We start from the raw sequence: 132,577 nt of genomic DNA, 5'->3' as shown, positions 1-132,577 counted from the left end.
ATAGTATACAAGGTCTGTTCAGCAAATAATCAAACTTTATTATTTTAAATCTTTATTATTAATTTTACAGATTACTGGTCCTTGTCCCCTTCAAAGTAGTCCCTCCTGTTCAGTTTCAATTCCTCCTTATTAATGATAAATAAGCAATGTAACCCTTCTCTTCTTACTTAAGTATATAAATTTGTTAATATAGTTGAGTTCAACAGCTGTTTTATATTATATATTTTGTGTTTGTAACAGTATTGTTAGTGTAAATCAGACAGTAAAAGATGTAACTCAAAATGTGAAACTAAGTATGAACACATTAATTATAATACTCTTTAAACATAAATATTGTACAAGTACACCATTTTTAAACTCAACAATGCGAGATATGTTACTAATAATATAATGTTTAAATAAGTGAAAATGTATCTAAATGTGTTATAAATTAAATATAAATAAAATATACATTAACAAGGTCTTTATTTAAAGATATTAATAATCCAGTGGCATAAGTTCTGAATAATGGAAGGTGCACTTAGGCAGTTATTCAAATCACTCCTCCCCTATTCACACAATTTTACCAACAGTGTTTCCACTATTCAGGACGAAGCAGTCCTGAATAGCTTCAATTGAAATGGACTTTAGGTCCGTGACGAATTTACTCAGTAGTCTCAAAATGGCATCCTTCAACACTGATTCTAATTTCAGAAATAAGAAAAAATGGCAAGGAGCCAGGTCTGATGAGTAGGGAGGCCGAGGGAAGGACAGCCATCTGATTTTTGGCACATAACTAACAAACTGACAAGCTTGAGTGTGTGGGTGCATTGTTGCGATGAAGGAATCATGAGTTGTCTTGCCACAACTCTGGTCTCTTTTTGCGGATGTTTTCACATAACCATTGTAAAACGCCTTGATAATATGCACGGTTCACAGTTTCACCTTGAGGCAAGAATTTAAAGTGCATAATTCCATTAAAATTGACATGCTTTCTTGAGGTATGAGATTCTTTACCAATCCATTGGGATGACTGAACTTGTGTTTCAGTCGTAGCCATAAAGCCAGCTTTCATATGCCATTACAGTCTTTTGCATGAATGCTTCAGTGTCATCGGCTTGTTCAAGTGGCTGACAAATATCCACTCTATGTTCTTTCTGCTGTTCAGTCTTCAAATGAGAAACAAAGTTTGCTGCAACTCTATGCATTTTCAATTTTTCAGTCAAAATGTCATGGCATGATCCAATTGAGATGCTAACCTCTTCTGCTAGTTCTCTGACAGTCAATCAGGGAATTGTCAGTTGAATCAAATTGACAGTCAGATCGTTGATTTTCTTAACATGAGTGTCATCAATTGAAGTTGAAGGCCATCCTGATTGAGGGTCATCTTCATTTGACTGACGATCACTTTTAAATCATGAAAACTATTCGTAACATTGCATACGACCCAGAGTATCATCTCAATAAGCTTGGTTCAGAAATTGAAATGTTTCTGTGAAAGTTTTTCCCAGTTTCACGTAAAATTTTACTTTGTATTGTTGCTACCAAAAATTGCACATTACAAAAATCACTAGTAACACTTAAACATTTTACACTCAAATAACAACACAAAAACTAAACAAGATATCAACAATCCAAGAAGATGAGGTTGCAGAGAAAGTTATGCGGAAAACTGCTGCCAACTGCATGTCACTAAATATTTCTGTTGGTGTGTAATTAAAAATGTTCAATTATTTTCTGAATAGACCTCATACATCCTTCAACTTTATCTTGATTACTTTCAGCAAACAAACTTCATTTAAATTATTATTTCCAAAAAAACTCAAGAACTTTAAATGAATTTATGTTGTATATGCCTCTACCATTTTAAATAAAGATTAATTATTTTAACTTATCTTGTCTTTTTAACTAGTTTTAAATTCGGTACACCTAAAATACTAACTGAATCTCTTTTTCATTATTTTTTTAAAATTTTCAATCCATCAGTAAATCTTTATTTGTAAGTGTACTTCAATTCCTTCTGGTGTTCCTCCTTATACAACTTTAAATTTATTAATCTAATAAAAAAAATTATATAAAATTAACACACTTATTTTCTTCAATATGTATTAATTATTTTTTAATTTTGATAATATAAGAAAATTTTTATATAAAAAATGGTTTACCATAAATAAAATAAAAATTTTATGAATGAGATTGATCAGTTTATTAATAACACTTAACATTTTTTTTAAAATAATTCAAATCTCTTGTCCATTTCTAATATTGCACCCATTATCTTAAACACATGATGTCACTTGACTTTAACAATTATTTTTCTTTAACAATAATCATTTAATTGATTTTTGACAGCCATAGAAAAAGTATAACAACATTTTAAATGTTGAATTTATGATTACACCTTACAGATTCGCTTCTTTTTTTTTAGAAAGTGAAACATGTATGTATAAGTTCTTGGTTAAAAATAGATAACATACATTTTTTTTAAATACAAATTATTATAGGTAAATTCTAAATAAAAATTCATGATAACAATTATAAAACAATGTTTATAAAATATTTAAAGTTGTATCCTTAAGACAGTGATTTCCAAACTGTGTGCTGTGGTTCCTTGGGGAGCCGCAGTCTCTTTATAAAGGTGCCATGAAACATTATAAAAGCTTCATAATTAATTGAAACAAGACATTTATAATTACTAATTTAATGTTAATAAAATAAAAAAAATAATGAAGATACACGAGTTTTATTTATTTTTATCTCTTACGAGTACTCATACTTTTAGTTAGGATAGGGCGTCATGGAAAAGTTTTAATTGAAAAAGGGTGCCATGACTAAAAAAATTTGAGAACCACTGCCTTAAGAATATAATTTTGGTGGTAGAGAATGAGTAGAAAGAAAATACTACTGGGAAATAGGATTCATTACTTTAGTGAATATGATTTCTTACAACTTCAGTTATAACTTGTAACTTTATTGTACTTTTTTTTTTACAAAGTATAAATGAATCTCTTTAATGATACTCTGTGAATTTGCTATAAGGGCTACAGGGACTTAATACTGACACAAAGGAGGTCTTTACTTTTCTTCAGCATGAATAAGAAACCCTAGACAACTTTCTAAAAATTTTGATTTCTTTTCTTGACTAAAATGTGATAAATTATAACGAAACAATAAATATTAAAAAATAACAGTAAATTTCTTAGTTCTTTAAAGCTTAGGTACAGATGGGAGCATTGTAAAGATGGTAGTTTCCAGCTGTATAATTTCTACAATCTAATCTTTTATGGTAAACAATGTCATTAGACACTGAGTGGAAATTTTTTTGATATTAATACTTGTATCATCAAAAATTACTTGGTTGATCAATTTCTGTTGTTTAATGATTAAACTCTTCAATAGTATTTTGGCTTGACACAGGAATGTTAAAATGTTTTATTACTTACCAAAAATTAACTACTTTTTAAACAGTTACATCATTCCTCTACTTGTATAATAACCTTTATTTCATTTTCACTAAATCTTATGACCAATTTAACTATGGTACCACAGAGCTGCCAAAATCAGATCCCCACACATGATTGATTATTCACAGAGGTAGTGACAGACATTATAGACAAGGCTAAAAAAATTCATGTGTGGCAATGTTATGACAGTAATATTCTAATGGCCTTGATTTCAATTACTTTCGATATAAAAACCTTAACTGTTAACTTTATAAATAGATTATGTACAAATTTTACCCAATACTACAACTGAGTTTTTTAAAAAAATACCTAATATACATGAACTCTAATTTACATCAAATTTACCATCACATAACAGTGGTTCTAAAAACCAACTGCATCTGTATCTTGCTGAGATAGTATTCTATTTGGTAAAAAAACTTTTTGTAAATATCATAAAAGAATTAAGAGTTTAACTGAAACTACACTTATGTATTTTATAAATATGTGGAATGTAAAATTTAACTTATATACTGTCCTAAGGACTTTGGTATAATTCTATATTACTGTAATAATTCACCAATATATAATATTTCAAATATACGTTAATGCACTACTCTGTTTTCATAGTTTTTTTATTTATTAAGATGGAAAAAACCAAAAGATTACATTGAATAAAATTAAATACTTAGAAAAATAAAAGAGAAAAACACTCACATGGTCTTCCAGAGTCCCAGATTTGAGCTCTGGTCAGGCATGAAATTTTTTTACATTAAAAAGTCTCCAATTACATATTCCCACATTCAAGCTATGAATTTATGTTGTGAATTATTCATAAAAAATACTTTTTTTGTATACATACTTGTAAATAGATTTTACAAAATGTATGTTTTTATACAAAAAACAAAAACCCTAATAATTCTCATTGCTCTGGACTGATACTTCTGTGAATAATTAACATTATTTAATCACTTCAGTATGAAACAAAACCCAGAAATTAAAGAGTAGGAATTACAACTTATTGCAGAGCTGAGAGTGGTTAAACACTACATTTTTATCTCTTTAGGAAACAGGTGATATAAAGAAAATTTGAGTAAACCTTTGTGAAATTTTAATAAATTCAAAATCAGCTCTTAAAAATTAGATTGTACAAATAAGAGAACATTCATAAATCATAATACAAAAAAATATGTTTTGAATTTGCCAATAAATAAAAAAAGGTAAAAGTTAGCTACTTTGTTCTACAATTTTAAGACTTTAAATAAATTTATTTAACAATTCCTATATTCTACCCAGATTTCTGTAGTCTTAGTTCTGGTTGAAATTTATGTTACTAAATTACGATTTAATTTATGCAACATTATAATTTAAAAAGGTATATCTAATTTATGAGTTTATAAAATTATAATTATAAATTTATAAGATGAATTACAATTTTTTTTTTAAATGCTTATTTTGATAGCATGGATTTCAACTTCATTATTATAAATAAATTTTTGAGATTCATAAATTTTTCTATGTACATATATTCTACAAAAAACCCAAAACTATTAATTATTGTATTCTTTGTACATCTACTAGCAAAAAAATCTTGATATTTGAAATTTCAGAGAAAGGCGATCATTCTCAATACTCCTAGAAGTTATATGTGTTTTTTTAACATTATGTATATAATATAAAACTGAAAAAGAAGCTGTCTAGAAGAATGTCTTAATATATTGAACTACAAATTAAAAATTATTACCATAAACTAAGAATGGATTTTGATATGTTGCTTTTCAATTAATTAAAAGTTAATTTATCTATTTATTTTTAAATGTAATCAAGTATTATCATCAACACCAATAGATGACAACAGAATGTGGTGAAACTTCAACTAAAGTTGTTTAACTTCATGGATCTATGGAAACTGATTTATTATCCATAGCTAATATAAATTTACTTATTCTGTGAGATGCTCTAATGTTTAGAACCAACACATGATAATGTGATGCAGTTTATTCTATTAACCAAGGAATATTTTCTTTTTTTAAAAAAACATTTTCAATATATTTAAGATAAGATATAGTAATTATACAAATTATCAAGATGATACTCACCTAGTTTATGCTGATGTTGTTACTCAAAATTGTCAATTAATTTACATAAAGTACATATGTTAATTAATATATATCAGTGAAAACCTCATAAAAAATAGAATTGTGCCCAAGACCTAGACACAAGGAAGGAAAATAAAACTTTCCCTCCTTGGTCAGGAAAGACTTAACATAAATTGTAATAACCTTATTTGTAATTGTGTATGTGTGTGTGTATAGAGATATACATGCTAGTATATATCTTGCTAGTTTATTTCATTATAATTGAATTCCATTTTGTGATTTATTAATTTATATTATACTTCAATCTATACACATTACACTTTTCCAGGCAATAAATTTCTCTATTATTTTTTTTTCTATCAATGATTTCCACATTTCTTTTTATAAATTTTCCTTTTTTTTAATTTCAAGTTTTTTCTAATTTTTTTTAATTAGATGCTTAGCCATACTTGAAAATTTTTTTGTTCTGTTCTTATTCACTCTGTAATGTTTTAGAATCATCCTTTTAAAGGATTTGTTTGTCTTTCCTGTGTATATCATCTTATTTACATGTCATTTTTTATTTATACACCACAGAAATTATATAAATCTTTTTATTCTGAAATTTTTTTTATTTTGAAAAACTATTTTTGGGTTTAAAATCAAACTGTATTTATCTTTACTACAAATATCTGGTAATTTTCAATTTAATCATTAAGGTAACTGTATGTAACAGGAGTATATTATTTTATGTATATTTACAGGGTCATACCAATTTTCTTTAACTATTTTATTTATATCATTTATTTCTTATTTAATTTTATTTTCAAAGTTGTACATTCTGAGATTCAAATTCTAGTAAAAGTTACTTATTTCTGTAAGACAGAATATATTAAGATTTGAATACTAAGACAATAGACACCAGTGTACTTTGGTGGTTGGAGTTTACATTTTTATGCTCTTTTTATTATATTACAATAAGCATAATTTTTATAACAAATTATAAATAATGTTATAAAAATAAGTATGCAAGAATGGTGTATATCGATATACACCAAAATAATAGAGAAACTGAAATTTCCTTTAGAAGTGTTTATTATATAAATTTAAAGAAAAATATTAACCTCAGAGTTCAATTAAGATGGCCTGTAGAATTAGCAAAACTTTTAATTAACCATTCAGTCTGTTTCTGGGCAAGGTTATACACAGTTTCCTTTTAACAAAATTTGTATTTAAAAAAATTAGTAATGATGAAAATGCTATCTAGGTGAGTGTTATCATTTTATTTTCTGTAGTTTAAATAATTAAATCACTTTATTAATAGAGACAGTGTATTCAACAAATTAAATTAATATTTTAGACAATATATTTAATTATAATACAACCAAAAACTTATTAAAATGCCATAATTTTATATAAAAAAATTAAAAACATATTTAATATTGGAAAATCATTACTTTATTTAAAATTAAAATAAAATAAGATAAATTTAGGGTAACTAATTTTCTGACAGTCAATTGCTATTAAATGGGATAAGTAAATAAATATAGTCATATCTGTAAATATTTACAATACATACTTATTTCATAATCCATGCCTCCCTTCACAACGTTTAACAATATTCATCTTAAATTATTTTTAATATTATCCATTAGCTGTTAACATATTTATCAGCTTTAGTCTGAAAGAACCATAAAAGTCCAAAAAGAAATCCACCTGGAGAACTGACAGTATCTTGTTCCAAAAACGTTTTTGCTTGTTCAATAGTTAATTCAACTATCTCAATATACTCATCTTCGTCTGGATTACCACCACCTGTATTGAAATACAATAAATAGCTTAAAATATATACTAAAATAATACAATTTTTTATCAATTTATTTTATTCTCTTCCAGGAAAAATAACCTAAGTGTTCTGTAATAAATGCATATATATAGGGGTAGCATAAAAAATCTGATGATTTTCATTAGCGCACAGCTGAAAACACAGGCAGTGAGAAGAAGGGAGAAAGTAAAGGAATCAACTGCACACACAGGGCAATTTTAGTAATGTGGTTGGATAACTATACTACATTTGTCAGTCATTTTTCAAAAATGGTGCATCTTGTGTTACTACACAGCACCAGCTTTGCCAAAACTTCAATGTGGATCAAAGAGGTCATGTTTTATCTTGGAACACCACATTATTATGAGTGCGGAACTTCAGCCTACAAATTCAGCTTCAAAAAGTAAGCCAATGGGTAGATCAAGGTCAGTCAGGAAACCAGAGAATGTTGAACGAATTACACAAGCAATGGAAAATTAGATCCTAGTGACCAGCTTGCAAGCATGCAGCTGGACTGAATCTCTCAGATTGCACGGTACGGTGAATCCTGCAAATGGATTTGCATTTCCACCCATATAAAATTGACTAATATGCAGTAACTAAAATCTCAAGATTATATACAATGCACAAGTTTCAGAGATAATGTTCAACATAAAACTTCAACGAGGAATGTTATTTTCACCAGTCAGGGCAGGTCAACAAACAAAACTTTTGCTTCTGGTCGCCTACCAATCTTTTTCTTGCTTTGAGTATGATTTTCAATGATTATTTTTCCTTTTGTTTGGTACTTTATTTTTTAGAGTAGCATCAACTTTGGCTTCAAGAGGATAAAGTGACTGTGTGGTTTGGAGTTATTAAAAATGCTGTTATTGGGCCATGTTTCTTTGAGAACAGGAAACAGAGTAACTAATAATGAAAAGCTTACATAAATCTGTCATGCTTACCCCAACTTTGAAGGAGATGGGTTGCTTCCAATCAAATTTGGTACCAGCATACGGGGCAACTGTTTATACAACTACCATTGCGATTGATTATTCGAAACAGAAATTTCCTTAGCACCTAATCTCTCACAGTTCAGAGATTGCTTGGCCTGCTTATTCTCTGTACTTTAACTTATATGGTTTTTCCTATGGGAGTTTATTAAATCCAGGAAGTACATGAACAAATCAAAGCAGGCCAAGCACTGCTTATTTTAAAAAATTTGTAAAAATACTTAACATAATTTTTCTCTTAAATTCAATGGAAAGTTATATCTATTTAAAGTATTTTTACAAATTGTTTATGTTACATAAAAGTAGCAGTACATTAAAATAATTTATTCCTTGGCAACCAGGAAATGCAATATTTAAGGTAACAGCAGATTTAAGCAGTAATTAGAAGGTGTGCCCAGACCAATGGCAGCCCCTGCGTATTGATTATTTTAGGCCCAGTACACTGGTGGCTGGATGGAGATGAAAATTTAAAAGGATTTCGCATCCGACTGGATAGGAAAACAAAGACTTGAACAGAAATTAAATTTTCATTTAGGACATTGAATATGTCTTAAAATGGGCTACTGGGCGAAATATAGATGAAGTTATGAAGTAAATGTGTTATCTTGAGCAAAAAATGGGAAGATGAGAAAAGCAAGAAGGATGAGTGTATGCTATTTTGGAGTAGAAATAAGAGTGCATCTTCAAATTAAGTAGCAATTTGCCAATCTCTGTGTCGAAGTGGTAGTGTCTCAGGCTTTCATCAGGTGTACCGAGTTTGAATCACAGTCAGGCATGACATTTTTCATATGCTACCCATGCACAAGTTTCACTTAGATGGTGAATTATCATAAATGAATAAAAAATTATTATGAATAAAACACTGGTGATACTTTTGAGTGAATAGAATATACTGCTGTGGTGTAGCCAATGTAATAGATTTCTTCCAATTAAGAAAAAAAGAGAGAGAAAATAAAGGAAGAAGAATCTACAAGGAACTAAAAAGGATCCTTTATTTAGAAAAACGGGTCTGTTTAATAATTTGTTCTTTGTAGTACAGATAAATGCACCTCCTAATCTCCTGTTTGACCAGAAGGATTGCTGGACAGGAAAAAGAACTTGCAGACAAGGGTGGAAGGTGGGGACAATAAAAATTATTTTGCTTAAACAATTAAAAGGATAGGCCGAGTACTGGTTCAGCAGGCCAAGAAGTATAAATATGTCTGCGAACGAGCAAACAGTCAGTAGTTTTACAAGGCCGAGTTGGAGCAGCATGTGATTACAGCAATAACAATAAGCATAAGTTAACGATTGAAGAGTGCATCATGAGTATTTCCTTTTGGACAGTGGAAACAATAAGCTGTTTGGGGAGTTATTTATAGTTAATAGTGAAAGTGACAGTATTCCATTCATTTATAAAGTGTAGGGGTAGGACTTTTGTAAACAGTAAAAGAAATAATACTTGCAGAAAGTACATTGTACGAATTTTAGATTTTTCTATTGTTTTATTATGGTTAATCCAATATTAGTTTCTATTAGTAAATAAATTTTTTATTTTATTTAAATTACAATTTTGTTTGTTATATATGGTTATTGCTATTTATTTTATATATTTTTAGAGTGATAAACTGTATTTATAAGAAAGTTTTACACTTGCTAGTCTCTCAATATTCTTCATCAAACCGTGAACACGTGACAACATCTTAAATCCAATAATTGCTTTGATATTCAAGAATGTGGGAGAAGTTACTAGTATTGTATAAATGTATATTCAAAATAAGATGTCAAGTATCCCAACGTACAGAAGGACAGCTGTTATCATTTCAAAAATGTTGACACAGAATCAAAAAATGCTAATTTACTACATGCAGACAACAATCTGTAGGAGTTATAGATAGATACAGTGAAGATTACATAACATAGTGTATTGATGGTGGTCACTGGTTGTGGGTGGCAGATTTTAAATTTCAAATGACATGTCTGTCAAAAAGGGTGAAGGTATAAAATGGATGAAATGCATTTCAAATGCCATTTGATTTGATCCATTTCATGGATCAAATGCCCACTGAAACAGAGTAGGCCGAGATATTTAAACACTAATTATGACAGATATTCAGATGAATTTAAAGAAGAGATGGATGGAATTAGAGACAGGAGTGAAAGGAGTGGAATTAGAAAGAAGCAACATAAAATCAATAGGTTACAGCAAGTATGAGAATGAAGTAAGGTAATAAATATAATAAACAAGTGTTTGGTAGATTAAATGATTCTTGGTGACAAGGTAATAATTATGATCTTGGGTAAGAATACTGAAAGATGTGATATTACACCATTATAAAATAATTAAGGAAAAAAGTGACATGATACAGTGGTAGGGATAAAGATTAATTAAAGTATGTAACTTTGGAAGGTACTGCTTTGAAAAAGTGGTAAACTTACCTATCTTCAAACAGATGCAAGAATGCATCATCAGGTCAGAAAAAGTAAGCACATTTTTCCAAAACATAAGTTTTTGTTGTAGAATAGATCAATTCATCAGGAGGCTGTTTATCTACATCATGTAATACAGGGTGAGCAACTAAACCCGAACCCATACCATAACCGCTGCAGAATCAGTAGGTTATGTTGGAATGAAATTTTATGAATGATATGGATAAATTAAATAAGAAAAACATAAAACGTAATTTAAATATTGCATTTATTTACCTTATTGTTACAAAAGATGTTCAAAATTACCACACTGGGCATCGATACACTTTTCTGCTCGTCTCAAAAGTTGATCATATTGAAAATCGTCTGATGCAAAATATTGTTGTCAATTGCATTGATTTCTCGTTGAATGTTCATCTTCAGCTCATCAATATTGTGGAGATTAGATGCATAAGCTCGCTTCTTTAAGTAGCCCCAAAGGAAAAAATCACAAGTAGACAACGCTGGAGAATGTGGAGGCCACCGTCCTCTGCTGACAGCTCATTAATTTGTAAAAACTGAATGAACATGATTCAGTGAAACGTTTGATGTGCGACTCATTGCTCTGTCTTGTTGGAAGATGCTGAATTATTTTTCATTATCAGTTTTAAGGATAACAGTTTTTCATTATCAGTTTTTGGTTGTTTTTTTATGTGCTTTGAGATCAATTATTAAAGCACATAGAATTCTTCGAAAATTGTGAGGTAAACTTGTATATTGACAGTGCAGTCAAAAAATATTGGTCCCGCTATACGATTACCAGAAAAGACACACCAAACACCAATTTTCTCATCGTGAAGTGGACGCTCAAATATCTCGTGAGGATTCCTCGCCATCCAGTACCTGATGTTCTGCGAATTAACATGGCTGGATAAATGAAATCATGAAACCTTATCTGACATGAAATACGACATCAAGTCTATCTGTCCATCAACAATATTTACGAGAAGCCAGTTGCAATAATCTAGTCGTTTCGGTTTGTTTGTCTCCCTTCAGTTGCTGCACAGTTGTAATGGTTTCAATTTTAATTCATGAAGAATTTTACACGATGTATATTTAACACCAGATTGTTGGGATACCTTTCATAGTAATTTTTTTTGGATTGGCAGTAATTCTCCTTTCAATATTGGCAATGGCCTATGGAGTCCTAATGGAAGGTTATCTATTTCATCTTGTGTTTGAAACTGCACCTGTTGCACGCCATTTTATAACTACATCATGTATGCTACTCTTCGCTGAGGTACAGGCATTTGGAAATTTTTCTACAAATACTTGACGTGATTATTCAAAGGATCCAGAATGGATATAGGCCTCAACTAGAGCTATCCTCTCCTGAATTGAATAAGGCATTTTACACAAACACAACTGCACTCACAATACTGCTCTACAACAAAACGTATACTGCACTGACACTTAGGCACCTGACAAACAGCAGCAACAATCAGTAGTAACATATACATCCACTAATTGCGCTAGTTGTGCGAGAGTGTTTCATAAATAGTGTTGGGTAGTGGTTTCATTACATGTTCGGTTTTATGACTTACAAAGTAAGATCAGGACTTACGGACTCCTGATCTCACCACGTCAGACAATTCATTATGGGGAATTATCACGGCACATGTATCTGCACATTGCTACACCACAAATAAAGAATTGTATGGCACTGTGAGGGACAACTTCTAAAACGTAACACCAGAAATGCTCTCTCGCTGTCACAGAGGACACGGCAATGTATAGAATTGTGCATGCAACACACAACACACAGACCCACTGGACCATTAAAATTAATACTACGTATCAAATTAATAAATAAAATAATTCATTATTATATTGCATTTTTCATTTATAACTCATTACAAATTTTTAATTCTAACTTTAGGGGGTACTACGGTGACTTCCTGGCCAGCCCGTATGAAATAGTTTTGGAAAAAATAGATAAAATGACTAAAATTTTGTTTAACACATGTTAATCATACTAAATTTAATATAATTAGAAATTTTATTAAATATTCAGTGTTTCTGTTATTTTTAGATCAGTCTGCATTTGCATTTAAATTGTGACAATTATGTATTGCAACTTTGACTACAGTAGATATTTATGCTACACTATTATACAAGAATATTTAATAAATTAGACAGGCAACATTATATCAAAGGGTAATAACAAAATCTTCAATCCTTTTTCAATGATGAATTCTGAGCAGGTTACCTTATAGTAGTAAATTATAAAAGACATTGTAAATGCACAAAAACCATCTTTTATTAAATACATGACTTTGTATATGATAATAAAAACAGAACATTTATAGCAAAATTTAAGTTTCTAATATTTATTGACAATATTTTAAAATATTAATTTCATACCTTTGAAGAGGAATAATACAAATTATTATTACATATTTTTCTGCCTAGAGAAATGTATTCAATGATAATAATCACAATGTTTATATTTTTATATGCCATAAATCAAGTGTTTTATGCCATATATGCTATTATGCCACCAAGCATGTAGCATGGGGAAAATGCAGGTGGTTCAAATATTTTATAACATGTAGTAAAGATACTAAAATGATTTTTTATTAGATTGATTTGGAAATGTAATTCTCCCTCATTCATGACTAAAATGATTTACATGGTATGAAGTAATTAAATTAAAACACTTACTCATGTAAAAGACTAATGAAATGCATGTAATCCTCTGGGTCATAATATATCTATTATGTAGTAACATAAATGTTAACTGTGTATTGAAGTAGTGCAAATATTGTTAAGGCATATCATACATTTCAAACCTTCCATATTCCATAAGGAAGGTTTGAAATCAGGTTGGAATAGAAATATCACCCAACCCCCAATCTGTTGTTGTATTCTAATCAGCAACATCCTGGTCTAGCAATCCAAGAATGTAACAAGCAACTATTACAATTTCTATTACGATGTCTTAAGTCTTTCAAAATATCAAATGAATTAATCAGTCAAGAAATGATAACTAAGAATTGTGCTTTTCCTTTAATACTACCTGCAAACAGATTTATTTAACATATTTGCACATGTTAAAACATATACATGTTTTAACAGACAGTAAATACAGAATTTACTTCTATCATTACATGCACTTGTATTGTAGACTACATTCACACGACACTGATGGTGTATTAAAGAAAAATATTTATTTAGTATAGTATAATTATAATTATTTAGGTAAAAATTTCATTAGCATTATAATAATATAGTTCTGTGTGGTATGTAATTATTTACAGATTGAAACAGAAAGGTATACTGTTTTTCATCATACTTGTCATTATTGAATATACTGACTTAAATTACTTTCTTCCCTACGCAAAGAGCTTTGTTGATATTGGTGAACAAAACAAACAAGGAAAGAGCTCAAATTCATATATTTTCAGACTGTCTTACACTGATTAATCATAATTTTAGACTTAATTTGCAGATTCATGAACAAAGCTAAAATTGTCACTATAGCCAATGCAGTGTACTGGATAAATTATGATAATTAAATCTTAATACATATTATTAACTTATAGGATATACCATATGATATATGGTATAAAAGATGATTACATGATACAAAAGATATACCTTGTTCAGTTTTCATAACATCAGTTACTTCAGTGTAGAACAACGTTTGTAATGATCCATTTTCACCAACCTCTACCCTAGAAATAATTAAAGTACAAGAAATTTTACACACAATCTTGATTTTAACGAGAAGTGTTAATATTAAATGTTAAGTGAGTATTTTCTAAGTATCTATTTTTTGGCTTTTATGACTTTTTTGTTTGGTTTTATTTTTTTTGTTTTTCTTATTAAATTTGAAACTAGCGGATTTTTTCACAATTTCAGCAGCCTGCAAATTAATCCTAACACAAGAAATTTTTTGTTTATTTCTATGTTTTGGTTACACTGCTTGACCACACCCATTCTTTAAGTTGCCTGTGTAATGAGAGGTTATTGTTCTTAGGCTATTTAACAATTTTCATGTTATGAGTAGTGTTTTGTGAAAGTTTATTCCATTTTTTATTACAAAATCTTTTTTTCATATTTTTGGTTCTGTGTGTCTTGAATATTATAATAACAGATATAACTTAAAGAAAGCATTTAAAATTTGTTTTTCTTTCTGAGCTTACCAGTATGACACAATGACAAATAGTTTCTGAGTATGCTGTCAGATTAGGGACAATTAATGCTATTTTTAGAAAAATTAAAAGAAAACTGGTTCCTTTTCACCTCAAAGGAAAGACAAATGTTGCCTAAAAGGAAAACTAATCCAACACTGTATCAGTTAGTAGTAAAAAAAAGTAAACTTGATCCAAAATTATCTACTGTGGACTTAAATTGAGAATTAGCAGCCTGTGGAAGAGATTTACAATTGACAACTATTAGATGCTGACTTCTTACAGCTGGACAGAAAGTTTGTCGGCCAGCTAAAAGCTGCTTTCCACACCAGCAATATGTAACAAAAAAAAGGTTCTTGTGGGCCAAAGCACATGTTAACTAGACCTAAGAAGTCTGGAAAAATGTTATGTTCATAGTGTTCCATACATTAGAAAAGCATCAGATGAAAATACATTACCAGCTCTTATCCAACAATAAGTTAAATATCCCCAGAAAAAAAACGTTTTGGGGTTGATTGACATTTTAAGGCCCTTGTTCATTACTTGCAGTAGATGGTATATTGAAAAGAGGTGGATATATCAAGCTTCTGAAGAAAAGGATTGTGACACAACTTCAAAACAAATTCCCACAAGGCATCAGAGTACTCCAACAAAATTTGGCACCATGCCATACTGTCAAAAAAGTGGGAAGATTTTTAAAAGGATGAAACATTAAATTGGTCTCTTGTTCAGACAACTCTTCACACTTAAAACCAACTGAAAATTTTTGGGAACTAGCAGAACAAATGACTCTCAAAAATGAATTTTACCAAAAAAAATTGACCTCATTAAAGCAATAATATCGGTGTGGTTTCATGATGAAGAAATAAAAAAAAATCTGTAGTACACTGGTTGAATCTATGCCAAATCATGAATGTGAAGTGATTAAGAATAAGGAACATATTAATTGCTAGATATTCGAAGATTGTATAGGTATGATTTTTTTTTCTATGAAAAGTTACTTTTTAATAAACAACAATTGTGATCAGATTAATTTACGGGTTACTGTACAAAGTTTCAAAAAGGTATTTTTAGAAAGTTCTTTTAGAATGTACTTGCAGCAAAGTAAAGCATTACAACAATATACGTTTAATTAGGGTAAACATTCAAATATTTATACATATGGTGTAAAATTAGCATAGTAATGGAGCTTTAGTTGGAGGCTATTTAATCTCTTTATCATAACCTGAAACAGTTAAATGATTGTTCCTAGGTTTAGGTAGCCACCTCCAAATCACAAAGCAAATTGTTAAAGACCCAGTAAGTTCTTCAGGTTTTTTTAAAAATTCCTCTGCAACATCAAAATGTTAAAGTTTCACCAGTAATTGAGCAGATGACTCTGGATAATAGAAGAAATATAGTTCCTCTTCTCTAGCAAGGTTTGACAGGTGGTTGGCAAGGATAAGAAATTTTTATGCTTCCCATAACAGGAGCAGAGTCTACACCAAAGTAACAGAAATTGATACACTTGGTTAACTATCCTTTGCCGACGGCCAGTCTTCATGTTAACAAGGTGCAGAGAAGGTGTTTAGACATGTCCTGAAGTATAAAGAAGAGAACCTAACCATATTCTGTATACTTCTGGTTGACTGCCTTCACCATTGATGGCGACTCAAAGGTTCGTAAGACCTTAATAAAAGGATGCCCTCAGGGCAGTGTTCTGAGTCCCCTTTTTGGCTCATAGAATTTGATTCGATATTGCGTTAAAGGTTGCCATGTGGCTGTCGTGTTGTTACTTATGCTGATGACGTGCTGCTACTGATTGAAGAGGACTCACATAACGAAGTAGAGTTCCGAGCTGCTCGTGACTGTGAGACACTCTGACTGTGGAGTCTCCAAAATAAGATGATTTTCAGTCTAGAGAAACCACAATTATGTTGCTTAAGAGTCGATTGGCTGCTACCCGACGAATCCGGGTTCGGATGACTGGTATGTTATGACTCAAAAATACCTGGGTGTTATCCTCGATAAGAATTTTCAGTTCACAGAGCATCTACAGTATGTAGCAAAAAAGGCCATTGACGCTTTTTATGAAATCCGTAGTCATTCATCATGATCGGGAGTTTAATTACCATACCATGCGTATCCTTTACAAATGTATCAGCAAAGCTATTATCTGTATGCTGCACCTGTCTGGGCTCACTGCATGGCTTTCAGGTATTGCGCGGACATTTTGCTGCAGGCAAAATAGGCTGTTATGGCCGTTATAGGAGGTTACAGAACAGTCTCATGGGAGGCAGTCTGTATTACAGCTGGAGTCAAACCAATAGATATCTTGGCTAATGAGCGTAAATTATACTTCCAATGTAAATAACCTATTGACATCAAAACGAAAGCAGGAGATTGAAGACCGGGGCCTTGCATTTTGGCAGGTCAGGTAGGATGAATTCCTCACAGGTTGCTAAATACATGGTATATTTCCTATAGTGTCTAATTTAGGAACGACTGGACGGGTCTCTCCAATCAGTACATCACACAGTTTCTCTCCGGGCATGGTGCCCTTCATGCGAGTTTGGCAAGGTTTCGTTTGGTGGATTTGAGTCAATGCCCAAATTGCAGGACTGATGATACAATGGACCACGTCCTCTACATCTATCCCGATATGAGGTCAAACATTCATGAGCTGTTAGGGAACTTGAGAGAATACATTCTTCCTGGATCTCCATATAACTGGATGATCCATGAGGAGTGGTCTATAGTGGCTGGTTTTCTTCGCACCCTTGCGGTGTGTAGATCTGCAGAGGGAGTTTAATCGAGGTACTTGATCGTGGTAGGAACTTGGGTGGCTAGGGATCGTGCCACGGTTATATTGATAATGTTTGTGAATCAATTTGGGGCTCCCGCAGGTAGGAGTGGCTGCACCATCAGAGTAAGGTAGCCCATGCAACTGGAGGTGTGGCTTCCTCTCCACCAGTGGAGGTCCTGATTGTGACTTGGTAATGCCACGCGAGACATCATGATGGGACCAGTGAGAGTGTAGGGTTTGTCCTCGGCTTCTGCGCGGACTGGAATGAGGTTGCGTTCCCCTTGTTAGGTGACCTCATTTGGTTGACTTATTTGGGTGTAGGTCTGAATTTCTATGTTGGATAAAACATAATTTTGATTGGTATGTGTAGCACTGATTTAACTTTAAACTCATTCATTTTCTGAGGCATTCACAGTCACGAACGGTGTTGTCAAAACTTTACTAGGCGCGGGGTTCATGCTTCTGTGATTTCAGTCAGTTAGTTTGAAGAATTCATGTTAGGTTGGCTGTGAAGATGTCTGTTTGAGGCCTATGTAAAGGCTAAATTTGATATGTATTTCACTGATGCAAATGTCTGTCGAAGGAGGCATTTACATCGGTGGTGTCCTGATCGAGGCCTGGCTTATGACTAAGAAGTAATTAGTTGAGAGTCTAAAGATGACCTCCGGTAAAGCCCCTCAGGGCTTGGAATGGAGGGGGTAGTGTGGCGACCGGTAACGTCACAAGGTGTCTTCCCCCTGTGGGGTTAGATGCCTTCAACATTTACCTAAGCCAAGAAAATCTGCAGCCCAAAACTATCATGCAGTACTGTGGCCTCCAATAACTTACCCATGTTACACTAATTGTTAGAACCTCAAGAGACTGGCTAACAGGAAACAGCACAAGACCTAAGCTCACAGCACCTTCACCCACAGCCTAACTCTCTAACTGGGAGGAATTCAATACAGCCAGTCCACTTTCTGCTCTCAATCAGCAAAAAAGAGGGTAAAGGATATCAAAAGATTAAAAAAGTAGAGATGGATCTTTGATCTAGATAGTATTCGAAGTAAGAAAAGAAAAAGAAAAACTATAAGAAGAACAAAGTAAAACGAAAAAGAAGCCTGCTAGTTCACCTATCACAGTAGGATTAATGGGAAAAAAACTGGTTCCTTTCCCTTAAAGGTAACACAGGGATTACCCATAAGGAAAGTGGGTGTACGTTACCCATAAGGAAAGTGGGCGTACAAAGGTTAAAAGTTCGTGCTGTGAGAATATAATGACCTGATCCATGTGTAAATAAAAAGGAAAAAAATACTACAATTCTAACCTTGTAAAGTGAAAATACAGCATAATGTCTGCTAGGTTATTTGAACAAATATTTTAAATTTGGTTTGATTATTAACACTGCCAAACTTTTTATTTAAAATTAAAACATCTAGTTTAAAAAGTAATAATTTGTAACGTTTCATGTTATTAAGTTTCTGTTTTTTAATATACAGAAATTTATCTTTAAAAGACAAACTTAGGTTTTAACAGTGTGTGATCTCTGATTGGAGAGTATGATGAATTTAAAAAATTAAATTCAAATAATTACTGTATATTAAAATTAATATTATATTGCTGAATTGCATTTATATTTAATTGCATTATCATTACATTATTATAATAATAGAAGGAGGCTGCCTGTGGACCAACTTGGAGGCTCTGCTTCCTGACTAGACACCAGACAGGAAACACATAACAGGTTGAAGTGTCTTTCTTATAAAGCTGGTTTCCAAATCCCCTCTTTTCAGTACACACATAATATATCAAGATCTCTGCAGAGATGTCTACCCTTTATGGAAATGAGTTGATAATGTTGAGACTTTTCTTGTTTTGCTTGTGTTTTTATTTTTGCAGTATATTTCCTTAATATTATTAATTTTTAAACTATCTTCTTACTTAAACAGTGCGAGTGAACTTTACATGTAAACTTTACGTGTACTGGATAAACTTTTATTGTCTTTTTTTTATTTATTATGTTATTCTGGAAAGGTCTTTTTGAAATATCTGTGGTTTTACTAACATTTATTTTACTGTATTTGATTTTATAGAACTAACTAAGGTATCTGTGGCACATTTGAAGTATTGTAAAGTATGTATTTATGAAATATTTTGTTTAAATATATTTGAAATAGAAAATTTATTTTGTTCCTTAAAATATTTATCAATTATTAATAAAGTAATCAACAGCTAAATTTTTAAATAATTTTTTGAACACTACCTGAAAGTTACAATTTTGTGAATATTCTCTAATGGAACTTTATATCCACATTCTTCCATAATTTCTTCTTGTGCTATTTCTTTTAATGATTTTGGTTTATCCACAATACCAGCACAGAATTCTAATGTAAGGCCTAATTCAGCTGGATACTTCAGAGTATCAATATTAGCTCTTTCATCCAATGGTACTGAATTAATGTACACAGCTGAAATAAAAAAAAAAAAACAATGACATTAAAAACTTGCTAAATTTTAACACAGATACTTTTATCTTACAAAACAAAATAATAAATTTAATTGAAATTATACTACTATAAGTATAGTAGAGAAAAATATTAAAAAATACGACTGCCGACAAACACTGCTCTTTTTGTTCTGGTTTGGTCCATCATGATCTTGTATTATACTAGAAAATATCCCGTTTGAATTTTGAAAATCAGATTGGTTGCGAAGATATAACATTTCCAAACAACCATGATCTGTTAGATCGAGAGTGTATTTAATGCATGTAATAGTTAGCCTTCAACCTACCAACAAGCATCTCTGTTTGCAGAGATATTATAAGAGCACCCCATTGCACTTCCCAGAAGCACCCCATTTGTTACAGTTGATGGTGATGATTGGGCTAGTCTCACACGAGGTGCTCACATCACCTCATCATTCTAGACTCACAAGCAGTGGGAAGCCCATTATTATTAAACAATTTTTTTTTTAAATTTACTTAATATTATTTTATTTTATTTAATGTAAATTTAATTCTATTATTTTTGTAATATTATTCAACTGATTTGAATCGCTCAGTTCAAACTCAGCTACAGTTTATAAACTCAATTTATTTAAAGTTTGTGCTTAAACTGGCAACTCTCACTACCACACAAATATATTCATATAGCCTGACACTCCTGCTAATGTATGGATTCCTACGTGGGGTCATCTAAATCAGTTCAGCCACTGAGCTGCTATGATGGAACAAACATGTATACATATATATGGTTATTCTATTATCAACATACACCCTAAATACATGACACTCCTTTTTGGACAGTAGTGTAAAAAGGAGAAACTATAACCAAGATGTACTAATAAAAAAACCATACTACACACTGCATTGAATAAATTATGCAATTATTAAGCAAGGCTTACAATTTAGGAAATAACAGACTTATAAATTACATAAAAATACTAACTTTATTGCTTAAAAAAAAAGAAAAATCTATTTTAAATGAGTAAAACACAGATTACACATAAAAAATAAATTAACAGATTTTCACATTAATTCATAATGAATTAAATTAAAAATAATATATAATTCTTTCACAGATATACTTAGTGAATTAAAATAAAACTTTAACATACTTATATACTCATTTACTCTAAATATAACTACACTAAATGATTCATACGCCAAAGATAAATTCAAAACATAATAATAGTAAACGTGATAAAACAATGTTAAATGCTCCTTGTTTTGACCCATGTTAAAGCAATCAAACAATAGATTGTGAAAAGGACTTAATTGTGAGCACTCTGATAACAAAAACTTAAGTTATATTGCAAAAAAAAAAAAAAAAATACCTTACTAATTAATATTTATCTCTTCAGAAACAAACTTATTACTGCATATTAAGGATAGTGGAACAAATCTTCATAGTTTTTATCAAGCAGTTATAAAAGCCCACCTCATTCTTTTTTTGTTGAACTGTAATAATTTCATTGTGTGTCTTACGCTTTTCCATACATTTCTATTCCAGTCTGGTAAACCTTCTCGTCAAATAACTGCAGTTGGAGGTGCAACTGTCTGTATTATAAAGAACAAATTGTTAAACGGATCTGTCAGCCTGAGAAACGGATCCCTTTTAGTTCCTTCTGGAGTCCTTTAATTATTTCCTCATTCTTCTTAATTGGAAGGAATCTGTTACCCTGGTCCTGCTACAATATTTTTGCAAAATTCAAATTTTTTTCTCGTAAATTATTATTTTCAATTGGAACAATTCTTTACAATAGTAAATTATTTTCTCCTTGATAAAATGTGAGTTAGTTACTCAGGTAGATAACCGACTTTCTTTCTATAATTTTTAAACTGAATTTTTTGAACAATTAAAATTCCAGTAAATTTTGCTTACTTCATTTTTACTTCCTTGTACAAAGTACAAGAAAAATTTCGATTTTCAGATTTCAATGGAAATATCCATTTTCACTAGTTTTGGCGTGACATCTGTTCATACATACGTATCTTGCATAACTCAAAAACAATTAGCCATAGAATGTTGAAATTTTAGATTTAGGATTGTTGTAAAATCTAATTGTGCACCTCCCCTTTTGATTGCAATAGACTGGACCAAAAGTGTCCAAAAAGCCGAAAATAGAAAAAAATTTAGATTTTGAACTTTTTCTTAACGGCAGTAATAAGCCCTCATTGAGAGCTTTCCAACAATATATCATAAATGGTACTTATTGTCATTGGTTCCTGAGTTATGACCAAATAAAATTTTAATTAATGAAATATTTGGATCTTTGGATCTTACAAGGGGAAGGCACATTGGTTTAAATCAGACTTCATCGCCTTCTTTTATTGTTTTTTTTTTTTTTTTAATAATCATTAACCTCTGATTGTAAAAAAAATTACAATAAATAATAATTCAATAATTATAATTAAAAAAAAATATGAAAATAAAATTGAAGTTATTAGTGAAATAAAATTTTATGTATTATTAAAAATGTGTATATGTAATTTAACAGGCTTACAAGGAAGTCATGTGGTGTCCACATCAGCTTTTTAAATTCATAACATAGGTATTTTTTAACTGAGATAAATTTCTTTTATTGCTTCCATATCAGTCATGATAACAACAAAATAGGTTTTTGAAAATATAAGTTTACTTCTTGCACTATTGAGGCATTAGGATTTATAATAATAAAAATAACCAGTAAATAAAATTTGAGGTCAATTTCTTGTATTGGTTTCATATCAGTCATGGTAACAACAAAATATGTTTTTGAAAATATAAGTTTACTTCTTGCACTATTGAGGCATTTTATATTAGGCATTAGGATTTATAATAATACAAATAACCAACCAGTAAATAAAATTCAAGGTCAATAAAAAGGTAGAAACTGGTTGCTTACCTATTCAATACAAGATATAACATACTACCAGTTCTCTACCTTTACGTAATCCTAACAACACAGTCATTAAGTAATTCTGTAATACCACTAAGTAACTTTTAAAATTATGTGGTATTAAAATTATAAGGGACAAATCATCAATAAGATTTTTAAAGTAGAGTTAAACTGATAACAGAAAATAATAGTTGCATACTTATTGAAGTACAATATTTGAAGCATTTATTCATTGCACTTTCAAACTGCTCAACATTAAGAATATTTGTTCCAGTATACTTAATATGCATTAATAACTTTGTTTCTGATATCCAAAAAGTGAAGAACTTTTTATAATAATTAATAATAATATTCTTATAATAATTGATGATGTTCTCCCTCTTGTAGCCAGTGTCCAAATATGCAGCCAGTGTTAAATATGCATATATAATCATTTGTATACAACAGCAATCTCATTTTCTGATATCTTAATCAGACGACAATACTGTGTTCAGACTGCAATATCAAATTTAGAAGTTATGAGAATATAGTGGTGACTTCTGTTATTTGTTATTAAGAAATATTTTTAAATGACGGGAATAAGTCTACCTATAGTCCAGTCAATAGAAATTTTTTTGCTAAAAATTAGTAAAATTTAGAGAAGTACATGGGGTTGTAGATTAGGATAAGTATAACTTTATATATGACCACAAAATTTTTGTTAACTGGACAAAATGGCGGCCATTCAAAGATGGTGAAAATCTGTTTTTCAATTTTAAGCCATGGTAAACTTCCTAGGTGAAAAAATTCTAAGAGTTGTAGACATTTGCAGTACGTGTAATTTAAGCTCTTAAACAATGAATTTCGTGGGAATAAAGCTGATAAAAATAACTTCAAATCAACGGAGTGAGAAAAAATTGATCTATCTCCATGAATTTTGGACTTCTGTCCAAAACTGCTTTATTTGAGCGTGAGTGCCATGAACCTCTTTCCCCTCTACGACTATCATGCTCTAATTTTCAATCATTTTTTAAAAGAAGTTTATACAAGTTTTACATTAATCTTTTGTCTAAAACATTTCATCATTTGAAAGTACAAGTCTTGAAGAACAGATTGCAAATGAAACAGGCACGAAAAAGTTCTTAAAGCCAAAATAATTATAGTTCCCTTAAGTCTTTTTATAAAAAAATTACATCTCAGAAATTAATAAACCAATTTTCTTGTGTAACTACTCATTGAATTCATTGAAAAGGGCTAATTTTTAAAACAATAAAAATAGTAAAAAACTTATTTATGCAATAAATATTGGCTTTGAAAAAAACGGCCATTTTTAATGATTTTTTGCAGTAACTAATTAACAAAATTCAATGTTTAAGGGCTTAAATTATAGGTACTGCAGATGCCCAGAACTTTTATTCAAAACTTTTTAACCTTAGAAGTTTACTTTGGTCTACAAAACTGAAAAACTGATTTTCACTATTTTTGAATGACCTCCATTTTGTCCAGATAATAAAAATTTTATCCAGTCGCATAGTATACTTACCCTAATCTACAACCCTATGTACTTCCCTAAACTCTACTAATTTTCTTCAAAAACCTACCTTTTTTTTCTCCCATTGACTACTAATCGAATTTATACTCAACAAAATCTTTTATGTTTTTTTCTGATTTATTTAAATAAATATTACCTTAGACCTAAAATCTAAAGAGTAAAGTTTGAAACTATACTTAAAAATATTAATAAAAGCATAATCTCATGGCTTTCAGAATAGAAATTTGCAAATTCTATTAAAAAAAATTATTACGATATTGCTTCTGTATAACATCATTTCATTATAAATGCAAAACATTTCAGGTAAGTTCTTTAAAAATATTAAAAGAATTAAACTATTCTTTTCTGTTTAAATTCATATTATACTATTCAGCAATCAAAGACCTATGCACATAACTCAAAAGCTCATTATAAAATTATATTAATGTAGCTGTTATTTACTATGTATAATTCTGCCATTTAATTAAGCCACCAACTTCATGTATCTGAAAACGTCAGATTGACATGGTCACCAAAATTCATTTATTTTGTAATTTGCAAAAAAGGAATTATTTAACTGATAGTTGATTTTCAAAATTATCTGAATCTGAAAATATTTATTTAAATGGAAATAAAATTGGAGTGTTAATAAAATAAAATAGCTTTTAGGAGAACAATTTTAATGTAAAGTTTTCTTAAAACTATTTTTATAATTTGTATACAAAAGAGAACGACCAGACAGTACAAAATAAATTTATCAATGACAAAAATATAAAGAAAGAACTAACAAAAATCAAAAACTGAAATATTATTGATCTGGAGAAACATATCTTTAACAATATCATTAAAGATTAATTAATAATTACTGTGATTATTAGCACATTAACTTTATAGAATATTTACACAAATTATCAATGTGAAAAAAATTAAGGATTTGTAAATACAGAAAAGGCAAACAAGAACGGAACCTTTACCAGAGGTAAATGTATCTAAAATAAATAAACAAATATAAAAATGTTAAAATAAGAAAAATATTATTTAAGTTAAAACATTAAAATAAATAACAAATATAGTGAAATCTGAAAAACCAAACATTAATCTTTGTGCAATGTACCTATAAATTTTATTGTAAAAATTTATTGTTAAACAAGAACTCAACAACATACAAGACACCATAATTCAAAACAAAAACTTATACTTGGCTATTATATAGATCACATGAACTGACACAAAAGTCATCATGATGATTCATGTGACCGATATGAATATAATACTAACAAAGATTTTATAAACTTGTAACCTAACAAAAAACTAAAATGTAAATTTTAACCAATATTTACCTGGCCTGAACTGTTTAACACACACTAAAACATTACGTGAAGTATTGAAGATAATGATAGCGACACTGAAACAAATAAAATGAGAAGGATTTAGAAATCAATAAATTAGAAACAAGAATAATTATACATTTTTCTGTTTTTGCAATAAGGTGTTTGGTAATATTCCCCATTTCATTCTGTTAGGAATTACACAAATTTTTTATTGTGAAATTTTTCTCTAAATCTTTTATATCTCAATTATATTTGTATTTGCTATAACTTATTGCTTTCTACACTCTTTTTCATTATAAAGTTAATTAAACCTTTGTGTGTTATATATAGCTTCCTAGCAACCTAATTCTTTCCGCAAGATTTTATTTTCAACATTTCTTGTAATAGTACATTTTACACATTCAGTAACTTGTAATTTCGGTACAAACATTATTTGAAAAAAATATTATACATCTCTTTTAATTATCACACCTAGTAGAGCTTTTCAGTACTGCCTAAAGTTCCATTTAACTGATTTATTTTTTATTCATTTCCTATCGTGGAATATATGATACTTTTTCTGAATTTGAGAATATTATAGTTGAACGTAAAACCTCTCTCTCTCTCTCTCCCCCTCCCTCCCTACTCTCTTTCTCTCTCTCTCCAGGAACCAAGTCAAGGTCAACTTAGAAAAAAAAATTTGGCTGTAAAATCCTGCAAACTGTTACTATCTAACAAATATACAATAGATAAGTAGTGTAGATGTAAGTATTTGTTACATAGTTTTATAATCAGAAAATTACTCGCATTTCAGATATTTATGAACTTCCAGGATCACAAAGTAACAAAAGAACGGTAAATACCTGTTCAATGTTCAGGTACCTGAAAATGTCTTTTGGAAAACAATACTGATTTTTTTTGCCAAATTTAACATTACAAAAATTTTATTTTGGGAAATAATTTCCTTCGAAAATAAACTATTGATGAATAATTTTACGTAGAGATAAGAGATGGAGTTAAAGAAAGAAAGAGTTAAGAGAAATATTGAGTAAGCCTGTTAACAGTAACTTTAAAAAGAGGGAAAATGGAAGACACATGACCAGAATTAAAGAATGAACTAATATAGACAAGAGTTATGAGCAAAATTTACCAGAAGTTATTGTCAATGCAATCAAACTATGGTGGTAGGATTGTGTTAAACAGGAAATGTTAAAAGTAAAACCAGAAGAAATGGGAAGTAGCTGCTGATACATTTATATGAAGTAATACTGACATGCAGTAAGCACACATAAGTTTACCACATTTAGAATTAAAAAAAAAATCAATCCCCAACTGGCTTTCAATCTACGAAGTTCCAAATAACATCACTAAATCTTATTTTTATGAAATAAACTAAATATAGGGTGTCAATCTGAAAAAAATCAAATTATCGTATTTTTTAACATCCTCAGTATTCATAGAAATTTATGATGAAACAGTAGCTGTGGATAATTAAAGAAGGATATTGTAACAACATCGGTATAATGGGCCTGAGTTAACAGATTCCTACCAATTATTATAAAAGTAATAATTGGAAGAATCCAGAAAGGGCAAAAAGGAGAACCCTTTTTGTAAAGAACAGGTCTGTTTTACAATTGCTCTTCAGCAAATTCTTTTGTAGAATTGTCCTGTACTAAATGCTAACAATGAGCAATAACCCATCTAAAGGGTAAATAAATAAACTTTTTAAACTTCATAGCAATCTATGAGTATCAATTTATTAAAAATAGCATTAATTAAGATTATTTATACCCTTTTTTAACATATTTCTATTTTGCATTCTGAGGCATTCCAGACACTGTTGAAACATCTAGAAAGTATTTGTAATTCAAATCATTATTTAAGATTATATAACTTTTATTATTTTAAAAGTTAAATTGTATTAAGCTAAGTATGCACATTTTCATTGTTATCTGCATTTATTAGTAACAAGCAGACTAAATAATTTGTAATCTAGACATATATAATAATTTTACCTATCATGTGCTCTAATCAGGTCCCAAGATTTACTTTTTCCATTCTAAAACAAAAGAAAAATCATATGAGCAGTTGCACTTATTCTCATTACTTATTTAATAAAAAAATTCTAATATATTACAAGGCCATCAGAACAAACAACTCAATAACCAACTGCAATGATGTAATGAAATGTTATCAAAAGTAGTCTAACAAGGAATACTAAAATAAGGGAAGATAATATTCCAGAAGTGGTAGAATTTTGTACCTTGATAACAAAATTACAAATATTGTCAAAGTACGATAAACATCAGGAGCATTCTGCTCCTTTAGCTATTCTAGCTAAAGCAAAAAGTCATCTGGTAATATCAAATATATACTTAAGATTTGGTAAGAAATTCTTGAAAATATTTGTGTAGGGGATTAGTGTTTTATAGGAGTGGTTGCTGAACAATGGTAAATACAGAAAAGTATTCTACATCCTTTGAAATGTGGTGCAAGAGGAAATTTTAAAATTAAGTGGGTAGATAAAGTCTGAAATGAAAAGGTCGTAAGACATTTTCATAGGAAGAAATATGTAGCAGAATCTTGTAGATTGATGGGTCGGCATACACTTTTAAAAACATGCTTGAGAATATTTATGTTTTGAAAAATGTAAAACTCATCTTGTAAAATATCTCACTAATCTACAAAAAGTTGACTTCATAATATAGAAATCTTAATGACAAAATTTTAGTAAACAGCATAAATTATTTTTTTATAATACATACACTTTTTAAATAAAATATATTTTAAAGAATATTTTTTGATTTTAATTTGTTTGAGATAACTTAATAATCAAATTTTAGTGGTAGAATTTCAACATATTTAAAATTTTGCTGTTATTATTTTATTTGCTGTCTCACTGAACAACTTTCAGTTTATTACACATATATGGTTAGTTTTATGAAAATTTGAGATTTTTTGATATGTCTTTTGAGTAGTATTAATTATCAATTTTCAGCAAATTACAATATTCAGAGGCTTCTAAACTACATATTTTCTAAACATAAAATATAGGTGTCCATTGACCTGGTCTAGTGGTTAACTTGTCACAAATCAGTTGTTTAACAGCTGATTTTGAAGTCGAAGGTTCTGAGGTTCAAATCCTAGTAAATGTTAGATGCTTTTATATGGATTTGAATACAAGATGGTGGATACCAGTATACTTTGGTCGATAGGGGTTCCACACTATCAGGAATAGTCGGTCTGAGTATGTACAAAACTAAAACTCATTTACATGTCATAAATATAATCCTCATCTCACTGGGCCATGGTGGATTGCTTACTGTTCACTAGTTGTACAGATTGCAGGGTACATATTAGGAAAAAAATTAATAAAAAATAGTTTTTATACAGATTGTGATTGTTATTTGAATAAAAATGATTTTTATATCTTTCAAACGAAATTAAAGTTTCTGTAAACGTAAAAAAAAAATGAAATGTCTAGTAAATAAAATAACCAGTTTCAACTTTCTAACATGGTAAGATTGACAAAAAATTAACAATAAATCAATTTTATCAGCAATTACCTTCGACTAATAATAGACTGACTCTTTGCAGAACCAATATTACTGTTAATGGGGTTTAAAACAATACTAATTTTTAAAAAAAACCTGAATTTTTGCAATTTTAGTTAACATGTGCAAATAATTTTCATAAATGTCTTAGAAGTAAATTTCTTCTTTGTTTATCTTTACTATTATAAATAGCTACAACAAATATTTGCTATAATAAGAATTGCTAACTGAAAAATAAAATCTTTAAGATTGCAATTATTTTGACCTTAATTTTTTAAACAACTTCGAAGCATATAGTACTTCATTCAAATAATCTATATCAATAAATTTAAAAGGTTTACAGAATAATATTTCCAAGAATATAGTAAAACATTTTAAAATGAAAGTAAAATTACAAAAGGATAATGCAGTTACCGAACACGACGCTTTTATTTTTCCTCAAAATCAATATATCAGAAATTTCTTGTTAATATCTTTGTCATTAAAAAAAAGTAAATTTGTCAATACTTCTCATTACATCTTACCTCCTTAAAATGTAACTGCAATGGTATTACATACCACGAATCTTTCAACTGCGTAATTTTTACATCGGATATTTTAAATTCCTTCATGATAAAGCAATAAACCGCACCGGTAAAAAATAGGTTATTATAAAAACAAAATTTGTCAAACACAGATCTTTTGAGAAGAACCACAAAGATTAATAAAACAAACTTAAGAAATGAAAACCCCAAATCTAAAATACCCAAAGCAAATTAAATACAGCAAACATTACAATAATAATAGCTAACCGATCAATTATATCTACGTCAAGAACCAACTCCACGCACACTTACATACAAACGAAACACATTCTATTAACGTTTTATATTCAACTACAGTTCGTTGTAGAACGGCTTTTTCAGTTCGTGTGAATCAGACTCTTGGGTTATACTTTCAAAAACATTATTTTTTTCGTTAAGTCAGTAATAAAGTATAACACTAATATCGTAACATTAAAATCAGCAACATTTTCAACGTCTTGTTGAAAAATATCAACAAAAAAAACAGCATAACAAACCATTAAAATTATCGTACGAATTGGATCGTTATGCAATGGAATGGTTTAAAAGTAAGTAATTATTGGATTTGAATGTTAGATTGAGACATGTATTTTTCCATATAATGTCATCTCTTGGAGCTCCCTCAATAAGTAAGAACATTTTTTTTTAATATTAAAAAATGAGCTGCTGATCACTATCTGTCGCCCATAAGTAAGAATCGTAAGCTAAGAATTGGAATAAGTATGAATCGGCATAACCGCGTATGAAAAATATTCCACTACACATTCAACATAACTTCAAAATGAGGTTATATTGTCTGTTGTCGACCTTAAACTGAGCATACAGATAGTGCCATTTCATTAGGCTTCTGGAGAGTTTAGTCACTGCATAATAGGGTGAGCTGAATTTTTTTGCTATACTGCAGAAAACTTACCTCTAGGGCACCTAAGAAAAAGTTTAAAAATAAAGTTGAGCAATTAAAGCGCTAATCTTGTTGCTAATTGATATCTCTGCTTGTAAGTGCTCTGTGTCTATTATCTGTACTTGTGAAAAAGCAAAAAAATACCAATCATTGAACTAAAATTCATGTATTTGCAAAGAAAATATGGCATAGGAAAAAATTGGAACTGTGGACATAAAGGAAACAAAAAAAATTACTCAAAGACTTGAAAGAAAGGTAATCAAATATAAAAGAATTCATTCCACAATTGACACGATAGCAGAGCCATCTTACTCAAAACAAACAGATTCAGAAACTTGCCTGCCAAAAGTAATTTGTCTGAAGACACTGAAAATGACACCAATGAAGTTTTTAAATTACCAAAGTCTGAAATTAAATCACCATGGCAGATTCGCATTAAATTGAAGAATGCTGCACTGACTAGTGATCACTTTGGATTTGTCAGGTAGAGCAATGGCAGCTGTGGCTTCAAGTTGCAGGATTTTAGTATTGTAACTGATGAAGACAACACCTATGTTGTTGACAAAAATAAACCTAGGAAAAAGTGTTAACCATGCAGTACTTCAAATGCAAAATGAGGAAAGCATAACCCACTTCAAGGACTATATTTTGATGGAAGGAAGGATAACACTCTCGTGATTGAAAAAGTTAACTCACAGCAGTTTTGAAGAATAATAAGAGAGAAGCATTACACAATTTTAAAAGAATCTGGATCTGTTTACATGAGCCATGTTTCACCCGCTTCTGTTTCTGCTGAAGACATTGCTAAGAGCATTATCATATTTTTAATTGAAACTGGATTTTCAGTTCAGGAAGTGGACGTAGTTGGATGTGATGGTAACATAACTAATGTGAGTTGGAAAACAGGTGTCATTCATAAAATTGAAAAACACATTAAAAGACCACTACAATGGGGAGTGTGTCTCTTACACTTTAATGAATTGCCATTTCCGCATTCGTTTCAAGCTTTAGATGGTGAAACAACAGGACCAAAATCATTTAGTGGTCCAATTGGCACACAACTTGGTAAATGTGAAAAACTCCCAGTGGTAAATTTTGGCAGCATTGAGTGTGAGATTCCAGATATTGACCGAAAAATACTAACCAGAGATCAACACTACCTGCTGGAGATTATTTATGCTATAAAAGCAGGTAACTGTCCTAAAGATTTATCTGCTCGAGGACCTGGCCCACTTTTCTACTCAAGGTGGTTAACAATAGTGAACAGAGTTCTCCAATTGTATATAACTATCGAAAACCCAACAGATGAACACAAGATATTAGTTTCTTTCATCTTAAAATCGTATATGCCTGTATCATTTCAAATTAAAGCAAGTAAGCATTTCACAAATTGACCAGAACATGTATTTGAAGTTATAAAATCATCAAGATTCTGCCCAGAAAACTTGCTAAAGGTCATTCAACAATTGAGAGAAATACACTTTTTGCCCATCCAGAAAACTTACTATTGAGTATGATAGTAGATAAAAGGGATCATGTAAGAGAGTTGGGTTATAGAAGAATTATAAAGGCTAGAAATGTAACTTCTTAAAGGAAGTCAATCAGGAGTTTCCAAACACCCAAAATCAATTTTAAAGCTAAGGACCACATTGAAATGCACTGGGGCACTACTACACTTTCACCACCACCTTTACTGTGAAGAGGCACCGATCAAGAGATGTGGTCTAAGGTCAAATCAAGTGGAACAGCAACTGAATGGAACTTTAACAAATTCCCATGTCATACCCAAGCAGTAGAACGATGTGTCAAGCGAGTCACTGAAGCATCTCAAAAGGTGTTTGGATTTAGTTAAAGAGATGGTTTTATGAGAACGACACTTCTTTCTAGATCATCAACTCTAAGTTTTTCAAGCAAGTCTAAATTCAAACTACCTAATAAGACAAGAAAAAGGCTACATTACCTTACAGACTAAACATTCCAAGTAACAGAAAATAAACTTTTATTTGTTTCTTTTAAAATATTTCAATTTTGGTTCATGTTGTTTTTGAAGTTTAATGTACAAATAAAATAAAGTAAAATGTATTATTTTTCAATTTATTTATCCTTACTATATTTTGTCCTACTAAAACGAGCCGATAATTGATTGTAACAGGAGTTCTTATCTCTACTTTATTTTTTGAAAAAAGAACAAAATTTATATATTTTCTCAAAGTTTCTGGCTAATACACTACCACCAGGTGTAAGATAATATAATTTACCTTTTCTATTTACACATAAGTGTTCTAGAGGCAAGTTTTCCATAGTATAGCACTTCAAAATATTAGTTTTTTTTTTATTTTTTGGCCCACCCTACTGTATAATATAAACAATATAAAATATAAACAATTGTTAATACAGTATGCTAATACAGAGAGATCCAAAAGTCACGCACATGAAAGTAATAAAAAAAGAAGAACATTAAGTAATAATATTTAAAGATTATTTATTTTCAAAACATATGCTCAAAATGGGTACCCCATTCAGTAATGCATGTACAAACTCTTTTTACCATGTTTGAGGCCACTTTATGGAGCTTGTATATACTAATGTTATTAATCTCTGTTGTTATGTTCATCTTTAGTTCCTTCAGGGTGTGTGGCCTCTTTTTATAGAACTTTCCTTTAAGATAACCCCACAGAAAGAATTCTGGGGACGTCAAATCGGGTGAATGTGGGAGCCATAATCCTTTAGAGATGATACGCTTGCCAAAAAACTTGAGTAAGAAATGCATGTTTTCATTAGATATTGACATGTGGCACTGTCCTGCTGGACCAACAATCACAGTCATCTTCTTCAAGAAGCGCAATAAATTAAATAAGTGAATAGTATTGTGTCTTGGTACACAATACTATTCACTATAGTTTTAAAGAAACTGGGGCCAACTATTTGACAATGTGGTACGGTATAACACACTACCATTTTCTGATAATGTAAGGGGTTTTCATGTAATACATGTTGATTTTCAGGTTACCAAATTGTAGTAATTTGACTGTTTACATAGCCACTAAGGTGAAACCACGTATCATCAGCGAAGAAAACAGGGTCAAACTCTGCAGTTCCATGGTTGTCAACGACTGAAACCATGAACAGTACACTATGGGCTTTTCTTTATCTGGCTCCTTCAATTCCTAAACACTGCAAACATGATATGCATGAAAGTGTAACTGCTTCATTGCTCTCTGACCACATCCATATGAAAAGTTAGAGTGCACTGATAGTCTCTTCAAGCTTTTTGTATGCGAATGCTGCATCACACTCTTAACCTCAGCCACTTTAACATCAGTCAAAATGGCCGGTCCTCCTGTTCTCATCTTGTCTGCAACTGATCCTCATTCTCTAAAAAGGGCGATTAATCGCATTATGGTTGAACTGTTAGGCACTGCCACATCTGGATATTACCCACAAAATTCATCTGCCATAAATACATAAGAACGTCTAGAAAAATAATGTTCAATAATGAAAGCTCGTTGTTCTTTGGAAAGCGACATGTTTACAAAGTACTACAGCTAGCTTCTTGTGATCAATACTCTTCAGAATGGCATCCAGGTTTGTTGTTGTTGTTAATACCCATGGTGCTATCTTGCGGTAGCCGATAGAAATTTTTCAACTATACTGCTATTTGTAGACACTTTAATTTTGATGTGATTGACTTTTGGATCTCTCTGTATGATAAATCAGACTGGCACTGATATGTGTTTTTTTTATACCATTACAATCGGTAAGGATACATGATACGTCACGGCCTGTAATAACTGTACAGAAAAACAATAGAATTATAACTTAATATTGTAATCTACAGCTTATTCATTAATGATTCTAACTATCAATAATACTGTAAATTATACTTTTTACAAAAAAATTATTAAAATAAATTAAAGTACATTTTTTTATAATCGTATGTTATTTAAATATTCATGCGTTACAAAATAATTGTTTTTTCTTATTTGATTTAATATTGAAATTATAAATACTTATTCCTTTATCTGAGCATTTACATTTCCTTCACGCTGTTTCTGCGCTGTTCCCACCTTCGTACTCATCAGTGCTTTCAATTTCTGTAGAAGTCATGTTGTCGCTGGTGGTATCATAGCTTTAGCTTACTATGGGCGATTCGATAGTCTCCTTCAGTGGGCGTTGCATATCCCAGTAATATTTTTCTATTTACAAGCAGTGTTAGATTTTTTTTGCCAGTGTTATACATCGATTGATGCAATTTTGTTTTTGCAAAGTCTATCAACATCTTGGATAAATATAGTACTTCGAACAACCCAGTTTTTGACATTTGCTCAAATCAATTTTATTGGATTCAGCTCGTGATGATACAAAGAGTCGTAAAATGTGACCAGCGTTACTAAGATTTTGTCTACTGAAAAATCTTCAAATGACGCATTATGTTCTTTAAGTATTTCATAAAGTTCTACTTTAAGATTGGTTTCACGGATAGGAATCCCATGTGAATTCAGCCAGTCTTGCATATAAATTTTTTTTTTATTATTATGTATTGGCTACTTACTAGTTAGATATATTACTTTTAGATTAGCAGCTTTTGTATAAAATAATTTAAGATAAATTTTTACGTACCTGCTAACATTGCTATGATACTAATTAAATTAATTTTTCTGCCTACTGAGTGAATCTTTGTTAACTTAAATTAAATGCTCATTAATATTTTTTTTGAAATTTAATTACTAAAGTAAAACAACATTATTTAAATAAATGAAATATTTTATCATTCTCTATATTTCCAATAACACTGCTCTTGTTTAACATTTTCATCACTTATATACACATACATGACTGTAATAGGGTACACCTATATTTAGATGGGAAACTTTGATTTTCCTATACACTGAAAAACCTGCATTTTGAAACCTCATAGCATGATGTTGAGTATATACTTATTATCTATAAAAACCTACTTATTTAAAGTAATCAAGCTCAAAGAAAGGCAATGTTGAGATTTCTTTCTTTTTCTCACCTAGGAAAACATAGAGTGATGCTATTCAATTACTGAGTAGTAAGTTATGTCTGAGTGAATCATTGAATCAATGCGTTTGTTTATAGGCCAATTCCTTTTTTCCCTTTTATTTATTAATCTTTATTATATTGTACCCTATTTTTAAAGTTGAGTACAAACAAATGAAAAGTTAATTTATTTAATTTTTATTTACAAATTCATTTTATTATTTTTTATATTTGAAATTCATTTTTTATAATTAGGCGAGTGGGATTTGGCAGACCATTTGGGATCGGATCCTTTTCCTGACGCCAACATACAAAAAGGATTAAGTATATTAATATGAAGGATGTGAAGAATGTCGTTTTGACCTGGATATGACCCTGGAAAACCTCCGGATAAAAACCACTCCTCTACGAAGGTTGATTATTTTTTTCTATTTAAAAAAATGCTGGAAAAAGTATTGTATGACATTCCCGGATATTAATAATAAAAATTAAAAGACTTAGAAAAAAAAACAGAATATAATTTTTTAGAGATGGAATAAATTTTAAGAAATATTTCTGTAAAAATATTCATTTATTGGTTAAGGTTAAGAATTTAAATAAATATATTTAACAATTCCTATATACTACGCAGATTTCTGTAGTCTTAGTTCTGTTTGAAATTTATGTAACTAAATTACAATTTAATTTATGCAAAATTAAATTTTAAAAGCTATATCTAATTTATGAGTTCATAAAATTATAATTATAAATTTATAAGATGAATTACAATTTTTTTTAAATTTGCTTATTTTGATAGGATGGATTTTGACTTCATTATTATAAATACATTTTTGAGGTTCATCTATTTTTCTATGTACATATATTCTACAAAAAAACTATTAATTATTGTATTCTTTGTACATCTTCTAGCAAAAAAATCTTGATATTTGAAATTTCAGAGAAAGGAGATCATTCTCAATACTCCTAGAAGTTATACGTGTTTTTTAACATTATGTATATAATATAAAACTGAAAAAGAAGCTGTCTAGAAGAATGTCTTATTATATTGAACTACAAATTAAAAATTATTACCATAAACTAAGAATGGATTTTGATATGTTGCTTTTCAATTAATTAAAAGTTAATTTATCTATTTATTTTGAAATGTCATCAAGTATTACCATCATTACCACCATAGATGACAACAGAATGTGGTGAAACTTCAACTAAAGTTGTTTAAACTTCATGTTTAACTTCATGGATCTATAGAAACTGATTTATTATCCATAGCTAATATAATTTACTTATTCTGTGAGATGCTCTAATGTTTAGAACCAACATATGATAATGTGATGCAGTTTATTCTATTAACCAGGAATATTTTATTTTTTAAAAGAACATTTTCAAAATATTTAAGTTAAGATATAGTAATTATACAAATTATCAAGATGATACTCACCTAGTTTATGCTGATGTTGTTACTCAAAGTTGTCAATTTAATTTACATAAAGTACATATGTTAATTAATATATATCAGTGAAAACCTCATAAAAATAGAACTGTGCCCAAGACCTAGACACAAGGAAGGAAAATAAAACTTTCCCTCCTTGGTCAGGAAAGACTTAACATAAATTGTAATAACCTTATTTGTAATTGTGTATGTGTGTGTATGTATAGATATACATGCTAGTATATATCTTGCTAGTTTATTTCATTATAATTGAATTCCATTTTGTGATTTATTAATTTATATTACACTTCAATCTATATACATTACACTTTTCCAGGCAATAAATTTCTCTATTATTTTTTTTTTCTATCAATGATTTCCACATTTCTTTTTATAAATTTTCCTTTTTTTTAATTTCAAGTTTTTTCTAATTTTTTTTAATTAGATGCTTAGCCATACTTGAAAATTTTTTTGTTCTGTTCTTATTCGCTCTGTAATGTTTTAGAATCATCCTTTTAAAGGATTTGTTTGTCTTTCCTGTGTATATCATCTTATTTACATGTCATTTTTTATTTATACACCACAGAAATTATATAAATCTTTTTATTCTGAAATTTTTTTTATTTTGAAAAACTATTTTTGGGTTTAAAATCAAACTGTATTTATCTTTACTACAAATATCTGGTAATTTTCAATTTAATCATTAAGGTAACTGTATGTAACAGGAGTATATTATTTTATGTATATTTACAGGGTCATACCAATTTTCTTTAACTATTTTATTTATATCATTTATTTCTTATTTAATTTTATTTTCAAAGTTGTACATTCTGAGATTCAAATTCTAGTAAAAGTTACTTATTTCTGTAAGACAGAATATATTAAGATTTGAATACTAAGACAATAGACACCAGTGTACTTTGGTGGTTGGAGTTTACATTTTTATGCTCTTTTTATTATATTACAATAAGCATAATTTTTATAACAAATTATAAATAATGTTATAAAAATAAGTATGCAAGAATGGTGTATATCGATATACACCAAAATAATAGAGAAACTGAAATTTCCTTTAGAAGTGTTTATTATATAAATTTAAAGAAAAATATTAACCTCAGAGTTCAATTAAGATGGCCTGTAGAATTAGCAAAACTTTTAATTAACCATTCAGTCTGTTTCTGGGCAAGGTTATACACAGTTTCCTTTTAACAAAATTTGTATTTAAAAAAATTAGTAATGATGAAAATGCTATCTAGGTGAGTGTTATCATTTTATTTTCTGTAGTTTAAATAATTAAATCACTTTATTAATAGAGACAGTGTATTCAACAAATTAAATTAATATTTTAGACAATATATTTAATTATAATACAACCAAAAACTTATTAAAATGCCATAATTTTATATAAAAAAATTAAAAACATATTTAATATTGGAAAATCATTACTTTATTTAAAATTAAAATAAAATAAGATAAATTTAGGGTAACTAATTTTCTGACAGTCAATTGCTATTAAATGGGATAAGTAAATAAATATAGTCATATCTGTAAATATTTACAATACATACTTATTTCATAATCCATGCCTCCCTTCACAACGTTTAACAATATTCATCTTAAATTATTTTTAATATTATCCATTAGCTGTTAACATATTTATCAGCTTTAGTCTGAAAGAACCATAAAAGTCCAAAAAGAAATCCACCTGGAGAACTGACAGTATCTTGTTCCAAAAACGTTTTTGCTTGTTCAATAGTTAATTCAACTATCTCAATATACTCATCTTCGTCTGGATTACCACCACCTGTATTGAAATACAATAAATAGCTTAAAATATATACTAAAATAATACAATTTTTTATCAATTTATTTTATTCTCTTCCAGGAAAAATAACCTAAGTGTTCTGTAATAAATGCATATATATAGGGGTAGCATAAAAAATCTGATGATTTTCATTAGCGCACAGCTGAAAACACAGGCAGTGAGAAGAAGGGAGAAAGTAAAGGAATCAACTGCACACACAGGGCAATTTTAGTAATGTGGTTGGATAACTATACTACATTTGTCAGTCATTTTTCAAAAATGGTGCATCTTGTGTTACTACACAGCACCAGCTTTGCCAAAACTTCAATGTGGATCAAAGAGGTCATGTTTTATCTTGGAACACCACATTATTATGAGTGCGGAACTTCAGCCTACAAATTCAGCTTCAAAAAGTAAGCCAATGGGTAGATCAAGGTCAGTCAGGAAACCAGAGAATGTTGAACGAATTACACAAGCAATGGAAAATTAGATCCTAGTGACCAGCTTGCAAGCATGCAGCTGGACTGAATCTCTCAGATTGCACGGTACGGTGAATCCTGCAAATGGATTTGCATTTCCACCCATATAAAATTGACTAATATGCAGTAACTAAAATCTCAAGATTATATACAATGCACAAGTTTCAGAGATAATGTTCAACATAAAACTTCAACGAGGAATGTTATTTTCACCAGTCAGGGCAGGTCAACAAACAAAACTTTTGCTTCTGGTCGCCTACCAATCTTTTTCTTGCTTTGAGTATGATTTTCAATGATTATTTTTCCTTTTGTTTGGTACTTTATTTTTTAGAGTAGCATCAACTTTGGCTTCAAGAGGATAAAGTGACTGTGTGGTTTGGAGTTATTAAAAATGCTGTTATTGGGCCATGTTTCTTTGAGAACAGGAAACAGAGTAACTAATAATGAAAAGCTTACATAAATCTGTCATGCTTACCCCAACTTTGAAGGAGATGGGTTGCTTCCAATCAAATTTGGTACCAGCATACGGGGCAACTGTTTATACAACTACCATTGCGATTGATTATTCGAAACAGAAATTTCCTTAGCACCTAATCTCTCACAGTTCAGAGATTGCTTGGCCTGCTTATTCTCTGTACTTTAACTTATATGGTTTTTCCTATGGGAGTTTATTAAATCCAGGAAGTACATGAACAAATCAAAGCAGGCCAAGCACTGCTTATTTTAAAAAATTTGTAAAAATACTTAACATAATTTTTCTCTTAAATTCAATGGAAAGTTATATCTATTTAAAGTATTTTTACAAATTGTTTATGTTACATAAAAGTAGCAGTACATTAAAATAATTTATTCCTTGGCAACCAGGAAATGCAATATTTAAGGTAACAGCAGATTTAAGCAGTAATTAGAAGGTGTGCCCAGACCAATGGCAGCCCCTGCGTATTGATTATTTTAGGCCCAGTACACTGGTGGCTGGATGGAGATGAAAATTTAAAAGGATTTCGCATCCGACTGGATAGGAAAACAAAGACTTGAACAGAAATTAAATTTTCATTTAGGACATTGAATATGTCTTAAAATGGGCTACTGGGCGAAATATAGATGAAGTTATGAAGTAAATGTGTTATCTTGAGCAAAAAATGGGAAGATGAGAAAAGCAAGAAGGATGAGTGTATGCTATTTTGGAGTAGAAATAAGAGTGCATCTTCAAATTAAGTAGCAATTTGCCAATCTCTGTGTCGAAGTGGTAGTGTCTCAGGCTTTCATCAGGTGTACCGAGTTTGAATCACAGTCAGGCATGACATTTTTCATATGCTACCCATGCACAAGTTTCACTTAGATGGTGAATTATCATAAATGAATAAAAAATTATTATGAATAAAACACTGGTGATACTTTTGAGTGAATAGAATATACTGCTGTGGTGTAGCCAATGTAATAGATTTCTTCCAATTAAGAAAAAAAGAGAGAGAAAATAAAGGAAGAAGAATCTACAAGGAACTAAAAAGGATCCTTTATTTAGAAAAACGGGTCTGTTTAATAATTTGTTCTTTGTAGTACAGATAAATGCACCTCCTAATCTCCTGTTTGACCAGAAGGATTGCTGGACAGGAAAAAGAACTTGCAGACAAGGGTGGAAGGTGGGGACAATAAAAATTATTTTGCTTAAACAATTAAAAGGATAGGCCGAGTACTGGTTCAGCAGGCCAAGAAGTATAAATATGTCTGCGAACGAGCAAACAGTCAGTAGTTTTACAAGGCCGAGTTGGAGCAGCATGTGATTACAGCAATAACAATAAGCATAAGTTAACGATTGAAGAGTGCATCATGAGTATTTCCTTTTGGACAGTGGAAACAATAAGCTGTTTGGGGAGTTATTTATAGTTAATAGTGAAAGTGACAGTATTCCATTCATTTATAAAGTGTAGGGGTAGGACTTTTGTAAACAGTAAAAGAAATAATACTTGCAGAAAGTACATTGTACGAATTTTAGATTTTTCTATTGTTTTATTATGGTTAATCCAATATTAGTTTCTATTAGTAAATAAATTTTTTATTTTATTTAAATTACAATTTTGTTTGTTATATATGGTTATTGCTATTTATTTTATATATTTTTAGAGTGATAAACTGTATTTATAAGAAAGTTTTACACTTGCTAGTCTCTCAATATTCTTCATCAAACCGTGAACACGTGACAACATCTTAAATCCAATAATTGCTTTGATATTCAAGAATGTGGGAGAAGTTACTAGTATTGTATAAATGTATATTCAAAATAAGATGTCAAGTATCCCAACGTACAGAAGGACAGCTGTTATCATTTCAAAAATGTTGACACAGAATCAAAAAATGCTAATTTACTACATGCAGACAACAATCTGTAGGAGTTATAGATAGATACAGTGAAGATTACATAACATAGTGTATTGATGGTGGTCACTGGTTGTGGGTGGCAGATTTTAAATTTCAAATGACATGTCTGTCAAAAAGGGTGAAGGTATAAAATGGATGAAATGCATTTCAAATGCCATTTGATTTGATCCATTTCATGGATCAAATGCCCACTGAAACAGAGTAGGCCGAGATATTTAAACACTAATTATGACAGATATTCAGATGAATTTAAAGAAGAGATGGATGGAATTAGAGACAGGAGTGAAAGGAGTGGAATTAGAAAGAAGCAACATAAAATCAATAGGTTACAGCAAGTATGAGAATGAAGTAAGGTAATAAATATAATAAACAAGTGTTTGGTAGATTAAATGATTCTTGGTGACAAGGTAATAATTATGATCTTGGGTAAGAATACTGAAAGATGTGATATTACACCATTATAAAATAATTAAGGAAAAAAGTGACATGATACAGTGGTAGGGATAAAGATTAATTAAAGTATGTAACTTTGGAAGGTACTGCTTTGAAAAAGTGGTAAACTTACCTATCTTCAAACAGATGCAAGAATGCATCATCAGGTCAGAAAAAGTAAGCACATTTTTCCAAAACATAAGTTTTTGTTGTAGAATAGATCAATTCATCAGGAGGCTGTTTATCTACATCATGTAATACAGGGTGAGCAACTAAACCCGAACCCATACCATAACCGCTGCAGAATCAGTAGGTTATGTTGGAATGAAATTTTATGAATGATATGGATAAATTAAATAAGAAAAACATAAAACGTAATTTAAATATTGCATTTATTTACCTTATTGTTACAAAAGATGTTCAAAATTACCACACTGGGCATCGATACACTTTTCTGCTCGTCTCAAAAGTTGATCATATTGAAAATCGTCTGATGCAAAATATTGTTGTCAATTGCATTGATTTCTCGTTGAATGTTCATCTTCAGCTCATCAATATTGTGGAGATTAGATGCATAAGCTCGCTTCTTTAAGTAGCCCCAAAGGAAAAAATCACAAGTAGACAACGCTGGAGAATGTGGAGGCCACCGTCCTCTGCTGACAGCTCATTAATTTATAAAAGCTGAATGAACACGATTCAGTGAAACGTTTGATGTGCGACTCATTGCTCTGTCTTGTTGGAAGATGCTGAATTATTTTTCATTATTAGTTATTTGTACATAGAATTCTTCGAAAATTGTGAGATAAACTTGTGTATTGACAGTCTAGTCAATAAATATTGGTCTCGCTATACGATTAACAGAAAAGGCACATCAAACACCAGTTTTCTCATCGTGAAGTGGACACTCTAATATCTCGTAAGGATTCCTTACCATCCAGTACCTGATGTTCTGCGAATTAACATGGCTGGAGAAATGAAATCATGAAATCTTATCTGACATGAAATATGACATCAAGTCTATCTGTCTACCAACAATATTTACGAGAAGCCAGTTGCAATAATCTAGTCATTTCAGTTTGTCTGTCTCCTTCAGTTGTTGCACAGTTGTAATGCGGTATGGTTTCAATTTTAATTCATGAAGAATTTTACAAGATGTATATTTAACACCAGATTGTTGGGATAACTTGCGTAGTAATTTTTTTTAACTTGTGTAGTAATTTTCAGTCCTAATGAAAGGTTACCTATTTCTTTTTGTGTTTGAAACTGCACCTGTTGCACACCATTTTATAACTAAATCATGTATGCTACTCTTCGCTAGGGTACAGGCATTTGGAAATTTTTCTACAAATACTTGACGTGATTCTTCAAAGGATCCAGAATGAATATAGGCCTCAACTAGAGCTATCCTTCCTGGATTGAATAAGGCATTTTACACAAATACAACTGCACTCACAATACTGCTCTACAACAAAACGTATACTGCACTGACACTTAAGCACCTGACAAACAGCAGCAATAATCAGTAGTAACTTATACATCCACTAATTGCGCTAGTTGTACGAGAGTATTTCATAAATAGTGTTGGGCAGTGGTTTCATTACGTGTTCGGTTTTATGACTTACAAAGTAAGATCAGGATTTACGAAGTCCTGATCTCACCACATCAGACAATTCATTATGGGGAATTATCACGGCACATGTATCTGCACATTGCTACATCACAAATAAAGAATTGCATGGTGCTGTGAGGGACAACTTCCAAAACGTAACACCAGAAATGCTCTCTCACAGTCACAGAGAGCACGGCGATATATAGAATTGTGCGTGCAACACACAACACACAGACCCACTGGACCATTAAAATTAATACTATATATCAAGTGAATAAATAAAATAATTCATTATTATATTGCATTTTTCATTTATAACTCATTACAAATTTTTAATTCTAACTTTAGGGGGTACTACAGTGACTTCCTGGCCAGTCAGTAAGAAATAGTTTTGGAAAAAATAGATACAATGACTAAAGTTTAACACATCTTAATCATACTAAATTTAATATAACTAGAAATTTCATTAAATATTCAGTGTTTCTGTTGTTTTTAGATCAGTCTGCATTTACATTTAAATTGTGACAATTATGTATTGCAACTTTGACTACAGTAGATATTTATGCTACACTATTATACAAGAATATTTAATAAATTAGACAGGCAACATTATATCAAAGGGTAATAACAAAATCTTCAATCCTTTTTCAATGATGAATTCTGAGCAGGTTACCTTATAGTAGTAAATTATAAAAGACATTGTAAATGCACAAAAACCATCTTTTATTAAATACATGACTTTGTATATGATAATAAAAACAGAACATTTATAGCAAAATTTAAGTTTCTAATATTTATTGACAATATTTAAAAATATTAATTTCATACCTTTGAAGAGGAATAATACAAATTATTATTACATATTTTTCTGCCTAGAGAAATGTATTCAATGATAATAATCATAATGTTTATATTTTTATATGCCATAAATCAAGTGTTTTATGCCATATATGCTATTATGCCACCAAGCATGTAGCATGGGGAAAATGCAGGTGGTTCAAATATTTTATAACATGTAGTAAAGATACTAAAATGATTTTTATTAGATTGATTTGGAAATGTAATTCTCTCTCATTCATAACTAAAATGATTTACTTGGTATAAAGTAATTAAATTAAAACACTTACTCATGTACAAGATTAATGAAATGAATGTAATCCTCTGGTGTCATAATATATCTATTATGTAGTAACTTGTACTGTAGATTACATTTACACGACACTGATGGTGTATTAAAGAAAAATATTTATTTAGTGTAGTATAATTATAATTATTTAGGTAAAAATTTCATTAGCATTATAATAATATAGTTCTCTGGGGTATGTAATTATTTACAGATTAAAATAGAAAGGTATACTGTTTTTCATCATACTTGTCATTATTGAATATACTGACTTAAATTACTTTCTTCCCTACGCAAAGAGCTTTTTGTTGATATTGGTGAACAAAAAAAACAAGGAAAGAGCTCAAATTCATATATTTTCAGAATGTCTTACAATGATTAATCATAATTTTAGACTTAATTTGCAGATTCATGAACAAAGCTAAAATTGTCACTATAGCCAATGCAGTGTACTGGATAAATTTTGATAATTAAATTTTAATACATATTATTAACTTATAGGATATACCATATGATATATGGTATAAAAGATGATTACATGATAAATAAGATATACCTTGTTCAGTTTTCATAACATCAGTTACTTCAGTGTAGAACAAAGTTTGGAATGATCCATTTTTACCAACCTCTGACCTAGAAATAATTAAAGTACAAGAAATTTTACACACAATCTTGATTTTTTCGAGAAGTTTAATATTAAATGTTAAGTGAGTATTTTCTAAGTATCTAGTTTTTGGCGTTTATGCCCTTTTTTGTTTGGTTTCATTTTTTTTGTTTTTCTTATTAAATTTGAAACTAGCGGTTTTTTCACAATTTCAGCAGCCTGCAAATTAATCCAAACACAAGAAATTTTTTGTTTATTTCTATGTTTTGGTTACACTGCTTGACCACACCCATTCTTTAAGTTACCTGTGTAATGAGAGGTTATTGTTCTTAGGCTATTTAACAATTTTCATGTTATGAGTAGTGTTTTGTGAAAGTTTATTCCATTTTTTATTACAAAATCTTTTTTTCATATTTTTGGTTCTGTGTGTCTTGAATATTATAATAACAGATATAACTTAAAGAAAGCATTTAAAATTTGTTTTTCTTTCTGAGCTTACCAGTATGACACAATGACAAATAGTTTCTGAGTATGCTGTCAGATTAGGGACAATTAATGCTATTTTTAGAAAAATTAAAAGAAAACTGGTTCCTTTTCACCTCAAAGGAAAGACAAATGTTGCCTAAAAGGAAAACTAATCCAACACTGTATCAGTTAGTAGTAAAAAAAAGTAAACTTGATCCAAAATTATCTACTGTAGACTTAAATTGAGAATTAGCAGCCTGTGGAAGAGATTTACAATTGACAACTATTAGATGCTGACTTCTTACAGCTGGACAGAAAGTTTGTCGGCTAGCTAAAAGCTGCTTTCCACACCAGCAATATGTAACAAAAAAAAGGTTCTTGTGGGCCAAAGCACATGTTAACTAGACCTAAGAAGTCTGGAAAAATGTTATGTTCATAGTGTTCCATACATTAGAAAAGCATCAGATGAAAATACATTACCAGCTCTTATCCAACAATAAGTTAAATATCCCCAGAAAAAAACGTTTTGGGGTTGATTTACATTTTAAGGCCCTTGTTCATTACTTGCAGTAGATGGTATATTGAAAAGAGGTGGATATATCAAGCTTCTGAAGAAAAGGATTGTGACACAACTTCAAAACAAATTCCCACAAGGCATCAGAGTACTCCAACAAAATTTGTGATAACTATTAGATGCTGATTTCTTACAGCTGGACAGAAAGTTTGTCCGTCAGCTAAAAGCTGCTTTCCACACCAGCAATATGTAAAAAAAGAAGGTTCTTGTGGGTCAAAGAAGTCTGGAAAAATGTTTGGCCCAAAAGAACCTTCTTTTTTTGACAAAGCAAAGTGTTCCATACATTAGAAAAGCATCAGATGAAAATACATTACCAGCTCTTATCCAACAATCAGTTAAATATCCCCAGAAAAAACGTTTTGGGGTTGATTTACATTTTAAGGTCCTTGTTCATTACTTCGAGTAGATGGTATATTGAATCGATATACCATCAATATGGTGGAAATATCAAGCTTCTGAAGGAAAGGATTGTGACACAACTTCAAAACAAATTCCCACAAAGCATCAGAGCACTCCAACAAAATTTGGCACCATGCCATAAAAAGTGGAAAGATTTTTAAAAGGTGAAACATTAAATTGGTCTCTTGGTCAGGCAACTCTTCACACTTAAAACAACAGAAAATTTTTGGGAACTAGTAAAACAAATGACTCTCAAAAATGAATTGTACCAAAAAAAAATTGACCTCATTAAAGCAATAATATCGGTGTGGTTTCATGATGAAGAAATAAATAAAAAATCTGTAGTACACTGGTTGAATCTATGCCAAATCATGAATGTGAAGTGATTAAGAATAAAGAACATATTAATTGCTAGATATTCAAAGATTGTATAGGTATGATTTTTTTTTCTATGAAAAGTTACTTTTTAATAAACAACAATTGTGATCAGATTAATTTACGGGTTACTGTACAAAGATTCAAAAAGGTACTTAAAAAGTAAATAAACTCTTTATTACAGAACCTGTTTTTTTCTTTTCCTTTTTTTGAGTTTTTTAACAGTCATTAGAGATCAATAACAGCTCTATGTAAGAAGTCATTCCAAAATAAACCCATTACGTACCGATGGCTTCAGAAGGGTCCTGTTCAGTAATGAAAAATAGGACTTACTAGGAGTTTTTGAGAGGGGCATATTAATATTATAAATTAAGATAGTTTCTCTAGGTTTTATCTGGGATAATTATTTCAACAATTGTGGTTGTAAGATACATTTGAAAACTACACATGGAATTTATACCCAGCTCAGGATCTAAAAATGGAAATGTCACTTTTTTACTAGACTATAAACCTTTTCATTTTATTAAAGCACAAAGGATTGATCCACCATTAATGCTACTTGACTCCCACAGTTCGTAATGGGAAAGCTATTGTGATAATCATGGGACATCTTGGTATGCTATGAAGACCTCATGACATCTTCATTCTGAGAAGCTGAAGTTAGCAGTTCACCCAGGACTCACATAGGAGAAATTTTTACAAGTCAAATGGCTGGAAAGCATGAGTTGTCATTTTACTTACCATTTTCCTCTAGCATTGCCATTACAAAACAGTTCTTTTAGAATGTACTTGCAGCAAAGTAAAGCATTACAACAATATATGTTTAATTAGGGTAAACATTCAAATATTTATACATATGGTGTAAAATTAGCATAGTAATGGAGCTTTAGTTGGAGGCTATTTAATCTCTTTATCATAACCTGAAACAGTTAAATGATTGTTCCTAGGTTTAGGTAGCCACCTCCAAATCATAAAGCAAATTGTTAAAGACCCAGTAAGTTCTTCAGGTTTTTTTAAAATTCCTCTGCAACTTCAAAATGTTAAAGTTTCACCAGTAATTGGGCAGATGAATCTGGATAATAGAAGAAATATAGCTTCCTCTTCTCCAGCATGGTTTACCTGTTCGCAAGGATAAGAAATTTTTATGCTTCCTATAACTGGAGGAGAGTCTATGCCAAGGTAACAGAAATTGATACACTTGGTTAACCATCCTTTGCTGGCGGTCAGCCTTCATGCTAAAAAGATGCAGAGAAGGTGTTTAGACATGTCTGGAGTACAAAGAAGAGTACCTGACCATATTCTGTATTCTTCTGGTTGACAGTCTTCAACATTGATGGCGACTCGAAGGTTCGTAAGACCTTAATTAAAGGATGCCCTCAGGGCAGACCCCTTCAGTTCTGATTCCCCTTCTTTGGATCATAGAATTTGATTCGATGTTGCGTTAAAGGTTGCCATGAGGCTGTCGTGTTGTTACTTAAGCTGATGACGTGCTGCTACTGATTGAAGAGGACTTACATAATGAAGTAGAGTTCCGAGCTGCTCGTGACTGTGAGACACTCTGACTGTGGAGTCTCCAACATAAGATGATTTTCAGCCCAGAGAAAACCACAATGATGTTGCTTAAGACTCGATTGGCTGCTACCCAATGAATCTGGGTCCGGATGACTGGTATGTTATGACTCAAAAATACCTGGGTGTTATCCTCGATAAGAATTTTCAGTTCACGGAACATCTACAGTATACAGCAAAAAAGACCATTGACGCTTTTTATAGAATCCGTAGTCATTCTTCCTGATCGGGGGTTGAATTACCTTACCATGCGTATCCTTTACAAATGTGTCAGCAAAGCTATTATCTGTATGCTGCACCTGTCTGGGCTCACCGCATGGCTTTTAAATATTGCGCGGACATTTTGCTGCGGGCAAAATAGGCTGTTATGGCTGTTATAGGAGGTTACAGAACAGTCTCACGGGAGGCAGTCTGTGTTACAGCTGGAGTCAAACCAATAGATATCTTGGCTAATGAGTGTAAATTATACTTCCAAGGTAAATAACCTATTGACATCAACACAAAAGCAGGAGGTTGAAGATTGGGGCCTTGCATTTTGGCAGGTCAGGTAGGATGAATTCCTCACAGGTTGCTAAATACATGGTATATTTCCTATAGTGTCTAATTTAGGAACGATTGGATGGATCTCTCCAATCAGTACATCACACAGTTTAAGGGCATGGTGCCTTTCAAGCGAGTTTGGCAAGGTTTCGTTTGGTGGATTTGAGTCAATGCCCAAATTGCAGGACTGATGATACAATGGACCACGTCCTCTACATCTATCCCCGATATGAGGTCAAACATTCATGAGCTGTTAGGGAACTTGAGAGAATACATTCTTTCTGGATCTCCATATAACTGGATGATCCATGAGGAGTGGTCTATAGTGGCTGGTTTTCTTCGCACCCTTGCGGTGTGTAGATCTGCAGAGGGAGTTTAATCGAGGTACTTGATCGTGGTAGGAACTTGGGTGGCTAGGGATCATGCCACGGTTATATTGATAATGTTTGTGAATCAATTTGGGGCTCCCGCAGGTAGGGGTGGCTGCACCATCAGGGTATGGTAGCCCATGCGACTGGAGGTGTGGCTTCCTCTCCACCAATGGATGTCCTGATTGTGACTTGGTAATGCCATGCGAGATACCATGATGGGACCAGTGGGAGTGCAGGGTTTGTCCTCGGCTTCTGGTGGACCAGAATGAGGTTGCGTTCCCCTTGTTAGGTGACCTCAATTGGTTAACTTATTTGGGTGTAGGTCTGAATTTCTATGTTGGATAAAACATAATTTTGATTGGTATGTGTAGCACTGATTTAACTTTAAACTCATTCATTTTCTGAGGCATTCACAGTCACGAACGGTGTTGTCAAAACTTTACTAGGCAAGGGGTTCGCGCTTCTGCGATTTCAGTCAGTTAGTTTGAGGGATTCATGTTAGGTTGGCTGTGAAGATGTCCGTTTGAGGCCTACGTTTTTTTTTTTGTCTACTGTCATTTGACTGGTTTGATGCAGCTCTCCAAGATTCCCTATCTAGTGCTAGACGTTTTATTTCAGTATACCCTCTACATCCTACATCCCTAACAATTTGTTTTACATATTCCAAACGTGGCCTGCCTACACAATTTTTCCCTTCTACCTGTCCTTCCAATATTAAAGCGACTATTCCAGGATGCCTTAGTATGTGGCCTATAAGTCTGTCTCTTCTTTTAACTATATTTTTCCAAATGCTTCTTTCTTAATCTATTTGCCGCAATACCTCTTCATTTGCCACTTTATCCACCCATCTGATTTTTAACATTCTCCTATAGCACCACATTTCAAAAGCTTCTAATGTTTTCTTCTCAGATACTCCGATTGTCCAAGTTTCACTTCCATATGGTGAATGGAAGAATGGAAGAGGCCTACGTAAAGACGAAATTTGATATGTATTTTACTGATACAAATGTCTGTTGAGGGAGGCATTTACATCAGTGGCATCCCGATCGAGGCCTGACTGATGACTAAGATGTAATTAGTCAGAGAGTCTAAAGACGACTTTAAAAGACAAACTTAGGTTTTAACAGTGTGTGATCTCTGATTGGAGAGTATGATGAATTTTAAAAATTAAATTCAAATAATTACTATATATTAAAATTTACATCATATTGCTGAATTGCATTTATATTTAATTGCATTATTATTACATTATTATAATAATAGAAGGAGGCTGCCTGTGGACCAACTTGGAGGCTCTGCTTCCTGACTAGACACCAGACAGGAAACACATAACAGGTTGAAGTATCTTTCTTATAAAGCTGGTTTTCAAATCCCCTCTTTTCAGTACATACATAATATAACAAGATCTCTGCAGAGATGTCTACCCTTTATGGAAATGAGTTGATAATGTTGAGACTTTTCTTGTTTTGCTTGTGTTTTTATTTTTGCAGTAAATTTCCTTAATATTATTAATTTTTAAACTATCTTCTTACTTAAACAGTGTGAGTGAACTTTACATGTACTGGATAAACTTTTATTGTCTTTTTTTTTTATTTATTATGTTATTCTGGAAAGGTCTTTTTGAAATATCTGTGGTTTTACTAACATTTATTTTACTGCATTTGATTTTATAGAACTAACTAAAGTATGTGTGGCACATTTGAAGTATTGTAAACTATGTATTTATGAAGTGTTTTGTTTAAATATATTAGAAATAGAAAATTTATTTTGTTCCTTAAAATACTTATCAATTATTAAAAAAAGTAATCGACAGTTAAATTTTAAAATAATTTTTTGAACACTACCTGGAAGTTACAATTTTGTGAATATTCTCTAATGGAACTTTATATCCACATTCTTCCATAATTTCTTCTTGTGCTATTTCTTTTAATGATTTTGGTTTATCCACAATACCAGCACAGAATTCTAATGTAAGGCCTAATTCAGCTGGATACTTCAGAGTATCAATATTAGCTCTTTCATCCAATGGTACTGAATTAATGTATACAGCTGAAATAAAAAAAAAAACGACATTAAAAAATTGTTAAATTTTAACACAGCTACTTTATCATCTTACAAAACAAAATAATAAATTTAATTGAAATTATACTACAAGTATAGTAGAGAAAAATATTAAAAAACACGACTGCCAACAAACATTGTTCTTTTTGTTCTGGTTTGGTTCATCATGATCTTGTATTATACTAGAAAATATCCCGTTTGAATTTTGAAAATCGGATTGGTTGCGAAGATATAACATTTCCAAACAACCATGATCTGTTAGATCGAGAGTGTACTTAATGCATGTAAAAATAGTTAGCCTTCAACCTACCAACAAGCATCTCTGTTTGCAGAGATATTATAAGAACACCCCACTGCACTTCCCAGAACAGCGTCCCAGGGGCACCCCATTTGTTACAGTTGATGGTGATGATTGGGCTAGCCTCACACGAGGTGTTCACATCACCTCATCATTCTAGACTCACAAGCAGTCCCCCATGGGAAGCCCATTATTATTAAACAATTTTTTTTTAAAATTTATTTAATATTATTTTATTTTATTTAATGTAAATTTAATTCTATTATTTTTGTAATATTATTCGACTGATTTGAATCGCTCAGTTCAAACTCAGCTCACACAGTGATAGAGTGATAGAGGCTCACAGTTTATCAACTCAATTCATTTAAAGTTTGTGGTTAAACTGGCAACTCTCATTACTACAAATATATTCATATAGCCTGACACTCCTGCTAACGTATGGATTCCTACGTGGGGTCATCTAAATCAGTTCAGCCATTGAGCTGCTATGATGGAACATGTATACATATATATATATATATAGTTATTCTATTATCAACATACACCCTAAATACATGACACTCCTTTTTGGGCAGTTGTGTAAAAAGGAGAAACTATAATCAAGATATACTAATAAAAAAACCATACCACACATTGCATTGAATAAATTATGCAATTATTAAGCAAGGCTTACAATTTAGGAAATAACAGACTTATAAATGACATAAAAATATTAACTTTATTGCTTAAAAAAAAGAAAAATCTATTTTAAATGAGTAAAACACAGATTACACAACAAAATTAATTAACAGATTTTCACGTTAATTCATAATGAATTAAATTAAAAACAATATATAATTCTTTCACAGATATACTTAGTGAATTAAATTAAAACTTTAACATACTTATATACTCATTTACTCTAAATATAACTACACTAAATGATTCATACACCAAAGATAAATTCAAAACATAATAGTAAACGTGATAAAACAATGTTAAATGCTCCTTGTTCTGGCCCATGTTAAAAGCAATCAAACAATAGATTGTGAAAAGAACTTAATTGTGAGCACTCTGATAACAAAAACTTTAGTTACATTGCAACAAAAAAAAAAAAGAAGAAAATACCTTACTAATTAATATTTATTTCTTCAGAAACAAACTTATTACTGCATATTAAGGATACTGGAACAAATCTTCATAGCTTTTATCGAGCAATTATAAAAGTATATTAAACAAATACTTAAAATATTGTAATTGAATAAATATGTGGTTATTCTATTATCAATTTAAATCTTTTAAAAATCTTACAGATGCAAACTGTGATATCTACAATAACTCAGAGCCTTAATTTCTCCTTTATAGTTTTAATACTAAGTTATTTAAAAAAATAGGTTTAAATTTTCATTATATCAAACTGTTGCCATATATCAAATTTCTACAATTCCAATAATTCTTGAGTTTTTTTTACAAAAAACGTTTGTTCCTCATCCAGTTTATATAAAATATACATTTACACTGACATTTAATATAAAGTAAAATAGATTTTTTATAGTCCAAGGTTTTTTTGGATTGTGTGGAGGAGGAGCATGAGTTAGTTCTCAAATAAAAAAGATTATGAATTTTACTTTCATTTCTGAGATTTTTTCCTCTTTTTTCATATTCCATGAGAGATGGGAAATCAGGTAGATTGCCATAATTATTTCATTTGTAAACAAATCCAAACTTTTATGGAAGAAATTTTATTGTTTATTATGACACCTTTATTTTGTATTTTAACACTTTTACTCTAAGCAATCAGCTATATTTGAATCTGATGAAAATTCTAATGCAAATCATAATACAGTCCTTTCTACAGTTTTCTTCATTACATCATCAGATGAGAAATAACCAGAATTTTTTAACAGCTTATCATTCGTAGATATATTTAGTTCTTTTTAAGGGAAACAAGATAAACTGTAGAAGGTACTTTGTTATTTATGTTTTTATAGAATTTATACACGTTTCAACATGTTTATAACATTTTGTCATGTGTTAATGACACGACTATGATAGTGAGAGACTAATTAATTAAAAATTTCTTATAACTACAATTAATTACTCTAAAAACATAGAAAATAAAATAAATAATAATAATGACAGTAATAACAACGACAACAATAACAATAATCAATAAATGATAGACAAAATAGTAATTCAAATAATAACAAGATAATTAATTGATGATGTTCTCTCTCTTGTAGCCAGTGTCCAAATATGCAGCCAGTGTTAAATATGCATATATAATCATTTGTATACAACAGCAATCTCATCTTCTGATATCTTAATCAGACGACAATACTGTGTTCAGACTACAATATCAAAATTAGAAGTTATGAGAATATAGTGGTGACTTCTGTTATTTATTATTAAGAAATATTTTTAAATGATGGAAATAAGTCTACCTATAATCCAGTCAATAGAGAAGTACATGGGGTTGTAGATTAGGATAAGTATAACTTTATATGCGACCACAAAATTTCTGCTAACTGGACAAAATGGCGGCCATTCAAAGATGGTGAAAATCTATTTTTCAATTTTAAGCTAAGGTAAACTTCCTAGGTGAAAAAATTCTAAGAGTTGTAGACATTTGCAGTACGTGTAATTTAAGCTCTTAAACAATGAATTTCATGGGAATAAAGCTGATAAAAATAACTTCAAATCAACGGAGTGAGAAAAAATTGATCTATCTCCATGAATTTTGGACTTCCATCCAAAACTGCTTTATTTGAACTTGAGTGCCATGAACCTCTTTCCCCTCTATGACTATCATGCTATAATTTTCAATCATTTTTTAAAAGAAGTTTATACAAGTTTTACATTAATCTTTTGTCTAAAACATTTCATCATTTGAAAGTACAAGTCTTGAAGAACAGATTGCAAATGAAACAGGCACGAAAAAGTTCTTAAAGCCAAAATAATTATTGTTCTCTTAAGTCTTTTTATAAAAAAATTACAATATCTCAGAAATGAATAAACCAACTTTCTTGTGTAACCAGTCATTGAATTCGGAATTCCAACAGCTAATTTTTAAAACAAAAAAATAGTAAAAAACTTATTTATGAAATAAATATTGGCTTTGAAAAAAACGGCCATTTTTAATGATTTTTTGCAGTAACTAATTAACAAAATTCAATGTTTACGGGCTTAAATTATAGGTACTGCAGATGCCCACAACTTTTATTCAAAACTTATTAACCTAAGAAGTTTACTTTGGCCTACAAAACTGAAAAACTGATTTTCACCATTTTTGAATGACCTCCATTTTGTCCAGATAATAAAAATTTTATCCAGTCGCATAGTATACTTACCCTAATCTACAACCTTATGTACTTCCCTAAACTCTACTAATTTTCTTCAAAAACCTACCTTTTTTTTCTCCCATTGACTACTAATCGAATTTATACTCAACAAAATCTTTTATGTTTTTTTCTGATTTATTTAAATAAATATTACCTTAGACCTAAAATCTAAAGAGTAAAGTTTGAAACTATATTTTAAAATATTAATAAAAGCACAATCTCTTGACTTTCAGAATAGAAATTTGCAAATTCTATTAAAAAAAATTATTACGATATTGCTTCTGTATAACATCATTTCATTATAAATGCAAAACATTTCAGGTAAATTCTTTAAAAATATTAAAAGAATTAAACTATTCTTTTCTGTTTAAATTCATATTATACTATTCAGCAATCAAAGACCTATACACATAACTCAAAAGCTCATTATAAAATTATATTAATGTAGCTGTTATTTACTATGTAACATTTTGCTATTTAATTAAGCCACCAACCTCATGTATCTGAAAACGTCAGATTTACATGGACACTGAAATTAATTTATTTTGTAATGTGCAAAAAAAGAATTATTTAATTGATAGTTGATTTTCAAAATTATCTGAATCTGAAAATATTTATTTAAATGGAAATAAAATTGGAGAGCGTTAATAAAATAAAATAGTTTTTAGGAGAACATTTATAATGTAAAGTTTTCTTAAAACTGTTTTTATAATTTGTATACAAAAGAGAACGACCAGACAGTACAAAAGAAATATATCAATGACAAAATTATAAAGAAAGAACTAACAAAAATCAAAATCTGAAATATTATTGATCTAGAAAAACATATCTTTAACAATATCATTAAAGATTAATTAATAATTACTGTGATTATTAGCACATTAACTTTATAGAATATTTACACAAATTATCAATGTGAAAAAAATTAAGGATTTGTAAATACAGAAAAGGCAAACAAGAACGGAACCTTTACCAGAGGTAAATGTATCTAAAATAAATAAACAAATATAAAAATTTTAAAATAAGAAAAATATCATTTAAGTTAAAACATTAAAATAAATAAAAAATACAGTGAAATCTGAAAAACTAAACACTAACCTTTATGCAATGTACCTATAAATAATACCTATAAACCTGTAATGTACTTATAAATCTTATTGTAAACATTTATTGTTAAACAAGAACCCAACAACATACAAGACACCATAATTCAAAACGAAAACTTATACTTGGCTTTTATATAATCACATGAACTGACACAAAAGTCATCATGATGATTCATGTGACCGATATGAATATAATACTAACAATGATTTTATAAACTTGTAACCTAACAAAATAGTAAAATGTAAATTTTAACCAATATCTACCTGGCCTGAACTGTTTAACACACACTAAAACATTACGTGAAGTATTGAAGATAATGATAGTGACACTGAAACAAATAAAATGAGAAGGATTTAGAAATCAATAAATTAGAAACAAGAATAATTATATATATTTTTTCTGTTTTTGCAATAAGGTGTTTGGTGATATTCCCCATTTCATTCTGTTAGGAACTACACAAATTTTTTAGTGTGAAATTTTTCTCTAAATCTTTTATATCTCAATTATATTTGCATTTCCTATAACTTATTGCTTTCTATACTCTTTTTCATAATCAAATTAATTAAACCTTGGTGTGTTAATATATAGCTTCCTAGCAACCTAGTTCTTTCCACAAGATTTTGGTTCAAAATTCTCTACCTTCCAATTCACTTTAAGACCTCTTCATTTTGTACTTTGGCAATCCATTTAATTTTCAACGTTTCTTATAATAGTACATTTTAAACATTCAGTAACTTGTAATTTTGGTACAAACGTTATTGAGAAAAAATATTATACATCTCTTTTAATTAGCACACCTAGCAGAGCTTTTCAGTACTGCCTAAAGTTCCATATAACTGATTTATTTTTTACTCATTTCCTATCATGGAATATATGATCCTTTTCTGAATTTGAGAATATTATAGTTGAATGTAAAACCTCTCTCTCTCTCTCCAGGAACCAAGTCAAGGTCAACTTAGAAAAAAAAATTTGGCTGTAAAATCCTGCAAACTGTTATTATCTAACAAATATACAATAGATAAGTAGTGTAGATGTAAGTATTTGTTACACAGTTTTATAATCAGGAAATGACTGCAATGCAATTATAATATCTGAAATGCAGAGCATTTCAGATATTTATGAACTTCCAGGATCACAAAGTAACAAAAGAACGATAAATACCTGTTCAATGTTCAGGTACCAAACTGAAAATGTCTTTTGGAAGACAAAACTGATTTTTTTTTGCCAAATTTAACATTACAAAAATTTTATTTTGGGAAATAATTTCCTTAGAAAATAAACTATTGATGAATAATTTTACATAGAGATGAGAGATGGAGTTAAAGAAAGAAAAAGAGTTAAGAGCAATATTGAGTAAGCCTGTCAACAGTAACTTTAAAGAGAGGGAGAATGGAAGACACATGACCAGAACTAAAGAATGAACTAATAAAGACAAGAGTTATGAGCAAAATTTACCAGAAGTTATTGTCAATGCAATCAAACTATGGTGGTAGGATGGTGTTAAACAGGAAACATTAAAAGTAAAACCAGAAGAATTGGGAAGTAGCTGCTGATACATTTATGTGAAGTAATACTGACATGCAGAAAGCCCACATAAGTTTACTACATTTAGAATTAAAAAAAAAAAAATTCATCCCCAACTGGCTTTCAATCTGCTAAGTTCCAAATAACATCACTAAATCTTATTTTTATGAAATAAACTAAATATAGGTTGTCAATCTAGAAAAAATCAAATTATCGTATTTTTTAACATCCTCAGTATTCATAGAAATTTATGATGAAACAGTAGCTGTGGATAATTAAAGAAGGATATTGTAACAACATCAGTATAGTGGGCCTGAGTTAACAGATTCCTACCAATTATTATTAAAGTAATAATTGGAAGAATCCAGAAAGGGACAAAAAGGAGAACCCTTTTTGTAAAGAATAGGTCCGTTTTACAATTGTCTTTTGTTATAATGCCCGCTAACACACAATGAACACCTGTTGTATGGTGAGAAGAGACCAGGTTTGACATTCATGGGAACAAAATCCTCAGTCAACTGTTCAGTTTGGCGGAGAGTTCTATTACAACCAGTGTGCGAGGTGTTACGGCGTCGGTCCTGCAAGGGAAGTTCTGTAAGGAGTTCAGTGAAGAGAGGCTGCGAGTTGTGTGGGTTCAAAAGAGATCTGCAAACCAGTCCAGTTACACGTTATGATGACGGTCCAGCGAGGAGAGTCACAGGTGTGAGTCTGTGAGACAAGTGTGCAAGACATCAGTCTAACGAGGAGAATATCCAGTTCGATACAATTAAGGTGACGCCACGAGTATAAAAGAAATACTATCTGTGAGTTACAGTAAAACTATAAGTGTATAAGTGAAACAAATAATGCAATAGACTTCATTCATAAATTGTTAGGGTAGACAACAAAAGGGATTTGCAAGTGAATTTTATAAGACTGTTTGATAATATAAGACTAGTGGTTAAAAAGGGTTAAAACTAGCGGTTTCTTTGGTTAATGGGTCTGAATAATAGTTATCTGTTTATATACTTGGGTTAAATTCCGAATTATTATTTATTTTGAACTCTATCTTATGTGTAATCTGTATTTATTACTAACCATTGACATTACTATCACTATTTGATGTGTAATAACTTTGATTGTTATCTTTGTTGATTAGGATATGTATTTTTGTCCGTTTTTGTTATGCTTACTGTTTTGATTATGTTATGTCTTATGTCATGTAATTATAGTTTGATACTATTATCCTGACTATTATTGTGGTTGTAATTACTATATTAATATTTGTGTTCATTAACTGTTTTATTATTGTCATATTATTATTATTATTATTACTATCATTATTGTATTTATGACCACTGTTATTCTTAATTTGCCTGGTTGTAATTTGAACATTTATACCAATAAACTGTAATTATATAAACATTCTAAATTGTTTTTATTGAAACAACCTTTCAATATCCTGATTGAGCTGTGCGGAACCACACGACAATATGTTGACCAATAGGGAGATACAAATGCAGTTCTGGAACCACAAAAGAGTTTTTTCTAACTGTAGGTGTAGTTTTTGAACCATACTGTACTTTTCATCAATATAAATATGTGAACTTCTTTAAAAAAATCCGTGTCTAATGAGGTTTTCGGAACATTTTTGGAGCATAATCAAGTGGGAAACAAGTTCACTGATGAAGTTTTGAAACCATACCTATACTTCATGAATTATCAAATTCCAGGGAATGTGGTTCCCTGCCCCACACATACACACATTGAATGTGTTAGAATCTTATTAGCTAATAATTCCATATTAACTGTCAGTTGCTGAAAGGTCATCAAGCCATAAACTGCTGATGTCATTTAAGAAAGAATCAACATCCTTCTATAAAGTAAAAAAAAAAAAAATTAGGCTACTCCTAAAGCAAAGATATTTAACTCATACATACAAATATCCTTCCTGCTCTTCAGCAAATTCTTTCAGGAAAGTATTTGTAATTCAAATCATTATTTAAGATTAAATAACTTTTGTTATTTTAAAAGTTAAATTGCATGAAGCTAAGTATGCACATTTTCATTGTTATCTGCATTTATTAGTAACAAGTAGACTAAATAATTTGTAATCTAGACATACATAATAATTTTACCTATCATGAGCTCTAATCAGGTCCCAAGATTTACTTTTTCCATTCTAAAACAAAAGAAAAATCATATGAGCAGTTGCACTTATTCTCATTACTTATTTAATACAAAAATTCTAATATATTACAAGGCCATCAGAACAAACAACTCAATAACCAACTGCAATGATGTAATGAAATGTGATCAAAAGTACTGTAACAAGGAATACTAAAATAAGGGAAGATAATATTCCAGAAGTGGTAGAATTTTGTACCTTGATAACAAAATTACAAATATTGTCAAAGTACGATAAACATCTGGAGCAGAATGGCTAAAGCAAAAAGTCATGTGGTAATATCAAATATATATTTAAGATTTGGTAAGAAATTCTTGAAAATATTTGTGTAGGGTTTAGTGTTTTATGGGAGTGACTGCTGAACAATGGTAAATACAGAAAGGTATTCTACATCCTTTGAAATGTGGTGCAAGAGGAAATTTTGAAAATTAAATGGGTAGATAAAGTCTGAAATGAAAAGGTCGTAAGACATTTTCATAGGAAGAAATATGTAGGGTTTAGTGTTTTATGGGAGTGACTGCTGAACAATGGTAAATACAGAAAAGTATTCTACATCCTTTGAAATGTGGTGCAAGAGGAAATTTTGAAAATTAAATGGGTAGATAAAGTCTGAAATGAAAAGGTCGTAAGACATTTTCATAGGAAGAAATATGTAGCAGAATCTTGTAGATTGATGGGTCGGCATACACTTTTAAAAACATGCTTGAGAATATTTATGTTTTGAAAAATGTAAAACTCATCTTGTAAAATATCTCACTAATCTACAAAAAGTTGACTTCATAATATAGAAATCTTAATGACAAAATTTTAGTAAACAGCATAGATTATTTTTTTATAATACATACACTTTTTAAATAAAATATATTTTAAAGAATATTTTTTGATTTTAATTTGTTTGAGATAACTTAATAATCAAATTTTAGTGGTAGAATTTCAACATATTTAAAATTTTGCTGTTATTATTTTATTTGCTGTCTCACTGAACAACTTTCAGTTTATTACTACACATATATGGTTAGTTTTATGAAAATTTGAGATTTTTTTATGTCTTTTGAGTAGTATTAATTATCAATTTTCAGCAAATTACAATATTCAGAGGCTTCTAAACTACATATTTTCTAAACATAAAATATAGGTGTCCATTGACCTGGTCTAGTGGTTAACTTGTCACAAATCAGTTGTTTAACAGCTGATTTTGAAGTCGAAGGTTCTGAGGTTCAAATCCTAGTAAATGTTAGATGCTTTTATATGGATTTGAATACAAGATGGTGGATACCAGTATACTTTGGTCGATAGGGGTTCCACACTATCAGGAATAGTCGGTCTGAGTATGTACAAAACTAAAACTCATTTACATATCATAAATATAATCCTCATCTCACTGGGCCATGGTGGATTGCTTACTGTTCACTAGGTGTACAGATTGCAGGGTACATATTAGGAAAAAAATTAATAAAAAATAGTTTTTATACAGATTGTGATTGTTATTTGAATAAAAATGATTTTTATATCTTTCAAACGAAATTAAAGTTTCTGTAAACGTAAAAAAAATATGAAATGTCTAGTAAATAAAATAACCAGTTTCAACTTTCTAACATGGTAAGATTGACAAAAAATTAACAATAAATCAATTTTATCAGCAATTACCTTCGACTAATAATAAACTGACTCTTTGCAGAACCAATATTACTGTTAATGGGGTTTAAAACAATACTAATTTTTAAAAAACCTGAATTTTTGCAATTTTAGTTAACATGTGCAAATAATTTTCATAAATGTCTTAGAAGTAAATTTCTTCTTTTGTTTATCTTTACTATTATAAATAGCTACAACAAATATTTGCTATAATAAGAATTGCCAACTGAAAAATAAAATCTTTAAGATTGCAATTATTTTGACCTAATTTTTTAAACAACTTCGAAGCATATAGTACTTCATCCAAATAATCCATATCCATTAATTACAGAATAATATTTAGTTTTATTTTTATTTAGTTTTATTTTATTTAGTTTTATTTTTTAGTTTACAGAATAATATTTTCAAGAATATAGTAAAACATTTTAAAATGAAAGTAAAATTACAAAAGGATAATGCAGTTACCGAACACGACGCTTTAATTATTCAGGAAAATCAATATATCAGAAATTTCTTGGAAAAATCTTTGTCATTAAAAAAAAGTAGATTTGTCAATACTTCTTATTACATCTTACCTCCTTAAAATGTAACTGGAATGGTATTATATACCGCGAATCTTTCAACTGCGTAATTTTTACATCGGATATATTAAATTCCTTCATGATAAAGCAATAAACCGCACCGGTAAAAACTAGGTTATTATAAAAACAATTTTTTTCAAATAACACAGATTTTTTGAGCAGAGCACAAAGATTAATAAAACATACTTAAGAAATAAAAACCCCCAAATCTAAAATACCCAAAGCAAATTAAATACAGCAAAGATTACAATAATAACAGCTAACCGATCATTTATATCGTCAACAACCAACTCACACGCACATTTACATACAAACGAAACACATTCTATTAACGTTTTATATTCAACTACAGTTCGTTGTAGAACGGCTTTTTCAGTTCGTGTGAATCAGACTCTTAGGTTATACTATCTAAGGTTAAAAAACTTTATTTTTTTCGTTAAGTCAGTAATAAAGTTTAACACTATTATCGTAACATTAAAATCAGCAACATTTTCAACGTCTTGTTGAAAAATATCAACAAAAAAACAGCTCAACAATCCATTAAAATTATCGTACGAATTGGATCGTTCTGCAGTGGAATGGTTAAAAAGTAAGCATTTATTGGATTTAAACGTATCTGGATGTTAGATTGAGACATGTATTTTTCCGAATAAAGTATAATGTCATCTCTTGGAGCTCCCGCAAAATGTCCGAACAATATTTTTTTAATATTCAAACATTAGCTGCTGATCACTATCTAGCGCCCATAAGTAAGAATCGGCATAACCGCGTATGAAAAATATTTCACTACACTGTCAACATAACTTCAAAATGAGGTTATATTACCTGTTGACCTTAAACTGAGCATATAGATAGTGCCATTTCATTAGGCTTCTGGAGAGTTTAGTCATCGCATAATAGGGTGAGCCGAATTTTTTTTTTATATGCTATACTTCAGAAAACTTACCTCTAGGGCACCTAAGTAAAACGCATATGAAATTTAAAAAAATATCACATCTATCGGTAGCGCAATGTGCTTAAATATTTGAAATTCATTGAAAAATTCAAGGTTATCCTGGATTTTAAAAACCTAAAAAATTGCTACATTGAAAAAGCTTTAAAAGTATTGTAAAAAACCCCCGTTAGATTAAGTTAACTATAAAAATTACTTTATTCTGGGTAGCACAAATCTATAATTTAACGTATATTTTACGAACCGTACGCGACGCGCAACGGTGTCTATTGTACACCGTTCCCACTTCTTGAGTTCCGGTTATCGCTCGCACCGGTACTGCACGCCACCCTTAGCATTTCTATAGAATTTACCCACATGCAATGGAAAGCACACGCGCCTCCCGCCATTTGCAAGCTCCATGACACAACAGTATGGTGGTGTTTGCTTCAATAATGTTAGTTTATAACTGAAAAGTTGTTTGTTTTAGTAGTTTTGTTTATAACATTATTTTATTACTGTGTTTTAAAGGAAGTGTCCAAGAAAATTACTCGCAACAAGTTTAATTATCCGTTGCCGTTGCCCATTCAGCCTGGCTTCTTCAGTTTACACGGAGATCTAACGCCGAACCCATTAGATCAAGCTGACAGATGGTCTCCGTGCGCATCAACTCGTACTTCCAGTATTGATAAAGAACATGGTAGGTGTCATCAAATTGTCCACACTGAGAAAACATCCCAGAACGAATTTCTGCAGTCTGTCCCTAAAAGCACCATGGCCGAAAAGAAATTGCGTCATATATTTATTAGAGTGTACCCAAGAGGCGTCCTGCAAACCAACAACATTTGGAAAGATATTATACGTATAACGCCCCACCCTCTGTCTCATCCCATCTTGCCTGCCACAAGGCATTGGCTTGTTGTTCAATTTCTTGAACCTTATCAGGAGTCAACTTTCCGGACTTCTTAGAAACATACCACTGCTGCTTCTCAGACGCAATCAAGTCTATCGGTTTCAGTTGTTTGAATTACGGTTTGCTTTCAAGTCCTTTACGATGAAAGCATGAAGCCATCAAAATTAATTAGACATCTGGAAATTAAACATCCGGATCATAAAAGTCACCCCTTAGAATTTTTCGAAAGAAAATTACATACTTTGAAAAATCAACAGGCATCTATTGGTAAATCAAATTTTTTCTTTGTTTTCCCCCCCAACTCCCCTGGGCCGGACATAAAGTAAAACTCAGCCCAGGGGAGTGTCCTTCAAACTCAAACAAGCCTGAAGGACACTTCCCCGGACTGAGCTTTACTTCATTGTATGCCCGGTCCAGGTGAGTAGGGGAAGAAAAAAAAAGAAAGCTATACTCAAGCTATAAACTGATAAAAGTACACTTGAAGTGTCTTATCTCGTAGCATTAAGAGTATCTAAGATGTCCAACTTCAAACAATTCCAGAAAACCTCATATTACCTGCTGAAATTGATGATCATAGTGTTTTAATAGCCGTGGAAGAAGCAAAAAAAATGTAATCCGCTTTTTAAAAAAACAGTATCAAGGCGAAACGATGACATGGCTCCGATGTTCGGGATCAAATAATTCAGCAAGTGAGTTCAAGTGAATTTTTTAATACCCAGTTTTGTGAATCAACAGATGCGGCAAACATTTCTCTGTTCTTATGTTTTGTGAGAAATGAACGCGATAGAGACTGATCAGTCAAAGAAAATATGTTATTTTGCAAAACAATCATGCAACAGGACAATATATTCTTGATGGTTTTTTATGAAACTATTAAAAACTACAACATAGATTGGACAAAATGTATTGCAGAATGTAATGATGGTGCAAAGGCGATAAGAAGAAAGAACAGTGGATTTCTGAAAAATTAAAAAACCGTCCTATACCAAGGGCGGAATGGACACACTGCTTCCTTCACAGACATGCTCTTGCCACAAAAAATATACCAAAAAAATCTTTGTTAAGCTGTAAAAATGGTTAATTTTATTAAAATGAACCATTACAAAATAGGGTCTATGATAAAATATGCGATTAAATTGGCGAAATGAAAAAAAGAAATACCTTCTTTTCCGTACAGAAGTCAGATTGTTACCCGTGGGGAGGGGATGGGAAAGTGTGAACCCGATTATTGGAATAGCAAAGTTTTTATAAAATTATGAATGTATGTTGCCGTAGGCTTACTTAGCTGATGTATTTTCAAAAAGGATTTTTTGTCTTTGGTTGCGCTAAAAATTGAATATAGGAATCGTCTTTTATCACTTGAGAACAATTTGCTTTTATGTGTTTCCAACATAGATCCACATATGGAGAAATTTTTAAATGAAAAACAAACGCAACAATCTCATTAATTTACTTTCTTTACATGTGTACTTATAAATATAACTAAAATGTTTGTAATAAATGATTGATTTACTCATAAAATGATTTCATTATTGTTTACGTGTAAAGTTGTACGCTAATTTCCTGATCCCCATTTCATATCATCGTATGGATGTCGTGACTCCCAGGTTGACGAACGCCGCTGGTATAGAGAAAAAGAAGCCAAGCAGACTTGTTAAATGGACGAGGTTATGTAACTATAAACCTAGGTAATACCTAGGTTCTATAACTGTCTGCTGGGTAGTGTAAGAAGTACCTGTAACCTTATTTTAAATTTAACTTAAGAGTGGATTTTCTATTTTGCATTTGATGAGATGGAAGCACTGTCTGGCATTGTGGGATTGACTTCTTACTAAACTGTATACTTATAATGTTGTAAATCTATAATATCAATAATGTTGTTATATAATCTATAATATAGTGTGGATGACAATTTTGTATATTGTATAATTTTTATACATATATATATATATATATATATATAGCCAAGGACACTCCCAGTAAAATAAGGAATCCAACTTAGTCATACTTCTAAATTGGTTCAACTGTTGTGCAGCTACATTGGAACAAACATACAAACAAACATATATACATATATGTGTGTATATACATATATATATATATATATATATATATATATATATATATATATATATATATATATATACACACATTCTAAATACATTACACTCGTTTTTGAGCAGTGTAAAAATTGAGATACACCAATGAACTGTTAAAACTTTGTTTTTCAAAAAACTGTCTGCCTTAAAAAAATCCTATCCTTGAACCCACCTTCAATTTATAATTAGTACAAAGTAATTGTGTACCACCTTAAGGGAGGTACAAATAATGTTAATATAACAATATATATTCTATAACATTAGAAACAAACGTGCAAATCCACTTCTAATAACACTTTACTCGTACATCCGTCCAGCTTTCCTTTCTAATTACACGCTTCACTTTAGACCTGAAGAATACATGTGCTGTTGCTGCTTTTTGAGGTCACAAATCAAATTTTATGATCAAATAGTAAATGTAATCATAACAGCAAGTGTTTCCTTAAACCCAACTGATATAATATTGAATATTGGACTTAAATAAGAATTTGTGTGAAGATTACAGTAGGGATGATGTACAGCCTAATAGGCAGTATTATATTGTGTATCCAATTAATAGGATTTGTAATCGGATCTCATCGGTGATCAGTGACAGCTGATTGGTGATTATAATAATTATTATTTATTATGTTACAGTTACGTTAATGTGCTATAAACTAATACTATAATGCCAGATTAAAGTAATGGTTAAAACGTAGATAGACATTGGCAATATAAGTTGTAAAAATGTTTAACTTCTTAGTAAGCAGTATTATATTTTATTTGATAATGTAAATCTATTTCATGTGTTCTTGTTGCTTTTTACTACCCTGTCTAGCGCTATAGCAGTAGAAGTTAAAGTATGGTAACCCATCAAAATAACCTTTTAAATAAAAACTACAATGAGACAAGAGGATGGTCTTACAATATTACTCGATTGTGCTCTGGAAAAATTAATTGCAGAATATAATAGGAAAATAAAAATACTTAATAAAAATTGGGGGGGGGGGGGGGGGGTTAACATCTTAATATTTAAATGTAAATGTTTTACCATTAGCTGATGATCTGATAACTTTGGTAAAAGACTTTAGATAGAGAAAATTAAAATCAAGAACTAGAAAAATGTGCAAACAATATTAGGCTACAAATTTTATATAATGGATTCCAATAATAAAAGTAGAATCCAACAAGTGAAAATTTCAGAATAAGAATCAATCAAGAGTTAAAAATTTAAAGCAAAATAATTATGCTGAACATGTTTTAGAAAAAAATAAAAGCCAGAACACAAAAATCAAAGTGGCTTTCATCTTACAAAATTTCTTAGGGAAATCTAATAATTGTAACTTTACGGCCAAAACTCAAAATAATACTGCTAAATTAAGCAAATCTGAAGAATTTTACCAAAATTTTGAAAAGTCATACAATTAGAAAAATAACTAATTTTATGGTCACTTGACTGGAATGGATGAAAATAAATTAATGAAACAAATATTTAACTTTTTTTTAAAAACGGAAAACCAAATAAGCTAGTTAAAAAAATGTAAAATCTCAAATTATTAAATATTTCCACAGAAGTAATTTCTGATGAAATCTTTCAGAAAACTAATCTTTCAAGAAAACTAGATAACAGCAATAAAGTAAGCAATAAATAGCAAGATAATAAAGCAAGCAGTAACGTAAGCAAGGTAATAGCAATAAAAGGACTAAAATAAAATAGCAATAAGATATGTTTCTAACTTTTGAAATGTACTCTAGCTTATCAGAAACAAAACTGAATCAATACGTAATGACACCCTTAGCTACTGAATCTGCACGTTTTTTTTTTATTTATTAGTTCACATCTTATTTGCATTGACAATAGGATTCACACATTTATACACTGAACCACCCTAATTGAATGACTAATTACAAAATTTATCAGGAACATCAAAATAAAAGATTTTAAGACAGATTAGCTTTATAATTTCATCCAGATTAGGATGAAAATAACTTTATCAAAAATTCAACAATTTTCTCAAGAACTCTTATGACTTGAAATTATAACTACAGTGGCTTCTTCAAAACAAACAATATAGTACATTCAGAGTTGTATCATTCATTGAGTTGTAACTCATTCAGAGTTGTATCTTCCTGTGCAATATCTTATCTGTAAAAGCATCTTCAAGAAAAGGATTTCATTTAAAAACATTTCATTACAATGAATAAACATTGAAAAACATTTTTTTGAAATAATGATTGCCTTTACATAGTAATTTTTAATATAATTTAAAACATAATTTCAAAGACAATGTTAAACATTGCCAATATTAATATAACCATCTACTCACCATTTGTGTTCCATTTACTTCTGTTGGATTATATAATTCTATGACAGTTTATAATTTAAAACATTATGAAGTGTTTATAAACATTATCTTAACACTAAAAAACCAGCTGAAGTTTATTACTGTTCGAAAGACCTATAGAATTTCTTAGGAAAAATCTTATAAAAGTTGTAAATATACAAATATGTATTTAGAGCACGTAACACTTTTTGGCAGTAACAGTAAATAAGAAATCCAGAAAGAAAAACAACAGAACCTTTAGAATTTTAATTACAATGTTCAATGTTGAAGATTTTGTACCTAATTAAAAAAAATTAGTTTAAAACATTTGTTCTCAAAGGGGGCGATAATGCCCCCTTTGAAAATTGGAGGCATTCAAGCTGTCTAGGAAGGTGATGGCTAATAGGAAGGTAACGGGAAAAACTATGTTTTCTGATATTTCAAATTAAAATTAAATACCTACTAAAATATTTTTCAATTGAAAGCTTTGTTTTAATAATTGTATTGTTATATACTGAATACGCTATCACTGCTGTTATATAATTATATATCATTCATTCTGTGAAACCTCCTATGCGCCTCAAAAATCAATTTTGAGTTGTATATCACTGGAATCAGCTTTTCAAACTCTACAAGTCTATGTCGTGAAAAAAAGAAATCTCCTAGGTAAAAACTGAATATTTCTCAACTTTAGAAACCTCTTGCGTAACAATCCACATGGGAGTTTTTCTCTATTTGATATCGTTATGTAGATGGCTTAGGGTGAACTATGTTATGTGAACCAGATGTTACTTAAGAAATTTCATGCAATCAGCTGTTTGTACTTGTATTAATGTGATTAACACATGTGGTTAATGGTTTTTTGTTTTTTATGTAGATTTAACTGTGTTTTTGAAAATATGAATAAGTACTCCCATTTTTAGTTGTGGGGAACTTCTACTGAGCTTAGCAACAAGAAAATTTACTGGTAAGTTAATTTCAATTCCTTTTTAATAAAACTTGTATAATTCAATTTAAGGTTAGGATGTACTAAATTTAGCTATCATTTTCATTGATTATTTACGAAAACCATTAATGATACCATATGAAATTTGTAATAATTAATTTTTTCCCTAATTATGTTATTTGCTTAAGGTATTGACCTATAAGCAGAATTTGTTTTAAGATTCTTTAGAAATAACTTTTAGTACTCCGATTAAACATCTGTTATGGTTACATTTTCCCTTATAACCTAAAGTATCTTATAATAGAAAATTCATTACACATTTTTTTGTTAATGATTTTATTGTATTATGTTCTTTTTCTAGAAACCCAAGGGGCAAAAAAAGATGAATTTGTTAATGAAATTGAAACAGAAGCAGTCCTTTCCTTTAGACAGGACAGGAGCTCCTGTCCTTTAGACAAAACTGGTAAGTCTTGATGTTTAAAAGATTTTTTTAATTGCAGTCTTTGCAGCCATTTTTACACACTAAATTGAATCTATCCTTTAACTTTATTTTAATAAATTTAAAATTGGTAATATGTTCTAGTAAGTTGATAATTTCTTGATAATTACTTTTTTTTAGATGTGCACTTTGCACATCTAACATGCTGAATGCCTTGCATCACGCAAGGCATTCGGTCTAGGATTATAGCATATGATCATCACGATCCTATGCTATAAAGTAAGCAATATAAATCGGTTAAATAATATCTGGTAGCTCTGTCAATAAAATAAAATTCCAACATTCATAAATTTTTGTTCACTACCATATTATTTATTAGCTTTTATGATTTTTTCTTTCAGGAACCCCAGATCAGTTGAAGGTATATTGAAAGCAGCGGTAGGTGCAAATGCCAGTATCGAATTAGTTCAACAAAATGTATTTTCTTTTGATGAGGCCAATGAAGATAGAATCTTTTTTTGTAATTCGTTGATACCGATTTCAGGTAACACTGCTGTCTATATATTTTTAGATTCTAATAATGAATATTCACAAGACCAGCTAGAGTTTATTGATATAGTTGTCTCAAATAACACACCAAACAATAAGTCAAGAGCTATTTCATCATTGATTCACTCCGAGGTAAGTTCTGAAAGACCTAGTATTGAATTGACTGTTATTAATGAGGAAGTTGGCTCAAATATTCCTACTGCGACTAACACCTCTTGTGAGGAAGTAAATAAGGTTAGAAAGCCAAAAAATTAAGTATTGCCGAGATAAAAAACATGAAACATAAATTTAAAAAAACAAAAAACATAGAGCTTCAGGAAAACAGTATTTAGGAGATAAAAGAGTTGGAAGACAGGTTGTAGGAACACTTGTAAAGGAAGCTAGATCCCTAAAAGGTAGATGTAACCGTGTCTTATTACCCGAACCTTCGAAAAGAACGAATCAAACTTTTTTGTGCACTACGATATCTGATACCAAGCAACAGAAAATATTTAATCATTTTTGGCATAGTCCTACCTCACGGAAAGAAAAGCAAACATTTGTGACAACTTTGGTTAATTCAAGGCCCATTATTAAAAGAAGAAGCTCCACACATCTCAAAAACGTCAAATTCGAGGGACATGACAACCTACTGGAAAATGATGCTGGAGAGAAGATAAGGGTATGTAGAATTTTTTTTTAGACACTTGATCTTGGAGAGGATACATTTAAAAGATGGGTTTCCAGATCAGGACAACTCAATAAGATAAGTGAGAATGGAGAATCAATTGATGAATTAGATGGACAGACTGATAAAATAGCAGAAAAGAAGCAAAAGAGAGATTATAAAAAAAAGAGGCAAGTCCCAATAAGTGACACAAAAAAAAAATCAAAATCTCCAGGAGCTTAAAAAAGTTATAGATAAAGATTTTTGGCCCTTCTATGATGGTCTTCCATTCAGTTATGCAGAAAAAGAGGAGCGCAATAGAACATGTTAAGGTAAAAAGAAATTTAAAGACAGGTGTCAACAAATTAATATTTTTAATAAAATAATATTATACTGTACATTTGTGTAAAACTATAATGTATAGAACTGTTACTTTAAACTTTTAAGAGCGTTTTTATATTTTCACAATATACTAATGAAGCAACAGTTATTCATTAGTTTTATTTTTAGTTAGCAAACCTTATTATAATAATTCAATACAAAGTTTAATTTTTTGTTTATAAAAGTCTGATTAGTTATAATATAAGTCAGTAGGATAAGAAACTAATTAAATATCTCTTGTAATGTTACTATATTTTTTTTTGTCTTTAATTTTTAAGAATGTTTTTATATTTTCAGTGTACTAATGAAGCAATAGTTATTCGTTAGTTTATTTTTAGTTTCTCTTATAATGTATTTTTGTACTGTTATCTAAAAAAATGAAAGTGTTTTGTTGTAAGTAACGTCTTTACATTCTATCTCTACAATTATTTTGTTTCCTAGTAATTTCAATAATTCAGAAAAACATTTTATAATATAAACCTAATAATATCATGAACACTTGTATTAGGTTTCAGTTCAAGAAAAGAGCAGGCAAAATTAAGTTTCTAGGCAGACAGATGTTTTTCAAAGCATATTTTTCAACTATAACTAAAACATCCAAGTTCAAAAGGCCCTATGTAGCCGACCACCATTGTTTGACATAACCTACATGTTTTTTGAATTGTAAGAAATCTTCTAAGCAAGTAATAGATGAAAAAAAGAATTTATCTTAAATACAGGTAATTAGAAATCTTAGATTAAATTTATGATATAACTGTTATATTACATTCTGTTAATTCAATTTCAAAGGTTTTTCTGCTCTCCTGAAAAAATTAGAATGAATGATGATATATATAGTTATATAACTATACAATTAAATACGCATTTTAATTGCTCTCATTTAAAGTGTAACATTCAACTCAGAAATAGGATATGCCACGTTTAAAAACAATTGCAGTTGCTGTTTTTAAGAGAACTGCAATTATTATTTTTAACAGATGGTAAGTTTTAGGCTAGAAACGTTTTGATTCTCAATGTGGGTGGTGGGTGAAAAAGTTTAACAATCAATTGTTTAAAAGAATATTACATAAAAAAAAAACAAAAAAAAAGGTGAATATTTGGACTGTACAACTATGCTGGCCAGGAGTTTGACTGTGTGGTTTGTCAAGCTCTTCATCATTTGGCCATTAACATTTTACTTTACTTTATAATCTTCAATTTCCAGGGTGTTATTCTGCACATTGTTGTGGAATCATCATACTGTAAGGAGTTGTGGTTGGATATTATCTAACCCAAGCCTCCCTCCCACCGCTGAGTTAGTTATAATTTAATAATGGAAAGAATGATCTACCATAATTATAAGATATAATGTTAAGAATTAATTAACATATAGTATTTATTAAATACATCGAGATCAAATGGTAAGTAGAATTTTGGACAAGTGTTCAAATGACATAACCTGAGCCTATAATCACAAATAAAAATAAATTTTGCATTGTTTTATAAAAGGGAAAAGTAAAATTTGTTTTAAAACAATTAAAACAAAATTACTTCCCTTGGAGAAAAACTGATTCATTAACCTCTTCATTTTTTCTTCCTATAAAAATCTGAATTCTAGTTTTTATTCTCTAAATAGGATTTTTTTACATTTAATTTTAATTAATGATTCTATATTAGGGTTAAAGTTTGACTATCAGTTTCAGATTAATACCTTAATAATACTCAAAATACTTAACATGCAAATTAGAACTAACAAGCATGAGTAATAAAACGTAGCTTCGTTCACAAGCATAAAGAAATCTAGAAAACTCTCTCCAAAACTAATGGCCTACAAGAAAACAGTCACTGTTATCTCTTAAATGTAGGCTCAAACGACAGAATATCTCTCAAAGATTTGTTCAGTATACTCTCAGAGTCAATAGAATATACATGTGCAGACAAACCGAATTGAACACAATTGTAGTCCATCAAGATGCAGACCCCCCACAAAAAATGTTCAGTTTATGCTTTGCTTTCAATCAGTTATGTATGTTCAACGGCTTGTATGAACTGAACTGAAAGTCAATTCTCCTACATCCAAATCTATTGTATTCCAAGGATACAAATTGGAGACTAGAAGATGGGTTTCACAAACTGGAAATCATCAGAAGGTTTCAGTTAGTTAAGAGACTGTGCATAAAGTAAGCGATACATTCACTGGCAGATAAGTCTATTACGCGATCTAGTTATGGACTGAAGATTCCTCCTTTTTCAACTGTTCACGACATCGGTCATAAGCGCTCCATTTGCAAGAATACATTACAGCTGCTTCTTCACATTAAACCAAATGATTGCCGCCAATTATATCAGTTTGCTGCAGAGATAATCACCACATTGAAAACAATCTTAATAATATTTTATTTAGTGATGAGGATACTTTTCATACATTTGGGATAATTAAAGACAATGTCAAATTTCTTGTACCGAAAACTCCATACAGTAATCAAGAATGAAAGGAACATACTGAAAGTAAGTGTCGGCTATGACGGGAAAAAATGATGTTATGGAACTGTGACAGGGCACACACATGTCAACATGTTTCAAAATTTGCTGTTCCTCACATTCCTGGAGGATAAGTTTTCAACAAAATGGTGCTCCTCCATTGCACTTTTATGAAGACGTTAGCATGTTCCTGGAAAACACTTCTCCAGATATTCGATCAGACGAGGAAGTCCAACTGCATGGCCACTTTCTTTCTTTTTCCTGTTTAGCCTCCGGTAACTACTGTTTAGATAATACTTTAGAGGATGAATGAGGATGATATGTATGAGTGTAAATGAAATATAGTCTTGTACATTCTCAGTTCGACCATTCCTGAGATGTGTGGTTAATTGAAACCCAACCACCAAAGAACACCGGTATCCACGATCTAGTATTCAAATCCGTGTAAAAATAGCTGGCTTTACTAGGACTTGAACGCTGGAACTCTTGGCTTCCAAATCAGCTGATTTGGGAAGACGCGTTCACCACTAGACCAACCCAGTGGGTTAAGGTTAGGATGTACTAAATTTAGCTATCATTTTCATTGATTATTTACAAAAACCATTAATGATACCGTACGAAATATGTAATAATTAATTTTTTCCCTAATTATGTTATGTGCTTAAGGTATTGACCTATAAGCAAAATTTGTTTCAAGATTCTTTAGAAATAACTTTTAGTGCTCTCATTAAAAATCTGTTATGGTTACATTTTTCCTTATAACTTAAAGTATCTTAAAATAGAAAGATGTAGATAGAGAGATGTAGGTGGCCAAGCAGTTACCGCTTGGCCACCTACATCTCTCAGATATCACTTCTCTGGATGTTTTTGCTTGGGGTTTTATTATAAATTATACCAAAGAAAATATTGAGATTTTAATGATTTAACACAAAAAATTTTAAAGGTGTTTGGTCTAATAATGCTGCAGATGCACCCAACCACCTAGCAAGAGTTAGATTATTGTCTAGGCATCTGACCAGCTAAAAAAAGTGCATACACTGAAGTTGACTAACCTACATTAGAACATGAGGAGTTGCTAAGTTTAGTAAAAAAAAAAAGAAGAAAGTTATTAACATGTACTTTTGGATACTTTTAGTCTGGACATCCTGTAGATTATGAAGTGTGTGTGTGTGTGTGTGTATATATATAACAAAACAAAGAAAATATTATTTATAATATATAATTATATATTAAAATTAATATAATATATAATTAATATAATATATAATTAATATAATATCTTATAAGATATAAATAATACAATGATAATAAATTTATAATAATTAAAATAAAAACACCTTATACTGCATGATATTTTTTTAATTCTTACAAATTAGCACTTCTGTGGTACACACCTTTTCATCAATGTATTTAATGTGTTTTAATACGTCTGATGAAGTGCATACTGCAAAAGCGCTAATATGTATATTTGCACATATAGGGTGAGAAACGTAAAACTGAACTGAGAGAGAGCTTGGAATTGCAGTTATTTGAACGTTACCTTTAACACTTCTATTAACATCATTATTGGTTGTGAATGTTACTACTCTAATCTACTGCTGTCAGTTGTAAACTATTCATGGTTCACTGCAATAAGTTTTGTTCCTTAAGTTGTGCTTTTCTGATGCCTTAATAGCTCAAGGAATGGGTTACTATTTTGGAAGCTAATCACTGTTCTTAAATCCTTTCCAGGAACACATTAAATATTCGCTAAAAAATTTCTGACTAATAGAATCTCAGCTAAGAGCAGCATACACAATTCAGTTAGAAAAAGGCATAACACAAGGTTGAATGAATAATCCAAGAATTAAAAGAAAAAATAGGCCAAAAAAGAAGAAAATTGTTTTAAACAATTTTCAATTGTTAAACATTGATTTCCAACGACTTAACTATTAAATCAGCTTGGTGGGTGAAAAAAAAATATATATACACACACACACACACACACACACACACACACACAAACAAGTTGAGATACTGTATGTATCCAAAATTTACATAATGAAAAGTTAACACGTGGAACATCAATTTTCCAGATGTCCAACTAACTACACTGCTTAAATTCAGACTATGTAATTTAAAAAAATTAATACATTATTTGAAAAATGTAAAGACTATTCAAATACATATTTTCTTCAAAAGGACTTTTTTTTTATCAATCTTTATTTTACTGGATTTTTTAACTGAATCTTTGTAATTCGTTTAGCAAAAATAATACGTATAAAATCAACAATAACAAACATAACATCTAAAGTACAATTTAGAGAACTTTCAGACCCATTCATGATATGCACAAGGCTGATACAGGAAGATGTACACACCCCACTGTTCAATTGCGCCTTGGAATTCGCAATGAGGAGTGGTATGAAATAAATACCAAGACAAAAGAAAACATAAAACTAAACTGCCTAGGCTTTACTGACGATCTAGTCCTCCTGGCAAATAGCATCCAAGAAGCCAAAGCATAAATAAGTTCACCACTGGAGATACCACACAGAATAAGCTTAAAAATCTCTTTTTAAAAGAACAAAACTGATGTTAACTAACTTTCCACTTACAAACAAAATATCAGTAAATAATCAAGAGATTAAAAAAGTAGAAAAATTCATATACCTTGGAAAAATAGTCACATACAACATAAACAAGAAAACCACATGCAGAAATAGAATCAACAAACTGTCAACAGCACAAAACCTCACTAACAACACATACAACAAAAAATGCCTCTCATAGCCACCAAACTCAAACATTACCAGTCGTTGTCCAACTGTAATAATATAAAGTAGTGAAACTATATTCCAAACAAGCCACACAGCATTCTAAAACTCGAAAGAATAGCAATGACCTGCATAAACAAAAACTACTACACAGAAGGGCACTGAAAGGTAATATAGAACAAGGCAGCTTATAAGGAAATGGAACCTGTAACGATCACAATATGAAAACAGAAAAAAGAATTCCATATGTTAAAAAAATAATTTTATCTCTAAGCCAATTTTTAAGTTAGATCTGGAGTAAGACAAGCTACACATCTGTTCTCCACGTTTCCTAGTTTTTATAAATTACATTAGTTTAATTTAATTATATGTTACATATACACGATTGAAGAGCTTAGTTAAAAACCACACCAAATGGCAGAGTATTTCTTCACTAAAAGAGGATGAATATATTCTGGGCCCATCAAAGAATTAATTCGGCAAATGGCCTCTTCAACACCACTGTCAGTTAAAATAACATTTGCTACATACACAGCAGATGTATATTCACATATTTCAGTCAACATCACGTCCAGTTAGTTAATTATATAATTTTCGTCATTAAACTGAATGATAATAAAAGTACTTAATTAGTTTTTGTGGAATTTCATTATTTCAAACCAAAATGTGAACTAAAATATAAATGGGTGAAATAACAAAGGTTTAGTGAAAAAATAAAGGGCATAATAACATGGTTTTGCACTAAAATAAAGAACAAAAAGGGATTAAAAACCATAATTAAAAAAATAAAATCAAAGAATTAAGACAGAAATATGCCAGCAAATGAAAAATCTTGTTGAATATTTTTTTTATATGAATTTACTATCTATGGAATTTACAAAAACTATTACAAATATGAGTTTTATTTTCTTAATGTGTGCGTTGCAATAAAATGAACAACAAAGTAACGTCACCATGGTCCAATTGGATCAGCATGATACGTAAACAATGTGTAATTATGTACTCAGGCCTACCATTCCTGAGAAATAAGGTGCCACCAAAGCACATCAGTATGCACGGTTTAGTTTTTAAATCCGTATAAAAGCAACTAACATTTAGTAGGTTTGAACCTGATAACCTTTGACTTTGAACATCAGCTTTAAAAACGAATTTACAAGAAGATAACCACTAGACCAGCCTGCTGGATAAATACACACACACACACACACACACACACACACACACACACGCGCGCGCGCGCGCGGGAGAGAGTGAGTGGGGAGGAGAGGGAGAGGGGGAGAGAGAGATTAAGAAATAAACTGTATGTAATCCAAAATTTACACATTAGGTAATAATAATGGAAAGATAATGGACAGTGGAGCACCAATTTTCCTGGTCTAACTGGACTGCTTAAATTCAAACTAGATAATTTTTAAAAAAAACTGTTATATGAAAAATTTAAACACTATTCAAATAAATCTTTGCTTCAAAACGACTTTTTTTTATAAATCTTTATTTTACTGGATTTTTTAATGAATTTTTTCAATTCATTTAGCAAAAACATATACATATGTAGGCCTTTGTTAAACTAATTACAAAAACAAATTTCTACACATTGCATTTTTTGTACCGCATTACTGGTTTTTTTCTTACAATGTGCATATATTCAAAATTTTATTTTAATATTACTGCAATACATTTTTTTTTCTGTGTATTTTTTCCATAGGGTGTTACAAATTAAATATTAGAATGATATGTACAGTATATTATATAATAGCCGTTTTTAAATTTTGTAATTTAACCACATTTGTGTCTTCAATTGCTTAATGGATCTTTTTCAAGATCACCATTAATAACATCTAGCGATTGCTCTTTCAGTTGTTCTAAATCTACTTCCTGTAATAAAAAACAAAGTATGAATGCTATAAAGTAAATATGTTTATGATTATTTGTATAATTTATAAAATAAAAATAAATGTATCTCTAATTCACTCACCATACACATTAACGATGCAGTCACAGTTACATTATTATTAGGCGAGTGTAATGTGCAAGGTTTTCTGTGGGAAAACCAGTAAAATACTTGTAAAACATCTAATATATTTACCACAGTTACCACACTTTGTATGAATTAACTGTTGATAGAGTTATGAGAAAATACTGAATTTCAGATCTCTCATAACTGTTTCGTTTTTACAGTTCTTCACATTTGCCGGAAAATGGCAAATTTTGACTCATGGTAGTAGTGTTAGTTCAACAACATAAGTTTGCTATTTACTAAGGTAGAATGATAAACTTGTTCTCATTTTAAAGCTTATTTGATGCTCTTTCGTATGATATACAAAAATATATTTTCATAAATTATGATTTAAGTGTCACCACGTTTGACCTTGAATAACAGAAAAACCAGCCTTTATTTGTTAATATATATATGCTATTTGGCATTATACTATGAAGCAGTTGAAAAGATTTGAAACGAGGACTGCTTTGGGATCAGGAGATAAAAAACAAAATGTGTCAATGTTTTGCAAAATTTACTTTTTTAAAAATTAGTAATTAGTTTTATAAGAAGACTGCAATAAATGTTAATTAAGTCAAAATGATGTTGAAAATCATTTTGATTTTAAGTGAAATTAAGTTAATAATTATATGTAAAACAATAAATCTCTAACATTTTTAAGTGATCATAAAAACACAAGTATAAAACATAATTATGTATAAAATATAATTCTCAAGACTTATCTCTTCTAATAGAAGAGATACAATAATATGAATAATATCTGTATGACTAATAATTAAAATATAATAAAGCAGATCTTTAAATAATTACAGTTACGGCATTCGTGATTTGTACATTTTGACAATCTTAAAATCTTACACAGTATACATAAAGTAAGGCAAATCAATAAGAATTTCAAATTAAAGTTTTATAAATTCTTAAATTAACAGTTTCACTCCAGTAGCAGTTATTTTAAATAAATATATTTAGTTTATATTAATTTTAACAATATTTTCATAAAATAAATCAACAGCACTTATGTATTGATTAACGCTAATGTACTGACTTTTTCTAATTAGTCTTTGGAATGTAACGTATTACTTCAGAGGATTATATGTATGAACGTAAATGAAATTTAGTCATGTACAATCTCAGGTCAACCATTCCTAAGATGTCTGGTTATACTTGAAACTCAACCGCAAAAGGAAAACAGTTATTAATGATCTAGTATTCAAATCTGTAAGGTTCAAATCCTAGTAAAGGCAGTACAGATATGTACTTTTATACAGATTTGAATTTTACTAGATTAAGGATATTGGTATTGGGTTACAATTAACTGCCTATCTCAGGAATGGTCGACCTGAGACTGTACAAGACTAAACTCCATTTATATTCATATATATCATCCTCTGAAGAAATATCTTGCAGCGATTCCAGAACCTAATCAGAAAAAGAGAGAATGGTAACGTACTAATTAATTTTTCAAAGTAATGCTTCTAAATAATTAAATTTTTTATAATGATTTAATAAATGTAATCTGATATTTTCATTGGCTTTTAATTATTGCTACTTAAAAATTATACCAAGAACATTCTAGTATCGAGTTAAATTTTAAAAGTGTTTATTTGGTTATTTGAAATACCAAATGAAGTTTTTCATTTGCCCAAGTAATTTCCTTTTCAGATAATCTGTATCTATGTCCAGAAACAGTTTACGGATTAACTTCTGTTAGTATTTCCTGTCAAGGTAATATTAAAATATCACTGTGTGCTGGAAAAACATAAAAAGGAGATGGACCTTGAAAGTGAGGAAAACTTACTTCCGCTTCTTTTGTTGATTCTTTTCTAGATAATACACAAACTAACCACAAAGCACCATTATAATGCACAAGACAAAACCTTTTATATCATAAATTTGAGGAAAACCAACTTCTCTTTCGTGCAAAGCTTTAAGTTGTTCATATTCTTCATTTCTGGAAATAATTTTTGTTTTCCTGACTGGTAAAAAAGCACGCAACTTCTGAGTACCTTAGATTGCCATCGTTTTGCTAAATACTTTTCATTTGAAACAAATATGAAATCCATATTTTTAATATTTGACCAAGCCTAATAATAAAGCTGAGTGACTGTTGTTACTTGATCTTGCTATGGGCATTGTAAACTTCACCAAAACCAACAAATGCACTTTTTAATGTGATGTGGCAAACGAATGCCATTCTGCCCCTGGACCAAAGTCATCCTCATCATACATTAAATTCACAAAATTTTTACGATTTTTATATTGTGCTGCTGAGCCATCTGAGAAGTAAGTTTATTCACAATATTATACTATTCTTTTAAAAACTGAATTAGTTTTTACCTTTTTTAAGGTGACACTTTCATTTTCAACTTTAAAATTTTCTAATTTAACCAAGTTGGTCTCTTCAATTGCTAAAGGATCTTTTTCAATATCACCATTAATAACATCTAGCGGTTCCTCTTTCAGCTGTACTAAATCCTGTAATACAAAACAAAATATGAATGCTACAAATTAAATATGTTTATGATTATTTGTATAATTTATAAAATAAAAATAAATTGCAACTCTAATTGACTTACAACACACATTAACAGATCAGCGACTGTTATATTATTATTATTATTAGAAGACTTTAATGTGCAAGGTTTTACATGAGAAAATCACAAAAACCTTTCTTTTGTTAAATATTAACATCCAAATTTAAATGTTAAAAATGCTAAAGACAGCAACAAAATTCTAGCAAGTACTTTGAAAAACTATTAAACTACGAGGAACCTAAGGTAAGATTTCAATTCCAAAATTCAGCAATATGAACTGACAAATCAAAAACACATAAGGAAATAAAAATAGACAAACTCATCAAGAAAATAAACAAGGTAACAGGTGATGGCTTGATTGCAGCAGAATTACAAAAGAATCATGCAAACAGCAAAGAAAAAACTTAAGAAAGAGATATGGAAAACTCAAAAAAATTCCATTAATACATCCATTACACAAATATGGAAATGATACCAGAAGTAAATAACTACAAAAGGATTAACCTCTTACCTATGACGTACAAAATCCTTTCAAAAGGACTTCAAATTAGATCTAATTAATCGCAGACTATGGCTAAAAACATTTACCAAAAAGACAGAATTCATAACCATCCAAGATTCCCTAAAGTTCCAAAATAACAAAATATGGGAAAATCAATAAATTCAACAAATTTAAATATATGGGAGAAATAACCCAAATTAATGGTTTAGATAAAAAAGCCAATCAAGCACGAATGAGAATATTAAAATAAGCCTACCAACTAACAAAAGATATCTTCAACAAAAAGAATATTTCAGAAGATGCCTAAATCAGATACTAAAATAATCAAGTAGTAAAAAGTAGAGATGCACCTGTTTACATCAGATGCATATTCAGTTTAAAAACAGACAACTTAGTCCAACAGAATAAAAGAAGGTAAAAACTTGAGAAAAGTCCTATGACCAATAAGAATACAAGAATATAAATGGAAATTACGAATACAATGAAACCAAGAAAATGCCAATATCCACCTGAAAAAGATGAGCAAAATCATTTTTAACCCTCACAAAACCGATCTTCTACCACATTTACAGCAAAAATAATGGAAATCAACAATAGATTTCAGTGGTTTCAAATGAAATGAAAATATTTGAAGGCGATAGTACATTATAGAAAAATGTTAAAGATTTCAAACAGAAGAATAAACAAAAAACCAGAAAAACACAAAGAATGAGAAATTAATGCAAAATATTGCTTAATAGTCCTCAGATGGCCAAACATAAAAAAAAAACCTTACATGCTCAGATGATTTATCAGTTTCAGTCACGTGGGGTGGTAAAAAAAAGCATGTCATTTCTGCTACATTTTCTTGTTCAGTCTCTAATTTAATATCTTTATTAAGAGGCAGAGCTTCATTAATAAAAGTATTATTTGCAGGTGCAGTCATTATCTGTAAAAAAAAAGAAAAGAAAACAAATAAAAATTAAAAATATATCCATAATAAAAATATACATTTATAAATACTTTTATAAACACATCTCTTGTAATTACTGAATGACTGTTCTTGTTTTATGGTGGCTTAAATGAAGTTATGTTTGGCATTGATACAAGTATTCTTAATGAAAATAATAACAGCGAAATAATATTAACATAATGATTACCACGTGCAGCTCACCTTAAATCTATCTGTGAGGCCATGTGACACGGCTTGTGGCTCACTGGTTCTTATACAGAGTGCATTAATCTGTATTAACCGATAGTAAATAAGGCTGGAACAAGCAGTTAATAGAGGCATTGGCAAGACCCCAATTCATATTTCACAGCAAATGGAAACCGATGAATTTCGAGTGAGCATGCAAAAAATGTGTAAACAAAAAAGAATCCCAATATTATTGTCCATTGTGTCCTTCACAACCGGCTCTTAATTTAACTCCTTGTTTTGATGAAATCTACCGTAAGTACATTTAGGCTAGTTTACATTTAGTTTCAATTTTTTATTGTTATTATTTCCATTTTAATATTTTATTATATTTACTACTGTTTATGTTATTCCTTTGAACTGTTTTTCAGTACTGTAATGTATTACGATTGTATTTGATAAAATTTTGATAACATTTAGTTTGATTATTATAATAAAATTAATAATTTATCAATTCTGATATTTGTGTTTTTATTTTATGTCTCGTCCAGTATAATAATTTACTTTGTTAAGTCTATAAAGTTCATAATATAATGCTACTATTACTGTGGATTGTACAGTATGAATAAAACTAATGAAAATATAACACGATAATTATTTTGTGTTTGGTGGTGAACGCATCTTCCCAAATCAGTTGATTTGGAATTCAAGAGTTCCAGCGGTCAAGTCCTAGTAAAGCCGGTTATTTTTATGTGGATTTGTACTAGATCGTGGATACTGATGTTCTTTAGCGGTTGGGTTTCAATTAACCAAAAATAAAATATGAGTTTTTTAAAAGGAAAACAAAAATATAGATTTTTCATAAGTTTCACTTAAATTTGCCTAAATAATTCTAAATTGAAGTCTATTTATTGTAACTGAAATACTACTAGTTGGAATATACTTATACTTACATGGAATATTTTTGATTTAAAAAAAAAAGTATTTTTGAGAATTGTTACTGTTTTCAGAAGCGATTGTCACTTTGTCTGGTTGTAAAAAATGAGAAAATCTAAAAATCTGATTTTTTTCCTTTAGATAGAAAAAGTAGTACCAGAGTTAATTTTAAATGCCAATAAAAAACTTATTTACTGAAGATAAAAATTGAAAATGTTAAATTTAAAATATCAGCTGGTTTGATAGAGCTTAGTTTTAAAAGATTCACATATTTCCACCATAGATAGTTTGAGAATAAATAATGTAAAAATTTAAAACACTTGTTTTTGCAACAAAAAAAATAATAATTATAAAATGATTATAATAATCATACCAAAAAATTAGAGATCCGGAATTAATATTTATATTTCTAAAATTATTAAAGGCATATGATTCAATAGAAGCTCTAGTTAAAATATTGAAATAATTTGTCAATAATTCTAAAGCATTATAAAATAAACATACTCAAAAGTAAAAATTTAAGGTTGAATTTTCAAACCCATTCAAATAAAAATGACAGTAAGACAAGGTGATGGTCTCTCACATCGTTCAATTTTGCTCTGGAAAAATCGATTGAAGAACAGAATATGAAAATACAAATACTTGTAAAAAAAAAATACAAAAGTAAACATCTAAATGTTTACATTTTACCATTAGTTGATATGGTAACTTTGGAAAAAACTTTAGATGGGAGAATTAAATTTCAAGAATCAGAAAAACATGCAAACAAAATAATCAAGCTATAAATTTAATATAATGGATTCGAATAATAAAAGTAGATGCAAATCATGAAAATTTCAGAAGAATCAATCAAAAGAGTCAAAAAGTTGAAACGCTTAGGTAAAATCATTACTTAAATATATTAGAAAAAAAATAATAATCTCCAGAAAACAAACAATGAAAAGTGGCTTTCATCTTAAAGAAACATAAAATAAAAAATTCCTATTAAAAATCAAAAACACTATAAAACCATGGTTTTACCTAGTACGGAAGGCATACAGAATTACTTAGGAAAATCTAGTAATTGTCCAAAAAATTATTTTAAGAAAACTCTACTGCGACAACTCAAAGATATTGAGATGATATTTATAAATTAAACAAATTTTGAAAAGTCATGAAATTATAAAAAGAACTCAAATCTTACGGTCACTTGAACGAAATGGATGGAAACTAAATTAATAAAACAAGTATGTAACTTTTTTTTGAAAAAAAGGAAAATCAAATAAGCAAGTTTTCAATGAGGATCGATTGAAATTCTCAACTGAAGAACGCAAATTATTAAATATTTCCAAAGAAATAATTTGTGATGAATTCTTTCAGAAAACTAGTGGATTGAATCTACATTTCCAAAGAAACAGAAAATGAAACACTGTGATTGTACCAAAGAAAGGAGAGAAAAGTTTAGGGAAAAATGAAACAATTTGGAAAAGAAAGAACTCTGGACTACGCCTGGTGATCCTTTGAAGGTCTAATTGCAAACAAAACGAAATAAAAATAGCAGGATATGCTATAACGTTTGAAATGTAGTCTAGCTTATCAAAACAAAACTGAATCAATCTGTTATAACATTCTTGGCTATTGATTCTGCACGTTATTTTATTTATTAGTTCACATCTTTTTGCATTGACAATTGGATTCACACATTTATACACTGAAATTTCCTAACTGAACGACTGTAATTACCAAATTTATCAGGAATGGCAAAAAAAGTTCTTCGGCAGATTCACTTTATAATTTCATCCGGCTTAAGAAGCCAAATAAAATAACTTTATCAAAAAATCAACAATTTTTCTCAAGAATTCCTAAGACTTGTAACTTTTTTAAAACTATAAAACTTTTCTTTACTATAACTTTTTTTAAACTACAATAAAAGTGGCTTCTTCAAAACAAACAATATACTACATTTAAGAATTCATTCAGAGTTGTATCTTACTGGACAATGTTTTATCTAAAAAAGCGTCTTCATGAAAATAATTTCATTACAATGAATAAACATTGAAAAGTATTTTTTTAAAAATAATGATTGCCTTTACATAGTCATTTTTAATATAGTTATTTAGAAGATACTTAATGCTACACATTAACTTAACACAAATTAAGTAACAGAACCACCTATGATCTCACCCATTCATGTCAATTTACTTCTGCTGGATTATATAATTCTATGATACAAGCATCATGAATATTATATTCGCTCAAAAAAGTGAAATTAACACGCTAAAGAACATTAGTTTGCCTGAAGTCTTATACTGTTCGAAAGCCCTATGGAATTTCTTAGGAAAAAAAAAGGCCTCTTAATATAGTCTTATATTCTCATAATTAATATAGTCTCTTCTTTTAATTAAATTTTTCCAAATGCTTCTTTCTTCATCAATTTGTTGCAACACCTTTTCATTTGTCACTTATCCACCCATCTGATTCTAAAATCTAGTAAAAACCTTTCTTTTCAGGTACTCCGATTGTTCAAGTTTCACTTCCATATAAAGCTATACTCCAAACATACACTTTCAAAAATCTTTGATTTAAATTAATTTTTGATGTAAACAAATTATGTTTCTGAATGTAGGCTCGTTTCGCCTGTGCTATTCGGCATTTTATATCGCTCCCGCTTTGTCCATCTTTAGTAATTCTACTTTCCAGATAACAAAATTCTGCTACGTCCATAATCTTACTCTTCCTATTTTTATATTCAGTGGTCCATCTACATTATTTCTACTACATTTAATTACTTTTGTTTTGCTCTTGTTATGTTCATGCGCTAGTTCTTGCGTAAAACTTCTTCCAAATCGTTCATTGTTTCTTCTAAATATTTTTTACTCTCGGCCATAATTAGCATATCATCAAAAAATTGTAGCATCTTTATCTTTTCAGCTTGTACTGTTACTCCGGATCTAAATTGTTCTTTAACATCATTAACTGCTAGTTCTATGTAAAGATTAAAAAGTAACAGAATAGGGAACATCCTTGTCGAACTCCCTTACGTAATGTTTATTACGGTTTCTTTCTTAATTTCTTCAATTATTACTGTTGCTGTTTGGTTCCTATAAATGTTAGCAATTGTTCTTCTATCTCTGTAATTGAAACCTAAATTTTTTAAAATGCAGAACATTTTATTCCAGTCTACGTTATCAAATGCCTTTTCCAAGACTATAAATGCCACGTATGCAGGTTTGTTTTTCTTTAATCTTCCTTCTACTGTTAATCTGAGCCCTAAAATTGCTTCCCTTGTCCCTATACTTTTCCTGAAACCAAACTGGTCTTCTCCTAACACTTCTTCCACTCTCCTTTCAATTCTTATGCAAGAATTCTATTTAAGATTTTTGATTTGTGACTAGTTAAGGTAATTTTTCTGTATTCCTCACATTTATCTGCTCCTGCTTTCTTTGGTATCATAACTATAACACTCTTTTTGGAATCTAGCGGAACAGATATACGATGTATATAACGTATAAAATATATTATTATTAACTGATCAGAATACAAGATTTAATTAACTCATTTAAATAAACTTTCTTGGATGCTAAAGTAACATCTTGAAACTTCAAAGCCAAGAGGAAAAATGATCTGTCATTAACGGTGAGCCTTTATGGCGTAAGCCATACTGCTGGATTGAAAGCACGGGAATCTGTGGATTCATTCAACTACAGCCAACAAAGTCTATTTTTTGTGAAGGTAGATCCTTTCGATGGCTAAATTCTTGCTTGTGACCATAACTGTGTATAGACATCGACCGCAATGGTAATCGCGCAGCTAAAAGAAGAGTTGTTACACTAAATTAGTCTAGTCATAAAAGGAGGTCCCTGACTTCTTTTAACTTTATTTTATTTTACCAATTATAAGGCCAAATTTGGTATTTTAAATCGATGCGAGAGTAGTCTACGTACATTTGACTAGGGACTAATAGCTCTATCTACGCTATTATCTATTTTATACCTGAATATAAGTTTTAAATATTTAACTTTAACAGTAAAATGACTGCTAACTAAGAACTAAGATGCAATTAGCAACAGTTCCAAAGACTGGACTGCAGGTCTATATGCCATAATTAGGTAGCCTAACGAGGTAGCACAATAAAAATTAGTTAAAAAATAAAAATTGATTCATTAAATTTTAATCTCCCTCATCTAGAATTGAAAACGATTTGTTTGTTTACGTCACTTGTATGAAAGGGACAATTCTGTTCATACATTTTGTAAATTAATCATAGTAAACGATATTTTCTCATTAAAGCACAATAATTTTTTTGATTTATTTATAACTGGAAAATAACTGATGCTTTTTTTTTTGTTGCAAACCCCAGAAATACATATATATGACAAATATCAGTACGCAGGAACCGATCAGAATAGATTACGTAATTGTAAATTTCTATGTTTGAGTTTATTGTTCAAAGAACTTTTAATTCTGTTAATCCATATATCGATTGCATTCATTGTAATTTTCCTTATATTATATAAGCCTTTTTTAATATTGTATCAAAAATGTATTCATAATCGATCGTTAGAATTGAAGTAATATACTCGTGCTTGTAATGAACCACCGTGACACATAATGTGTTTTTTCATTCCATTCTTTTTATATTCTTCTGAAGACGGGTGTAACAGGTGAAAACCTTTCGATATATTTTATCGATAAGAGATTGTAGATTGTTGTTATTATTATATAATTTTTATTTCTTTTTGCAGGGAAAAAGGATGGATATCATCAGATGTGGAAGAAATTTATAAATCATAAAGATTTATTATAATTAAAATTGTAATATTATCGTAATGTATAAGTTGTTTTTACTATGTTATAAGCCTGTAATGTGAAATGTATCACAGACATAAATACTGTTAGGCTGTTCTTATCAAGGTTTTGCCACGGTTTCCCTTGATACAATAGGGCAAATGCCGGAACAGTTCGTTTAGTTTTCCGTGGAATTTAATCTTTGATATCATTATTCTCACCTAAAATAATAATAAAAATAAATATTTATTTATAATTTTATTTTTTGTAGTTTTTTTTTCATTACCTGCTTAATGCCGAATTAATGTGACCCCATTAACCACTAAAAGTTGAAATTTAGCTCAAATACTAATTTTCTATCGGCTAGATGGCGCTCCGCCGTATTACAGCAACCGTGTCCGTGCTGCATTATACATCGGTTTCAAAACAAACGGAATGGAAGAGGAGGGCAGATCGCACGGCCACCAAGGAACCTAAACCCCATTAGATTTCTTTTTGGGAGGGCATGTAAAAACCATTATTCGGAAAAAAAATCCGCAACATCAACCATCTACAGAAGAGGGTTGTTGCAGTACGACGGTAGCATACATTACACTCGACATCCTGACGAGTACGTGGGAAGAGCCGGATTACCGTCTGGACATTTGCAGGGCAACGAAGGGTACATATATCGAAGTACACCAAGAAAAACTTCAGAATCTACCCGTTAAGGATAGACACTAATGTACAGTAAGTAAGTTATAATTTAATTATATTTACTACCTTAAATATAATGCCGTTTAAATCGTACTTGAAATCAAACAGTTCTTATATAAAGACTCTGTATGTATATTTATTTGCGAGTAAAATCATATTTCTATGGTTTGCATAATTTTTCCATACGCAACATACATCCACACGTGGATCTAACTTACGAAGGATATCTCTACAGTAAATTTAAAGTAAAGTTTTAAGCGATTCAACGGAACATTTTGGCTGATAGGTTATATATAGTAAATACAATTTGATGCTGTGTTAATAAATTGTACTAAATCGCCTGAGGTTGTGTTTATTTTTTAGTATTAATACAATTTTTAACTGATTTTAATTTTTTTTTTTCATGTAATTAAATATTTTGTGACACTCATTGTCATGAATTTATCACGGTTATGTATTTATCATGATTTCCCTTGATCTATCCAGGAAAATCTTGAGCGGTTCTTCTACTTTCCCGTCTAAATAACGCAATAATAGAGCTGTAGTTCTAGAAGGAAAAAGTATCGTAATCTGTCCAATTTGGGCATATGCGATTTTTGCCGGATCTTGACGTTTTCGCATCTACGGAATCCAAAAAAACAGGATGTAAATTTTCCGAATGTTAATGTTCGTATGTACGAGTGTGAGAGTTCGGTGTTGGCCTTTAAATCTTCGACCAGATCAACCGGACCGATTTTGACCAAAGATGGTCAGTTTATTTCTATATATGGGGCGTTGATGCGTTAAATTTTAAACTTAAAAACTTAAGGGGGCGAGGCTGTAGAGCAAGGGCACCCTCAGTATCTCGAGATTTCACCTAATTAAAGTCATATTTTTTTTAAAAATAAAAATATTTGCGAAATCGCACACCTCCACCCCAATAAATGCTTTAAACTACTGCTATACGAGAATATTGTGACGTCAAAGGTGAGCGGTAAAATTAAATAATATTTAAAAGAGTAAAAAAAATAATTCGGACTGGCCGGGTCGCGAATTCGATCGCACGGTTAATTAACTACCTGGTGTGTTAAGCCTCACAGCTGCAACAATCTTCCGACGGTATAAGCGAAATTTGTTCTGTAACTTGTGAAATACATTAGTTAGTGCCGATTGTTGCCTCTAGTACCGTCACACCTGCGCGAATTAAATACGGTATGCGCGCGCGCGCTTTAGTTAGAATCATTGAATTAAGTAAAGGAATAAATATATTTAAATAAAATAATAAATATTTTAAATTAAGTTGTGTGTGTAAGCCGTGCATCAGAATTAGAAATAATGGCTAATTGAAGACTACAGAATAAAAAATTCACAGTCCACTTATTTTATTCTATTTCTATAAAAAATTATATTTTATTTATATATTTTTGTAATTTTTTTTTTTTTTTTTGAGTAAAATCAAAACTAGTAAACGGTTGCATAACTTCCCCAGATTTCCTCTTGACTGATTTTTATTTCAAATACGCCATTGATATTTAAAGTACAATCGCGAAATATTTTTAAATATCGAGTAATAAAATTTGAGTCAGATTTGAACCCCTTTGTCAAATTACGTTTTTACTATAAAAATTATGCAGTATTGAAAGTATATCGAGGAAAAAATCAAATTTCTTAGTAAAACATTTTGTTTCCTAGTCGATCTCCCCTTTATCAAATTATACTGCTTTAGATTATTTATAATTAAAAAAAATATATATATATATATATATATATATATATATATATAGCTGTAATGAGGATTACTTGAAATTACAAAAAAAAACCTCAAGCATAAAATATGTTTCTTCAATTGAAATTTAGATATGCTTACATTCAAATAGTTGGCTGGCCAGGTAAAATTAATAAGTCTTGTCTGGTAAGGTAAAATGTTTTGCCTTAATTCTTGCCAGTTTGGTAAAATTCAGCCAGACTGTAGATCCAAATAAAAGAGTAAACGCGATGGTTTTTCTTTACTTTATGAAATCTGAAGTGAAAAATCGAAAGAAATTGGTTTGAGAACTGTATTTTTAGTAGTTTCTGAGAAATCACGGGTTAAAAGACAAAAGATGTGTTCATTTCCCGCATTATGCTTCCGTTACTGAACCGTTTCAAAAAAAATCGGTTGTTTATTTAAAAACAATTAAATTATTTCATTCTACATAAACAATATTACTGTGTCGATAAAATTTTAAATTATACCGATTAAAAAGTAAAAAAACACTCAATTTCCTGTATCCTGTTAACCGTGTAAACAAATATAAATAATTTTCATTAACGCCTTTTGAATTGTGAATTATTATATATTTAGTCGCTTAATTTAGTTATCTCGATATTATTTAATCTGTTTTTATATTTATGGACTTTAATCGAACCTAACTTTATTTTTTAATCGATAGTGAAATTTGTCATGCCGACCTGATTAAGGTTTTACCACGGTTTCCCTTGATCCATCTGCACAAATTCCGGGACAGTTCCTTTTTTTTATTAATGAAAAAGCGTATTTACGCGTTCCCGAGTATTATATACTCTTATATAATATATTATTCTACACTAATCGGAATAAAAAAAAAATTATTTATTAACTTAATTAAACCCCAAAAGAAACATTTATAGAGGTATCTTTTACTTTCACGTCTCGATTGAAAGTAGATGAATAACTTTAGGCGACAGAACAATCAAATAGTGTAGTGCGGTGGTGTCTAGCTTTTATTTTATATATAGTCAGTTCGATTCACGGTAAGGGTGTGACATTTTTTATCATATGATCAACATCTACATTGATTCACTATAAATGTTGAATATCTCTCTAGAGAAACTAAATTTGAACCGCAGTTCTGCTACGTCAAACATTAGACGTAATAACTTCCTGATAGCCGTGCATGATGACTGAATCGGTCGCTGTTACCATCTATCTATCTATACAATGTTTATCGTTCATTTATTTTTTTTTTCGATCGACGAATTAATTCACCGCAGAAGCTTACAAAGAAACTTCTAAAGCGGGAACGAGAAAATGGAAATTTGTAGCGTATGAAAAATACCGTGTCTGGCCGGGATTAGAACCCAGTACTCTGAATGAACGGCCGAGACCGCTACCGCTTGGCTACGAAAATCGAGTAATTAATTTTATTTTTCACTTATAAGTCGGTTCAGCTATTAACTACGTTTTGATTGTTTTGTTATACGTTTACCATAACTTGGCGGCAATTCAACCCACGACTTTCAGTGTAACAGGGGGAGCAGTTATTTTTCCGTTGTTACAATCTTCATTCATTTTATTTATTTAATTTTAAATATTTATTTGATATCAAATTTCTATGCGCGCGCGTGCGATTGTTTTAACGTGTACTTTTATATTAATAATAAAGTCACCTGATTTGAGGTTTGTCCGAAATGGAACATTAAATAAACGGTAACTATCAGTTCTATTTTATTTATCGTAAATACAGGGTGATTTAGGAGGAAAGGGAAATAATTTGGGAACCGATTCTAGATTTTGAAATAAAGGAAAAAGTTCACATACAAACATATGTCCGAAAACGCTTCTTTGTAAAGTTACGGCTAGCATAGATTTCGCTCGGATTTCAGTACCCCGGTGAAATAAGTCATACTGAAATTTTTAAGGCGTTATATAAGGGGTAAAATTGATGTTTTTGACCTGAAAAATAGAATAAAAAAAAAACAGAACTATCATCCCTTATTTTCACGATATCCAGCGTAGAACAGAAAAGTTCAGTAACGAAAAGCACATTTTTTTTTAGGTTTGAAGTAGAATAACTTTGTTAAACAAACTTGTAGAGCGTTTAATTCTGAAAAAAATCGTTGTAATATACTCTATGGAAAAAAACTTTAAGGATTTGTAAAAATAAAAACAACAGTTTTCTTTTTTTTAGTAAAATATGTTTAACCTTTGAAAAAATAAAATAATTTTAATTTACTTTTTTAAAAAAATACTCACTGTGGTTTATATATTTTTTTAAATTTAAAATAAATGTTGGAAAATTCCACCCCAAAAATTTCTCCCCGTGACACGTTCTAGTAAGAAAGGGCCTAATTTTTTGTCGATCGTGCCGCATCAAACGTTCACCGAAAATTACGGCTGGAAATTTGATCCGACTGGAGCGTGTGGTTTTCTTCACACCACCGATGTGAATTTCACGTGTTGTTTACGCCTTACGGATACAAGTAGCTTCGTCCGAAAATAGTACGAATGAGTTTTAAAAGTAATTATGTTAACCCGCTGAAAAAACTCGTCCGGCACGGTCACCCAAGCTGGAAGTGTTGTATTTTCTGGACGTGACAAGGATTCAGTCCTTGAGCGTGTAATGTCCTCCGTACTGTACTTTGTAGAATGTCGAGTAGCGTAGAAATTCTTCCCGTGCTCGTTTTGGAACTAAACTTTACTACGTGAAGAATTTTTTCTTTTCATCAGCTTGTAACGGTTGCCGTTCAGATGAAAAAAGAGTGCTGCGAAGTGTGCTGCTCTCACGAAGATTATTAAATTCTACAAATCAATTTGTTGTTTGCGATCTAAATTTATTACGCTAAAAAGTTGTTTTTAATTTTCATAAATTCATTCGTTGTTTTCTGTTAAATTTTGTTCCGTTTTGTTTTTAGTAATAAAAGTTGAATTTTTTTTGTTTTTCGTAGACTTCATTTCATCAATTTTCTCAAAATTAAGTTCTCTACACGTTTTCTTAATCAAATTTACGCATTTTTCAGTCGTTTAACAAAGTTATTGTACTTCAAACCTTAAAAAACGTGTTTTTCGTCACTGAATTTTTCTGTTTTACGGTGGTTATCGTAAAATCTACGGGAGATAGAATATTGGGACCTGCTTTATTCGATTTTTCAGGTGAAAATCATAAGAACTCGTCAAATTTATACTTCTTTTATGACCCCCTTAAAAATTTCAGTACGACCTCATTTCACCGGGGAACTGAAATCCGCGCGAAATTTACGCTAACCGTAACTGGACAAACAAGCGTTTTCGGACATATGTTAGTATATGAAGTTCTTTATTTCAAGATCTAGAAATCGGTTCCCAAATTGTCTCCTTTACTACTGAATCGCTCTGTATATAAATTAATGCTGTTCTAAAAAGTTTAAAAATTTTAAAAAGTTAAAGCGATCTTTCTAAAAGAATAAAAAAACAAAGTTAACTTAAAATCTATTATACCGTATATAAAAATCTAGCGGTTTCTGAGAGTCTGTTACTCTTTCACGCAAAAAACTACTAAACCGACTTTTCTGAAATGTAGCATCAACATAAGTTTTGTAACTGGAAAGAACATATGATTATTGCCATCAGGAATTGTTTCACCGTTTCAAGATTGTGGCGGATTAACTAACTTACGGTAACAACCGGATCAGGTCCTTTTTAATTTCTTTTCCTCCCTCCAAAAGTTTGCAAGTTTCTCGCATGGAAATATTTTTTTAACCGTACGAAGGACAGGTAACCGACTACAACCACTATTTTTAAGATAGAAACCGACTATTTTGAAACCCGTATACTTCAGATCATTCAAAGTTTAGAATCCTGTACTGTTGCTCTGCAGAGATTACAATACAGTGATCGTTTTTAAAAATTGAAAAGATTTTGATTGTTATTTGTCACAAGAAGGATAATGAACACAGTAAGGCCCGGCTAGTAATATAGATAAAAAAGTAAATAACTTAATACTCGTTGAAATAACTGCATAATGATCAAAATCGAGCATATAAAAAGAAAATAGAGAGAAAACATTTTAGAGGTAATTTTTATTTATTAAAATTTTTTGTGGTAGCTTTGAGATGAATCGCTGAAAAACATTTGTCGGTGGTGATATATTATGAATTTTTGTAATATATGTTTTATATTTATAAAAAATCTTCCAAGCGATGATACTGAGCGTCACTTGAATTAGCGTCAGGCGTCGCAGGAACATTGACAACAGCGTTTTGCACGTTGTTGTCAACGGCATTGATTTCTATCGAACGTTCGCTTTCAGCTCATCGATATTGCGGGAGATTGATTCGGAAACCCTACTCTTCTCTTCAAATACCTGCTAAGGAAAAAATCGCAACTAAACAAAGTGAGGAATCCGAAAACCACCAAATCAACAGTCTCTGCTGACGGTTCGTTCTTCTGTAAAAACCGCACGAACGACTACAAGCTAATAGTTTGATATGTAACAAGTTGCTCCGTCTTGTTGAATAAAGGCGTACTATTTTTCACGATCTGTTAACCGAATATACGATTATTTTTAAATTGTACGGTACGCTTCTGTATTGACGGTCCGGTTAAAAAAAAATATCGGCCTCGATATACGATTATCAGAAACAGCACATATTTTCTAAGCGAAGTGGATGCTCAAACATTCGGTGAGGAATTTTAGCCACCCGCTACCTTGTATTTTGCCCTGAAGAAAGAATCCATTAATTTGTCGCATTCTTTTTTGCGATTGTGATAATTATAAACCGTCTCTGGTATAGGAGGTACCAATAAGAATTGCTTTCTCTGATAGTAATGATGTTCGGTATATACAGCCTTCGTTGAGGTGAAAGAAGTGAAGGTGTCATTTGTACGACTGAACATCATTTCAGTTTCAGTAGGTTAGTACCTTGTTACGCGACAACATATATTAGCTAGGTAAAGTATTTAATGGGAAACGGCTTCTTCCTAATTTTTCTTAAAGAATTTGCTAGCTGTAACTCGATTACAAACTGTTTTCGGACGTATCGTTGTACGAACCCTTCTTTTTAATTTCAAGCTCTAAAATCGGTTCCCAAATTATTTCTCTTTCCTCCTAAATAATCTTATGTGTGTATACATATATATTTAATTACACAAATTAAAATATAAAGTGTATAGTTTACATTTTATAAAATTATCTTTTTAAAAACATCATTTATGATAAAATAATTTCTTCACTAAAAGTCTATTTAAAGTTTGTAAATTCGATGCGACGATCAACTTGAACGTTTAAAAAATTTAGACGGGATTACTCTCCTTTTACAGTGAGAAGTATAATTTTTGTACTTATGAAATAATTTCATAGAATCGATACACGTACATAAAAAAATATGTCAGAGATTCGAATTAAATTTGATTTGACTATATTTATTCCTTATAATATTTAACATAACTAATAAATAAAATAAATATCGTGGAGGTTGGAAATTGAAAGCGCCCTTGAGAAGTTAGATCCGATAACGAAATTATTATCCACTATAGTGCATCTTCGGTAAGAAATTAAATGAGCTTTATACCCCTCAAAATTTACGCGCGCACACGTACACACAGAGAGAATGAGAGAGAGAGAGAGAGTGAGTGTTAGAGAATTTTCGCGCTGTCTGGGACAGAGTGAGGTTTAAGAAACGGGGTGATGATAGTTATTGTGATGTTTTATTACTTTCCAAGAGCGACTCTTATTTTGATAATCGTATTCTCTAAATAAGTATATAATTTCGTACCAAATTCTTACGGTATTTTGTAATTCACTTTTATTCGTTTCTGAAATATTAAATTTCGTATTTTAAAATGCTTGAAATTTATCGGTGATAAATTATAATTTTAAACTTGTATTTACGAGAATAAAGAGTAAAAATTGTGCGTAAAACATTGGCAAAAGACACCAGAATTGTAGGTAGTACAGGTAGACAGAAAGTTCTATGTTCAAACTTCGGTCAGAATTGGCTTTTTTTACGCTTTATTAAAATTTGAAATAAAAGTAAGTGACGAACTGAATGTGGGTCTATTGCCCATACAAATAAATAAATAAATATAAAAATGTATTAGGTATTAATACGTGTTAGGAATAGCATTAATAAAGATTACGAGGTCGAATTGTAAATAAAACTGGAAAAATTTTATCTGTTATTATGTAATATTTTTTTTGTAAATTACTTTACAAAACTGATAAATTTAATCGTAATATTTTTTTAAAAAATATTAAAATTAAGGGAGATTAATTATTATTTTAAATAAAATGTAATAATAGAGATATAAAATGATCGACAAATCTTGATTTAATTTAATTATATCGAACGTCTATATAAGAAATATATTAGGGATATTAACTTTGTTATTCGACCGCAATACACACACACGTACGCACATTTACGGTTGTATTTGAATTGTTGTACCATCGCGTGACCAGTACTGTCCGAGGGTAGCCAATAAGAGTGAAGTTAGCCACCTGCTGCATATATCCTGGTATGAGTGGTGGGGAACCAAATGGTACTTACCCACCATATGATGATGTCATAGCTCAAGACATTTTAATGAAGGATTTTACTGGAAATAAACCACTTATTGGAAGGGTAAATTATATATAATTCTTAGTAGATGTTCTGTTGTGATTGTTTTTTATGTTTGCATTTATATATGTTTATATTTTTGTAATTAGTTTTACCTAGTTTTTTTTTTTTAATTCTTCGGTTTTAATTTTAACACAGAAAATAATTTTCAAATTCTTTATAATAAAATAATTTAAAATAAGGATGAAATTTCCATTTAAGATATCATTATTTAATTATGTAGAAGCTTTAGGTTTTAAATCTTTGATATGTTTATTATTTTTCACATAACTAAAATTGATCTCTCAAATTGGCTATTAGTGAGTCTTATACCTGTAGTAACTTGAAGAATAGATAATTAATCTGTGTTAAATCTTGAACTGTAATAATATATGAAATATGAACATTTATAAAAATTCATTTTTCCATTAATTACATTATTTATTTCATTGTGTTTAATACTTTTCACGTACATCTCTGCTTTATCAGAATGTGTTAGGTGGAAATTAATTTTATATCTACATTTTAATTTTATATGTTTATTTGCTGCAAAAATATTGTGCACTGTTATAAATAAAGCCTAGTGTCAGATACTTAACGACTGTTTTTAGTATTTTTATCAAATAGTGAAGACTGCATTCAGATATTCGTGTATATGTTTTATGTTATCAAGGATACCGACTTTTAAGCAAGTCGTAATTTTCAAATTCTGTTTAGTCTTTCATTAATTTAGATATATGTATGCATATCATCATTATGAAATATATCATTGTTATCAGCCACCGCAAGAGAAAAATCTCTTTAGCATGTTTCCAACTAATATGGTCTTCTTTGATCTTATGTTAATTTGGTCCGATTAAATTATCATCAATCCAATGAGCCTTTGGTCTTTTTCATGAGTGTTTAACATCTAGCGGTATCCATATTGAAGTGCTGCTTTAGTCCATCTGCCATTAGTTCTTGTTTCATGGCTTGTCTACCCCAATTTTAATTATTTAACTTTCATGATATGCGCTTTCGTATGTTCTTGGATTCATTTACAGGTCTTTGTATCCCATCTGGTAACTCCAAGGACACATCATTCCATATTTCTTTGTGCTACCCGCAGTTTCTTCTGAAGTGATTGAACAGTTAATGTCAGAGTTTCACTACCAAAGAACTGGAAGGATGCATCGATCGAAAACTTTCTTTTTAAGGAAAAGGGGAGTTTATTCTTGAAAATGATGCTAAGTCTCTGAAATGCCTGCCACCCAAGCTTAACTTGTCATTCAATTTTTTCATTGGCCAAGATATATGTAGTGATCTATCTGTTCTAGATCTTCTCCAAAGACAAAACTCTTTATTTCCTTGGCAAACTTGTTGAATATCAAGGCAGACTGAGAAGAGCATGAGTGATGTAGTGGTGCCTTGTTGTACATCTTTTTGTACAATTATTTCTACTTGTTTGTACGGATGATAGCTTTTGCTTCTTCATATATCAATTGTTGCAATTTTATGTAAACTGTGTTTACACCAATGCCTTGTCATAGTTAATAAAAGCCATACATACGTAGGGGCATAGTATACTGTGTATTTCTATGACTTTATGAACAACCTGGATGTGATCCATTGTGCTAAAACCACTTCTGAAGCCTGCTTGCTCCTTTGGTTGTAATTCATTCAGAGTTTTTAGCATTGTTTTGGCTATTGTCTTGGTGAAAACCTTTTAGATAACTAAGAGGAGGCTTATTGGGCGATAATTTTTCAGGTCTTCCTGAGTCCTTATGTAGAAGAATCGTTTCAGCAGTTTCAGGATCTTTTGGTTTTTGAAGCATCTTAACTGCCTCAAGTGCAACCAATTTTTTCAAGTGCTGAGTGCAATGTTTTACCACAGCTTTCAGGATCTCAGCATTAATGTTCTCCGTTCCTGAAGCTTTCCTGTTTTTCATTGATTTTGTATCCTGTATTTCTTCTACTAAAACATGTGGTGCTTCTTCCACAGGAAACTCTTAATTTTGGCAGATTTTGGTCCTTTTATGAATTAAAATAAAATTTTTCAGTTATTTCTAATATTTCCTAATGTGTTCTGCATAAGAAATCATCTTCTCATTTTAAGCCAAAAATTTGTTTATTCACCGGTTTACATTTTGCTCTCTTACCTTCTTCCAGCATCTTTTGCACTAGTTTCATGTTAAACTGATGCATTTCTTCCTGGTTGCACTTCCTTACGATCTTACAGAGTTCAACATATTCCAATTTATTAATAACAAAAATTTCCTGAATCATCGTTTTATTCATCGGACTAATAGTTTCAATTGAGATTTTTGACAACGATGTTTGTCTGATGGTACTGTTGACTTAGCTGAATCAAATATACTGTTGACAATTCCTTCATTGTGTTTTTATATGTCTATATCTTCCAAATATTGCAACAGAGAGAAACAATTCGATAGATTAAGCTCAAAACAGCTCTTATTTTCTAATAGCTTTTCAGTGTATTTTCTTTTTCTGGAGGTTTTTATCAATTTTTCATCTTCTTTTCTAAAATTTATTCCCGCTTTAGATGTGACTATTCTATGATCATTTCCAACATTGATGCGGTTGAGAACAGAGTGCAATTGCATATTACTGCTTTATTGTTTGACATGATGTAATCAATTTAAAAGGTAAAATGTGACTTGTAATCTAATTTAATAGGCAGCAATGTATGATCTTTTTTTTTTATTGGTTATTAAAACCATTTTTACTTTATACATATATACTATGTACATTTTTACTTGAAAAAAATTAATATTTTATCATTGTTCATAATAAATATTCATGAATTCATTTGTAATGTATTTATTTAGCTTAGTTTACAATGAAAGTCAAAAAATAAAGGGGAATCTTGTCTCCCTACCACTCCTGCCATGTATGCCAGCAAATATTGTTCTGCTATAACTCATAACCTGTATCAGCTATTCATTGAAAGTTTTGTTTTGCCGTTAGCTATTTGTAATTGTGTTTAAAAAGTCTTTTTAAAATGAGTGCTCCTTTGTCTGATTGCACCAAGGAAGAAATGCAAGCAGTGATACGTTTCCTTAGTTCAGAAGGGATGAAACCAGCAGAGTATTTTATCAAATACAGCAGCAATATGGAGAGAGTTGTTTAAGTGGAAGCAAGATCCATGAATGAATTACTCGCTTTAAAAGTGGTAGGATTTCTCTCTGTGATGAACAGCACATGGTAGGCCTTCTACTTCAAAGACTAATGACAGTATTGAAGTGGTTAAAGAAATGATTCTCGGTAATTGATGAATTACAGTTGACATTGCAAATGAGTTGAATATAAGCCATGGCTCAGTATTTTCAATAATCCACGATCCTTTAAACTTTTAAAGAGTCTGTGTTTGCTGGGTTTCACATTAATTGTCCGGCATCCATAAATAGAATCATTTGAAAATTTTCCAGATGCTTTTGAAACGTTACGAAATTGAAAGAGACTCATTTCTTAAGTGAATAATAATCGTTGATGAGACATGAGTTCATCACTTTGAACCCAAGAGTAAGCGACAAAATTTAGTGTGTAAACATTCTTCATCTCCCACAGCAAAAAAGTTCAAAACTCACATGTCTGCAGGAAAGGTGATGATGATATTCTGGATATGGAAGGTTCACTTTTGGTTTACTTCACACCTAAAGGTCAGTCAGTAAACAGTGACAACTACTGTGAGCTACTATGTTTACTGAAGCAAAATATCAAATCCATAAGACACGGTAAACTTTCTAAGGGCATGATTTTGCTTCAGGATAAAGCTTGACCTCATACGGCCAAAAAACAGTGCTTTCTCTTCAAGACCACCCTCCATGCAGTCCAGACCTGGCTCCAAGTGATTTTCATCTTTTTGGTCCATTACAAGAAGAGTTACAAGGGAATCATGAGTCTGATGAAGAGCCCATAGAAGCTGTGAAACATTTTCTGCACACCAGACCGAAAACTTTCTTCCAGGAAGGAATTTAAAAGATGGACTAAGTGCATAGAAGTAGGAAAGGATTTGTTGAAAAATAATGCATGTATCATTTATGTAAGTACAAATAAATATATTGATTTTTTGAATTCCACTTTTCTTTTTGGCTTGCCCTCGTAATAATAATACTGTGTTTATTTCTAACAAAAAAATGCATTCAACCTGAAAAGACAAAAAAAAAATTACATTCGATTTAAAAAAGAAACACAACATAATATACTCATTACTAATAATATAACAATAAACAAACTGAAAACACTTTCTTCCAAACGTGGACATGACCATAAGGTTGTCTGCTCAGTCGGCAAAAAGTTAGAAATTACTAAATTACCCATTATTACTTATTATAAAATTACTTATACTTTGTATTTTTTACATACAAAATAAAACATTCCTCCTTTTCCCCCCTCATCTTTGACCATTTTATGCAATATTCATACAATGGGCATGCAGTGGTAATAAAATGAAAAAAAAAATTTATAATATTGTACAAAAATTAGTTAAAAGTTAAATTCCGTTATCAATCTTTTCCTACGGGCTAATGCTTCATTCAAATATTTCGCTAGAATTCTCCAGTCACTTCCATTTAACAGCCCAACTACTACACCTTCCTCTGTTAGTGTGCCTTTCCCATGCCATAATTTCTGATAAAATAGGACATTTACCTACAAAATGAACAATATTTTCCTCCTCACTGGTATTACATAATGAGCATATCCTGTCATTCAATTCCCTACTGGGATTAGAATTGAGAGGAAAGGATGCCATTTCTTGCTTTAAAAATAATATTCATAAAACGCCTAGTTTCTGTTGTTAATGTAATTATACATTCCGAGATCATGATCCAATTGAGAGAATGGACTGTGAAATTCCACCCTATGCACCAGACACAAGGTATTACTAGATAAAGATAATGGTATATTATCTTTAAAAAAAAACTTTTCTACAAACTGTTCATTGCAGACTTCACCACGGCGGTTTTTTCTTTGAAATGCTGGATCATTGGCAGCTGAGAAATAAATATCACCCCCAAATATTTATAGCTATTTACTACATCAATGGGATTGCCTCCAAATGTACATCTTGTATAAGGGTAAGCCCCTTAGTATTCCTCCCCATCTAAAAACTACAATTTTTTACTTATCTAAATTAATATTTAATTTCCACCTGCTGCAGTAATGAAATTTGTTGATCATGGTCTGAAGTGTTTTCGGCTCAGATGCTAACAAAACTAGGTTGTTGGCATAGAGTAACGCTCTGATATTCAGGTTACGGATTCATATTCCTTCACCCATTTCCTCTTGCAAATCATTTACAAATAGAGCAAATGATAGTGGCGAGAGCAAGCAACCCTCTCTGACACCACAAGAAGTACAAAACAAATCGGTTACTCTGTTTTTACACCAGACAAAAGATTTAGTGTCTTCATAAAATACCTGCACCAAATTTAAAAACTTACCAGATAATCCTAGGAGGAGAGTTTGTAGAAACATTCTTGTCGGTCTATGTTATCAAAGGCAGCCTTAAATCTATAAAAAATAAAAAAAAATTCTTTCCTTCTTTGCAAACCTTAAGGTTAATTATACTATAAAGATTAAAAACATTATCTGTTGCAGAGTATCCTCTGCAAAAACCTGGTATTAATTTAAAACCCCATTCCTGGATATCCACTCTTCTAATCTGTGCAATAAGATACCTGTAAATAGTTTCAACAAAGAGCTCAGAAAGGATATACCTCTACAGTTACCGACTTCCTGCAATGATCCTTTTTTGTCAAAGGGGAAGATTACTGAGTTCTTAAAGGAGTTTGGAATGTTACACGAATTAAAAATAAAATTGAATAAATTTAGCACTAGGGATAAAAATTCATCTGGAGCCTGTTTATAAAACTCAAATGGGATTCTATCAATACCTGGGGCCTTATTGTTTTTGACTTTCTTAATTATTATAGCCAATTCTTCTTTTAAGATTGGTTGGTCCAATCTTAATTGGTTGGAGCATTCCAAACATCCAGACTGATATCGCCTGCACTCATATATGGCTTAATCTTAAAAGACAAATAATTCCCAAAACTGTCCCTCATGTTACCAAATTTATCAGATATTTCAGATATATGGTTGCTACACTTCTTCCTGCACAACCTTTTGAACTCTTTATTAGCATCCATATAGTCCCTCTTAACTACCTCTGAATCGTTAATGTGGTACAATTTAAGTAATCTAAACACCCTGTCCCTGGCCTTCCTACACTTAGCTTCAGACCAATTTTGTTTGAGCAGTACTACTTGTACTTTTCTGCCATCGCAGTTTAAATTATTAGATGCCACCGTATAAATACAATCATTCAAACATCAACCACCTCGTTTGCATTTTAAGGTAATGGGCCTAATGTTATTCATAATTCTCACAACCTATTTGTGTAAACTAAATCATCACTTTTAGACCAACGTAATTTTGAGAGCAAGGGCAGAATTTCTATCTGTATTAATTTCACCATAAATTTCAATTTGTAGTGGTATATGATGCAGAGAATGCATTTGGAATGACTACGAAATCCTTAATTATATCTAATCCATCAAACGAGACAGTCAAAATCTATAACTAAGGAATGATCTCCTACCACCAATAAAAGTATATTCTCCATTTTTATTATCACCCATCCTTCCATTCAACACTATTTAATTAAAAGATGCACATTTTTATTAATCTTAGACTCTTTCTAAATGCAACTATATCTTTAGAGTGCCTTGTGTGCTCTAACCTGGCACCTATATCTAACTCTTCTGGTGTGCTCTGATCACTATCAATTCTCACATTGAAATCCCCTATCAGAAGACAACATCTGTTTTCCCCATGATCCCCCATCCAATTTTGCAGTTCACAAAAACCTTTTTCCCATTCTACTTCACTATTTCCTGATAAATAAACAGGGAACAACAAAATTTCCTTCTGTGGATGCTGAAATAGAATAATGCCCATTCCATTTATAGCCTACTACCATTCCACCTTTAGGTCTTCCCATGGTGAATTTCTGGTAGCTGGTAGCCATCAAATTAAGTAACCTGAAAAATAATTTTCCCAGGAATCTACCACATCAGATTCAACATGCCTCTCTGTTAGAAAGAACACATCATAACTACTAATGAAATTAAAAAGATCTAAATGACTTTTCAAAAAAAAAAATAATCATGTACATGGGTACATGATAAGACTGCATGGATGATGGAAAGCTTAAGCTGGCCAAAAGACTGTAAAATCCCTCTTTCACACACACACACACACACACACACACACACATGCATGCGCGCGCAGTACATACAATATTTTCTTAAAATGAATTCTGAAGAGGATAATGTAAAAAAAAAACAACTTTGGGCCTTAGAAAAATTGTAAAATGTAGGTTGGCGTTAAATCAGTTTAAAACAAATTAAAAATTTAATTAAAACTGGTCTAATCGTTCTTAAATCAGACGAAAAAATATATACAAAGAAATTTAAAATGAAATATAGAAATCATATTCCTATTCTAGGATCAAACCCGCAAAAAAAAAAAACAAAAAAAATTTCTACAATAAAGAAATATTATTAAAAAATAATCATTTTTATTAAACAAGAGAAAAAAAGTAAATTCTTTCTTTATTTATCCATGCAAAAAAAGACGACGTTAAAATTCTTGTCTTAGAAGGGTGTAATTTGACAGATTAGCCCTTTATCATAACATATCAAAGATAGAAAAAATTGATTTTTTATACAGTTAAGTCAAAAAAAAGGGTTACCAAAAATTATAAATAATTTATTTATTATTACATTTATCCTTAGTATTATGATCTCAGGCATGTTTTTTACGTAACAAGGAAATGATTAATAACAAATATTGCAGGATTTTTACCGAGAAATCTAAATTAGTTCGCGTTTCTAATGATTTAATTTTTTTACAGTGACTTTTTTGGTCGACTTCAATAAAATGAAGGGTTTATTTATTAACCTGTATGTATATATATTTTTGCATGGTATTTGAGTATTACTTTTCTTAAGGATCGATTTCGATGGCAATTTTTGATTTTGTAAAGGTTGTTCCTTTGCAATTTTCTTTCCAGAAAAGTTTACTGAAGATTTTTCGAAGGAAATACTGTATTATCCACAAAGAAGATTTGAAGAAAAATTTCATTTTTTGTCTTATCACAGTTTAGCAGCGAATTATTAAAACATAATGATATGTAGCCTGAGGTAATTCTGATACAACGAGAAAATTAACTGGAAAACCTGAAGTAAAGTAATACATATTTTCATATTCCCGACAGCTTTAGCTCATGCTCAGTAACAGTATCTTTTAGTAATTTCTCATCAATCCTTTTCTAGTTGTTTTTTTTTTAATGCAGATTTCTCGCATTTGCGTTTGTTACAAGTGATTTTTTTTTCATATTGAGAGTGTTTGGACCAAGGGTGCGCTCGTAAATTTTCCAGTACCGTAACGTTTGATTTTGTATTAAAGTAGACCGCAAGTATATGGTCGACAGCCACAGGCGGCAAGCTACATGACAATTTTATGAAAAATGCGCATTCATTTTGATGGTTACGTTGATAAGAAGCAAAACTTATCTTTTTCGTGTCAGATGTTTAAGTTTTTCGTGAATTATATTTTTAGTGACCAATTTTGTCACCGTTTACCTATGGATATCCAAAAGCAAGGAGCAGTTTTGTGAGGTCTGATTTTTATAATTTAGGTTATATTTTTTATCGGTGCATAATTTGTTAATAACAAAGTAAGGGTTTGGAATCAAACCCAAAAATTTTAAAATTCAAAAAAATATTTAATACATGAAAAGTCGTTACACACAATTTAAGGAAGTGATAAAACATCTTCATTAAGAAATTTATAACAATGAATATTTAATATTAAAAGAAAACGTAGGTAAAACTTTCAGGTAAACCAAACTGTATATGAAACGATAAATTTTTATTTTTTCGAAAGGCAGTACCAGAACGGGGTTCCGGCACCAGTGCATCCCTAGTTTTGACAAATTCAGAATTTAAATAAAATTAAACAAAAATGATTCAAATTAAATAGATTATTAAATAATTTAATTTATTTAAATTATAAAAAAAGTAAATAAAACCGACTTCAAAGAAGAAAAAGTAATAAAAATTAAGCAAATAGTATTTTTTTAAACCTTTCTTTAAGTCTCGACTTTTTGAAATCGGCGCCAAATTAAGAGTAAATAAATTATTGTTTAACACTTTTTCTTAATCTATGCTAAATTCTAAAATTTTAAATAAAAAACGAAATTGAAAATGGGAGAATACATTTTTAGTTTTTAGTGTAATTGTTTTTTTGAAATTAGTTTTATTTTTTAAAAGTTTATTTTGTTTTATTTCTCAATTTCTAATTATTTTAAACATGAATAAACTTAGCAAAAGATGAAATGAATAAAACATTTTATTTTACGTTACAATTTATTTCAAAGAATGTAATTTTTTTTAAATTACACTATTTTTCATACTATGGTGGTTTGAAAATGGAAAAATATTTTTTCCTTTTATCATAATTAGTGATGAAATTTTTTGCACACACACACACACAGAGACAGAGAGAGAGAGAGAGAGAGAGAGAGAGAGAGACAGTGAGAGAGAGATCCCTAATGTGTACTCTGCAATTTGTTAAATTAGAAAACAATAAACAACCTCTTCCCACCGTGGCCCAATGAGATGAGTATAATATGTATGACGTGTAAAGAAGGTAGTCTTGTACAAACTCAGGACGGTTATTCCTGAATTGTGTGGTTATTTGAACCCCAACCACGAAATAACACCGGTATTCAGAATCTAGAGTTCAAATTCGTAAAAAAGCAACTAACTTTTACTAGTATTTGAACCTCAGAACCTTTGACTTCGAAAATCAGTTGTTAAACAAATGATTTTGTGACGACGACGACGAGTTTACCAATGGAGAACAGGTCTGTGGGCTATTAACCACATATGAAGAAAAAAATATTATTAACCTGGAAAAAATGGGAGTATAGGGGAAATCAAGCGATATCAATCAAAGGAATACGAATTTAGCTTTTTCACGGGTAAAAAGAGTTGTTTCTATTATTAAAAAAGGATAATGCACAACATCTTATATCGTATATAATTAGGAAATTAGGCATTTTTTTATAAACGTATTATAATAATGATAATTTCTACGAATACGTTAAATTAATTTCATTTCCGTTCTTGCATTATGCTGTTCATCCCCGACCACTATTATAAGATGTTAATAAACATGAAATTAATTTTAAAACAAGGTACAAGGTAGGAGTTATGAGGTATCATATGAGGTAATTGTTAGCCTGGAGCGTTGTTTAATGAGGTTAAGGTGAAATTGAAACCTTGCCGCCTTGTTCCAATAGTGTATGCATTACATTCAATATACTAAACAGACAACAGTCTCACAAGTGAAGTGTTGTGGATATATACATCTTTAAAAACGTTTTAAGGAGTAGTAGGTGAATATTTTTAATATATTTATGATTATTATTTATTATAAATATTTACTATAGTCATTAAAACATTATTTATCATATTAAACAGTTTAATATTTGTATCTAACAGAATGAATTTTCTTTTCTTTTAGGAAATGTCAATATATAATTTATGAAAGTTAGTATGAGATTCTTAAAATACAAAAACAACTTATATTTAAAAATGAAACTTAGAAATTTTTGTTTTATAGGAAAGGTTATTTCAAAATGTAGCTTACTGAATTTTATAACAATGTAAGAGCTAATTTAATTACATAATTATTAATGAATCAATTAATTACTCATGAATTTTATTTTTACTTCCTTATACGAAATATAACTTCTTGTTATACACCTCACCTTTTGATAGCAATCAACTGGACCAAAAGAGTCCAAAAAAGCAAAATCCAAAACATTTGGATTTGGGGCTATTTCTTAACTGCAGTAATAAGCCCTCATTGAGAACTTTTCAAAATGTATCATAAGTGGTATCTATTTTATTGGTTCCAGAGTTACAGCCAAATAAATGTTTAATTGATGAAGAATTTGGATCTTACAAGAGGAAGGCAAATCGGTTCGAATCTGACTTCATATGCAAATATTTTTTTAAATTTTTTTTAAAATTTAAATATATTGATTTATTAATAATTATTAACTTCTCATGGTAAACTAATCTTTACAATAAATAATAATTCAATAACAATAAAAAAAAATATGAAAAAAATCAGAAAGTATTAGTAAAATAAAATTTTATGTATTTTTCATATTAATTCAAAATTTTTTACAGAGGTTAATAATTATTAATAAATCAATATACTTAAACTGAAAAAAGTTAATATATATATATATATATATATATATATATATATATATATATAGTTAGTTAATATATATATATATATATATATGAAGTCGGATTTGAACCGACGTGTTTCAAAATAGCATTGTGGTGGACACCACAATGAAATTTTGTAACTGTCCATTTTATTAATGAATTGGAAGATCGTATCTCACGTTCAAATGAAATAAGTTTAAACGAAGTGCAGCAGAAAATGTGATTATGTAATTTAGTAAGCGTACAAGGAAGTCATGTGGGGTCCACATCAGATTTTTTTATGTTCAGTTCCGTTACAAAACACTTTTTATTTCTGTAATGTATAAATTTACTTCACTCGTATAAGTAGGATAATACAAGCTAACCGTATTCAATATATGTGGATAAACCAGTTATGATATTAAAAAAATGATTATTTTTGTTTATGGTCTCTTTTTTAAAAAAAAGAAACGTGCAATTCAATGAAATTTAATTGCAACGACGATTAATTACTCGAATTATATCCGATTAATCCACCGGATTAGTCTAGGGGTTAATCTCGTCATCGCAAAATCAGCTGATTTTCGAAGTCGAGGTTTCGAAGGTTCGAGTCCTTGTAAAGTCAGTTGCTTTTATATGGATTTGAATGCTAGACTGCGGATACTGGTGTTCTTTGGTGGTTTTTTCTCTTCTTTTTTCTCTGCCCCCCCGGAGTTGAATCCGGATCCGCAACTAAAGATAAACTCGGCTCCGAGGGGTGCCATAGCCTCTAACTATCTCGTCGGGAACAAAGTTCCCGTCAGATAGCCGGGACTCGATCGTTTATCGCTATGCCTCTAATGAGGGAACCCAAAGGATCCCTCCAGCGGAACTCGGTCTTTATGTCGTGCCTCTAAGGGGGAACCCTCGAAAGGATCACCCACTGCAACTAGGTCTTACTTTCCCCCAACGGTATTGCAAGGGAGTCCACAGCCGATCATCGTAAGCGGAAGACCGAGGCCTCCCACCCCCTCCTGGATGGGGCTGTCCCTATGAGACACCATGATGTTCCTACGAAGAAGCAGTTCTTTGGTGGTTTGGTTTCAATTAACCATACATCTCAGAAATGGTCGTCCTGAGACTGTAAAGATTACACTTCATTTACACTCATACATATCATCCTCATTCATCCTCTGAAGTAATACCTGACGGTAATTTCTGGAGGCTAAACAAGAAAAAGGAAGGTAATTAGTCCGCGAATTACTAAAAAAAAACCTCCACTTTCTTCAGTTTGATATGCAACTTTTTGTGTGGTCCGTTGTGTAAGCTTAAAATTTTTATTGACCCGCATTATCAGTTGTATTGAGAAACACTGCTCTAGAATCAGTTTCCGAATTATTTTTCTCCTCCTGAATTACTTTGTATATACAAATTTAACTTTCTTTCTTTCTGGTTATCAATGTACCGTTGCTTTTATATGGATTTGAATGCTAGACTGCGGATACTGGTGTTCTTTGGTGGTTTTTTCTCTTCTTTTTTCTCTGCCCCCCCCGGAGTTGAATCCGGATCCGCAAGCATCCGCAGCATTTATGTGAAGTCCTGTTATGAAAGGTTTCATATAAAAACTTTATTTACAATAAATTTTAAGTTATTATGTTTAAATGAGTTTATAACTTTGTAATAAGGTGAATAATTTTTTATACGTAGAATAAAAAGTGTACCATAGTTTTTAAGTGATTAGGTGAGCACATCATACAAAGTTATTCACGAATGATTGGTCAAATAAGATATCTCAATTTACGTTACGAGCTTCTTTTTTCTATATTTTATGGCATGGCATAATTACTTTAAAATTAACACATATTCAAAGTTTGAATGTAGTATTCTAGTTGTGGAAAACCAACCAAAAGAGTTGATTTAGCAAGTTAACACATTATCAGTATAGTTTTTGTTCCACACTTTTAAATACAATTTATGTTTTTAACTGTTTAAAAAAATTATTAAATGACTTAATTTTTATCATTAATTTAATAAAAAAAAACACCTTTTTTCAAGAAATCAGATTTAGAAGTGTAGTTCCTCGCAAAGATAAAATACTTAGTATTTACCAGTAAACGTATATTTGTTGGACAAGGTAACGTCATATTTTCATGATCATAAACAGCAGAAAAAAAATAGAATAAAATTGATATTTTTACACGGACTTGAATACTAGATCGTGGATACCGGTGTTCTTTGGTGGTTGGGTTTCAATTAACCACACATCTCAGGTATGGTCGAACTGAGAATGTACAAGACTACACTTTATTCACACTCATACATATCATCCTCACTCATCCTCTGAAGTATTATCTAAACGGTAGTTACCGAAGGGTAAACAGGAAAAAAAAAGAATAAAATTGAAATTAATAAAAATATTTACTCACTTTAATTTTAATAGAATTTTATCTTTTACAGGCCTTTCGTAACTAATAATCAGCACGTCTTCATTGGAGTATAAGTAAGATGTTGATAATTAATCCCGAAATATTTTTAAAAGAACAAGTTCCATTAATTTGAAAATGATTCATTAAAAGTTTTTAATAAATTTTAATTATATATTCCATGCAGCTATAAAACGCACTAATTTTTAATAACATAACTTTTGTATTAATTTTTTTTATATATAATTTTACAGGACTGAATATAGACTTGTAAAATATAGCATGTGGATTTAATTGAACAAATTAAAATCTTATAAATGATAAAATGAGATGGTATTACAACCTTTAAGTCATAAGAGAAATGAAAAACACTAGTTCTTCATTTTTGATCACCTTTCAGTTTAGTGATCAGTTCCTTTCACCTTCATAAGTACTTTAATCGCTCGATGTATTTATAAATATTAGAAAGAATAAATGGAAAAAAGATGCCAGGACATTACCCCACGCTTACCAACCTTATTAATTGTTTTCCATTATTATTACTTAATTATTATTATATTTTTTATATTTTTTAATTCGTAATGTTTCTCTCAAATAGATTTATGGATATAGGTAGTATAAATCTAAAATTAAATTAAAAATTAAAAAATAGATAAATAAAAACAAGCAGGCATATTTTTTATATGTATTTACGTTAGTATTTATGATGTAAATACATCGAAAAGGATTAAATAACTTCAAAAGCCGGGTAATTTCCAGTAAATAACAGAAATTTTCAAGGTCTTTTGGATATAAAATTAACTCTATTTATTAATTTCTATTGAATCGTATTTTTGAGTTTTCATTAGACTGTATGTTTTAATAGAGTTGAAGACCCAGCATTATTAGGATAAACAATGTTTTAGCCTTCAGTGGTAGCGGATTTTAGTTTACACTATGCATAAAAATCCGTATTATTAATATTTCGTGACTCAAAATAATTAATAAAAACCCCTAGCTGGCTTTTTAACATAGATGGTGTCGGAGCAAGACTATAAATTCTGTAGAATTTAAAACCGTACAAATAAATACAGAAAACTAATATTACGAGTGGTTCATAATTTGTTAGCATAACAACGGCAATACGATTCCTTTGGAGCTACATTTGGCGGTACGCGATTACTACTAGTATCTTTAATATAAAAATATTATAAAAAGTACATATAGAAGTTGTAGAATGCTTAAAAAATTCACTTACAATCGACCTTTAATGTACAATTTAACCTTTTAAAGTGCTGATTTCTAAGCTTCAGTATGAAACAACTTTTCTAATGAGATCATGTTTATATTTAAAGGGAATAATATAAATTAAATACATCTTGAAGCCTTACACCAAGGCAATTTATAGTTAGCAGCGGATTCCAGTTAAATCCTAGGAACACTCTAGAAATCTTAAAAAAATATTAATTTCCCTTCGGATTTGACAGTAGAAGTACTGATATTATTTTTATTTAAGCGATGATTGCCCATAAAGAATTTGAGACTTATTTTTAAAAAAATATTTGGTAAAACAAGTTTTATATTATTTCACCAATCACGTTATAGAAATAACTATGTAATTTGATAATAATAAACCTATTAGAAGTAAATAAAACTTAATGAAAAGCAAATATAATTTCTTTTTATATTGACTAAAAAGCGTAAGAGAATTAATTGAGACCAATTTTTCCAACTATAAATCGGCAATTTGAGCTTTAATTCTTAATGGACACTAATTTGATAGCAAAGATTATTCTAGTAAGTAGCAATAATAAATTTTAACTAGATTTAAAAAAATGTATAATCATTCTCTATTTATATAAATTAAATAAAACTGAAATAAATGAGATTGCTATCCAAAATGGAAGATCTACTTGTATCTCTTGAGCTTTGTCATTTAAAAGCATTTAAACTTTAGTGAGTCTATTAAAGTATTGAAAGAGCCTACCTATAAAAATAGAAACGGATATGTAAGATTTTTTTATAAATTTAACGAAAATATTTTACGTTCTTAATATACTTTGTAGTTTTTTTTACAATTTTAGAAATTCGAAGTTGTTTAGATTACTTATAAACAAGTTCAGTTTTTCTTTTTTTTAGGTAATATCTTCAAGAAAAACTATTATATAATTTACGTTAAGCCTTTCTTGAAAATGCTTAAATTTATTGGAAAAAATTTTTATCTATGTTTAAAAAAAAAATTGTTTTCGTCAAATAAAGTTAAGCAGAAAACGTGCACTTATGTATGCGTAGTAAAATAAGTTTATTCGTTTCATTAATAGTATTTGTAATAAATTAATGTAATTCTACAAAACAAACAAATAAATTAAAGATAATAATTTTTTTAAATAACTTATTTGTATTTGATTTACCATATAAAAACGTGAATAGTATGTCCTTCGAAAGGTTATTATATAGTATGCGTTTAAAAGTAAAAAAAAAAAAAAAAAAAAAAAACATTAAAAGCTAATAAAAATATCTAATGTCTCATATATATTATTGTACTAGATTCCATTATCTTTTAGATTCTAGAAAATGATATGATTATTCAAGTTATATAGATTCTAAGTTAAGAAAAAAGATATGATGTAGACAACAAATGACTTCCTTGTACGCCTATTAACTTACATTTACACAATTTTTTAAAATTAAAAATACATAAAATTTTATTTCATTAAAAACTTCTGATTTTTTGTTCATATATATATATACTTTTGTAATTATTAAATTAAATTTTTTTAACAATGACAGGTTAATAATTATTAATAAATCAATATATTTAAATTAAAAAAAAAAGGAGATTAAGTCTGATTCGAACCGATGTCCCTTCCCCAGATCCAAATATTTCATTAATTAAAATTTTATTTGGCTATAACTCTGGAACCAGTGAAAATAAGTGTCATTTATGATATATTGTTGAAAAGCTCTCAATGAGGGCTTATTACTGCAATTAAGAAAAAGTGCAAAATACAAATGTTTTTGGGCTTTTTTAGACACTTTTGGTTCAGTCGACTACAATCAAAAGGAGAGGTGCACAACAAGATGTTACAACAGTTCTAAATCCAAAATTTCAACTTCCTACGGCTAATCGTTTTTAGTTATGCGAGATACATACGTACGTACGTTTGGACGTCAAGCCGAAACTAGTCAAAATGGATTCAGCTATGGTTAAAATGGATATTTCTGAAGAAATCTGAAATTTTTCGCGTTCACAATACTTCCTTTACTTCGTACAAGGAAGTAAAAAGGAAACGGGATATGGCTTGATCCAACAAAACCATTTACTTATGTATCATTAATTCATTTATTTATATTTTATTTTGTGTTTTTTTTGTTCTTTTAATTCCTGTACACTTTGAAGGACTAGTTCTTATTCCCAAACAGATTTTAACAATACAGACGATTTATTACTGACTTTTATGCTTGGATTCGTTTGTTGTAAATTGTATTTATATTTATATTACTAACAAAGTAAACAACAAGTAAAATACATCATATTATACAGATACGAATCATATTTTATTTTTAATTTATTTATTTCTTTCTACATTCTGAAGGAAATTAAGGTTTGTGAAGGATACCGTGAACAATTTGAAGGATAAGTTGATTAATCAAAAATCAAAAAAGGGGAAAAAAGAAACTGTAATCCAACACATGGATTCATTAAAGTACTTCAACCTTGTGTATTATTTAAGCTTTGTAAGGAAAGGAATTCAATTAAAGAATACAATTACTGTTGATGGTGTATTGATTTGAAAGAACAATATCTTTTAGTAATCTTATGAAATGATACGTACTAAAACTCATTTATTTAAAAGGACTTTTTTTTGCAACAGCTTAGTTTTTATTTTCTTCATTAAGGGTCTTAAAACAAACTAAATTATTCAGTATTATTCAGGAGTTGCATTATTAATTAATTACACTTATATTAGTCAGGTTATATCTTCGCCGGTGAAGTTTTACTAATTATGCTCGTTTTATGATTAGTAAAAAAAAAGGTAGTCGTATTTTAATTTCTTATCTTTATTTAATTCATTTTTTGCAAACATATAGAAAAAAATTCAATTAACAAAAGGATGATATTCAACGCACAGCACTCTAGATCCATTATTCGTTGTATTTTTTATTACACTATACTGTGTTTAAACCTTTATGTTGTATTGGGAGGTATCACTGGATGCCTCCCTTTCACGTCATTATTACTCTGTACAATTTACTTATACTGTAGTCTCATTGATCAGGAAACTGATTGTAAATAAAGCAATACACAAAAACAATTTTTTTTTTGTAAACGGGTCGTTGTGTAAGCCACCTATTTTGTATTTAGTTATTATTTTTATTTCATTAAAAATTAAATATTGCTCATAATATTACTAATTAATAATTAAAACAAAAAATATTATTTTCTTATTAAGAAGAAAATTTTACAAAACGAGCAGAAATAAATTTACAAAGATAAATTAAAAAAATTAATTTATGTAAGCTTGTATTAAATATTATGTTACTTAATTCTGTAAAGATATATATTTGATATAAAATTAAAAAAAATAATAAAATTAATAAAGATATTTACAAAAAAAATTACGTTCTTTTAATAGAAGAATAAATGAAAAACTGACGGGTTTCAAACATTCTATGATAAAAACAGATGAATTAAGATAATGGAAAAAATGTTTCAATGATTAACTGTTTTATCTTTACTACTTCTATAAATATATTACTTTTTATTAATATTTATCATTGTTACTCTTACCACAAAAGTAAAATAAAAATTTATATAAACTAAAATTCGTTTAAAATTGAAAATTTCATTTTAATAATTCCTGTTAAAGTAACTACTAGTGTTTACATCATTAAACCTTAACTTTATTTTCCCTTAAATCAAAAATCTGATTTGGACACCACATGACTTCCTTGTACGTCTATTTAATTACATGTACACATTTTTAAAAGTACATCAAATTTTATTCGATTAATAACTTCTGTTTTTTTCATTTTTTTTTTTGTTGTTATTACTGAATTATTATTTATTATAAAAATCTTTTTACAATCACGTGTTAATAATTATTAATAAATCAATATATTTAAATTAAAAAAAAGTTTAAAAAAAGAAGATGAAGTCGGATTTGAAGTCGGCATGATGTGCCTTCTCTTTGTAAGATCCAAATATTTCATTAATTAAAATTTTATTCGGGTATAACTCTGGAACCAATGAAAATAAGTACCACCTATGATATATCGTTGAAAAGCTCTCAATGAGGGGTTATTACAGTAGTTAGGAAAATGTCCAAAATCCAATATTTTTTGGGTTCTGGGCTTTTTTGGACACTTTTGCTCCAGTCGATTGCAAAAAAATAAAGTCTTTAAAACAAATAAAGATAAATTAAAGAAAAAAACCCTTTTTTTAATTTTGTTAAGCTAACACGACTTTACGCATGTGAACATGCAAAAATGTTCTTAAAATAATTTTGATTAACTGGTTAATCATTAACTTTTCTCCTTATCCTCTATTATTTTAAGCACTTTTTTAACAACAGTATTCAACTTATCGGCCACTTCTTCAAGAATAAGTAATAAGTCTTACTTTAGTAAGAAAAGTTATTTTTAAAAATAAAAAAAAAATACTTGTACGTTTATTTTAATATATTGAAACCGAATTAATATGTACTACAGTAATTAAATAACTATGACCGCGACGAAAATCCCCGACTACGTTATACAGAATAAATTCTTTTAAAATAATTGCAAATGAATTTGATTTTTAGTGAAATAACCGGAGGTAGATGATGCCAGTCGCATCGCACACACAGTTACAGCAGCAATGGCTGTGCTGGTTGAGTCACCGCACCGTACATGGTCGCATGTTTAAAGCTACTTTTCTCAATAACCAAAAGAGATGTCAAAAAAGACAACATACCTTCTTTTTGTAGAAAGTTTAATTTCACATACTGCAAGTAGTCTCCGAATTCGATTTGACCGAGTTTGGCCTTAGTAAAGTTGAATATTGGGAGGAACATAATCCGGTTATTACCGCAAGTCATTAAAGCGGTTACCATCTTAAAACGGTGAAACATTTTGTAAAGGTAATAGTCCTATATTTTTTCAAAGTACAAAAACTATATTCATGCAAAATTTTAGTCAATCAGTTGAGTAGTTTTTGCGTCAAAGAGCAAAACTCACAAAACCCTCTAGATTTTTATATTTGTTTTTTTTTTCAATTTATCTTACATCATTTCGTTCAGAATTAAAATCTCTATAAGTTTTGTTAAAATTTTTATGTGTTTATTAATCATTTAACAAAAAGTTTTTCACAATTTAATGGTTTTTACCCCTTATTTTAGAAAAAAAACTTCTGCAAATTTGGTTCTGGGACTTATTTTATTCGATTTTCAGGTGAAAAACTGTAAGAAATCACTAATTCTGTCCATTTATTATAATTAAATTAAATTTGTAGGTTGTTTCACCTGGTTGCTGAAATCCGAACGAAATTTTTCACTAGCCGTAACTCTCAAAGGAAGCATTTTAGAACATATGTTTATATGTACTTTTCCATTTTTTTCACGAGTAGAGTAGGTTATGAAAGTCCGGGGGAACTTCGTTACACTCTGTATAGCGAGACAGTTTACATTTTTTGCAAAAAGTTTATGAACAGAGTAATTTACAGGTCACAAAGACTTACGACTCATAACTCATAAACTATATATAAGTCATATCAAAAATTTGTTTTAGATAAACATCAGAATGAATTCTTCAACGTTTTGGTTCATCCTCTTTCTAAATATTTACAGTTTTTTAAATTAAGTTATACTGTAATTTTATTTCAAACGTATAATTTTAACTGATTTTAGCAACAATTTTTAAATTGATACAAGCAAGTACTTTTTTTACATTTAATAATAGTACAGCAGTTGATAATATGCATTACAAAAGATAAATTTTAAATCAAGTTATTAAGAACAACTGTTAAAATCAATACATTACATTCCCAAAAGTAGATAAACACTAATTTGAGTCTAATATAAAAATTAAGCTATGAGCCGACTTAAAAATTACTTCTACATGTACTTTGTTAAGGCATTTAATTCTTAGGCTGTAAGGTAAAAGACAAAAAATATAAAACATTTTAGAAAACAACTTATTTTCTAAAATTTCTATATTCGAATTTATTTGAAAATTTAATCTTGTTAAAATAATCAAACAATACTTACACTATCATATGGTATGTGTGTGTGTGTGTATTGTATATATATATATATATATATATATATATATATATATATATACAAATATGATACAAATATATATTTGTATCATATCATATTAGCTGTTTTGTAATTATTTTAAACAAAAAATTAAAATATCAACTAAGGAAAAGGGTATAACTTCATAACTATTTTCTTAGAAGCTCCTAATTGGCCAAACCTCTTTAATACCACATAATGAGCAAACTATCAAAAACTCTCACTTTGGAACAAGCTGAAACTTTGGTCAGGCTTAATAGTAAGAGAAAACATTCGTAGCGCAAGGTCACCTCGCCATCCGTCCTAAGAAACTGTCTCTACACGGTATTGATAGTAACAGCGAAACAGTCCTTGACCGAAGGAAACTGAAGGCGTTTAAAATGTAAGTAATAATCGTAAACAATTTTTTGTGGGTGTTTTGAAGCTACGTTAAACGTACATCAAATTTGTCATTTGTCTCCATGATCGCAAAGTATATATGTAAGGATTTAGAGAGAAAATTCTTCCATAACTTTGGCCTTATTTCGAATATTATGTAAATAAATAAATATTATGTTCTAATCAATACATATTAGATAATAAATCATATCAGGAGTCGATAGGTAAGGAACTTTCTTTTCATATTTACCTGGACTGATTTAAAGGAAACCATGGTAAAATTTTAATTTAAAAAGTGTCACAAAATTCACTCTTAATTATAACGTAAGAAAAAAAAGTTAAAATCCATATTAATACTTAAAAATAATAAATATAGGAAATAGCAGTAAAATAAATATAATTTACTAAAGAAAAAATAAAATAGCAATTTAATAGGTGTTAAAGTAATGAAGATTAAAAAAAAATGAAGATTTCTAATCTAGTTGGAAAAGTCCTGGGTCTCATTACAGTTAACAAAAGGCTAGGTTGGTTTCTACGGAAATGGGTGTAATACAAATCTATGAAATATCTTGGAGTTTATTTTCGCTTTCTCCGTTATAAATAAATGGCAAATTGTGTTACAGAGTTTAATTTTCCTAGGTGCCAAAGTCAGGGTGATACTGTGACTTAATAAGTGGGTGATTTATTTTCACGTACTTATTTGAGGAACCTTCTAATAGAATTTTAATTATCTGGGAGATACTCAGGATTATTTTTAGATTTGGGAGATAATGTTTGGTTTGGGAGATACAGTAATGCATATTGGTATTTTGCTTTTGTTTACGTATACGTAAGAAATGAGGTAGGTAAAGAGAAAGGGACAGACTGATTTTTTTATTAATGATAAAGTTAATGGTCCTCTCTTTCGTTTAACCAGCTTTTTTACACAAAAGAAGCTGGTTAAGACGAAAAAGGAAACAAAAAAGGGGTCGTGAAGACCAATGATGAACTACTAGATTAAAAAAATTAGTAGGCAGGTATACAATTATTGATTTGATATTTTACTATTTTTCCTGGAGAGTCTCCCAGGAAATTAATTTCTTAAGAAATTATTTACGTAATATTATGCAACTTTTTTAAGGAAATAATTTTAAAACAATCATTTGAACTAATAAGTTATATTTGAATTATTAAAATATAGCTATTGTTCTTGTTGGTTAACATGGTTATCTAATATTATTAAATAATTCGTAGTATTTATGAAACGTTATTCACAGAAAGCTTACCAGTTGTTAAATAAATATTATATTGTATGGTATTACGTATTTTAAAAATAATTGCTGACCAATCTAAATTGTAAACGGAACTATACCAGCTGAACATTTTTTGTTATTTATTATTTACTACTGACTGCTTAACATATTTACATTTCCTTATTTTAGTTCCCAGTTAAACAATCCGTTATTATTTTGTATTATTATATTTGTTGTAATGATGAACAAAAGTCGTTTGTAAATTTTCAGTATTTTAACATGGAAGCAATTTCTCATACAATTACTGCCATATCCGAAAATGTATACAATAAAAATGTAATTATCACTCATTAAAAAAATATTTTTAAAATTCTGATTCGTTAGTTATGAGGAAATATTACAGTTAGATAGTAAATCATTCAGTATACCGTATATCATTCAGTATAACAATATGTACTGTACTGTGTCAGTTTTTCCTCGCATATATTGAACATAATTTTATTTATAAAAAAATTTATGGGGCACCACATGACTTCCTTGTACGCCTAATAAATTACATATACACATTTTTTTCTGCTCTTCATTTAAATTTGCTTCATTTGATAGTGAGATACGATCCTCAAATTCTTTAATAAAGTTACACAACTGCTTTGTGGTGGAGACCACAATGCATCATATTTCTTTGTGGTGTCCGTATCAGTATTTTATATTAGTATTAGTATTTTATAGTATTTATATTAGTATTTTATATTAATTTTGTTTCACTTCGCTTAAGTTGTTATGTGGTGTAAGTGTAAACGTGTCGGATCCGTAATCGTACACACATCGGTTCAAATCAGACTTCATACTTTGCAACCTTTTTTTTTATTTAAATTTATTGATAATTATTATTCTCTGTAAAAATTTTTGAATTAAAATGAAAAGTACATAAAATTTTATCTCACTAATAACTTCTGATTTTTTTTCATATTTTTGTTTTGTTATTGCTGAATTATTTATTGTAAAACTTATTTACAATCATAGGTTAATAATAATTATTAATAAATCAATATATCTAAATAAAAAATAAAAAATAATCCAAAAAAAGGAGATGAAGTCTAATTCGAAACGATGTGCCTTCCTCTTGTAAGATCCTAATATTTCATTAATTAAAATTTTATTTGGCTATAACTCTGGAACCAATGAAAATAATTACCACGTATAATATATCGTTGAAAATTTCTCAATGAGGGCTTATTGCTGCAGTTAAGAAAAATTCCAAAATCCAAAGTTTTTGGATTTTGGGCTTTTTTGGACACTTTTGGTTCAGTCAATTGCAATCAAAAGGGGAGATGCTCAACTAATCATAAAATCAAAATTTCAACATCCTATGGCTAATCGTTTTTGAGTTACGCGAAATACATACGTACGTATGTACAGAAGTCACGCCGAAACTAGTCAAAATGGATATTTCGTTGAAATCTGAAAACAGAAATATTTCGCGATCACAATATTTCCTTTACATCGTACAAGGAAGTAAAAAGAGATTATTTTAATTAATGATAAAAATTAAAACAAAGGTTTTAATTTGAGAATGTCAACCTAAAAATAGTATTGTGTTGTTTCTAGGAAATTTTATTAGAAATAAAAAAATATATATATAATTTCTACCATTTAAAAACGTATTAACTGGGATAATTTTAAAGATCTTTAAATGTAAGAAATTCTAAAAAAATTCAGCTGTTAAAATATTATGACAGTACTCTACTGTGGTAAGGAGGTTCAAGATTTTTATTTAAAAGAAGAAAGTGAAATTCAAAATCTTAAAATGATTTTTTTTTTTGAAAAAAGGAAAAATTTTATGTCGGAAGATAGAATTTGAAATATGAAAATATAAACTGAATTAAATAGAATAAAGATGAATTTATTAGATGAAGGAGATGAAGAGAAAGTCATAAACTTATTTGAAAAGAGACTGGATAGAAGTAAAGGATTTATAAGTGAGAGATGTAGGTTTTATAATTCGAGTCCGATTTGTAACTAGTTCCAAATACCAGAATTTCATATTTGGATTTGAAACTAGTTCCGTTTAGACCTTGACATGAATTTAAAGGAAAATAAATTAAATACTTTTCATAGTATTGTTTACCTAAGTTATGCGCAAATAATGTTTGTTCATTTTATTCATAATGCGCTGATTAATTTCGTGGCGTTATTATCTGTTGTAACGTCTTGTTGATCTCCTATAACAGTTATGTTATGTTTTTGACAAATGATTTTTGAATAACGCCAAACCTGACTGTAATTCAAATCCGGAACTTGAAAATGAATGACAGAGACAGAATCTTCTTTTACTCATTATTTGATAAGGAAAAAATCCTTTCGGGAATATTTTACGAGATGCTAAGTTGTTTTATTATCCCACAAGTAATCTGGGCTGAATATATTAGAATAACATACGAGTATATCAAGTGTACATCAGAACAACATACGAAAAATTAAAAGAAATTTTAATCCAGAAGAAGGTGACAGAAGAAAGACTGTTGACGTGATATGAACACTTACGATGCATGCCTGATTCAAGATTCCACTAGTTATTATTGTCATTGGATTTCAGCTAGGCGAAGAATCGTGGAAAAATTCGAAGGTGGTTAGATGGATGGCGTTTTAAATAGTATTACATAACGAAATTTTAGGGAGGTTGATGTATTCGATCGAGATAGATAGTGTTTTAGAGTGCGGTAGGTGGAGAAAGCTGTAAAACGCTTAAAGTCCTCTCCCCCTTTCAAAAAAGTTGATTTCCCTTATTTATAAAGAAAAATCTCTGCTATTTAGAATTATTAAAAGTCAAAAAGGAATCTAAATTAATATGAAATTCCTAATTTATGTATTATGAGAAATAAATAGATAATGAACAACGCTTAAATGAAAAAAATATTTTTGATTGCGTCTATAACGGGATGCAACTGAAAGCTAATTTAAAGATTTTGTGAATAAATTTCTAACAAGAATACACTCATTTTTCTTGTTTAATGGAAAACTAAATGTGAAATAATACAAAGATATAAACCAGTTAAGTGAAATAAGATTTTTTTTTACCAGTTATATAGAGCATGTAATAAACACGTAACTAAATCAATCAACGTTTACCTCTTGAAACGTTTATATAAGCAATTATTTTAATCACCGTGTAAGAATTGAAACAGCATCAATTGTATTTCACACGGAATTTCAAGTAACTAGAAAATCTCATTAATCTATATTAATAAACCCATTGTCTGTTCATTGAACTTTTCACAGTTTTAAAACTTATTTTTCAGTTTTATTCCATAGAGACGTGCGTGATTCCTATAATTAAAAAAAAAAATTGTTGTACCTTGTCTGCCTGTCAACTTATTACCTATATAATACAAGAAAAATTTATTCGATTTAAATGAAATCTTATTGTTAAAAATAATGATTATAAGAATGAATGTAGCTCATACAACAGCATTTCAAAAATATTCTTAAAAATGGTATTCTCACTTAATATAAAAAAATATTTTCTCTTGCATTAAATTTTTTCACTTTCAAAAAAATAAATTCAGAGAATAATCAGAAGTCGATATATTTTTCAAATTTTTGATCGTGCTCTCTCCCTTACTGAATGAAAAATATATTTTGAGGTTTCCTTAATTTATGAATCGTTTACATAATGTATACGTTTGTTAATTGGATTTTGTTTTAATTTTTTTATATATCTTGTTTTTTCGAGTGACTTTATTTTAACACTTTTTTTTTATTTATTTCTTTTATTCTGAGTGCTAAATTCCTTTTTTTTCCTTTTTTGCTTCCTGCTGCTATGTCTATCAACTTCTGTTTCATCTTAAACTGATTATTCTATTTGTAACAATTTTTTGATGTTTATTGATAAACTTGGCTTAGTTTTTTTTTTTAATTATTACGTATTGGCTACTTACTAGTTAAATATATTACTTTTAGATTAGCAGCTTTTGTATAAAATAATTTAAGATAAATTTTTACGTACCTGCTAACATTGCTATGATACTAATTAAATTAATTTTTCTGCCTACTGAGTGAATCTTTGTTAACTTAAATTAAATGCTCATTAATAATTTTTTTGAAATTTAATTACTAAAGTAAAACAACATTATTTAAATAAATGAAATATTTTATCATTCTCTATATTTCCAATAACACTGCTCTTGTTTAATATTTTCATCACTTATATACACATACATGACTGTAATAGGGTACACCTATATTTAGATGGGAAACTTTGATTTTCCTATACACTAAAAAACCTGCATTTTGAAACCTCATAGCATGATGTTGAGTATATACTTATTATCTATAAAAACCTACTTATTTAAAGTAATCAAGCTCAAAGAAAGGCAATGTTGAGATTTCTTTCTTTTTCTCACCTAGGACAACATAGAGTGATGCTATTCAATTACTGAGTAGTAAGTTACGTCTGAGTGAATCATTGAATTCCTTTTTTTCCCTTTTATTTATTAATCTTTATTATATTGTACCCTATTTTTAAAGTTGACTACAAACAAATGAAAAGTTAATTTATTTAATTTTTATTTACAAATTCATTTTATTATTTTTTATATTTGAAATTCATTTTTTATAATTAGGCGAGTGGGATTTGGCAGACCATTTGGGATCGGATCCTTTTCCTGACGCCAACATACAAAAAGGATTAAGTATATTAATATGAAGGATGTGAAGAATGTCGTTTTGACCTGGATATGACCCTGGAAAACCTCCGGATAAAAACCACTCCTCTACGAAGGTTGATTATTTTTTTCTATTTAAAAAAATGCTGGAAAAAGTATTGTATGACATTCCCGGATATTAATAATAAAAATTAAAAGACTTAGAAAAAAAACAATAAGAAAAAAAACAGAATATTTATTTTTTAGAGATGGAATAAATTTTAAGAAATATTTCTCTAAAAATATTCATTTATTGGATAAGGTTATCAAATTTTCTTAGGTATAGTTTTTTTATAAATCTAAGACCCTCTTAAATAGAGGCTAAAATAATAAAAAGAAAACTTTCAAAAACCTTTTCTTGATTTTAAGTCTGGGGGTCTATATTTAAAAAAGATTGTAGGCATTTCTCAATATGAAATATAAACTTTCAAAAAATTTTTGAAAAATATTTTTTAACCTGGTTAAGATAATGCAAAATAAAAATATATTTTGATTTTAAGAGGTGGGGGTTAATTTTTTTGAAAAAAAAAAGTTAAGTTTATTTATTTATTGGCTTTAATAAAGTTTTCTCTGAAGTGCCTCTGAAGAAATGGCATCTCCCCAGCGCGAAAAATTCCTCCAAAATTCGTTTTTTTTTTTTTTAAATAAACGAATTTAAAAAAAAAAATTAACATGATCAATACCCCATATATAGAAATATCTGAGTCATATTGGAATAAAAAGATTTGGTCAATCCTGAAATATAAGGCCAAAAAAAGTGTGAAATACACACATACAAACGTACACACGTATATACATAAGATTACTCTAAGAGACATACGCGTATAAATAAAATAAATAATAATACCTACGTACATATATTCATTTTTTATCTAGATGGGCCCTAAAATGTAAAAATTTGCAAACAATCCGATACCCTGTTTTTGTCATGATCACCATACTTTCCTTTTAACATAGCTATTCTACTTATATTCGCCGGAAAAGTAAAAAATAAATTTCTTAATTTCATAAGTTTAAAAAAAATTATTATAATTAATATATTTTAACACATTTTTTATTTATGGGAACGTGTTTAATTTTTTTTTTCAAGGAAAGTTTAAGTTTTAAATTCGCTTCTTAAATTTAAGACAAATTTTCTAACTACTTTACACACACACACTCACACACCTCCCTAGTTAATAATTTTTAAAAATAATTTGATGCAGAAATAAATTAATTTAGGTAACCTCATCTCTTTTGTAATCACCACTTATACAGTATAAATGTAGACCAAGTTCTAAGTATAAATAAGGTTGTATTGTAAGTTCAGATTGTAAATGTCTGATGTACTTTTATTTAAATATTCTTTTTTTCTTTGTTCGGATAGCTTAATTTAAAGCCTATCGCTATCGCTCTTAGATAACTTAGATAACAAGGGCAAGTAATGAAGACAAGTAGTTTCCCTTCTTCAAGTAATGAAGAGAAGTAGTATCTTCTTCATTGAACCAACATAAGACTGCATATTAGCGTATTAAGTAGATAAAAAAATCTGATGTGAGCACCAAATGATCCTTGTACGCCTATTTAATTACATATTATACACATTTTTAGAAAATGTAAAGTGTATAAAATTTTTTTTTATTAATAACTAGTTAATTAAACTTATATTAATTAAGAACTAATGAAAATAAGTACCACTTATATATCGTTGAAAAGCTCTCAATGAGGGCTTATTACTGCAGTTAAGAAGAAGTCCCAAATCCAAATGTTTATGGGCTTTTTTGTACACTTTTGGTTCAATCGATTGCAATCAAAGTGGGAGGTGTACTACTACTAGATGTTACAACAGTCCTAAATCAAATATTTCAACATTCTACGGCTAATCGTTTTTGTTAGGCGAGATACATACGTACGTACGTACAGACGTCATGCCGAAACTAGTATAAAATAAATAATAATTACAACAACAGCAGTAATAATAATAATAATAATAATAATAATTTAGTTTTTATTTATTTATTTACAATTTAAAACTTACATGATCATCCGTCAGACCTAAGTCTGTCGACAGATATACTAAAGAATTATTATTACATTATTAAGTGGTTAATGTAATAACCAATTTTTATGTAACAACTAAAGATATTATTAGTTTTTTTTCTAATAGTTATAATAGTAGTACAATTATAAAAATTAATTTAACAAAATTAAACTATATATTTAAAAACTAATGAACAAATTATTTCTTTAATATTTGTTATGTATTGTACCCATGCAAGTTTAGTAACTAAAACTATATTTAAGAAACAAAACTATACTTAATTACAACAACTAATTACACAATTAATATCTTGTTGCAACAATTACATAAAGAAAATAAATAACTAAGCTTTAACCATTCAACAATACATTATTTATTGATTTATAACAATTATCAACATTAAAATAATAACTATAATCATATTATAACTGTCTGGACTGCCAGTATAAATCCAACATGAATCCTGTTGGTACCTATTACGTTATAGTTAATGCCCACTCAATGAGAAGTATTTTTAAATAATTTTTTTAATTTTTACATTATTGATGTGATTCGGTAAAGAATTAAGTAATGCAGGAACAACATACTTCTTTAATCGTTTACCATAAGTATTCTTATATCTATCTGTAATAAAGCTAATTGCTCTCAAATTGTATCCACTTTCTACATTTACCCTGTATTCACTGTTGTAAAAGTTCTTAAAAATAATTAAGAATTTAAATAGACCTCTAGCCGACAGAAACCTTGTAAGATTATTTAAATTGGTGTCATAACTGTTATCAGAATCATAACGAGCAATATCTTTGAGGACCCTATTTTGTATTAAAATATTTTATTTATGAGATATTCTGCGGCTGATCCCCATGCTGTCAAGCCGTATCGAATAACAGATTCAAACAAGGATGAATAGAATAAGCGTTTAGAATGAATTGGTAATAGGGGTGAGATGTGTTGGAATTTCATAGCAACCACCCTTAAATTTTTACATATATGTTTTATATGGTGATTCCATCTAAAAAAAGAGTCAAAATGTACACCCAAATATTTGTATTTGTCAGCATTCTGGAGATGTTCACAATTACAGTTTATATGGTAATTTTTTATACAGTCACATGTATGACAAATAATTTTTATTGGTCTTTGGGATCGAAGACCAATAATAATAATAACAATAATAATAATACTCTTATTTATTTATTGTTACAATGTTTTTAATTAAATATCCTTATACGTATGTCAGTATTATATTCCTTCTAGCTAAATTTAGCTAACTGAAGGAGCAGTTTCAAATAGAGATTACAAAAACTAAGGTATTATAAATAAAAAGTAAATAATATTAAAATCAATATTAAATATTATTAAATAATAATAATATTATTAAATATTAAGTAAATAGTAATAATACTATAAAGTATAAAGTATAATAATATTTTCTTCTTTTTGAGAGTGAGGTGGAAATGCATTTACGCATGGAGTGTCCGGCACCCACTGGTGGTCTTATCCAACCGCCATCAGCCGACTACCGACTAAAACCACCCCTCTTTCTACCAGGACTTGATCCGGAACCGTTTAACACATTAATTCAGGCAGAATCCTCCTATCCTAGCCTAAGAAGGCCGCTTCTTAATTTTCACCTGGCTCAGGACTATCCAGGTCGCCTTTCTGGTCCTGAGAATGCTCCCGACAAATTGGAATACATTCTCCCAGCTGCTCAGGTCACGAAGCATCATCGCAATCACGTTTTTGGGGGTCAGCGTTCCGAAATCCACCTATAGTGTCCCTAAATCTGCTGCCCACCGAGCATACTTGAAAAAGGTGTGCGTCGTCCCGTTCGCCGGAGCAATAGAGGGAGTCGGGAAACGGCGCTTTCCCTATGCATGGAATGAAGCAGCAAAGTACCCGTTACCCGTTAAAAACTGGGTCACGTAGAACTCCAGCTTTCCATGCCGCCGCCCTGTCCACGGTCTGACCAAAGGAATAAGCCTTGCGGTCCATCGTCCTCTGGACTGGTGGTCCCAGGTCTCTTGCCAGGGAGGAATGTGCGAGTCAGTTCCTCCTCGGCGATGACCTCTCGTCATCGCTTGCCCGTCATCTCCTGTAGGCCGTCTGGCGCTGTTTTGCAAAAAGAGCAAAGGGTATAACGGCGGCAACAACCTGTACGGCAGACTCCGAAACCGTACGACACGCGAAGCGACTTGCAAGGCCGCGTGCGTTCCACTTGCGCGAACCGCTTCCAGTTTTCCTTGAATCTTAATGCCTGGACCCACACTTCCGTCCTGTATAAGAGGACGGAATGCACCCTGTACATCAGCAGTCGCCGTCTGCTGGCGTACGGTCCGCTGACATTCTCCATGAGCCTGCTGAGAGCGATTATGGCTGTCGCAGTTTTTTCGGCGGCTTTCCAAAGCTGCTCAGTAAAGCTGAGTTTCCGGTCAATCATTATACTGAGGTACTTCTTGGCCGGCTTGGTCTCGACAATCTCGTCCCCGACCCGCAGGGGGAGCAAAGTGTCGATACGCTTCTTCATTAGAACCAAGATCTCCAGTTTGCTGAGGGTTAAATAAAACCCATGGTCGTCCAGCCAGGCAATGATCCTGTGCATAGCCCGGCTGAATCTCAGTTGGGCACGCTCCATGTCGCGGTTTGCAACAAGTAGCACAACGTCAGCAAATACCCAACCTAGGCCGATTCTTCAGGCATCTCCAGCATCAGGCAGCCGTCGTAGACGGCGTTCCAAAGTTCGGGACCTGAAACACCGAGAGGCCTGTGCTCTAGGCCTAATCTGTCAGTTCAATCAGCAATCCTTATCTTGGATTGACTGAGTAGTGAATCATTAATAAAATAAGTAAAACTAAAAAAGAAAAAGAAATCCTGTTAATCGTTTAGAAAATTTATATTTGCTTTTTATTATTATATAATTATAATTAGTTTAACGATAAATCATCCTGTACCACAAAAGATTAAATACCGTAAGTAAGAAAATTACATAACTCTTTTTAAATGATTAATTTAATCCATTTTTAAATTTTATTCTGAACCGTGTATATTCGTAATATTTATTCCTTTATACTTTAATGTTGTTTACTTATCCGTTACATAATTTTATAAAGTAAGAAGTATATTAATTTTGTACTTTACACGATCTATTCCAATCTTTCGGAGGTCTGTGATGGTATGTAAAGCACCTTACCCACTAGAGTTGTTTTCTTTAGAGTAATAATATTCACTCTATGCAGACAATCTTTCTGATAAACAGAGTCAAAGTTGCAAGTTTAAATATCACTTGCATTTTGATAAATTTAATATGCTAATATGCAAACCGTATTTTGGTTTGATGAAGAAAATATCGGGAAACTACTTCATTCAACACTTTCACTCGTAATCCAGGGATGTTAGTTCTTGAATATAAATGTGTCAGTTTTGGAAGTGAGGTTATGTCAAATAATCTATAATCATTATGGTTATGTCATATATATATTCATGTCAACCTTACATATTTAAAATATGAGCAATATGAAAAAAAAAAAAAAAATTTACAAAGCTAGAGATTAAGTCTGTTAGAAATTTCAAAAATATGTTTATAATCTAGATAAAATCTGTAAAAAAATGACAGATTTATTAATAGTTAAAAAAACCTTTTTATTAAATATTGAAAAAATTAATTCTAAGAGAAAAATGATTAAAAAGGTTTTTTCACTTGGTTAAGTAATAAAGCTTCCAAAGAAATTTTAAAAAATAGCACAAATTAATGTGGGAAATTTTATGTGTATTATTAACCAATTCAAATTAGAATATTATTTTCAGCAAGCAATATTAATTAACTTACATAAAAGATTTGTGAAATATACCGATGTATATTGTAATATAGGCAGGTAAAATTAATTAAAAATCTAATCAGAATACCGAAAGTTCAAGATCAAAGATAAAATTAGAAAAACAATTTAGCTTACAAATAAAAATAGATATACTTGTGCAATAATTACGTTCTTCTGTATTTCATATTTGTAATTATTTCATAAATAATTATACTAATATTTTTGTATGATCAAGTAAGTTAAAAATAATATTCTACAAAAAAAATCTGTCAAAAGACCTTGTTAGAAATAAATTTCCATTTCAATATAGATACTTCTGTGTATAGAAAACACAAGGTTTTCTTCTAAAGTAAATTAACATTAGAGTAATGAAAGGACGGTCTGTCTGTATATTCTTTACCGTAATAATAGATTACATCAATAATAGATGATATTTTACACATTGTCTTAAACTAATTAAAATACTTTTGTTTTATTTAACGGTTATTAACTAAAACGGTATAACCGTATATTTAATACTGCACTGGCTGAGCTTAGTATTAAGAACAATTTGGATATTTTACACTTACTTTTTATGAAAAAAAATATTTTTTTTGCTCAAAAAGAAAGTATAGATTAAAATTTTTGTGGAAAAGAAGTTCTTTGTTATTTCATATTTTCATTATTTTAATAATAAAAAATTATGTTTTACTCTGCAAATATAAGATTCATTTTTAGCATCATTAGAACAAACAAATTTCTGACTCATCAGGAAGCAACAGGTTCAATCGACCTACTTTTAGAAATACGGTATTATTAAAATAAATATTTAAATAATTTATCCCAGCTAACGAGGATATTCGAATTCCGTGATGCAATTGAATTTATTACTTTGTAAGTGTAAACCTCGATTTTTATAATATCTGTGGACACTTTTTTTATATTATTATTATTAAATTAACTTTTTTTTATTTGTCCATCAATTAATTCAGATAGTTCTAATGGTAAAATAAAAAAATTACCAATCGAATTTATATCTGTTTTACGTAACAAACCTTTGTTACCACAAACTTTGTTCGTGTTTTATTAGCAGCTATAATCTCTTGTAAACTAATACTTTTATTTTTTTAATGAAGTGATGAAAATTAAAAAAACCGTTTCATATTCAGTACTTTCATTTATATAAGAACATTTATTTACTATTAAAACAAGCTATATATTTTATTTTTAAATTTTATTATTTGAAGTACATTATCAAGTTTTTGTACGCTACCTAGTACTATCAAGTACTGCCACCTAGCGCTGCGATTCGTAAACCCCACCTTTTTGAGGAAAAAGTGACAAAAAGCGGTTCATAAAATGGAAGAAAAAATCGTTGTCTAACAGAATTCAAAGTATTTTTTGAAAGTATTCTTTATTACAAATCTAATTCATCTGAAATATAATGTTTTCATGCTTATTTTTTAATTTTTTCCGATTCTCATTTCAC

The 132,577-nt window shown here is 29.9% G+C and overlaps 3 protein-coding genes across 3 annotated transcripts; all 3 read right to left on the bottom strand.

Annotated features, from left to right (window-relative positions):
* Nucleotides 1–4,516: 4,516 nt before the first annotated feature.
* On the bottom strand, nt 4,517–30,291 carry LOC142325281 (uridine diphosphate glucose pyrophosphatase NUDT14-like). The gene is made up of 6 exons (XM_075366826.1): nt 29,946–30,291; nt 27,883–27,926; nt 25,898–25,962; nt 19,929–20,133; nt 14,366–14,442; nt 4,517–7,315 (listed from the first exon to the last, which is right to left on the bottom strand). Exons 1-6 carry the CDS (start codon nt 30,030–30,032, stop codon nt 7,152–7,154), a joined length of 642 nt encoding a protein of 213 aa, XP_075222941.1. The 5' UTR covers nt 30,033–30,291; the 3' UTR covers nt 4,517–7,151.
* An 8,451-nt stretch (nt 30,292–38,742) lies between these two features.
* LOC142325280 (uridine diphosphate glucose pyrophosphatase NUDT14-like) lies at nt 38,743–63,077 on the bottom strand. Its single transcript, XM_075366825.1, has 6 exons — nt 62,726–63,077; nt 60,466–60,509; nt 57,088–57,152; nt 51,883–52,087; nt 45,698–45,774; nt 38,743–39,122 (listed from the first exon to the last, which is right to left on the bottom strand). The coding sequence occupies exons 1-6, from the start codon at nt 62,810–62,812 to the stop codon at nt 38,959–38,961; spliced, it is 642 nt and encodes a 213-aa protein (XP_075222940.1). The 5' UTR covers nt 62,813–63,077; the 3' UTR covers nt 38,743–38,958.
* Nucleotides 63,078–78,654: 15,577 nt separating this feature from the next.
* Nucleotides 78,655–104,963, bottom strand: LOC142325721 (uncharacterized). The gene is made up of 5 exons (XM_075367753.1): nt 104,746–104,963; nt 103,555–103,681; nt 82,965–83,117; nt 81,491–81,628; nt 78,655–79,029 (listed from the first exon to the last, which is right to left on the bottom strand). Exons 1-5 carry the CDS (start codon nt 104,961–104,963, stop codon nt 78,949–78,951), a joined length of 717 nt encoding a protein of 238 aa, XP_075223868.1. The 3' UTR covers nt 78,655–78,948.
* Between the last annotated feature and the right edge of the window lie 27,614 nt (nt 104,964–132,577).

Source organism: Lycorma delicatula, chromosome 5 (assembly GCF_047948215.1).
Source record: "Lycorma delicatula isolate Av1 chromosome 5, ASM4794821v1, whole genome shotgun sequence".
Taxonomy (NCBI): Eukaryota; Metazoa; Arthropoda; class Insecta; order Hemiptera; family Fulgoridae; genus Lycorma; species Lycorma delicatula.
The sequence above is the reverse complement of the archived record's forward strand: the minus strand, read 5'-3'. Positions and strand labels throughout refer to the sequence as shown.

Bases quoted from the DNA above. Each gene is read 5' to 3' on its own strand.
- LOC142325281 (XM_075366826.1), bottom strand. From the start codon at position 30,032: ATGAAGGAATTTAAAATATCCGATGTAAAAATTACGCAGTTGAAAGAT. The intron at 25,963-27,882 runs GTAAAATTATTA...TATTTGTTTCAG, and splicing joins CTGATTAGAGCACATGATAG to TGTCGCTATCATTATCTTCA. The intron at 14,443-19,928 runs GTAGTGTTCAAA...AATTATTTCTAG, and splicing joins CACAAAATTGTAACTTTCAG to GGTAGAGGTTGGTGAAAATG.
- LOC142325280 (XM_075366825.1), bottom strand. From the start codon at position 62,812: ATGAAGGAATTTAATATATCCGATGTAAAAATTACGCAGTTGAAAGAT. The intron at 52,088-57,087 runs GTAGATATTGGT...TTTTTATTTCAG, and splicing joins TGTTAAACAGTTCAGGCCAG to CTGTATACATTAATTCAGTA. The intron at 45,775-51,882 runs GTAGTGTTCAAA...AATTATTTCTAG, and splicing joins CACAAAATTGTAACTTCCAG to GTCAGAGGTTGGTAAAAATG.
- LOC142325721 (XM_075367753.1), bottom strand. From the start codon at position 104,963: ATGGGCATTATTCTATTTCAGCATCCACAGAAGGAAATTTTGTTGTTC. The intron at 81,629-82,964 runs GTAAGGTTTTTT...TTTGTATTACAG, and splicing joins CTGATAAATCATCTGAGCAT to GATTTAGTACAGCTGAAAGA. The intron at 79,030-81,490 runs GTAAAAACTAAT...TTTTTATTACAG, and splicing joins AAAGTGTCACCTTAAAAAAG to GAAGTAGATTTAGAACAACT.